This window comes from Coregonus lavaretus (assembly GCF_964263955.1).
Source record: "Coregonus lavaretus genome assembly, contig: HAP1_SCAFFOLD_285, whole genome shotgun sequence".
NCBI classification, from domain to species: domain Eukaryota; kingdom Metazoa; phylum Chordata; class Actinopteri; order Salmoniformes; family Salmonidae; genus Coregonus; species Coregonus lavaretus.
Genome location: NW_028158101.1, coordinates 1 through 144,179, shown reverse-complemented (window position 1 = coordinate 144,179; position 144,179 = coordinate 1). Strand labels below are relative to the sequence as shown.

Below are 144,179 nucleotides of genomic sequence, written 5' to 3'. Positions count from 1 at the left end.
ACAAAGCATTGGTTCAATCGCCAGACTGTATAACTGCCCTGAAATTGGGCATCCCTGCCTGATGCCCCTTTGGACAGGGATGGGACAACTCAAACCACCCCCCACCTTCACCATACACGAGGCCCCAGCATACAGTAACTTCATCCAAGACAAAAAAACATCCCCAAACCCAAAGGCTTTCATTGTTTTAAACAAGTACTGGTGGTCCACACGATCAAAAGCCTTCTCCTGATCCAAAGAAAGTAAACCCACATTTACATCAGACAGTTTACAAATGTCCAAAACATCTCTTATTAGAAACAAGTTGTCAACAATAGAGCGATCAGGTACACAGTAGGACTGGTCCTTGTGGACCAACAATCCCAGATACTCTTTCAACCTGTTTGAGAGACATTTAGAAACAATTTTATATTCTGCACACAGCAAAGCAACAGGTCTCCAATTTTTTATGAGAGCCAAATCCCCCTTTTTTGGCAACAGTGAAAGTACCGCACGTTGACAAGATACAGGAAGAGAGCCCTCATGAAAAGATTCACACACCACTTCATAAAAATCCTCCCCAATAGACCCCCAAAAGTGCTTGTAAAACTCAGATGGTAAACCATCAATGCCAGGGGCTCGGCCTGTTGAGAGCTGCATAACTGCTGTGGACAGCTCTTGCAGTGTAATGTCAGAGTCCAATGCGACTCTTTGCTCAGGTCCCAATTGAGGAAGACCGTGTAACAACTGTTCAGTACACAGAGAGTCACAATCCTCCGCCTTATAGAGGGCAGAATAGAAATCCACGGCATGTTGACGCATTTCACTGTCATCCGTGGTCACCTTCCCATCAGGGAGACGAAGGCAGACCATCTGTTTACGTTGCAATGTCGACTGTCCTAGGTTAAAAAAAAAAAGCACTAGGAGCATCCATATCCTTGAGGGAAGCGAAACGAGACCTAATCAAGGCACCCTTCACTCTTTCATGCAGAAACGACCTCAATTCATGTTTCTTGTCCTGTAAGTTCATGACTAGTCCGGGGTCATTCTGAGTGAGCAACTTCAATTCAATAGATTTAATGTTCTGCTCAAGGGCCCTGATAGTCTCTTTAACTTCAATTCGAGACAGAGCAGTATACTGTTGACAAAATAATCGTATTTGGGCCTTCCCAACCTCCCACCATTGTCTCAAGGACTCAAAATTCCCTTTTGTAACCCTCCATTTTTCCCAAAACAACAAAAACCTTTCACAAAACATGACATCATGTAACAATTTAACATTAAAATACCAATAAGATGATGACCTTCGTGGACAGGACAAGTGAATATCAACAGTGACAAAATGGTGATCAGAGAAACCCACAGGAGTAATGTCACACCTTCCAACCCTACTACAGTATTGCTCAGATACATACAACCTGTCTAACCTTGCTGCACTGACATGACCTTCATTAACTTTTAGCCATGTGTACTGCCTAACTTTTGCATTCCTTACTCTCCACACATCAGAAAGCTCAAACTCAGTTAATAGACCAGACAGACAAATTGCTGACCGCAGGTGAGGTTCTTCAGCGGTGCAATCAACAGTAAAATCCACTGTACAGTTCCAGTCCCCCCCTAAAACCATACACCCCTCTTGGTCACACTGTCTTAAGGTTTCCTTTATTTTATCAAAACCAACAATACGCTCTGTACCCTCATTAGGAGCATAAACATTCAAAAAAAATAAAAAAATAAACATAACATCCACCTTGACCAATAAAACCTGACCCTTGACAATCTCTGTTGTAGATACCACAGTCACCCCTAAGCCTGAAGAAAACAAGATTGCCACCCCAGCACTGAAATTAGTACCATGATTGAGTATATGCTGCCCCTCCCACCACATACCCCAGTCAGCCGCATTTTCCTCATCACTATGTGTCTCCTGTAGGAAAACTACATTAAGCCTTTTCTGTTTTATTACTTCTAATACCCAAGCCCTCTTATTCCTGTCCCTTCCTCCATTAATGTTGAGAGAACCTACCCTTAGTACCTCCATATAGAAAAGAAAAAGGAAAAGCAGAAGATACCACAGAGAAACCAGACAAAGAGAATAGAACACCCTATGAGGCATAATCATCATCATTATTTAAATTTTCTCTTAACCTGACCACGTTTCCCACCACCCTTTGCTGCTGCAACAGCAGTAACAAATTTCCTCAAGCGAAACCGCTTCTTCTCACTCAACTGGTCTAACCCCACCGTCTTCTGTAACATCACAGCTGACCTCACAAACTTATCAACATCAAAATAATCTGCCAATTTGACAGATTTCCCAAAAGTCTGATCCAGAAACCCTTTTACCTCCTCTAGATCGTAAATTGAGTCCTCACCAGCTGATACCGTATCAAGAGAGATATCCATATCCATATCCTTCTCCTGATCCTCCTCAACTGAGGCCACAGACCACTGACTCCCCTCTACCACATCCCTTTCAACACTCCCCACTTGCACCCCATCACTCGTACCAGGCATCTCCTCCACTACCTGGGAGACTAGCCCCACCTGAACCCCATTACTCGTAGTGGACATCTCCTCCACTACCTGGGAGACTAGCCCCACCTGAACCCCATTACTCGTAGTGGGCATCTCCTCCACTACCTGGGAGACTAGCCCCACCTGAACCCCATTACTCGTAGTGGGCATCTCCCCCACTACCTGGGAGACTAGCCCCACCTGAACCCCATTACTCGTAGTGGGCATCTCCTCCACTACCTGGGAGACTAGCCCCCCCTGTAACCCAGCACTCATAGTGGGCATCTCCTCCACTACCTGGGAGACTAGCCCCCCCTGTACCCCAGCACTCATAGTGGGCATCTCCTCCACTACCTGGGAGATGAGCTCCACATGAACCCTCTCCTGTAACCCATTAGTGGGCATCTCCTCCACTACCTGGGAGATTAGCTCCACATGTACCCCCTCCTGTACCACAGCACTCGTACTGGGCACCTCCTCACCAGTCTGAGGAAATGGCCCTTCAGATCCATCCTTACCTTCTACAACAAAAAAATCCCCCTGCATAACATTTCCCTCTGGTACAAGTTGCACCTCTGTGCCCTCAACACGGACAACTTGTTCCTCAGCAACAGATGCGTGCGGCTGCTCTACCACTGTCAGCCCACCTCTTCCTACATCAGTGGGCCCAGGCGTTACGAGGACCACCTGCGCCCCTCCCTCTGCCTTCTCCCTTTTCGGGCAAGCATGTCGCTTATGACCAACATCCCCACACTCAAAACACCGTTGACTACCTGTACTAGCATAAGCCATATACAATCTATTGTCATACTTGACTTTAAACGATAACTCCAAAGTCTGTTCCGGTGAGTCCAAAAACATAAACACCTGTCGCCGAAACGACATTACCTGTTTCAACGCCGGGTGTTTGCAACCCAATGGGACAACCTTAATTGAACTTGCAAACTTCCCAAAGCGCAATAACTCGCGCTCCAATAGCTCATTTGGAATGAACGGCGGTACATTTGAAATCGTTACCCTTGTTGACGGAGAAAAAAGCGGCGTAACTTGAATAAACATTCCTTTAAGAAGTATGCCATGCTCAATCATACGATCAACAAGGCGCTCTTCTTTAAGAAATACCACCACCGCTTTATTCATCCGTGACGCATAAGCAACATTCTCATATCCTACCTTCTCTCCTACAGCGACCAAAACCTCTTCCACCGTGACAGTAGCTTCAGTAACACACCTAAAGCCGTGCCGAAGTGACAGGGACGGCGTCCCGATTCGGGCCGCCATCCCCACCAAAATCAGGGTAATTTCGACACGAAAAACAATATACTTAATTCTACCGCAACAAAAAAATAGAAATAATAAACTTAATCATGCATAGAAGAAAAAAAGGATATCACCAAGAAAAGGAAAACCCAGGATATCTAACTCTACACAACACTCGCACTTAGCACTCACTCAAACAATTCCCAGCACGCACCAAACACTCCCAGCATGCAGAGAGAGAGAGAGAGGGAGGAGAGAGAATATAACACTATGAAGCAGATGTTATTATTAGAGGTCCTATTAGGAGAGAGAATAGATTATTTCTACGGATTTCTGTTGAGGGAAATGTGTATTGATGAGCTGCTAACCACCTAGCACCCCAGACCCTCTCTATGAGCTGCTAACCACCTAGTACCTCATACCCTCTCTATGAGCTGCTAACCACCTAGCACCCCAGACCCTCTCTATGAGCTGCTAACCACCTAGCACCCCAGACCCTCTCTATGAGCTGCTAACCACCTAGCACCCCAGACCCTCTCTATGAGCTGCTAACCACCTAGCACCCCAGACCCTCTCTATGATCTGCTAACCACCTAGCACCCCAGACCCTCTCTATGAGCTGCTAACCACCTAGCACCCCAGACCCTCTCTATGATCTGCTAACCACCTAGTACCTCATACCCTCTCTATGAGCTGCTAACCACCTAGCACCCCAGACCCTCTCTATGAGCTGCTAACCACCTACTACCCCAGACTCTTTCTATGATCTGCTAACCACCTAGCACCCCAGACCCTCTCTATGAGCTGCTAACCACCTAGCACCCCAGATTCTCTCTATGAGCTGCTAACCACCTAGCACCCCAGACCCTCTCTATGAGCTGCTAACCACCTAGTACCTCATACCCTCTCTATGAGCTGCTAACCACCTAGCACCCCAGACTCTCTCTATGATCTGCTAACCACCTAGCACCCCAGACCCTCTCTATGAGCTGCTAACCACCTAGCACCCCAGACTCTCTCTATGAGCTGCTAACCACCTAGCACCCCAGACCCTCTCTATGAGCTGCTAACCACCTAGCACCCCAGACCCACTCTATGAGCAACTAACCACCTAGCACCCCAGACCCTCTCTATGAGCTGCTAACCACCTAGCACCCCAGACCCACTCTATGAGCAACTAACCACCTAGCACCCCAGACCCTCTCTATGAGCTGCTAACCACCTAGTACCCCAGACTCTCTCTATGAGCTGCTAACCACCTAGCACCCCAGACCCTCTCTATGAGCTGCTAACCACCTAGCACCCCAGACCCTCTCTATGAGCTGCTAACCACCTAGCACCCCAGACCCTCTCTATGAGCTGCTAACCACCTAGCACCCCAGACCCTCTCTATGAGCTGCTAACCACCTAGCACCCCAGACCCTCTCTATGAGCTGCTAACCACCTAGCACCCCAGCCCCTCTCTATGAGCTGCTAACCACCTAGTACCCCAGCCTCTCTATGAGCTGCTAACCACCTAGCACCCCAGACACTCTCTATGAGCTGCTAACCACCTAGTACCTCATACCCTCTCTATGAGCTGCTAACCACCTAGCACCCCAGACTCTCTCTATGAGCTGCTAACCACCTAGCACCCCAGCCTCTCTCTATGAGCTGCTAACCACCTAGCACCCCAGACCCTCTCTATGAGCTGCTAACCACCTAGCACCCCAGACCCTCTCTATGAGCTGCTAACCACCTAGTACCTCATACCCTCTCTATGAGCTGCTAACCACCTAGCACCCCAGCCCTCTCTATGAGCTGCTAACCACCTAGTACCCCAGACCCTCTCTATGAGCTGCTAACCACCTAGCACCCCAGCCTCTCTCTATGAGCTGCTAACCACCTAGCACCCCAGCCTCTCTCTATGAGCTGCTAACCACCTAGCACCCCAGACCCTCTCTATGAGCTGCTAACCACCTAGCACCCCAGACCCACTCTATGAGCTGCTAACCACCTAGCACCCCAGCCTCTCTCTATGAGCTGCTAACCACCTAGCACCCCAGACCCTCTCTATGAGCTGCTAACCACCTAGCACCCCAGCCTCTCTCTATGAGCTGCTAACCACCTAGCACCCCAGCCTCTCTCTATGAGCTGCTAACCACCTAGCACCCCAGACCCTCTCTATGAGCTGCTAACCACCTAGCACCCCAGACCCTCTCTATGAGCTGCTAACCACCTAGTACCTCATACCCTCTCTATGAGCTGCTAACCACCTAGCACCCCAGACTCTCTCTATGAGCTGCTAACCACCTAGCACCCCAGCCTCTCTCTATGAGCTGCTAACCACCTAGCACCCCAGACCCTCTCTATGAGCTGCTAACCACCTAGCACCCCAGACCCTCTCTATGATCTGCTAACCACCTAGCACCCCAGACCCTCTCTATGAGCTGCTAACCACCTAGCACCCCAGCCTCTCTCTATGAGCTGCTAACCACCTAGTACCCCAGACCCTCTCTATGAGCTGCTAACCACCTAGCACCCCAGCCTCTCTCTATGAGCTGCTAACCACCTAGCACCCCAGACTCTCTCTATGAGCTGCTAACCACCTAGCACCCCAGACCCTCTCTATGAGCTGCTAACCACCTAGGACCCCAGACCCTCTCTATGAGCTGCTAACCACCTAGCACCCCAGACCCTCTCTATGAGCTGCTAACCACCTAGCACCCCAGACACTCTCTATGAGCTGCTAACCACCTAGCACCCCAGACACTCTCTATGAGCTGCTAACCACCTAGTACCTCATACCCTCTCTATGAGCTGCTAACCACCTAGCACCCCAGACTCTCTCTATGAGCTGCTAACCACCTAGCACCCCAGACCCTCTCTATGAGCTGCTAACCACCTAGCACCCCAGACCCTCTCTATGAGCTGCTAACCACCTAGTACCCCAGACTCTCTCTATGAGCTGCTAACCACCTAGTACCCCAGACCCTCTCTATGAGCTGCTAACCACCTAGCACCCCAGACCCTCTCTATGAGCTGCTAACCACCTAGCACCCCAGCCTCTCTCTATGAGCTGCTAACCACCTAGCACCCCAGCCTCTCTCTATGAGCTGCTAACCACCTAGCACCCCAGACCCTCTCTATGAGCTGCTAACCACCTAGCACCCCAGACCCACTCTATGAGCTGCTAACCACCTAGCACCCCAGCCTCTCTCTATGAGCTGCTAACCACCTAGCACCCCAGACCCTCTCTATGAGCTGCTAACCACCTAGCACCCCAGCCTCTCTCTATGAGCTGCTAACCACCTAGCACCCCAGCCTCTCTCTATGAGCTGCTAACCACCTAGCACCCCAGACCCTCTCTATGAGCTGCTAACCACCTAGCACCCCAGACCCTCTCTATGAGCTGCTAACCACCTAGTACCTCATACCCTCTCTATGAGCTGCTAACCACCTAGCACCCCAGACTCTCTCTATGAGCTGCTAACCACCTAGCACCCCAGCCTCTCTCTATGAGCTGCTAACCACCTAGCACCCCAGACCCTCTCTATGAGCTGCTAACCACCTAGCACCCCAGACCCTCTCTATGATCTGCTAACCACCTAGCACCCCAGACCCTCTCTATGAGCTGCTAACCACCTAGCACCCCAGACACTCTCTATGAGCTGCTAACCACCTAGCACCCCAGACACTCTCTATGAGCTGCTAACCACCTAGTACCTCATACCCTCTCTATGAGCTGCTAACCACCTAGCACCCCAGACTCTCTCTATGAGCTGCTAACCACCTAGCACCCCAGACCCTCTCTATGAGCTGCTAACCACCTAGCACCCCAGACCCTCTCTATGAGCTGCTAACCACCTAGTACCCCAGACTCTCTCTATGAGCTGCTAACCACCTAGTACTCCAGACCCTCTCTATGAGCTGCTAACCACCTAGCACCCCAGACCCTCTCTATGAGCTGCTAACCACCTAGCACCCCAGATACTCTCTATGAGCTGCTAACCACCTAGTACCCCAGACCCTCTCTATGAGCTGCTAACCACCTAGCACCCCAGCCTCTCTCTATGAGCTGCTAACCACCTAGCACCCCAGACTCTCTCTATGAGCTGCTAACCACCTAGCACCCCAGACCCTCTCTATGAGCTGCTAACCACCTAGCACCCCAGACCCTCTCTATGAGCTGCTAACCACCTAGCACCCCAGACACTCTATGAGCTGCTAACCACCTAGTACCTCATACCCTCTCTATGAGCTGCTAACCACCTAGCACCCCAGACCCTCTCTATGAGCTGCTAACCACCTAGTACCCCAGACTCTCTCTATGAGCTGCTAACCACCTAGTACCTCATACCCTCTCTATGAGCTGCTAACCACCTAGCACCCCAGACCCTCTCTATGATAGCAGGCTAATGACATGGCGTATGGAGCTGCAGCCACCAGAGGCGGTGCACGGCTCAGCTGTGTCTCAGGGTCATGACCTGCGTTAGCATGTGAAAAATTACCCTGACGTCATGCTTGTGTTGTTGACAGTGGCTCTCGTTGCACACCGACCTGACGTGAATAACGTCTCCCACACCTCTCACTCTCACACATACAGTCAACTAACAGTTGGATGTTAAAGGTGGATGTATTCCTTTCCCCCCCCAAGGGTCCAGCATCCCCGTAAGTTCTCCAAGTGCAGCATCTCAGACTACAAGGAGTTCCTGCTGAAGGGCGGTGGATCCTGTCTTTATAACAGGCCAACCAAGGTGAGTAGGTCACGTTGTGGTCGTCGTACAAGCTGAACATCATATAACCAGTAGTTCAGAGGACCGTTATAACCCTCTGATTCCGTTTGTTTCAGCAGCTGTTTGAATCTACAGAGTGTGGGAATGGATACATTGAGGTGGGAGAGGAGTGTGACTGCGGTGATAAAGCAGTAAGTTACTATTAAATACTTGTTTATTTACATCTCATTTATATGGTTCCAATACAAGTGTCAGACCCGGTGGTGCCGTCTGGGTTGCAGGAGTGTTACCAGAAGGAGTGCTGCAAGAAGTGTTCCCTAGCTAATGGTGCACATTGTGCTGACGGACCTTGCTGCAACAACACTTGTCTGGTAAGGGCTGTTTAGTCAGGTTGCTCACTAAGAATCAGTATGGCTTTTTAATCACTGTGTCAGGTTGCTCACTAAGAACCAGTATGGCTTTTTAATCACTGTGTCAGGTTGCTCACTAAGAATCAGTATGGCTTTTTAATCACTGTGTCAGGTTGCTCACTAAGAATCAGTATGGCGTTTTAATCACCAGTATGTTTTTTTGTTAGTGTTGCTTGAGAGACCTGATAGATTGGTACAGGAAATCCCAGTCTCTTGTTCTCTCTCTCTATGTCAGTTCTACCCACGTGGTTACAGTTGTCGCTATGCGGTGAATGACTGTGACATCACAGAGACATGCTCAGGAGACTCAGGCCAGGTGAGTTAGGCTCTAACCATTCATTTCTGAAAAAGGATGAAATGTTCAGCTGTGTTAAAAGGAAATATTTTCATGTCGTTCATTGTAGTGCCCTCCCAACCTCCACAAACAAGATGGCTACCACTGTCAAGTCGACCAGGTGGGCAGCATGATCACTAAGCCACCACGACATATATCTATTCAGATGATGTGAATTTAGAAAAGGATTGTCACTATAAACTTGCTTGAACAGATAGGGAATGAATGAGTATGCCCTGTGCTTCTACATCTCCATTGCTTGCTGTTTGGGGTTTTAGACTGGGCTTCTGTATAAGCACTTTGTGACATCTGCTGATGTATAAAAGGGCTTTAGAAATAAAATGTGATTTGATTTGATTTTTGTCTCTTTAGGGGCGCTGCTACAGTGGAGAGTGCAAGACCCGAGGAAACCAGTGTAAATACCTCTGGGGCCCAAGTGAGTTCACAATCCCTCTTGCTTAAGTTGCTTTACTCAATGCCAGTGCAGTGGCAAGATATGTAATAAAAATAAAAGGCTGAGAATCTGAGACTTGTACTTTAGTGATATTAGCTTGTTGTGAGGTGTGGGTCACCTTCCCTCTCTCCTCTCCTGTTTTAACTCCTTATGCAGAGGCGGGAGGCGGTGAGAAGTTCTGCTATGAGAAGCTTAACACAGAGGGAACTGAGAAGGGTAACTGTGGAAAGGATGGGGAGAAGTGGCTCCAGTGCAGCAAGCAGTGAGTTCACCATAATACAAAATATACACCGGTGTACACTAGTCATGCACTATACCAGAACACATACTAATGTACTGCGGTACCTGTTCTACATCCGTGTAGTATTCAGAAAGTGTCAGTGTTCCCTTAGTTCTGACTCTCCGTGACTGTCTCTGATTCTCCCTCTGCAGCGATGTGTTCTGTGGGTTCCTACTGTGCAGTAACATTGGACGCAACCCCCGCATCGGCATGATGAAGGGAGACGTCACTCCTACCTCCTTCAACCATCAGGGCAGGCTGGTGGACTGCAGGTGGACACAACCTCCTCACCACACCTGTCAACGCACAGAGACAACGTAAGGATACTAACTCACCTCTCACCCCTCTCTCTCTCTCTCTGTGTCTCTCTGTCTCTCTCTGTCTCTCTCTGTCTCTCTCTCTCTCTGTCTCTCTCTCTCTCTGTCTCTCTCTCTGTCTCTCTCTCTCTCTCTCTCTCTCTCTCTCTCTCTCTCTCTCTCTCTCTCTCTCTCTCTCTCTGTCTCTCTCTCTCTCTCTCTCTCTCTCTCTCTCTCTCTCTCTCTCTCTCTCTCTCTCTCTCTCTCTCTCTCTCTCTCTCTCTCTCTCTCTCTCTCTCTCTCTCTCTCTCTCTCTCTCTCTCTCTGTCTCTCTCTCTCTCTCTCTCTCTCTCTCTCTCTCTCTCTCTCTCTCTCTCTCTCTCTCTCTCTCTCTCTCTCTCTCTCTCTGTCTCTCTGTCTCTCTCTCCCTCCCTCCCTCCCTCCCTCCCCTCCCTCCCTTTGTCTCTCTCTCTGTCTCGCTCTCTGTCTCTCTGTCTCTCTCTCCCTCCCTCCCTCCCTCCCTCCCTCCCTCCGTCCCTCTACAGTGGTGGCCATGTTCTTTTGGACGATGAGACTGACTTAGGCTACGTGGAGGACGGAACGCCCTGTGGGCCGTCCATGATGTGCCTTGACCACAAGTGTCTGCCCATCCAGTCCCTCAACATGAGTGCCTGCCCCAGTGGGCCCAACGGCCAGGTGTGCTCATCCCACGGGGTGAGTCCAGGGGAGCTGCTTCACCCTCTAGGTTAGGGTTCTCCAACTGGTGGCCCGCGGGCCGAATTTGGCCTATGGTTGAAAAGAAAAAAATATATATTTCTAAATCTTTTTTTTGTGGAATTTTCATTGTTGGACATAAAAGATTGTAAAACAAAAGCTCCAATTGATTTTAATTTAAGAACTCTGTTCCCAAGTATTCCCACGCATAATAGAGAGACACGACGTGATCGTATACAAATGTAAGGTTTGAAATGATTATGCTTTAGTCTGTTTGGGCTTCTTGCGGTCAATGTGCAGTCTACAAATGATTTGTAATTATGTTCCTGCCCCCCGACCATCTGCTACAGAAAAAAATCGGCCCACGGCTGAATCTAGTTGATGATCCCTGCTCTGGGTATACCCATATAAATAATAAAATAATATGCCATTTAGCAGACGCTTTTATCCAAAGCGACTTACAGTCATGTGTGCATACATTTTTACGTATGGGTGGTCCCGGGGATCGAACCCACTACCCTGGCGTTACAAGCGCCATGCTCTACCAATTGAGCTACAGAGGACCACCCATATGAACCCAGCCCATGACTGCAACCTTCAAGGCTCTGTTATTAGCCATAAGTGTCCACGATGGCGTCTCCAATGACACAGTGTCAGCAAGTGACGTATTCACTGCAATTTCAACAATCGTGTAAAATCCCCCAGCATGCAGTAGCACTTGAGCCTGGGGACGAGTTTAACAAGTGTGAGGTGTTCATTTGTCATGGAGCACAGGTGAATGAATTCCTCCCTGCCGCCTCACTTCCGCCCTTTTGTCCCAACTGGCCAGGTGTGTAACAACGAGGCGACGTGCACCTGTGACACCACCTGGGCGGGGACAGACTGCAGCATGCCTGACCCCCCCAAGGAGCCCGCACCCACAGAAGATGAAGGACCCAAGGGTTTGTTTCCATCTCGTTTTCAGAACCTCTCCTCTCCATGGTAGACTGACATGCTTCCCTGAGTAGAATCGTTCCATTGACTTTTAGATCACCTTTACGTCGTTATTTTTCAAATACCCTCTTCTGTCTGAAGATCACAGCTACATGTCACAGAACATTTGTACATGTCAAAGTGAATGGTAGGTCATTCAAGATGGCGCTGGCTTTTAACTAGTGTGCCTTTTGACTGTTTTTCATTTATACATGTTTTTTTAAATCATTTTTTAACTTTTATTGCTGTTTTTATTGTTTTTTGTTTGTTATTTTATGTCTGGTTTTATTGCTCTTATTGTTTTATTTTATAGTTTTTTTTTAAAGTGCTAATTGTAACAGCACTTTAAGCTGCTATTGCTCGTATGAAAGGTGCTAAACAAATCAATTTGATTATAATCATTAATATTATTATTATTATGGAACAGGCACACAGATACGTCTAATGATTCCCAGGAGAATAGAGAAAGATGTTCTAGTTGTGGCCTCTTAGAGAGCATATTGACATCACCATCATCACAGATATAGACATCAGGTTAGAGAGCATATTGACATCACCATCATCACAGATATAGACATCAGGTTAGAGATCATATTGACATCACCATCATCACAGATATAGACATCAGGTTAGAGATCATATTGACATCACCATCATCACAGATATAGACATCAGGTTAGAGAGCATATTGACATCACCATCATCACAGATATAGACATCAGGTTAGAGAGCATATTGACATCACCATCATCACAGATATAGACATCAGGTTAGAGAAGTCCGTGGATTTCCCAGGGCAGGGTCACCCAACTGGCGGCCCGCGGGTGGTTTTATTTTGCCCACCAAGTTTTCTGAGGCCAAATGTTCTTTTAATAAATGTTTTTTTTTTAGTTAAAATTGTTGGACATGTAAAAACACCAGGAAATCAGTTCCAATGTGGAGTGTGGCGACTAACAGGCTGATAGAGGCAGTAGCAGGGAACATTCTGTAGCGTGGAGACTAACGGGCTGATAGAGGCAGTAGCAGGGAACATTCTGTAGCGTGGCGACTAACAGGCTGATAGGGGCAGTAACAGGGAACATTCTGTAGCCTGTGTGTGGCTGAGGGTCTCGTTACCAGGCCTGAGCCCGTGTGTGGCTGAGGGTCTCGTGAACTGGCCTGAGCCTGTGTGTGGCTGAGGGTCTAGTGATCTGGCCTGAGCTTGTGTGTTGGCTGAGTGTCTCGTGACAGGGCCTGAGCCCGTGTGTGGCTGAGGGTCTCGTTACCAGGCCTGAGCCCGTGTGTGGCTGAGGGTCTCGTGATCGGGCCTGAGCTCGTGTGTTGGCTGAGTGTCTCGTGACAGGGCCTGAGCCCGTGTGTGGCTGAGGGTGTCGTGACCGGGCCTGAGCCTGTGTGTGGCTGAGGGTCTAGTGACCCGGCCATTAGCTCGTGTGTGGCTGAGGGTCTAGTGACCTGGCCTGAGCCTGTGTGTGAGCCGAGGGTCTCGTGACCGGGCCTTAGCCTGTGTGTGGCTGAGGGTCTCGTGACAGGGCCTGAGCCTGTGTGTGGCTGAGGGTCTCGTGAACCGGCCTTAGTCCATGTGTCGGCTGAGGGTCACGTGACCGGGCCTGAGCCCGTGTGTGGCTGAGGGTCTCGTGAACCGGCCTTAGTCCATGTGTCGGCTGAGGGTCTCGTAACCGGGCATGAGCCCATGTGTGGCTGAGGGTCTGGTGACCCGGCCTGAGCCCGTTTGTGGGCTGAGGGTCTCGTGACCGGGCCTGAACACGTGTGTGGCTGAGGGTCTCATGACAGGGCCAGAGCCCATGTGTGGCTGAGGGTCTTGTGACCGGGCCTGAGCCCGTGTGTGGCTGAGGGTCTAGTGACCCGGCCTGATCCCGTGTGTGGGCTGAGGGTCTCGTGACCGGGCCTGAGCCCATGTGTGGCTGAGGGTCTAGTGACCCGGCCTGATCCCGTGTGTGGCTGAGGGTCTCGTAACAGGGCCTGAGCCCGTGTGATTGGATGTTTCAGTGTCATGTGATTGATCGATTGATTCCCCTCTTCCCACCATTTCCTGTTGTTCCCCCATTATTATTATTAGTCTCCCTCTTCTTATTGTCCTTCTCTTCTTATTATTACTCCTTATGTGGCTCCTCCTCTGATCCTCTCCTTTTTGGGGCATGGAGAGACCCCAGAGATAGAGATAGAGATAGACCATAGAGATAGAGATAGACCACAGAGATAGAGATAGTCCTCAGAGATAGAGATAGACCTCAGAGATAGAGATATACAACAGAGATATAGATAGACCTCAGAGATAGAGATAGACCTCAGAGATAGAGATAGACCTCAGAGATAGAGATAGTCCCCAGAGATAGAGATAGTCCTCAGAGATCGAAATAGACTTCAGAGATAGAGATATACCTCAGAGATAGAGATAGACCCCAGAGATAGAGATAGACCTCAGAGATAGAGATATACCTCAGAGATAGAGATAGACCCCAGAGATAGAGATAGACCTCAGAGATAGAGATAGTCCCCAGAGATAGAGATAGACCTCAGAGATCGAAATAGACTTCAGAGATAGAGATAGACCTCAGAGATAGAGATAGACCCCAGAGATAGAGATAGACCTCAGAGATAGAGATAGACCTCAGAGATAGAGATAGTCCCCAGAGATAGAGATAGACCTCAGAGATCGAAATAGACTTCAGAGATAGAGATAGACCTCAGAGATAGAGATAGACCCCAGAGATAGAGATAGACCTCAGAGATAGAGATAGACCTCAGAGATAGAGATAGTCCCCAGAGATAGAGATAGACCTCAGAGATCGAAATAGACTTCAGAGATAGAGATAGACCTCAGAGATAGAGATAGACCCCAGAGATAGAGATAGACCTCAGAGATAGAGATAGACCTCAGAGATAGAGATAGTCCCCAGAGATAGAGATAGACCTCAGAGATAGAGATAGACCTCAGAGATAGAGGTAGACCTCAGAGATAGAGGTAGAGATAGACCTCATAGATGGAGATAGACTTCAGAGATAGAGATAGATACCAGACATGGCGATAGAGATAGACCTCAGAGATAGAGATAGACCCCAGAGATATAGATAGATCCCAGAGATAGAGATAGATACCAGACATGGAGATAGAGATGGACCTCAGAGATAGAGATAGACCTCAGAGATAGAGATAGACTCCAGAGATAGAGATAGACCTCAGAGATAGACCCCAGAGATAGAGATAGACCCCAGAGATAGAGATAGACCTCAGAGATAGACCCCAGAGATAGAGATAGACCTCAGAGATAGTGATCGACCTCAGAGATAGAGATAGAGATCAGAGATAGAGAAAGACCCCAGAGATAGAGATAGACCACAGAGATAGACCCTAGAGATAGAGATAGATATCAGAGATAGAGATAGACCCCAGAGATAGAGATAGACCCCAGAGATAGAGATATACCTCAGAGAGAGAGATAGACCTCAGAGATAGAGATAGACCTCAGAGATATAGATAGACCTCAGAGATAGAGATAGACCTCAGAGATAGAGATAGACACCAGAGATAGAGATAGATATCAGAGATAGAGATAGACCCCAGAGATAGAGATAGACCTCAGAGATAGAGATAGACCTCAGAGATAAAGATAGATATCAGAGATAGAGATAGACCCCATAGATAAAGATAGAGATAGACGCCAGAGATAGAGGTAGACCTTAGAGATATACCCCAGAGATAGAGATATACCTCAGAGATAGAGATAGACCCCAGAGATAGAGATAGACCCCAGAGATAGAGATAAACCTTAGAGATATACCCCAGAGATAGAGATAGACCTCAGAGAAAGAGATAGACCTCAGAGATAGAGATAGATACCAGACATGGAGATAGAGATAGACCTCAGAGATAGAGATAGACCCCAGAGATAGAGATAGATCCGAGAGATAGAGATAGATACCAGACATGGAGATAGAGATGGACCTCAGAGATAGAGATAGACCTCAGAGATAGAGATAGACCCCAGAGATAGAGATAGACCTCAGAGATAGACCCCAGAGATAGAGATAGACCTCAGAGATAGTGATCGACCTCAGAGATAGAGATAGAGATCAGAGATAGAGAAAGACCCCAGAGATAGAGATATACCACAGAGATAGACCCCAGAGATAGAGATAGACCCCATAGATAGAGATAGACCTCAGAGATAGAGATAGACCTCAGAGATAGAGATAGATATCAGAGATAGAGATAGACCTCAGAGATAGAGATAGACCTCAGAGATAAAGATAGATATCAGAGATAGAGTTGGACACCAGAGATAGAGATAGATATCAGAGATAGAGATAGACCCCAGAGATAGAGATAGACCTCAGAGATAGAGATAGACCTCAGAGATAAAGATAGATATCAGAGATAGAGATAGACCCCATAGATAAAGATAGAGATAGACGCCAGAGATAGAGGTAGACCTTAGAGATATACCCCAGAGATAGAGATAGACCTCAGAGATATAGATAGACCCCAGAGATAGAGATAGACCCCAGAGATAGAGATATACCCCAGAGATAGAGATAAACCTTAGAGATATACCCCAGAGATAGAGATAGACCTCAGAGATAGAGATAGACCCCAGAGATAGAGATAGACCTCAGAGATAGAGATATACCTCAGAGATAGAGATAGTCCCCATAGATAGAGATGAACCTCAGAGATAGAGATAGACCTCAGAGATAGAGATAGACCTCAGAGATAGAGATAGACTTCAGAGATAGAGATAGACCTCAGAGATAGAGATAGACCCCAGAGATAGAGATAAACCTTAGATATATACCCCAGAGATAGAGATATCCCTCAGAGATAGAGATATACCCCAGAGATAGAGATAGACCTCAGAGATAGAGATAGACCTCAGAGATAGAGATAGACCTCAGAGATAGAGATAGACCCCATAGATAGAGATGAACCTCAGAGATAGAGATAGACCTCAGAGATAGAGTAGACCTCAGATATAGAGATACACCTCAGAGATAGAGATATACTTCAGAGATAGAGATAGACCTCAGAGATAGAGATAGACCCCAGAGATAGAGATAGACCCCAGAGATAGAGATAAACCTTAGAGATATACCCCAGAGATAGAGATATACCTCAGAGATAGAGATAGAGATCAGAGATAGAGAAAGACCCCAGAGATAGAGATAGACCACAGAGATAGACCCTAGAGATAGAGATAGATATCAGAGATAGAGATAGACCCCAGAGATAGAGATAGACCTCAGAGATAGAGATAGACACCAGAGATAGAGATAGATATCAGAGATAGAGATAGACCCCAGAGATAGAGATAGACCTCAGAGATAGAGATAGACCCCATAGATAAAGATAGAGATAGACGCCAGAGATAGAGGTAGACTTTAGAGATATACCCCAGAGATAGAGATGGACCTCAGAGATAGAGATAGACCCCAGAGATAGAGATAGACCCCAGAGATAGAGATAGACCTCAGAGATAGAGATAGACCTCAGAGATAGAGATAGATACCAGACATGGAGATAGAGATAGACCTCAGAGATAGAGATAGACCCCAGAGATAGAGATAGATCCGAGAGATAGAGATAGATACCAGACATGGAGATAGAGATGGACCTCAGAGATAGAGATAGACCTCAGAGATAGAGATAGACCCCAGAGATAGAGATAGACCTCAGAGATAGACCCCAGAGATAGAGATAGACCTCAGAGATAGTGATCGACCTCAGAGATAGAGATAGAGATCAGAGATAGAGAAAGACCCCAGAGATAGAGATAGACCACAGAGATAGACCCCAGAGATAGAGATAGACCCCAGAGATAGAGATAGACCTCAGAGATAGAGATAGACCTCAGAGATAAAGATAGATATCAGAGATAGAGATAGACCTCAGAGATAGAGATAGACCTCAGAGATAAAGATAGATATCAGAGATAGAGTTGGACACCAGAGATAGAGATAGATATCAGAGATAGAGATAGACCCCTGAGATAGAGATAGACCTCAGAGATAGAGATAGACCTCAGAGATAAAGATAGATTACAGAGATAGAGATAGACCCCATAGATAAAGATAGAGATAGACGCCAGAGATAGAGGTAGACCTTAGAGATATACCCCAGAGATAGAGATAGACCTCAGAGATAGAGATAGACCCCAGAGATAGAGATAGACCCCAGAGATAGAGATAGACCCCAGAGATAGAGATAAACCTTAGAGATATACCCCAGAGATAGAGATAGACCTCAGAGATAGAGATAGACCCCAGAGATAGAGATAGACCTCAGAGATAGAGATATACCTCAGAGATAGAGATAGACCCCATAGATAGAGATGAACCTCAGAGATAGAGATAGACCTCAGAGATAGAGTAGACCTCAGAGATAGAGATACACCTCAGAGATAGAGATAGACTTCAGAGATAGAGATAGACCTCAGAGATAGAGATAGACCCCAGAGATAGAGATATACCCCAGAGATAGAGATAAACCTTAGAGATATACCCCAGAGATAGAGATAGACCTCAGAGATAGAGATAGACCCCAGAGATAGAGATAGACCTCAGAGATAGAGATAGACCTCAGAGATAGCGATAGACCCCAGAGATAGAGATTAACCTTAGAGATAGAGATAGACCTCAGAGATAGAGATAGACCTCAGAGATAGAGATAGACTTCAGAGATAGAGATAGACCTCAGAGATAGAGATAGACCCCAGAGATAGAGATCTACCTTAGAGATATACCCCAGAGATAGAGATAGACCTCAGAGATAGAGATAGACCTCAGAGATAGAGATAGACCTCAGAGATAGACCCCAGAGATAGAGATAGACCTCAGAGATAGTGATCGACCTCAGAGATAGAGATAGAGATCAGAGATAGAGAAAGACCCCAGAGATAGAGATAGACCACAGATATAGACCCCAGAGATAGACCCCAGAGATAGAGATAGACCTCAGAGATAGAGATAGACCTCAGAGATAGAGATAGATATCAGAGATAGAGATAGACCTCAGAGATAGAGATAGACATCAGAGATAAAGATAGATATCAGAGATAGAGTTGGACACCAGAGATAGAGATAGATATCAGAGATAGAGATAGACCCCAGCGATAGAGATAGACCTCAGAGATAGAGATAGACCTCAGAGATAAAGATAGATATCAGAGATAGAGATAGACCCCATAGATAAAGATAGAGATAGACGCCAGAGATAGAGGTAGACCTTAGAGATATACCCCAGAGATAGAGATAGACCTCAGAGATAGAGATAGACCCCAGAGATAGAGATAGACCCCAGAGATAGAGATAGACCCCAGAGATAGAGATAAACCTTAGAGATATACCCCAGAGATAGAGATAGACCTCAGAGATAGAGATAGACCCCAGAGATAGAGATAGACCTCAGAGATAGAGATATACCTCAGAGATAGAGATAGACCCCATAGATAGAGATGAACCTCAGAGATAGAGATAGACCTCAGAGATAGAGTAGACCTCAGATATAGAGATACACCTCAGAGATAGAGATATACTTCAGAGATAGAGATAGACCTCAGAGATAGAGATAGACCCCAGAGATAGAGATAGACCCCAGAGATAGAGATAAACCTTAGAGATATACCCCAGAGATAGAGATAGACCTCAGAGATAGAGATAGACCCCAGAGATAGAGATAGACCTCAGAGATAGAGATAGACCTCAGAGATAGCGATAGACCCCAGAGATAGAGATTAACCTTAGAGATAGAGATAGACCTCAGAGATAGAGATAGACCTCAGAGATAGAGATAGACCTCAGAGATAGAGATAGACTTCAGAGATAGAGATAGACCTCAGAGATAGAGATAGACCCCAGAGATAGAGATCTACCTTAGAGATATACCCCAGAGATAGAGATAGACCTCAGAGATAGAGATAGACCCCAGAGATAGAGATAACCCTTAGAGATATACCCCAGAGATAGAGATACACCTTAGAGATATACCCCAGAGATAGAGATAGACCTCAGAGATAGAGATAGACCCCAGAGATAGAGATAGACCCCAGAGATAGAGATAGACCCCAGAGATAGAGATAGACCTCAGAGATAGAGATAGACCTCAGAGATAGAGATAGTTCCCAGAGATAGAGATAGACCCCAGAGATAGAGATACACCCCAGAGATAGAGATATACATCAGAGATAGAGATAGACATCAGAGATAGAGATAGACCCCAGAGATAGAGATATACCTCAGAGATAGAGATAGTTCCCAGAGATAGAGATAGACCCCAGAGATAGAGATAGACCCCAGAGATGGATATATACCCCAGAGATAGAGATAGACCTCAGAGATAGAGATAGACCCCAGAGATAGAGATATACCCCAGAGATAGAGATAGACCCCAGAGATAGAGATAGACCTCAGAGATAGAGATAGACCTCAGAGATAGAGATAGACCTCAGAGATCGAGATAGAGATAGACCCCAGAGAGAGATAGACCTCAGAGATAGAGATAGACCCCAGAGATAGAGATAACCCTTAGAGATATACCCCAGAGATAGAGATAGACCCCAGAGATAGAGATAGACCTCAGAGATAGAGATAGTTCCATTTACATTTTACATTTACATACATTTTAGTCATTTAGCAGACGCTCTTATCCAGAGCGACTTACAAGTTCCCAGAGATAGAGATAGACCCCAGAGATAGAGATACACCCCAGAGATAGAGATATACATCAGAGATAGAGATAGACATCAGAGATAGAGATAGACCCCAGAGATAGAGATAGACCTCAGAGATAGAGATAGTTCCCAGAGATAGAGATAGACCCCAGAGATAGAGATAGACCCCAGAGATGGAGATATACCCCAGAGATAGAGATAGACCTCAGAGATAGAGATAGACCCCAGAGATAGAGATATACCCCAGAGATAGAGATAGACCCCAGAGATAGAGATAGACCCCAGAGATAGAGATAGACCTCAGAGATAGAGATAGACCTCAGAGATAAAGATAGATATCAGAGATAGAGTTGGACACCAGAGATAGAGATAGATATCAGAGATAGAGATAGACCCCAGAGATAGAGATAGACCTCAGAGATAGAGATAGACCTCAGAGATAAAGATAGATATCAGAGATAGAGATAGACCCCATAGATAAAGATAGAGATAGACGCCAGAGATAGAGGTAGACCTTAGAGATATACCCCAGAGATAGAGATAGACCTCAGAGATATAGATAGACCCCAGAGATAGAGATAGACCCCAGAGATAGAGATATACCCCAGAGATAGAGATAAACCTTAGAGATATACCCCAGAGATAGAGATAGACCTCAGAGATAGAGATAGACCCCAGAGATAGAGATAGACCTCAGAGATAGAGATATACCTCAGAGATAGAGATAGTCCCCATAGATAGAGATGAACCTCAGAGATAGAGATAGACCTCAGAGATAGAGATAGACCTCAGAGATAGAGATAGACTTCAGAGATAGAGATAGACCTCAGAGATAGAGATAGACCCCAGAGATAGAGATAAACCTTAGATATATACCCCAGAGATAGAGATATCCCTCAGAGATAGAGATATACCCCAGAGATAGAGATAGACCTCAGAGATAGAGATAGACCTCAGAGATAGTGATCGACCTCAGAGATAGAGATAGAGATCAGAGATAGAGAAAGACCCCAGAGATAGAGATAGACCACAGAGATAGACCCTAGAGATAGAGATAGATATCAGAGATAGAGATAGACCCCAGAGATAGAGATAGACCTCAGAGATAGAGATAGACACCAGAGATAGAGATAGATATCAGAGATAGAGATAGACCCCAGAGATAGAGATAGACCTCAGAGATAGAGATAGACCCCATAGATAAAGATAGAGATAGACGCCAGAGATAGAGGTAGACTTTAGAGATATACCCCAGAGATAGAGATAGACCTCAGAGATAGAGATAGACCCCAGAGATAGAGATAGACCCCAGAGATAGAGATAGACCTCAGAGATAGAGATAGACCTCAGAGATAGAGATAGATACCAGACATGGAGATAGAGATAGACCTCAGAGATAGAGATAGACCCCAGAGATAGAGATAGATCCGAGAGATAGAGATAGATACCAGACATGGAGATAGAGATGGACCTCAGAGATAGAGATAGACCTCAGAGATAGAGATAGACCCCAGAGATAGAGATAGACCTCAGAGATAGACCCCAGAGATAGAGATAGACCTCAGAGATAGTGATCGACCTCAGAGATAGAGATAGAGATCAGAGATAGAGAAAGACCCCAGAGATAGAGATAGACCACAGAGATAGACCCCAGAGATAGAGATAGACCCCAGAGATAGAGATAGACCTCAGAGATAGAGATAGACCTCAGAGATAAAGATAGATATCAGAGATAGAGATAGACCTCAGAGATAGAGATAGACCTCAGAGATAAAGATAGATATCAGAGATAGAGTTGGACACCAGAGATAGAGATAGATATCAGAGATAGAGATAGACCCCTGAGATAGAGATAGACCTCAGAGATAGAGATAGACCTCAGAGATAAAGATAGATATCAGAGATAGAGATAGACCCCATAGATAAAGATAGAGATAGACGCCAGAGATAGAGGTAGACCTTAGAGATATACCCCAGAGATAGAGATAGACCTCAGAGATAGAGATAGACCCCAGAGATAGAGATAGACCCCAGAGATAGAGATAGACCCCAGAGATAGAGATAAACCTTAGAGATATACCCCAGAGATAGAGATAGACCTCAGAGATAGAGATAGACCCCAGAGATAGAGATAGACCTCAGAGATAGAGATATACCTCAGAGATAGAGATAGACCCCATAGATAGAGATGAACCTCAGAGATAGAGATAGACCTCAGAGATAGAGTAGACCTCAGAGATAGAGATACACCTCAGATATAGAGATAGACTTCAGAGATAGAGATAGACCTCAGAGATAGAGATAGACCCCAGAGATAGAGATATACCCCAGAGATAGAGATTAACCTTAGAGATATACCCCAGAGATAGAGATAGACCTCAGAGATAGAGATAGACCCCAGAGATAGAGATAGACCTCAGAGATAGCGATAGACCCCAGAGATAGAGATTAACCTTAGAGATAGAGATAGACCTCAGAGATAGAGATAGACCTCAGAGATAGAGATAGACTTCAGAGATAGAGATAGACCTCAGAGATAGAGATAGACCCCAGAGATAGAGATCTACCTTAGAGATATACCCCAGAGATAGAGATAGACCTCAGAGATAGAGATAGACCCCAGAGATAGAGATAGACCTCAGAGATAGACCCCAGAGATAGAGATAGACCTCAGAGATAGTGATCGACCTCAGAGATAGAGATAGAGATCAGAGATAGAGAAAGACCCCAGAGATAGAGATAGACCACAGATATAGACCCCAGAGATAGACCCCAGAGATAGAGATAGACCTCAGAGATAGAGATAGACCTCAGAGATAGAGATAGATATCAGAGATAGAGATAGACCTCAGAGATAGAGATAGACATCAGAGATAAAGATAGATATCAGAGATAGAGTTGGACACCAGAGATAGAGATAGATATCAGAGATAGAGATAGACCCCAGCGATAGAGATAGACCTCAGAGATAGAGATAGACCTCAGAGATAAAGATAGATATCAGAGATAGAGATAGACCCCATAGATAAAGATAGAGATAGACGCCAGAGATAGAGGTAGACCTTAGAGATATACCCCAGAGATAGAGATAGACCTCAGAGATAGAGATAGACCCCAGAGATAGAGATAGACCCCAGAGATAGAGATAGACCCCAGAGATAGAGATAAACCTTAGAGATATACCCCAGAGATAGAGATAGACCTCAGAGATAGAGATAGACCCCAGAGATAGAGATAGACCTCAGAGATAGAGATATACCTCAGAGATAGAGATAGACCCCATAGATAGAGATGAACCTCAGAGATAGAGATAGACCTCAGAGATAGAGTAGACCTCAGATATAGAGATACACCTCAGAGATAGAGATAGACTTCAGAGATAGAGATAGACCTCAGAGATAGAGATAGACCCCAGAGATAGAGATAGACCCCAGAGATAGAGATAAACCTTAGAGATATACCCCAGAGATAGAGATAGACCTCAGAGATAGAGATAGACCCCAGAGATAGAGATAGACCTCAGAGATAGAGATAGACCTCAGAGATAGCGATAGACCCCAGAGATAGAGATTAACCTTAGAGATAGAGATAGACCTCAGAGATAGAGATAGACCTCAGAGATAGAGATAGACCTCAGAGATAGAGATAGACTTCAGAGATAGAGATAGTCCTCAGAGATAGAGATAGACCCCAGAGATAGAGATCTACCTTAGAGATATACCCCAGAGATAGAGATAGACCTCAGAGATAGAGATAGACCCCAGAGATAGAGATAACCCTTAGAGATATACCCCAGAGATAGAGATACACCTTAGAGATATACCCCAGAGATAGAGATAGACCTCAGAGATAGAGATAGACCCCAGAGATAGAGATAGACCCCAGAGATAGAGATAGACCCCAGAGATAGAGATAGACCTCAGAGATAGAGATAGACCTCAGAGATAGAGATAGTTCCCAGAGATAGAGATAGACCCCAGAGATAGAGATACACCCCAGAGATAGAGATATACATCAGAGATAGAGATAGACATCAGAGATAGAGATAGACCCCAGAGATAGAGATATACCTCAGAGATAGAGATAGTTCCCAGAGATAGAGATAGACCCCAGAGATAGAGATAGACCCCAGAGATGGAGATATACCCCAGAGATAGAGATAGACCTCAGAGATAGAGATAGACCCCAGAGATAGAGATATACCCCAGAGATAGAGATAGACCCCAGAGATAGAGATAGACCTCAGAGATAGAGATAGACCTCAGAGATAGAGATAGACCTCAGAGATCGAGATAGAGATAGACCCCAGAGAGAGATAGACCTCAGAGATAGAGATAGACCCCAGAGATAGAGATAACCCTTAGAGATATACCCCAGAGATAGAGATAGACCCCAGAGATAGAGATAGACCTCAGAGATAGAGATAGTTCCCAGAGATAGAGATAGACCCCAGAGATAGAGATACACCCCAGAGATAGAGATATACATCAGAGATAGAGATAGACATCAGAGATAGAGATAGACCCCAGAGATAGAGATAGACCTCAGAGATAGAGATAGTTCCCAGAGATAGAGATAGACCCCAGAGATAGAGATAGACCCCAGAGATGGAGATATACCCCAGAGATAGAGATAGACCTCAGAGATAGAGATAGACCCCAGAGATAGAGATATACCCCAGAGATAGAGATAGACCCCAGAGATAGAGATAGACATCAGAGATAGAGATAGACCTCAGAGATAGAGATAGACCTCAGAGATCGAGATAGAGATAGACCCCAGAGAGAGATAGACCTCAGAGATAGAGATAGACCCCAGAGATAGAGATAACCCTTAGAGATATACCCCAGAGATAGAGATATACCCCAGAGATAGAGATACACCTTAGACATTTGAAACCCCACCTCTTTAAGGAATACTTGGGATAGGATAAAGTAATCATTCTACCCCCCCCCCCTAAAAAATAATAATAATAATAATAATTGTAAAGTGGTTATCCCACTGGCTATCTTGAATGCACCAATTTGTAAGTCGCTCTGGATTAGAGCGTCTGCTAAATGATGTAAATGTAAATGTAATATACCCCAGAGATAGAGATAGACCTCAGAGATAGAGATAGACTTCAGAGATAGAGATAGACCTCAGAGATAGAGATAGACCCCAGAGATAGAGATAGACCTCAGAGATAGAGATAGACCCCAGAGATAGAGATAGACCCCAGATATAGATATAACCCTTAGAGATATACCCCAGAGATAGAGATAGACCCCAGAGATAGAGATAGACCTCAGAGATAGAGATAGACCCCAGAGATAGAGATAGACCCCAGAGATAGAGATAACCCTTAGAGATATACCCCAGAGATAGAGTTATACCCCAGAGATAGAGATACACCTTAGAGATAGACCCCAGAGATAGAGATAGACCTCAGAGATAGAGATAACCCTTAGAGATATACCCCAGAGATAGAGATACACCTTAGAGATAGACCCCAGAGATAGAGATAGACCTCAGAGATAGAGATAACCCTAAGAGATATACCCCAGTGATAGAGATATACCCCAGAGATAGAGATACACCTTAGAGATAGACCCCAGAGATAGAGATAGACCTCAGAGATAGAGATACACCTTAGAGATAGACCCCAGAGATAGAGATATACCCCAGAGATAGAGATACACCTTAGAGATAGACCCCAGAGATAGAGATAGACCTCAGAGATAGAGATATACCCCAGAGATAGAGATACACCTTAGAGATAGACCCCAGAGATAGAGATAGACCTCAGAGATAGAGATAACCCTTAGAGATATACCCCAGAGATAGAGATATACCCCAGAGATAGAGATAGACCCCAGAGATAGAGATAGACCTCAGAGATAGAGATAGACCTCAGAGATAGAGATACACCTTAGAGATAGACCCCAGAGATAGAGATAGACCTCAGAGATAGAGATACACCTTAGAGATAGACCCCAGAGATAGAGATATACCCCAGAGATAGAGATAGATACCAGACGTAGTGGTCTCAGTCTTTCTATAACCTCTTACAGTACCTCCACCTGTACGCAATAGGGCCCCTGAAATTTAGACTTGACCTTTGACTTTACAAGCAAAGTGCTACATCACATAAGATTCACAATCGCTACTACCACGGTAACATATAGTAGAAGGTCCTGATAAGCATGCAAAAATATACCATACGTGAGGCGCTCATGTCTTTCTCCCCCCCGTAACCCTTCGCAGGTCCTAGCGCCACCAATCTTATAATAGGTTCCATCGCCGGAGCCATCCTGGTGGCTGCCATAGTGCTGGGGGGGACCGGATGGGGCTTTAAGTAAGCAACACACCACATGCCTCTTCTCCATGACTCTGGCATCCCTGCTGTTGCATATAAACACCAGGGTTTGAGCTCCTGCTACAGAATACGGACATGGACTAAGGACACACACACACACACACACCTGATACAGAATGGGACACACACACACACACACACACACCTGATACAGAATGGGACACACACACACACACACACACACCTGATACAGAATGGGACACACCTGATACAGAATGGGACACACACACACACACCTGATACAGAATGGGGCACACACACACACACCTGATACAGAATGGGACACACCTGATACAGAATGGGACACACCTGATACAGAATGGGACACACACACACACACCTGATACAGAATGGGGCACACACACACACACCTGATACAAAATGGGACACACACACACACACACACACACCTGATACAGAATTGGACACACACACACACACACACCTGATACAAAATGGGACACACACACACACACACACACCTGATACAGAATTGGACACACACACACACACACACCTGATACAAAATGGGACACACACACACCTGATACAGAATGGGACACACACACACACACACACACACACACACACACACACACACACACACACACACACACACACACACACACCTGATACAGAATGGGACACACACACACACCTGATACAGAATGGGACACACACACACACACACACCTGATACAGAATGGGACACACACACACACACACACCTGATACAGAATTGGACACACACACACACACACACCTGATACAAAATGGGACACACACACACCTGATACAGAATGGGACACACACACACACACACACACACACACACACACACACACACACACACACACCTGATACAGAATGGGACACACACACACACACACACACACACACACACACACACACACCTGATACAGAATGGGACACACACACACACCTGATACAGAATGGGACACACACACACACACACACCTGATACAGAATGGGTCAAACACACACACACACACCTGATACAAAATGGGACACACACACACCTGATACAGAATGGGACACACACACACACACACACACACACACACACACACACACACACACACACCTGATACAGAATGGGACACACACACACACCTGATACAGAATGGGACACACACACACACACACACCTGATACAGAATGGGACACACACACACACACACACCTGATACAGAATTGGACACACACACACACACACACCTGATACAAAATGGGACACACACACACCTGATACAGAATGGGACACACACACACACACACACACACACACACACACACACACACACACCTGATACAGAATGGGACACACACACACACACACACACACACACACACACACACACCTGATACAGAATGGGACACACACACACACCTGATACAGAATGGGACACACACACACACACACACACCTGATACAGAATGGGACACACACACACACACACACACACACACACACACACACACACACACACACCTGATACAGAATGGGACACACACACACACACACACACACACCTGATACAAAATGGGACACACACACACACACACACACACCTGATACAGAATTGGACACACACACACACACACACCTGATACAAAATGGGACACACACACACCTGATACAGAATGGGACACACACACACACACACACACACACACACACACCTGATACAGAATGGGACACACACACACACCTGATACAGAATGGGACACACACACACACACACACCTGATACAGAATGGGACACACACACACACACACAAATGATACAGAAATGAACAAACACACACACACACACCTGATACAAAATGGGACACACACACACCTGATACAGAATGGGACACACACACACACACACACACACACACACACACACACACACACCTGATACAGAATGGGACACACACACACACACACACACACACACACACACACACACACACCTGATACAGAATGGGACACACACACACACCTGATACAGAATGGGACACACACACACACACACACCTGATACAGAATGGGACACACACACACACACACACACACACACACACACACACACACACACCTGATACAGAATGGGACACACACACACACACACACCTGATACAGAATGGGTCACACACACACACACACACACCTGATACAGAATGGGACACACACACACACACCTGATACAGAATGGGTCACACACACACACCTGATACAGAATGGGACACACACACACACACACACCTGATACAGAATGGGACACACACACACACACACACACACACACACACACACACACACACACACACACACCTGATACAGAATGGGACACACACACACACACACACTCCTGATACAAAATGGGACACACACACACACACACACACCTGATACAGAATTGGACACACACACACACACACACCTGATACAAAATGGGACACACACACACCTGATACAGAATGGGACACACACACACACACACACACACACACACACACACACACACACACACACCTGATACAGAATGGGACACACACACACACCTGATACAGAATGGGACACACACACACACACACACCTGATACAGAATGGGACACACACACACACACACAAATGATACAGAAATGAACAAACACACACACACACACCTGATACAAAATGGGACACACACACACCTGATACAGAATGGGACACACACACACACACACACACACACACACACACACACACCTGATACAGAATGGGACACACACACACACACACACACACACACACACACACACACACACACCTGATACAGAATGGGACACACACACACACCTGATACAGAATGGGACACACACACACACACACACCTGATACAGAATGGGACACACACACACACACACACACACACACACACACACCTGATACAGAATGGGACACACACACACACACACACCTGATACAGAATGGGTCACACACACACACACACACACCTGATACAGAATGGGACACACACACACACACCTGATACAGAATGGGTCACACACACACACCTGATACAGAATGGGACACACACACACACACACACACCTGATACAGAATGGGACACACACACACACCTGATCTACATTTGTCAGATGTACCATCACATACACAGTAAGCAGTAAACACACACTGACATGTGCTCATGATACCTTTACCTGTCTTAAAGGTCCACAATCAGTCATATAGGGTGAATTAACACCATAGAGATTATGTTGGGGGAGGGGTTGGGCATCTGTGAGTCTGTGGCAGAACCTCAAACTGATAAAACGGGCACAGTTCAAAGCTTGACATGCATGTTCAGTACAGTTACTAAACCTGCTAGTTAAGCAGAATAATCATTAAATCAGCTCTATAGGAGCACTTGGAGACCAAACTCTTTTTACTACTAATCTAGGATATGCATTAAGATGATACTTTAGCTCCTTGACACATTCAGATTATAGCTCCTTGACACATTCAGATTATAGCTGCTTGACACATTCAGATTATAGCTCCTTGACACATTCAGATTATAGCTCCTTGACACATTCAGATTATAGCTCCTTGACACATTAAGATTATAGCTCCTTGACACATTCAGATTATAGCTCCTTGACACATTCAGATTATAGCTCCTAAAACACATTCAGATTATAGCTGCTTGACACATTCAGATTATAGCTCCTAAAACACATTCAGATTATAGCTCCTAAAACACATTAAGATTATAGCTCCTTGACACATTCAGATTATAGCTCCTTGACACATTCAGATTATAGCTCCTTGACACATTCAGATTATAGCTCCTTGACACATTCAGATTATAGCTCCTTGACACATTCAGATTATAGATCCTTGACACATTCAGATTATAGCTCCTTGACACATTCAGATTATAGCTGCTTGACACATTCAGATTATAGCTCCTAAAACACATTCAGATTATAGCTCCTAAAACACATTAAGATTATAGCTTGTTGGTATACTGTGTGATGCAGTATGCTATGTTCACTAATCTGAGGTATCAGGTGCTAATCGCTCACTGGTAGCCTGCTGTGTGGAGCACCAGGGGTGTTACACGCCATCAATCTAAAGTAGGAAAAGAGGGAGTTGATCAGTATAGTTCCGCCACCAAAGCATGCCAGTTAGCAAAGCATCATGTTTGTCACCAAAACAATTATTTCCGCATGTTGACTTGGAGAAGGTCAGTTCATTGCACAAAGGCTGAGCCCAACCCAGGATGACATGCTCCTGGGTTATCATACTCTTATCACTACCATCATCTTTTTCTCACTCCGGGGTACGAGGGTCCGAGGGTGAGAGTTTAAGCGGAAGTGGTGAGAGAGAAGCCAGGGCCATATTGTTGGCCGCAAGCCTTTGTGCCATGGCAGGCCGCACCCACCTGGATTGCCAGGCTCCGACCCTAGAGCAGAGCGCGGGACTCCCGGACCCGCCCACACCAGCTGCCATTGCTGCCTGCTTCACAGACCTGGTACACACACACACGGCGCATTGTCCTGCATGACCCACCTGGTACACACACACACGGCGCATTGTACTGCATGACCCACAAAGCACGGTAATAGTTCCCCCTCCAAGTGGCATACTGTTGCAACAGGCGCATGACAGACTGCTAGAAGCCCCACATCAAGGCCACATTACAGAGAGGTTATGCATAACTCCTGTTGTTGTTGTTGTTATCTTGTTGTTGTTGTTGTCTCCTCTTTCCCTCCTTTATAGAGTACATTTTTGTTGGTTCTCTCTCTCTTCCCCCAAGATGCTAATGTTTTGAATGGAACTAACGTGTTTTCCTGTCAGAGATTGTAATGAGAGATACATGTCGTCTCCTTGTCCTTGTGTTTTGGAAAGCTAACTGTATGCCACATGGACTAGCACAGCCTTTTCTCATTGCCTCCAGCACCATACTGCGGTTGCTAATGTGAAACACAAAATGGATGTCATTGCAATGCAGAATAATTTACTCACTGTCTTTCTGAAAGATAAACAACAACAAAAGCATTGCACATACCAATAGTTAACTTATCAATAGTTAACTTATCAATAGTTAACTTATCAATAGTTAACGTACCAATAGTTAACTTATCAATAGTTAACTTATCAATAGTTAACGTACCAATAGTTAACTTATCAATAGTTAACGTACCAATAGTTAACTTATCAATAGTTAACTTATCAATAGTTAACGTACCAATAGTTAACTTATCAATAGTTAACGTACCAATAGTTAACTTATCAATAGTTAACTCAATAGTTAACTTATCAATAGTTAACTTATCAATAGTTAACGTACCAATAGTTAACTTATCAATAGTTAACTTATCAATAGTTAACGTACCAATAGTTAACTTATCAATAGTTAACGTACCAATAGTTAACTTATCAATAGTTAACTTATCAATAGTTAACTCAATAGTTAACTTATCAATAGTTAACGTATCAATAGTTAACGTACCAATAGTTAACGTATCAATAGTTAACGTACCAATAGTTAACTTATCAATAGTTAACTTATCAATAGTTAACGTACCAATAGTTAACTTATCAATAGTTAATGTACCAATAGTTAACTTATCAATAGTTAACTCAATAGTTAACTTATCAATAGTTAACTTATCAATAGTTAACGTACCAATAGTTAACTTATCAATAGTTAACTTATCAATAGTTAACGTACCAATAGTTAACTTATCAATAGTTAACGTACCAATAGTTAACTTATCAATAGTTAACTTATCAATAGTTAACTTATCAATAGTTAACGTACCAATAGTTAACTTATCAATAGTTAACGTACCAATAGTTAACTTATCAATAGTTAACTTATCAATAGTTAACGTACCAAATCAATACCAGGAATAAACTCTCCAGTGATGTTACTGAAGCCCTTAGCTGCAGTGAGCAGTCCATTATGAAAGCACCAGATATGGCTGCAGTGAGCAGTCCGTTATGAAAGCACCAGATATGTCTGCTGTTGTCTAAGAGATGAGTGTGGCTGCTTCTCCATGGTGCACTGACTGTATCGCCATCATCAGTAATACACCAGACATTGACCCCTGTCTTCTTTCCCCACTCTCCCTTGAACGTGAAGAAATGTGAAGAAGCGACGGTACGACCCCAACGCCAGCGCCATATAAGGCCGGAGCAGAGGGAACCTTCAGGGCACAGAGGGAACCTTCAGGGCGCAGAGGGAACCTTCAGGGCGCAGAGGGAACCTTCAGGGCGCAGAGGGAACCTTCAGGGCGCAGAGGGAACCTTCAGGGCGCAGAGGGAACCTTCAGGGCTTCCTTAGTACTCTACAGCTGGACTGCACATACTGCAGAGGATTGTTTGGCATTAGATTTACTTAAAAATACATAGAGGACAATTTAACATATTCCATCTTAGTCATGTAGAGATGCAGCCTTTTTCAACCCTAACAACCCACCAAACAACAACACCCACTCCCACCTAACAACCCCACCCACCTACCTAACAACTCACCTAACAACCCCACCCACCTACCTAACAACCCCACTCACCTAACAACCCCACACACCTAACAACCACACCCATCTACTGTACCTAACAACCCACCTAACAACACCACCAACCTACCTAACAACACACCTAACCCCAACCACCTAAGAACCAGACCCGCCCACCCACCTAACAACCCCACCCACCTTCCTACAGTACCCACCCACCTAACAACCCCACACACCTAACAACCCACCTAACAACCCCACCCACCTACCTAACAACACACCTAACAACCCCACCCACCTACCTAACAACCCACCTAAAAAACCCACACTCCTAACAACCACACCCGCCCGCCGACTCATCCACCCACCAAACAACCTCACCCACCTACCTAACAACCCACCTAACAACCCCACCCACCTACCTACAACCCTAACAACCCACCTAACAACCCCACCCACCTAACAACCCCACTCACCTAATTACCCACCTAACAAAGAACACACCTAACAACCCCACCCACCCACCTACCTAGCAACCCACCTAAAAACTCCACCCACTTAACCACCCCACCCACCTAACCATCCACCCGCCCACCCACCCACCCAGCAAACCCGCCCGCCTACCTAACTACCCATCCACCCACCCACCCAACAACCCCACCCACCCACCCACCTAACAACCCCACCCACCTAACAACCCCTCCCTGATATCTATAGCCACAGAACTCCTCTTTCCTGATTTCTGCTTTGGGTTTATTTTAAGCATGTTGTATAGCGGGTGTTTATGCAAATCTTAATGAAAAGCAGTAACTGAATTATGATCTGGTCCAAAATGCTATGGATAACCAGACAATGTAATTATCTACCTATTAGGTGTTCAGCAAAGGTATCACTTGTTACTGTCACGTTGTATAATGAGAAGACAGGCGCAGGGATACGTATTAGGGGTATTATTACTCCACCCAACACAAACACGTGTAAATATATATACAAAAGGGATGTAACCCAAAACAAAGAGCGAGGAGTAACCTCTACACAGTACACGGGACGAAACCCGTAAACAACCAGAGCACAATATACGGTACTCACGAGACCAACGGACATGGGACAATAATGGACAAGGACAATGGGGAACAGAGGGCACATATATACACATACTAATCAGGGGGAATGGGAACCAGGTGTGCGTAATGAGACAAGACAGTCCGGGGTTGGTGGTAATGATCCATGTCAGTGACGCCTAGAAGGCCGGTGACGGAGACCTCCGGAGCTGGTGAACGGAATGAGCAACAGTACCGGGGGGATCCGTGACAGTTACATACTGTATTTATCCAATATAGAGGTCAAGGGTCAGGGTCAGTATACATGGGACAGAGCAGAGGTCAGATTTAGCGGTGTCTTCTCTAGAGGTCAGATTTAGGGGTGTCTTCTCTAGAGGTCAGATTTAGGGGTCTCTTCTCTAGAGGTCAGATTTAAGGGTGTCTTCTCTAGAGGTCAGATTTAGGGGTGTCTTCTCTAGAGGTCAGATTTAGGGGTGTCTTCTCTAGAGCTCAGATTTAGGGGTCTTCTCTAGAGGTCAGATTTAGGGGTGTCTTCTCTAGAGGTCAGATTTAGGGGTGTCTTCTCTAGAGGTCAGATTTAGGGGTGTCTTCTCTAGAGCTCAGATTTAGGGGTGTCTTCTCTAGAGCTCAGATTTAGGGGTGTCTTCTCTAGAGGTCAGATTTAGGGGTGTCTTATCTAGAGGTCAGATTTAGGGGTGTCTTCTCTAGAGGTCAGATTTAGGGGTGTCTTCTCTAAAGGTCAGGGCACAGTGATAATGACAAAAAGATAGATCACACGTGATACAGTCTATGAGTGACGTCATCGGGTTCCGTAAGTACTTCCAGTAGTGACTCAATCACGTGGAACGGTTGGATGTTGTCGCACACAGAGCACTTTCCCCCTCTGTCTGCAGTCTGTGTGCCTCTCTCTCCCAGTGCTGCAGACAGGCACACAGTGTGTCCCTGCAGCCTAGTTCCACCTGTCTGATCAGGTGGTGTCACTATATTTAACAGGCCTCATCAACACCCACTATACTGGCTGGCTTGTGCTCTCAAACTCTTACTGGAAATCAAGTTCAGCTCTACTGGTACGCTGCATGCATTCACAGTGGGTTTATAATTCTATAAGGGAGTCCCAAAATCTGCAAGGAAAAATCTGCTACTAAAGATAGGTGCATGTCAACAAACAAAACATGTCACTTTTATTTCTATGCAAAGAAAGATATTGCACAAACTTATGGGTTATTAAATGTAATAATGATATCAGTATAAACATGGAATAAAAACCTCTTCGAATCAGCCAACTTTTTGTATCCGGCTACTCCCACATCTCATTTCATTTCGCTTCAAAGTAACAGAAATAAAGAATAATTGAATGAACATGTCCAAGTGAAAAGCGGAAGAGCATCTTTTTACATTTGTGGAATCGAATAAAATATATTTTTTAGTGTGTTTTTCAACCAATCTAAAATGACTATTCTAATCTGACATACTGTATGTGCCAAGGCCTCAACGTTACTTTTTCCCGAGACTTTAGTTTCCATCCCCAGCTGACAGACAGTTGGTGTGTTCCAGGTGCTTCCATAGCAACTGGCATTGTGTAAACCTCCATGTTAGTCGTCATCTCGTGTCCCTTCCAACACTGCAACATGTACAGTCGGACGGACGAATAAACCACTGAATTATTTTATCCAAGGACCTCTGTCTTTCTTATGAGCCTGAGTACCAGTAGGACACATCTGTGCTAAATTATGCAGGCAAGGTACACCATAAAGGAGTTTAGAGCAGTTGTTGTATTGCACTTGATACTGTATATAAATCCATCACGTGATACTGCCCATATCCTGTTCTCAGATGTGTGGAATAGGAATATGAACATGAGTGTGTTATAAATGTGTAGGCCCTATTTCATGAAGAGAAGACTGCATCATCATCCAGGAAGTGCAGCTCAAACCCCTGTAAGTGAAGCCCTCCAAAGTGTTGATGCTTCTGTCACAAACACAGTATAACAACCCCTTTCCAAATGTTTATACCATCTAAATTAATGGTGAGCCCAGAACTACCTTCTTTAAATCACTCCTAACATTTTGATTTGAACTTTACTATTCCTAATTTGACTGAAGTGATTGCTTTCCTTTAATTGAAAGACAATTCTAGTGTCTTCTTATCCAACCTGGTCTCAGAGCATTTAGTATTATTCGTATAAATACGAGACACTCCATTTAGTATGATATGCTACGTTTCGTATAGTATGTATTAATTTGTGGATGTCCATGTTACGAATTACAATTCGTATTATATGTTACGAATTTGCAAAATGTATAATATGTTATGAATTTGAAAGAAACGTACAATGTGTTACGAATTTGCGAAAAAGTATGATATGTTATGAATTTTAGCTAGGTGGCTAATGTTAGCTAGGTGGCTAACATTAGCTAGCTGGGTAACGTTAGCTAGGCTAGGGGTTAGGGTTAGGGGTTAAGGTTAGGGTTAAGTTTAGGAGTTAGCTAAAAAGGTTAGGGTTAGAGGGTGGGTTAGCTAAAAGGGTTAGGGTTAGGGGAAGGGTTAGCTAACTTGTTAAGTAGTTGCAAAGTAGCTAAAAAGTAGTAAGTAGTTGAAAAGTTGCTAATTAGCTAAAATGCTACAGTTGTCCGTGATGAGATTCGAACTCGCAAAGGTTTACACCCACCCATCCACCCTACTTTAGTTTTTGCCTTAAGCAACCATACCAAACTTAACATATTGTAATTTGAGTGTCCCGGATTACATTTACTATGTTACGTCTAGTCTATGAGACCAGGCTGTCCAGTCAAAACACCTGAGAGAGAAAAGGTGGAACTTCTATCATAAAACCCCTCTTAATGCGTCATTAAAGGGATGAATGACCTAGTGACAGCCCACCACATCCCACGTATCTATGGCCTATCCATAAGGCTGCAATTAACTCCTAAATCATGTGTGCATGTGGCATTTCACTAAAAGCATCGGTACACTTCCTACGGGGCACACCAGTAGTCCTCTGTGTGAAACAGGAAATTGGGATGATGCCCTGGGGTCAGATCTCCCTCTATTTTCCTCTCTGTGACTCTTCAGCTTGAATGGAACTGGGTTGAACTGGGTTGAACTGGGTTGAACTGGGTTGAACTGGGTTGAATTGCATTGTGCAGCAGTTTGACTCATGTCTCTACCTGAACTGTTTAAAACAGGAGCGTAGACATCCCTGAGATGTGATTTAGGATATTCAAATTCTCTAAGAAATTCTTATATCTTAATAAAAATAACTTTTCTTTGCACAAGGTTACAAACAGAAGATCCAAAATAATTTATTTCAGGAAAAATAACACATTTATGTATTTATTATTTGTCATTTAGCAGACGCTCTTATCCAGAGCGATTTACAGGAGCAATTAGGGTTAAGTGCCTTGCTCAAGGGCACATCGACAGATTTTTCACCTAGTCGGCTCGGGGATTAGAACCAGTGACCTTTCGGTTACTGGCACAACGCTCTTAACCACTAAGCTACCTGCCGCCCCATGAATGGGGTTAGTTTTCCCTAACCAAGACCTCACCAAGACCTCACCATGACCTCACCAGGAAACACTGATCATGATTTAAATATGCAACAGATAGTAATCAACCAAAATAGCTGGTTTCATGAACAGGTGTTTACTTGCTTACACCTTGCTTTCTAATCAAGCAATTTGGCTGTGACAATGTTGTGGACCATAATGTCTCTAAAAGGTTTAGGGCTCTATTCAATCAGCTTTAGCCGACATCCGCATAGCTGAAGTGGAACTGTGTTAGGAGTTGTCAAATCCACAAGCGGCTCCTGGCATCATCCCTAATGTAGGCATTACCATTGGCTGCACGGAGTCGCATTAACCCTTTAACTGTCTAGTCTTGAAAAAACATGTTGAAAATATTTTGTTCACCATAAAATCCTATTACTAACAACTCAAATAAGAACTTCCAACTATTTTTTTTTTTTCATGGGTCTCCCGGTCGCGGCCGGCTGCGACACAGCCCGGGATCGAACCCGGATCTGTAGTGACACCTCTAGCACTGCGATGCAGTGCCATAGACCACTGCGGTGAAATGCTTATTTAAAAGCCCTTAACCAACAATGCAGTTCAAGAAATAGAGTTAAGAAAATATTTACCAAATAAACTAAAGTTTAAAAAAAATAAAAAAAATAAGTAACACAATAACATAACAATAATGAGGCTATATACAGGGGGGACCTGTAATGAGTCAATGTGCAGGGTACAGGTTAGTCCAGGTAATAATGAGGATATATACAGGGGGGACCTGTAATGAGTCAATGTGCAGGGTACAGGTTAGTCCAGGTAATAATGAGGCTATATACAGGGGGGACCGGTAATGAGTCAATGTGCAGGGTACAGGTTAGTCCAGGTAATAATGAGGCTATATACAGGGGGGACCTGTAATGAGTCAATGTGCAGGGTACAGGTTAGTCCAGGTAATAATGAGGCTATATACAGGGGGGACCTGTAATGAGTCAATGTGCAGGGTACAGGCAAAACACAGACAAATAGACACGTAAACAAATGCTGTGTCACAAAATAATGCAACGGTAACTGCCGTTTTAGTATAATGACCATTTCCCTCCAATCTAGTCCGGGTGGCCATTTGATTAATTGTTCAGCAGTCTTATGGCTTGGGTGTAGAAGCTGTTAAGGAGCCTTTTGGACATAGACTTGGTGCTCCGGTACCGCTTACCGTGCGGTAGCAGAGAGAACAGTCTATGACTTGGGTGACTGGAGTCTTTGACAATTTTTTGGGCCTTCCTCTGACACCGCCTAGTATATAGGTCCTGGATGGCAGAATCTTGGCCCCAGTTATGTACTAGGCAATACGCACTATCCTCTGTAGCGCCTTACGGTCGGATGCCGAGCAGTTGCCATACCAGGCTGTCTCATCGTTGTCGGTGATCAGGCCTACCACTGTTGTGTCGTCAGCAAACTTAATGATGGTGTTGGAGTCGTGCTTGGCCATGCAGTCGTGGGTGAACAGGGAGTACAGTAGGGGACTAAGCACGCACCCCTGAGGGGCCCAAGTGTTGAGGATCAGCATGGCAGATGTGTTGTTGCCTATCCTTACCACCTGGGGTCAGCCCGTCAGGAAGTCCAGGATCCAGTTGCAGAGAGATGTGTTTAGTCACAGGGTCCTTAGCTTAGTGATGAGCTTTGAGGGCACTATGGTGTTGAACGCTGAGCTGTAGTCAATGAACAGCATTCTCACATAGGTGTTCCTTTTGTCCAGGTGGGAAAGGGCAGTGTGGAGTGCATTTGAGATTGCGTCATCTGTGGATATATTGGGGCGGTATGCAAATTGGAGTGGGTCTAGGGTTTCCGGGATGATGGTGTTGATGTGAGCCATGACCAGCCTTTCAAAGCACTTCATGGCTACCGACGTGAGTGCTACGGGGCGGTAGTCATTTAGGCAGGTTACCTTCACTTTCTTGGGCACAGGGACTATGGTGGTCTGCTTGAAACATGTAGGTATTATAGACTCGGTCAGGGAGAAGTTGAAAATGTCAGTGAAGACAGTTGCCAGTTGGTCCGTGCATGCTCTGAGTACACGTCCTGGTAATTCGTCTGGCCCCGCGGCCTTGTGAATGTGGACCTGTTTAAAGTTCTTGCTCACATTGGCTACGGAGAGCGTGATCACACAGTCGTCCTGAACAGCTGGTGCTCTCATGCATGCTTCAGTGTTGCTTGCCTCGAAGTGAGCATAAAAGACATTGAGCTCATCTGGTAGGCTCACGTCACTGGGCAGCTCGCGGCTGGGTTTCCCTTTGTAGTCTGTAATAGTTTTCAAGCCATGCCACATCCGACGAGTGTCAGAGCCGGTGTAGTAGGATTCAATCTTAGTCCTGTATTGACGCTTTGCCTGTTTGATGGTTCGTCTGAGGGCATAGCGGGATTTCTTATAAGCGTCCGGATTAGTGTCCCGCTCCTTGAAAGCGGCAGCTCTAGCCTTTAGCTCGGTGCGGATGTTGCCTGTAATCCATGGCTTCAGGTTGGGATATGTACGTTTGGTCACTGTGGGATGACGTCGTCGATGCACTTATTGATGAAGCCGGTGACTGAGGTGGTAAACTCCTCAATGTTATCAGATGAATCCCGGAACATATGTGCTAGCAAAACAGTCCTGTAGCATCCGTGTCATCTGACCACTTCCGTATTGAGCGAGTCACTGGTACTTCCTGCTTTAGTTTTTGCTCGTAAGCAGGAATCAGGAGGATAGAATTATGGTCAGATTTGCCAAATGGAGGGCGAGGGAGAGCTTTGTATGCATCTCTGTGTGTGGAGTTAAGGTGGTCTAGAGTTTTTTTCCCTCTGGTTGCACATGTGACATGCTGGCAGAAATGAGGTAAAACTGATTGTTTGCCTGCATTAAAGTCCTCGGCCACTAGGAGCGCCGCTTCTGGATGAGCATTTTCTTGTTTGCTTATGGCCCTATACAACTCGTTGAGTGCGGTCTTAGTGCCAGCATTGGTTTGTGGAGGCAAATAGACAGCTACGAATAATATCGATGAAAACTCTCTTGGTAGATAGTGTCACGGCCCCTCCTCTGCAGTGCAGGGGCGGTTCCTCCTGCAGGCAGAGGAGGGTCGTTAGTGATTGGAGTTGGTGTGATTGGAGCCAACTGGGCTCAGGGTATTTAAAACTGCTTCACTAACCACTCTCTCTCTCTCTCCCTGCTCCTCCAGGTATGATCCTGGTTTGTTTGTTCCTTTGTAGGTTTACTTAGTTTCCACTCAGTCATGTTCACACACACACAGATTCATGCATCCATGCACCTTACCTACACCCTACATTATGACATTTTCCACACCTCATTCCCTTTTCTTTGTTTTAAAGTTAATCGTTTTTGGTTTACAATAAATAACCTTTTGATTGGCCTATACCTGTTGTTCATGTCCCCTCATCTTTGCCACAGGCTATGAGCCGGCCTGTGACCAATAGTGTGGTCTACAGCTTATCATGAGGTACTCTACCTCAGGCGAGCAATACCTCGAGACTTCTTTAATATTAGACCTTGCGCACCAGCTGTTATTGACAAATAGACACACACCCCCACCCCTCGTCTTCCCAGACGTAGCTGTTCTGTCCTGCCGATGCACGGAAAACCCAGCCAGCTCTATATTATCCGTGTCGTCATTCAGCCACGACTCTGTGAAAGATATTACAGTTTTTTATGTCCCGTTGGTAGGATAAACTCGAACGGAGATCATCCATTTTATTGTCCAGTGATTGCACGTTGGCCAATAGAACGGATGGTAGAGGCGGGTTACCCACTTGCGACGAATTCTCACAAGGCACCCCGATCTCCCCCCCCCCTGTATTTCCATATTTTCTTAATGCGAATGACGGGATTTGGGCCTAGTCTCGGAGAAGCAGTATATCCTTCTTGTTGGACTCATTAAATAAAAAAATATTTGTCCAGTTCGAGGTGAGTAATCGCTGTTCTGATATCCTGAAGCTCTTTTCGGTCATAAGAGACGGTAGCAGCAACATTATGTACAAAATAAGTTACAAACAATGCGAAAAAACTAACAAAATAGCACAGTTGGTTAGGAGCCCATAAAACGGAGGCCACCCCCTCCGGCACCATTATCCACTACCGTGCTCTCCCCTCTTTCTCCTATAGTCCACGATCAACTGCTTGACAAAGCGCAGTTTTGTATTACTATTATTTTACAGACGACCTTTAGACTGAATATTGATTAACTGACCCCGTGGGGGATGAAATGTGGTTTAACCCATTTATGTTACATAATATAGTGGCTTGTCAACAATTCAATCCTATTTTTCACCAAAATAAGTATTTTTTACAAATGTACATACCCTATTCTTAGTCCACCATTGAGCGCATTAAAAAATATATATTGCTTTTGAACCTTTTTACATTGAATCTTTTGTATTTACATATTCCTACTATTCAAGGTCTCTACTGACAGGAATGGTGCTATATTAATCCCTCACTAATTGAATTCCTGACTTTTGTACAACAACTTTGGTGACTGATTTTGAGTTTTCTTACAGCCCTCTGAATGGTCAAAGTTAGAGTGCCACAACACTGAACTGCAGTAAACCAAAATCATACAAATTATGTTAATTGATGCAGGAGGGCTGGGAGAGTCGACCAATCAAGTTCAAGTGAAGAATTTTTTTCATATCCAGTTCTAAATCACTGTCAAAATATGCTCTACCAGCAGGTTGAGAACAGGGTCAAAGGGCAACTCCACCACTTTTCAACCTCATTGTCATTATCATTTTACATTTACATTTTAGTCATTTAGCAGACGCTCTTATCCAGAGCGACTTACAGGAGCAATTAGGGTTAAGTGCCTTGCTCAAGGGCACATCGACAGATTTTTCACCTAGTCAGCTTGGGGATTAGAACCAGCGACCTTTCGGTTACTGGCACAACGCTCTTAACCACTAAGCTACCTGCACAATAATGACTACATGCGTGCGAACAACGCATTTCTTTAAATATAAAGTAAAAAAGTTCTACCTTGATCACATCAAAAGTTAAAACATATTAAAAACAGTGATTTTCAAAAAACGATGAGATTCGTGGGGGATGTGGGGAGCAAGAACATACTGGATAGAAATTCATTGCAGGTTTAGAAAATCACTGCTTTTTTAATCCTACCCTGTGATGTCACAGAGATCTTTCTTATCTTTCTAACCACAGATCATAGAAACTTGCTGTTTTCAGATAATGTAGACACTGGTTTGCTGCTGAAGAAGATGAATATGAGGTTGAAAAGTGGTGGAATTGCCCTTTAACGCTTTAACTGATTGAATCTAGGCATTGGTGCCCGTCTCTGACTTTACAGTTTGGGCATGGATACTTTTTAAGGAGGCATCCTAGGCTCTGTCTGTGTGTACAGGACACACGCTGATCTGGTGCTTCCTTAAAAAGTGTGTTGTGAGATGCTGGACAGCTATGTTGTGTGTTGACGTATACTGAACAAAAATATAAACGCAACATGCAACAATTTAAAAGATTTTACTGAGTTCCAGTTCATATAAGGAAATCGGTCAATTGAAATAAATTCATTAGGCCTTAATCTATGGATTTCACATGACTGGGAATACAGATATGCGTCTTGGTCACCGATACCATAAAAAAAAAGGTAGGGGCGTGGATCATAAAACCAGTCGGTATCTGGTGTGACAATCATTTGCCTCATGCAGCGCGACATCACCTTCACATAGAATTGATCAGACTGTTGATTGTGGAATGTTGTCCCACTCCTCATCAATGGCTGAGTGAAATTGCTGGATATTGGTGGGAACTGGAACACTGTCGTACACGTCAATCCAGAGCATCCCAAATTTACTCAATGGGTGACATGTCTGGTGAGCATGCAGGCCATGGAAGAACTGGGACATTTTCAGCTTCCAGGAACTGTGTACATATCCTTTTTACATTAGGGCCGTGCATTATCATGCTGAAACATGAGGTGATTTTTGGCGGATGAATGGCATGACAATGGGCCTCAGGATCTCTTCACAGTATCTCTGTACATTCAAATTGCCATCGATAAAATGCTATTGTTTTCGTTGTCCATAGTTTATGCCTGCCAATACCATAACCCAACCATGAGGCAATCTGTTCACAACGTTGACATCAGCAAACCGCTCGCCCACACAACGCCATGCACGCTGTCTCCCATCTGCCCTGTACAGTTCAAACCGGGATTTATCCGTGAAGAGCACACTTCTCCAGCGTGCCAGTGTCCCGCTCCTTGAAAGCGGCAGCTCTAGCCTTTAGCTCGGTGCGGATGTTGCCTGTAATCCATGGCTTCAGGTTGGGATATGTACGTTTGGTCACTGTGGGATGACGTCGTCGATGCACTTATTGATGAAGCCGGTGACTGAGGTGGTAAACTCCTCAATGTTATCAGATGAATCCCGGAACATATGTGCTAGCAAAACAGTCCTGTAGCATCCGTGTCATCTGACCACTTCCGTATTGAGCGAGTCACTGGTACTTCCTGCTTTAGTTTTTGCTCGTAAGCAGGAATCAGGAGGATAGAATTATGGTCAGATTTGCCAAATGGAGGGCGAGGGAGAGCTTTGTATGCATCTCTGTGTGTGGAGTTAAGGTGGTCTAGAGTTTTTTTCCCTCTGGTTGCACATGTGACATGCTGGCAGAAATGAGGTAAAACTGATTGTTTGCCTGCATTAAAGTCCTCGGCCACTAGGAGCGCCGCTTCTGGATGAGCATTTTCTTGTTTGCTTATGGCCCTATACAACTCGTTGAGTGCGGTCTTAGTGCCAGCATTGGTTTGTGGAGGCAAATAGACAGCTACGAATAATATCGATGAAAACTCTCTTGGTAGATAGTGTCACGGCCCCTCCTCTGCAGTGCAGGGGCGGTTCCTCCTGCAGGCAGAGGAGGGTCGTTAGTGATTGGAGTTGGTGTGATTGGAGCCAACTGGGCTCAGGGTATTTAAAACTGCTTCACTAACCACTCTCTCTCTCTCTCCCTGCTCCTCCAGGTATGATCCTGGTTTGTTTGTTCCTTTGTAGGTTTACTTAGTTTCCACTCAGTCATGTTCACACACACACAGATTCATGCATCCATGCACCTTACCTACACCCTACATTATGACATTTTCCACACCTCATTCCCTTTTCTTTGTTTTAAAGTTAATCGTTTTTGGTTTACAATAAATAACCTTTTGATTGGCCTATACCTGTTGTTCATGTCCCCTCATCTTTGCCACAGGCTATGAGCCGGCCTGTGACCAATAGTGTGGTCTACAGCTTATCATGAGGTACTCTACCTCAGGCGAGCAATACCTCGAGACTTCTTTAATATTAGACCTTGCGCACCAGCTGTTATTGACAAATAGACACACACCCCCACCCCTCGTCTTCCCAGACGTAGCTGTTCTGTCCTGCCGATGCACGGAAAACCCAGCCAGCTCTATATTATCCGTGTCGTCATTCAGCCACGACTCTGTGAAAGATATTACAGTTTTTTATGTCCCGTTGGTAGGATAAACTCGAACGGAGATCATCCATTTTATTGTCCAGTGATTGCACGTTGGCCAATAGAACGGATGGTAGAGGCGGGTTACCCACTTGCGACGAATTCTCACAAGGCACCCCGATCTCCCCCCCCCCCTGTATTTCCATATTTTCTTAATGCGAATGACGGGATTTGGGCCTAGTCTCGGAGAAGCAGTATATCCTTCTTGTTGGACTCATTAAATAAAAAAATATTTGTCCAGTTCGAGGTGAGTAATCGCTGTTCTGATATCCTGAAGCTCTTTTCGGTCATAAGAGACGGTAGCAGCAACATTATGTACAAAATAAGTTACAAACAATGCGAAAAAACTAACAAAATAGCACAGTTGGTTAGGAGCCCATAAAACGGAGGCCACCCCCTCCGGCACCATTATCCACTACCGTGCTCTCCCCTCTTTCTCCTATAGTCCACGATCAACTGCTTGACAAAGCGCAGTTTTGTATTACTATTATTTTACAGACGACCTTTAGACTGAATATTGATTAACTGACCCCGTGGGGGATGAAATGTGGTTTAACCCATTTATGTTACATAATATAGTGGCTTGTCAACAATTCAATCCTATTTTTCACCAAAATAAGTATTTTTTACAAATGTACATACCCTATTCTTAGTCCACCATTGAGCGCATTAAAAAATATATATTGCTTTTGAACCTTTTTACATTGAATCTTTTGTATTTACATATTCCTACTATTCAAGGTCTCTACTGACAGGAATGGTGCTATATTAATCCCTCACTAATTGAATTCCTGACTTTTGTACAACAACTTTGGTGACTGATTTTGAGTTTTCTTACAGCCCTCTGAATGGTCAAAGTTAGAGTGCCACAACACTGAACTGCAGTAAACCAAAATCATACAAATTATGTTAATTGATGCAGGAGGGCTGGGAGAGTCGACCAATCAAGTTCAAGTGAAGAATTTTTTTCATATCCAGTTCTAAATCACTGTCAAAATATGCTCTACCAGCAGGTTGAGAACAGGGTCAAAGGGCAACTCCACCACTTTTCAACCTCATTGTCATTATCATTTTACATTTACATTTTAGTCATTTAGCAGACGCTCTTATCCAGAGCGACTTACAGGAGCAATTAGGGTTAAGTGCCTTGCTCAAGGGCACATCGACAGATTTTTCACCTAGTCAGCTTGGGGATTAGAACCAGCGACCTTTCAGTTACTGGCACAACGCTCTTAACCACTAAGCTACCTGCACAATAATGACTACATGCGTGCGAACAACGCATTTCTTTAAATATAAAGTAAAAAAGTTCTACCTTGATCACATCAAAAGTTAAAACATATTAAAAACAGTGATTTTCAAAAAACGATGAGATTCGTGGGGGATGTGGGGAGCAAGAACATACTGGATAGAAATTCATTGCAGGTTTAGAAAATCACTGCTTTTTTAATCCTACCCTGTGATGTCACAGAGATCTTTCTTATCTTTCTAACCACAGATCATAGAAACTTGCTGTTTTCAGATAATGTAGACACTGGTTTGCTGCTGAAGAAGATGAATATGAGGTTGAAAAGTGGTGGAATTGCCCTTTAACGCTTTAACTGATTGAATCTAGGCATTGGTGCCCGTCTCTGACTTTACAGTTTGGGCATGGATACTTTTTAAGGAGGCATCCTAGGCTCTGTCTGTGTGTACAGGACACACGCTGATCTGGTGCTTCCTTAAAAAGTGTGTTGTGAGATGCTGGACAGCTATGTTGTGTGTTGACGTATACTGAACAAAAATATAAACGCAACATGCAACAATTTAAAAGATTTTACTGAGTTCCAGTTCATATAAGGAAATCGGTCAATTGAAATAAATTCATTAGGCCTTAATCTATGGATTTCACATGACTGGGAATACAGATATGCGTCTTGGTCACCGATACCATAAAAAAAAAGGTAGGGGCGTGGATCATAAAACCAGTCGGTATCTGGTGTGACAATCATTTGCCTCATGCAGCGCGACATCACCTTCACATAGAATTGATCAGACTGTTGATTGTGGAATGTTGTCCCACTCCTCATCAATGGCTGAGTGAAATTGCTGGATATTGGTGGGAACTGGAACACTGTCGTACACGTCAATCCAGAGCATCCCAAATTTACTCAATGGGTGACATGTCTGGTGAGCATGCAGGCCATGGAAGAACTGGGACATTTTCAGCTTCCAGGAACTGTGTACATATCCTTTTTACATTAGGGCCGTGCATTATCATGCTGAAACATGAGGTGATTTTTGGCGGATGAATGGCATGACAATGGGCCTCAGGATCTCTTCACAGTATCTCTGTACATTCAAATTGCCATCGATAAAATGCTATTGTTTTCGTTGTCCATAGTTTATGCCTGCCAATACCATAACCCAACCATGAGGCAATCTGTTCACAACGTTGACATCAGCAAACCGCTCGCCCACACAACGCCATGCACGCTGTCTCCCATCTGCCCTGTACAGTTCAAACCGGGATTTATCCGTGAAGAGCACACTTCTCCAGCGTGCCAATGGCCATCGCATTTGCCAACTGAAGTTGGTTACGACGCCAAACTACAGTAAGATCAAGACCCTGGTGAGGACGACGAGCAGTATGTGCAGAAATTCTTGATTACTAAATTGCTAATAATTGCGAAAAGATCATCAAATCCAATTGTATTTGCCACATGGGCCGAATACAACAGGTGTAGACATTACAGTGAAATGCTTACTTACAAGCCCTTAACCAACAATGCAGTTTTTTAAAGAAACATTTTAAATAAAAAAAGTGTTAATTAAATAAAAATAAAAAATAAAAGCAAATAACTAAAGAGCAACAGTAAAATAAAATAACAGTAGGGAGGCTATATACAGGGGGGTACGGGTACAGAGTCAATGTGTGGGGCACCAGCTAGTTGAGGTAATTGAGGTCATATGTACATGTGGGTAGAGTTAAAGTGACTATGCATAAATAATAAACAGAGTAGCAGCAGCGTAAAAGAGGTGGGTGGGGGTGGGGGGTCAGGGCAAATAGTCCGGGTAGCCATGATTAGCTGTTAAGGAGTCTTATGGCTTGGGGGTAGAAGCTGTTGAGAAGCCTTTTGGACCTAGACTCATTATGAGATGGTGGGATCTGCTGTGTACTCATTTAGGCTTCTGCAGGAAACATATTCACCACCTAATGAGTCAATCTTTGATTCAATCTTTCTGTATTTATCTTACAGAAGGCTGATTGGCTGACAGCTGTGGTATATCACGGGTATGACAAAACATACATTTTTACAGCTCTAATTATGTTGGTAACCAGTTTATAATAGCAATAAGGCACCTCTGGGGTTTGTGGTATATGGCCAATATACCACGGCTAAGGGCTGTGTCCGTTGCGTCGTGCGTAAGAACAGCCCTTAGCCGTGGTATATTGGCCATATACCACACCCCCCCAGGCCTTATTGCTTAATTATAAAAATGCAGAGAATTTCTCTGAGTCTGTGTTGTGTATGGCAATGCCTGGATGATGTGCATTTGTCTGAGGATGAGGATGACTAATGTCCTCGTGCGCACCACTGTGTCATTCATGTACTGAGTATATCAGTTCTGGCAACATTGCAACACTGTGTTCTTTGCAATGTGTTCATTGGAGAGGTTGAAACCATTGGTTAAAATGTGTGTGCTGGCTGAAGGCAAGACAAGTCTCGATTTCTTACATACTCTTATTATTATTTCCGCAGGCTCTAGCGCTTAAATTATTTAAATGTGCAGACTGCAATTTTTGATAGCATTTATACTTTTTGTACTACAACAATATTTAAATTAGCTCACAAAGTATTTTAATAGCAATACAAGTGCCATAGACTTAGATGGGGAAAATGTGGGCATTCTATACAGGTTTTTGATACTATTTATACTTTTTAAACTGTAACCATTTTACATTTGTATTAAAAGCTCCATAGCCTTTAATGGGAAATATTTGGATTCGCCGCTCCTCTTTAACAATTTATGCTACAAAAACCAAACCAACATTGAAATGTACAGACCGACCCAACTTAGATTGCTTGTCAAAAGCTGTGTGATAATAGTTATACTTTTTGAACTATAACTATTTAACATTTGCATAAATGAACATGGGTTTGAATGAGAACCATAGGAAAACAGTGGTAGCTAATCAAAATGGTCCTGCTCCTTGGTCAATTAACCTACAAGACCAACTTTAAAATCTTCAGGCTATCCTAACTTCAAATTCTCTAAAACCGTTATAAACAGTTGTAATTTGCATGGATTCAATGGCAACCATAAGAACACAGTGGTAGACATTTGAAATGCTACTGCTCTTTAACCATTTCAGCTACAAACATTAAAACAACTTTAACATTTTCAAAACGTTTATAAATAATAATTATTTAAATGTGCTAAATTAGCATAACATTGCCCACCAACAGTAATAGTAGCTCTTGAACCGTTCAAGCTAGAGACACCAAACCAACATTTATATGTTAAAAGGTCCAATGCAGACGTTTTTATATCAATATTAAATCATTTCTGGGTAACAATTAAGTACCTTACTGTAATAGATTTCCATGAAAATGGGCTAAAATTGCTTTTTAGCAAAATACTATTTCTCAAGCAAGAATTTTGCTAGGACTGTCTGGGAATGGTCTGAGTAGGGAGGGGAAAACTGAAACTAGCTGTTATTGGCAGCGAGGTTTGGAACTCTCTTTGTTATTGGTCTATTAACCAATTTACCGCATGGTGATGTCACCATGGAAAGACGAAACTCCCGCCCATGCAAACCTGCTAATTAGAAGGTCCTGTGTAGATTGTATTTTCAACCAGCAACTATCAGGAAAAAACACTGATCAAATGTTTTCACACTTTTACAGTGTTAGTTTCATCAGCTGTTTTACAATATGATGTAGAAACACAGGAAAAACTGAATTTTGACTGCACTGGGCCTTTGTAAGGCTTTCCTAGCCTTCAAGACAAGCTAGCAAGCGCACACATTTTCTTCAGGAAATGTACTTTTCTAGTTGAAAATGGACATACGAAATGGACGTAAGGAAAGCACGCAGTACAAGAGCACTGTGCTAGTGAAGAGTCTATCTGTTCTTTAGAATTTTTATTATTATTATTATTTTTTTTTTTCACCTTTATTTAACCAGGTAAGCCAGTTGAGAACAGGTTCTCATTTACAACTGCGACCTGGCCAAGATAAAGCAAAGTAGTGCAATAAAAACAACACAGAGTTACATATGGGGTAAAAAACATAAAGTCAGAAATACAACAGAAAAATATATATACAGTGTGTGCAAATGTAGCAAGTTATGGAGGTAAGGCAATAAATAGGCTATAGTGCAGAATAATTACAATAGTATTAACACTGGAATGCTAGATGTGCAAGAGATTATGTGCAAATAGAGATACTGGGGTGCAAAAGAGCAAAATAAATAACAATATAGGGATGAGGTAGTTGGGTGGGCTAATTTCAGATGGGCTGTGTACAGGTGCAGTGATCGGTAAGGTGCTCTGACAACTGATGCTTAAAGTTATTGAGGGAGATAAGAGTCTCCAGCTTCAGAGATTTTTGCAATTCGTTCCAGTCGTTATATGGAGTCTCTCCCTACTCAAGTGCAGTTAGGGTATATTAACTACAGAGTCAGGGCATTTACCCCAAGACCAATGAATTGTGATCATTGTAAAGCTTTTGGTCATGTTTCAAGTGTTTGCAGAAGGGAGAAGCCGAGATGTCCAAGTTGTGGAAAATATCATGTTATGTGTTATAAAAGTGATGAAAATGTGACATGTTGCAATTGTGGTGGGAACCGTGAAGTCACGTCTGTTGATGTTGAATGCCCCACAAGGGTGAAAGAGAATGAGGTGGCCAAAGTCAGGGCTATCCAGAGCATTTCATATGCAGCAGCTGTTAAAAGGGTTGAGGGTTTGAATGGTGCTCCTGAAGAGTCCATGGTGGTGGATAGGCCTTCACTGCAGGCTGCAGGGGTTGTCTTTCACCAGCAGGATCCTGATATTTTAAAGGTTAAGAAGGTGGACTTTGTGGCCTTTATAGCTATGGTGATAAATGGCACTGCCAAGGTGGAGAGAAGGTCCAGGAAGATAGAAATCATTGTGGACGCGGCGGAGCGGTTCCTGGGGCTGAAAGATTTCTCGACAAAGGAGTTACATGTGTTAATAACGGGATATGAGAAGGGAGAGCCGGTCAAGGATCGATTCAGACTAGGTGGTAAATTGTATGACAAACGGCAGTTTATTCAGAGTAAAAATGTCTGGTACAAAACGTGCACGGTCTCGTTCTTTCAGCTCATAGGGAACCTCCAGAAAAAGCGCCAAAAAACAGTACACTGGTGTTTTATACTATTTGTAAAGTGGGTTGAGTCTAGCAGATCTGGTCTTCTGGTTGGTCCATGCTGCTCGGGCGTCGTCCTCTGTGATTGGGTCTAGGAGATTTACACACTGTAGCTCAGGGCCTTTGTTCCGAATGTTTCAGCAAAGTAGGAGATTTGGTGTGTGCGTTTAGTTATCTCTTATCTTGAGTGAGTCTGTGTGTGTGAGTGCATTTGTGGCAAGAGTGTGTGTGTTGGTCAAAGCTTGTCTTGGAAAAAGGAATTAGTTATAGCAATGTAATAGCAATAAGCTATTTATAAAAATAGCATTTCTTACAAATCCCCCTCTACACGTCTCTAAAGACGTGTCATATAGGGAAAGGCGTGACATAAACTAAATAAAAAACAAACAAAAGGGAAACTTTCTCAGAGAGAAAGTTTTGAGTCCCCCTCTTCACGTCTCCCAGACGTGATCCATTATTTATGGTACATGAAGCATAGTTGAATCAATCTTAAAAGAAAAACAATAATGTAGAAAAGAAAAACAACACATGATAACGCATAATGCAATTTGTAAATTTTTTAACCATTCCCCCTCTTGCATACTATTTATATGGCCAGTTAATTAAACAATGTTAGTCCCCCTCTAGTGAGTGAACACAACAATCAGACTTGGTCTTCGAAATTGCTAACCTCCAATTGTCGTTGTTCAGGTTTGTAATCATGACAGGCCCATCCACCTTTAATATTATATAAGGGAGGATAGTCACTTTCAAAATCGTCCAGTTCCAAATCATTAGTTCCCAAAAGCGGATACAAGGCAACATCCACAAAGAACAAGTATACCCATAGAAGCCATAACTTCACCCAGAATTGTCACAACAATAGTTATCCATTTACCAAATATGTTATCAAACCAACCGTTTATGGAGCTATCAATACCAGAGTTCTTAACCAGTTCATTCGCCAGCGTGGTGATGGTCACTCAAGCGCTTTTGTCACGGGCCCGTCCGGTGCTATATTGTTGGAGATTAAAATACAGCACATATATCCAAACAGAACACAAACTCCGCCCCTCTCAGCCAAAAGCATATCCAACGCTATTCTATTCTGCTTTGTCATTAAGATAGTTGCCGCTGTCTGCTCATCTAATCCCTTTATTGCATCACAAGTGTGGTTTATAAATCTTTGCTGGTTATAGTAAATATAATTTATCCAATCTACGTTTTTATTAATTGTTGACCACCAAAAAATACTTGATTCAAACTCAACTGCGGTCTGATTCCTAGCTTTGAATTGTTCTGGAACCTCTCGAGGTACTCCTATCCCATCACAGGATCCTTTCATCAAAGGATCCCAGGAGGAGGTCCTACTTTCTATTTGACAACTCACCAGTCTCTGACACATTTGATTGTTTACATATGTAGTTGAGTTCACAATCAGTTATCACCACACAACCATCAGATGTCAGCACAGGCCTGGTTTTGGGTCCTACAATCCTCTGTCTGCAACAAAGAGGAGAGATTAGTCATGTTCTCTTTCAGTTGTGATATTCTCTGTGTAGGAGCAGAGCTAAGATGCCCTACTCTGTATCCTATCTTACTAGTCCTAGAATAACAATTAGAATCCCCTGAGACTTCAAACGTAGGCAACCTAGGTCGGAATGAGTTTGTTATCGGGGGATACTGATAGTTCAAGTTACTACAAGACTCTTTCACCAGTCTTTCAACAGTCTTCTTTAGACATAGTTCTTGCCGTATACTAAATCCATTCCAACCACCGGTCAAGATTCCTACACCCTGTCTCCACCTGTCCCCAAACTGTGTATGGAGATTTACATATCCCCCACGCTCTCGATATGAGCAACTACATAGTCCCAGGATGTACACGGCGACACACATATAGTGATGTCCTCCCCTAAAGTCCCTAATCTTCCCCTTTCCCTACGTCTAGCTGTCTCCTATGCCTTCATAGACTGTGCTCAGGTATTATTTTATCAACTTGTTTTAGGTTAACTACTACTTTTGGCTGAAACAGGAGGGTCCGTGTGTGTTAGGACTATGGCCCCCACAATCAGACAGCTACCTACCGTCAGGAGACTTGTGAATCCCCACCCTTGCCCTGAGAACATGTCAGATGCCAGAGGCCAACCCATTGCTTCACCTTCTATCGAACTCACACAGGGATGATCAGACAGGGTAAGGGAATCTTCGTTAAGGAGGCAACCCCCGAACCCTAGTGGATGATCGGATCTTTCTCCTAACTCTGTGTTTGTTCGTCAGGTGTAGCTGGTTTTGCCTTTTTACAGTGTGTGACATGCACCCAGATTGATCTAATAGGACTTGATAGGGCCCTTCCCAACAGGCCTGCTTCCAGTTTTTCTTCTTTTTAGGGACTGGATCCACACCCAGTCTCCTGGTGTGATAAGAGTGGGTCACCTTCTCCTTTAGTTCACCTGTGGGGCACAAAACCTCTGACATACGGGTGTGGTTAATAAACTATCTTCACACATACATGTTTTTCTGTTTTGTTTTTTAAAAGTATTTTGTCCTCTCCTTCGTATATTTAATATTTAATCCATCCATCCCCCTTTTTGACACATGATTTGGCCATGTGTCAATATTACCACCTACCTAAACAATCACTTTGGTAATTTTGGTAATTCATTATCCAATTGCCATTCCTCCACTCTCTCTTCTGTTATTTTATGGTTCAAATCAAATATACTATTACCAAACTATAATCTTCTTCACAATTTGCACAGTATTACAAATTACCCTCAACTTAGTAAAATAAACTATCTTAAAGTCCCGTCTCATGCCTTTAGAATTTACTAGTGTGGATGATTAATTAACACCAGAATGTTAAAACAGAGTTCAGAGGCAATTGAAATCATTTAACGAACGGTTTAATCCCATAGTATACTAAACATTACCATTATTCTAAATATTTCATAAATGTTAGTTATCCCAAGTGTTCATTAAGTCCTCATGACATTCATTCTCATAAGAAATCATATATACCCCAAACTCAGCCAAAAGCTAAAAAAAAAAAAAAAAAAAAAACTCCATAAAATTCACTGTGTGCTCCTCTAAGACCTATCACCCTTGACCTGCTGAAAACCCTCCAAAATTGAAACAACAACCCTTTATAAACATCATACTAGGTGTGTTGTTCTTTATTTGAAAACCCCAATTAAAACCAACAACCGAACAGCCAGGTGATGATGACTCCTGATTTCTCTCTTCCCCTTCTGCCTACAGTTTCTTAACTGGTGCTCTTTCCTTGCACAGTAACTACACGGTTCCTCACATTCTCTAGCAAAATGTCCTGTTTTGTCACAATTGTAACACTTCCACTCACTCCTGTCTCCACTATTACTATTTCCTTCTTGTCTGTCTTTGTTACCGTAACCTCTCTTCTCTCCTAGGTATTGACTAATAGTCTCACTGTCTCTAATTCAACATAAAACCCCATCATCCAATCAATTTTCATACCCATTACTGTCAATGCCAAATTAGGTTTCTCTGTTCCTGTTGAAGTGCTAAATCAATAGTAGCCAATTCAAACACCTCACAATTTGGATCAAAGGGTTCCTTAGTCTTCCCCCCACTAGAGTCTACTATTTCTCCCTCAAGGACTAGTCACGCCTTATCTTCCTCTTTCTCACACTCAAAGCTGGGGGATGGACTTCTCTCTCTCTCTCCTCTCTCCTTTACACACCTTATGTATCTGTTTTAAGCATGGATTCGAGTTTATCTGCGTCCAGACGTCCCTCAAAACCATACCTCTCCCTCCACCTGGTTATATAATGGAGATTTCTTCTATCCCTGGATTCCATTTTAATTACATCAAGCATTTCTTGTCCCCAGTAAATTCTGGGACCTCTTGTGAGGATTTTCCCCCCCCATGGTTGGTACTGTTAAAAATCCCTTAGCCACCTCTTCTATATTACAAGTCAATTTAACAAGTAATTCAAAATAGCTTCACACAACAACACCTCATAAGAAGTGCCCAGCAGGAGTCCAATTCCTATCAGAAAACATACATACAAACATTCAGACACTCCCAATCTCTCCCAGGGGGAAAAAGTTATCCTTCTCCCTGAGTGAGATTGTTGTTCCCATAAGGGTTTCTTCATTTTGTTGTCAGGATTGGTTCTCGCTGCTCAAATCAGCTCTTACTTCAGACATTGGTCTGGAAGGAGTGGGGGCTGGTGTGCAGTGTGTTAGATGGTGCCAGGGTGCTCCTGATTTACCTCTGACCTGGACTGAGTGTGAAGTAACCTCCTTCACTTCGTACGGTCCAGTCCACCTGGGTTCCAGCCACTTTCTTTTGTGGACTTTCACCCTCACCCAGTCTCCCATTTTTTACCTTCAGTGGTGGCGTGTTACCCGTCAGCTCCCCCTCCTGGGCCTTCTACACCTGAGAAGAGAGTGCTGCAGAAAATTCCGTCAATTTCATCACATATTCAGTCATTTCTATCTGTTGTACATCAAGGGCGGGCATAAGACCTCCCTCCCTTGGTGGACCTTGCATTTCTCTCCCTTACATTATCTCATGAGGAGAGAGATGGGTCCCTGCCCCTGGTGATGCTCTCATAGCCATCAAAACCAGTGGCAGGGCTTCAACCCATGTCAATTTTGTCCCTGCACAAACCTTATTCAGTTTCATAAGTCTCACTCATTTACCACTGTTCACTTTAACTACATCCTTCACCGAACAAATATTCGAGCTTTTGGATGAGGCTTATACACTTTAAGACTATCGAAATCCTATATATTTTATTTTTATTTTATTTTTACTAGGAATGTTCATCATTAAACAATATCCATTAAACAATTGACATTTACACATCCGACCCTATTGGTACATGGAGCGTTTGTCATTAAGTAATACACATTTATCAGTTGACATTTACACATCCGACCCTATTGGTACATGGAGCGTTTGTCATTAAGTAATACACATTTCTATCTCTCCTAGCCACACAGTTCCCCCCCCGGTCTGACTCTCTGGATCCTTCTCTCGTGAACCCACTCTCCCAGCCGGCTTAATACATGTTATCACAAAGTCCCTCCCGGTCTAACTCTCTTGGTCCGTCTCTGTGAACCAACTCTCTTAGCCGACTCTCGACTTATTAATTATTCCCAGACATGTTTACTACACTGCTTTTCAGTTTGTCATCTATGCATAAATGTTATCAACAATTCATACCCACACTCGGTAATACTGATCAAAATTTGGATAGACTATTCGACAATATGCAAAGTTTGATTTAACAGGTTTTGCTTACCTTTTTTTTATAGTCGACTTTAGGATCAGTTTCCCGAGCTGAGTTGAATTGTTGTCCTCCCTCCGAATAATTACACCAGTCTTTTCCGTGAATCGTCCTTTTACCAACTCGCCCCCTCACATCCACATTAACCACTCTGGACCGTGTATCTAGACAACCATCCTCTGCTACCAAGTTTCTGTTAATAACGGGATATGAGAAGGGAGAGCCGGTCAAGGATCGATTCAGACTAGGTGGTAAATTGTATGACAAACGGCAGTTTATTCAGAGTAAAAATGTCTGGTACAAAACGTGCACGGTCTCGTTCTTTCAGCTCATAGGGAACCTCCAGAAAAAGCGCCAAAAAACAGTACACTGGTGTTTTATACTATTTGTAAAGTGGGTTGAGTCTAGCAGATCTGGTCTTCTGGTTGGTCCATGCTGCTCGGGCGTCGTCCTCTGTGATTGGGTCTAGGAGATTTACACACTGTAGCTCAGGGCCTTTGTTCCGAATGTTTCAGCAAAGTAGGAGATTTGGTGTGTGCGTTTAGTTATCTCTTATCTTGAGTGAGTCTGTGTGTGTGAGTGCATTTGTGGCAAGAGTGTGTGTGTTGGTCAAAGCTTGTCTTGGAAAAAGGAATTAGTTATAGCAATGTAATAGCAATAAGCTATTTATAAAAATAGCATTTCTTACACATGGAATATTGTCACAAGCCGTACCACCTTCTCAGGCCCTGGAGCCTGAGAAGGGAGAAATGGAGAACTGAAAGAAGGAAGAAGTGGGAGTTTTGTTTTGCCAATGTACTATTTTTATTTGGGTGTTAGTTTCCATATCATTATTTTAAGTTAGTTTCCATATCACGCATGGATTTTCTTTTTACCTTGTTTTGGTTTCAACCCGTCCAGTTGGTGGCGGCAATACACCTTTTGGGGTTGTAGTCCGCCATAAAACCTACAGAAGAAGAAGAAGAAGAAGAAGAAGAAGAAGCGTACTGTACTTGTGTTCTCGCCACTGTGTAGCCTACGTGAAATCCCGGTGGATTTGAAGTTGTTGATAAACTAAAATGACTTGTGGTTGTCATCGTGAACAGTTAACGATCTTTGGAAAACATTGATATTCCTGTAGCCTACTTGGTTACCTCTCCAAACGTACAGGCAGGCCTATGTGGATATGAGATATCTGAGGCACATTTAAAACTTCAAACGCACAGATTACGTAATGGTAGGCTACTTTTCCATACTTTTTCTTGGGTGGAGCATTTTTTCGAATTAACAGTAAAAATGGTATTCTACATTTTATAGTCCATCTGTACAGTCATGCTATGGCTTGTTATGTGTCCTGGGTGAATTAATGTAGACTTGTCATGGATTCTCATACATAGTTTAGCCTAATAATTAGACATATGGATATTTAAAAAGAGATACATATATATAACTGTTGTATTTAATTTTGTGAGCCTCATCTTCGACAAAATGTCTTAAGCACCTGCTCTTCTATAGAATATGAGGTGATTATTACTGCTTTTTCCCACTTAAATTCACTGAGGCTGGTTAGGGATCCCCACCCCCCTGGTTGAAAGTGAGGCACCTAGGGGTCCCCAGCTCCCTGTTTAGGGATCCCTACCCCCCTGGTTGAAAGTGAGGCACCTAGGGGTCCCCAGCCCCCTGGTTGAAAGTGAGGCACCTAGGGGTCCCTAGCTCCCTGGTTAGGGTCCCCAGCCCCCTGGTTGAAAGTGAGGCACCTAGGGGTCCCCAGCTCCCTGGTTAGGGTCGCCAGCCCCCTGGTTGAAAGTGAGGCACCTAGGGGTCCCCAGCCCCCTGGTTGAAAGTGAGGCACCTAGGGGTCCCCAGCCCCCTGGTTGAAAGTGAGGCACCTAGGGGTCCCCAGCCCCCTGGTTGAAAGTGAGGCACCTAGGGGTCCCCAGCTCCCTGGTTAGGGTCTCCAGCCCCCTGGTTGAAAGTGAGGCACCTAGGGGTCCCCAGCCCCCTGGTTGAAAGTGAGGCACCTAGGGGTCCCCAGCTCCCTGGTTGAAAGTGAGGCACCTATGGGTCCCCAGCTCCCTGGTTTAAAGTGAGGCTCCTAGGGGTCCCCAGCTCCCTGGTTAGGGTCTCCAGCCCCCTGATTGAAAGTTGCTGGACTATTCAAGAGGTCTATCCATAGGCCTATATTTATTACACACCTGATTTGATATTTTCAACTGACAACATATTATTACCATGTGGTGAGATGGTAAATTAACAATATGTATTTATAGTGTAAATATCAAACATAGTGATCATATTGGTTTTGCGACAGGAGATGGATTTCCAAAGGCTGCTATTGCAAGTGGAACAAGCCCTGAGCAGTGAAGAAGTGCAAGCGCTTGCGTTTCTTTGCAAAGACCTGCTTGAGAAAGACTTTAGCTCAGTGCCCACAGCAGGTAAACTCTTCTCTCTTCTGACGGACCAAGAACTGTTAACCCCCAATCAACCTTACCTGCTTGCTGATCTACTACGCACCATCCAGCGCCACAGCTTGATGCGAGAGCTCGGCCTCGACAACCAGCTTCCAACAACCAGTAGCTTAATCTCTCCTTATAGGTGAATATATAGGCCACATTTACCACATCTGAATCCATACAACAGCTTTCCCCACAAATGAATACAGATAAGTAGACCTTGCCATTTATAACATGAATGTAAACACTCATGTTGTTGTGTTACTGTTTCCCACATATACTGTACTGTAATATGATGTTCTCTGAAAAGTGAATGAGTCATTGTTTTTCCGCCATCTGCAGAAAGCTGTTGTATGACTTGTCAGAGAACATCACTGAAGACGAGTTGAGAGAGATTAAGTTCTTATTGATTAATGTACTCCCTCGTAGGAAACTGGAGGACAACGTGGTGAGTACATCAACACGGTCTCAAATTCAACGTGTTGTCCAGAATAGGGTAGTAACTTATATTATTTAGTGAAATATGAGTAGAAAGAATGCTTATCTTGATGGACCAACTGACATTACACATTCTGCTCTATTCTTTCAGAGTACCTTGCAAGTATTCCTGGAAATGGAGAAAGTGGATATTTTGAGCGTCATAAAACTAAACACTGTTGAAAGTATGTTTGGAAGTGTCTGCCCCATGTTGAAAACAAGAATCAACCATTTTAAGACACTGATGGGTAAGTGTTTCACTTTCAGTTTCTGTGGGTGACTAACAAATTATTTTCCCTGGTAAAGTACTGATCGGCTGAACAATCCCATCCCTTGCCTGTGTATTGCCTGTCAATTATTTAGCACAGTAATATGACTGAGATGTGTTACGCAATACTTTATTAAATCAGGGCCAGTAACCCAAGAAACAGGGATGGGATGTTTAAGATCAAGGTCTGCGTCTGCAACTCTTCCAGAAAACCAAGTAACAGATAAATGCTTTATTTCTTACATTATCTTGATATCCACCAGTCCTTATGGACACTTCTCAGTTTCCATCTTGATTAGCTTGCTACTGTATTATCACAGAATGTCATGACTATTATTTTCCATCAGGCTGCCTCCATGCTTCCAAAGAGACCTGTGTCATGTGGACTATCAGGTCGGAACTATGACTAAAGTAGATGTCAAATCTTCTTCAGTATGTTATAAAACATGCTTACATTTCTTTTCCTGTTTGTCTTAGTCGAACAACGTGGACATTCTGACAAGATGTTCTTTCCTCCTTCGTACTTCTCTTCAGGTTCACAGCCTTCATCTGAGGTCAGTGTCTAATGTTCAGGTTCACAGCCTTCATCTGAGGTCAGTGTCTAATGTTCAGGTTCACAGCCTTCAACTGAGGTCAGTGTCTAATGTTCAGGTTCACAGCCTTCATCTGAGGTCAGTGTCTTAATGTTCAGTCCAGGTTTTGGAGCATAAAAACCTTTTCAAATAATAATAAAGACCTACTGGAACACACCACGTGTCTTTACGTCAGAGGCCATCCCTCATGTCTGTCACTAATTGTTCCCTCTACTTCCTTCCACAGGTGTCCTCTCTGAATCCAGCTGACACCTGTCTAGGTAAGTCCCACACCGAACAGGGTGTGGCCAGCACATGTTCTCTGTATTGGAGTACAGTACAGAACTCACATAACCTTTGTTGTCATCTTGGTCTGCCCACACACCAGAAGTTCGGAGGGTCTCAGATACAGCGGATGCAGGACGTTCACATAGGCTGGGTCTCCTAAGTACCAGTGGGGACAAATGTGCTGCTCTCAGCCAAGGTCAGTTCATATCATTTATAATGCCAATATATACAGAAAAAATATATAAACGCAACATGTAAAGTGTTGGTTTCATGAGCTGAAATAAAAGATCCCAGAAATTTTCCATACGCACAAAAAACTTATTTCACTCAGTTTGTGCAAAAATTTGTTTACATCCCTGTTAGTGAGCATTTCTGCTTTGCCAAGATAATCCATCCACCTGGCAGGTGTGGCATATCAAGAAGCTGATTAAACGGCATGATCATTACACAGGTGCACCTTGTGCTGGGGACAATAAAAGGCCACTCTAAAATGTGCAGTTTTGTCACACAACACAATGCCACAGATGTCTCAAGTTTTGAGGTAGCGTGCATTTGGCATGCTGAATGCAGGAATGTCCACCAGAGCTGTTGCCAGAGAATTGAATGTTAATTTCTCTACCATAAGCCGCCTCCAACGCCATCTTAGAGAATTTGGCAGTACGTCCAACCAGCCTCAAAACCACAGACCACGTGTAACCACGCCAGCCCAGGACCTCCATATCCGGCTTCTTCACCTGCGGGATCATCTGAGACCAGCCACCCAGACACTGACGAAACTGAGGAGTATTTCTGTCTGTAATAAAGCCCTTTTGTGGGGAAAAATGTATTCTGATTGGGTGGGCCTGGCTCCCGTGGGTGGGCCTATGCCTTCCCAGGCCCACCTATGGCTGCGCCCCTGTCTAATCATGTGAAATCCATAGCTTAGGGCCTAATTAATATATTTCAATTGACTTATGAACTGTAACTCAGTAAAATCGTTTAAATTGTTGCATGTTGCGTTTTATATTTTTGTTCCGTATACAAAAGGGGCCTGTAGACGCTCCCCTCTCCTGCTCTCTCTGTTGGCTCATTGGCATCACTGTTAAATGTTAACCATATCATGGATTCATTCTTACCTGATCCATGTCTTCTCTCCCGTAGAGAATCACCACGTTTCATCCATATCCTCACGTGGACATAATAAGAACTTTAGCCCGGTGGATCCTCAGACAGGAAACACCAAAAAATAGGTTTCTCTGATCTTTTTAAATGAGCGTTGACAAAGTCATGTCAGTCCATGCTTTTTACTGAAAACGGACTGGGTAATGTGTAGATTATTTTAGGGGCAGTAGCATTTTTTGGGATTATGGATGATGCTGTCCTTAACTGGATTTATGAATTATTTATGCATGTTTTTTTTCTGTAGGAAGTGGGAGAATATGCTATGACAGGAAAAAATTGAGGTTTCTGTCTGATAATTAACAACTACAACTTCAGAAATTCTCCAAAACTCCTAAACAATAGAGAGGGAACACAGGTTGATGAAAGTAAGATCATTGTTACATGTTATTCTTGAAATGGTCAAATACTTTTAAGTCGTTTGCTTTTGGAGAACCAGGCCTAAATCACAATTATACAAGTATCTTTATGTGTTTGTGTCTCAGGGAGTTTGGTGAGTGTGTTTGAGTGGCTGGGCTTTGAGACGCAGGTTGAGCCAGACTGCAGCCGGGAGCAGTTACTCTCTCTAGTTGCGGAGCTACTCAGCCGCGACCACAGCCAGATGGACTGCCTGGTGTGCTGCGTTCTGAGCCACGGGCTGGAGGGAGGTGTTTACGGGGTGGACGGGCTGGAGGTCAGAGTCAGGGAGCTCACAGAGCCCTTCGCTGGACTGGAGTGCAGCTCACTGAGGGGAAAGCCCAAGCTGTTCTTTATCCAGGCCTGTCAGGGCACCAAGGAACAACAGGCAGTGTTCATCCAGTCCGATTGCCCAGGCACTGATGGCTCTACCACCACCAGCTCTATCTGCACTGATGCAGTGGTACCCAGAGATTCCATTCCCTCTGATGCCGACTTCCTTCTGGGCATGGCCACCGTCCCTCACTTTTCCTCTTTCAGAGAAAAGAGTAAGGGCACTTGGTTCATCCAGTCGTTGTGCAGGAACCTCATCAACTTGGTTCCCAGGTTAGTGCCGGAACCTCATCAACTTGGTTCCCAGGTTAGAAGCCAGAACCTCATCAACTTGGTTCCCAGGTTAGAAGCCAGAACCTCATCAACTTGGTTCCCAGGTTAGTGCCAGAACCTCATCAACTTGGTTCCCAGGTTAGTGCCAGAACCTCATCAACTTGGTTCCCAGGTTAGTGCCAGAACCTCATCAACTTGGTTCCCAGGTTAGTGCCAGAACCTCATCAACTTGGTTCCCAGGTTAGTGCCAGAACCTCATCAACTTGGTTCCCAGGTTAGTGCCAGAACCTCATCAACTTGGTTCCCAGGTTAGTGTTCAGATGTGCTTGGTTTCTTTACATTGTGTCAGATTCTGACATCCTCTTTGAAAGCGCCAGTAAACAGTGGACTATGACATAGATGTCAGCGTAATGGTTGGTAAATCATTATCAGATTGAATTTCCTTTCTCTCTGTCCAGTGGGTATGACTTCCTGTCCATCCTGACCAAGGTGAACGATGATGTCAGCAGAATGAGTAACAACCTTGGAACTAGGAAGCAGATGCCCCAGCCTGCATACTCACTCAGGAAGAGGCTAGTCTTTCCCATCCCCGAAGACCCACCTCCCAGGCTATGTGAGCCACAAATATTGTCCTGAGACCCCTAGAGCAGAGGGGTTTAAATCTGGTCCTTATACTTTCCCACTAACTCAGGGACTGATTCAGACACTAGATGAGTGGACTGTCACCAACAATATATACACTGCACCCTCTGGGATCCCTCAGGTAGAAGCTGCAGGTCTACAGTTTATTTTTTTACACCTCGCTCTGTTTTATATATATAAAAATGAAATTCAGTAGAAATATATCAAAAGAACTGTAAGTAGAAAATTGTAGGAAATGTTTTTAAAGCTGCAATATGAAACTCCTGACCAAATTCACATAGAAATATGAGTAATAGAGCTGTCATTTTCATTGAAAGCAGGTCTAAGAAGCGGTAGATCTGTTCTATGTGCTCCATTTCTATACTTGTTTTTGCATCTTTAACTTTCGATTTTGTACACCAGCTTCAAACAGCTCAGTTGAAAATACAATATTTTTGGTTATGGAAAATATATTTCACAGCGCTTTAGATGGTACAATGATTCTCTACACTATACTTGCTTGTTTTGTCACAAACTGAAATTAGAATTTTAGCAACCAGGAAGTGGTGGAGCGATTTCTGCGGAGTTCATCTTTTAAAGGGTATTTTTAAATGTAAAGGAGAAGCAAAAACAAGAGAAGAACTGAAGTAAGTTATAAGCACTTATTATGCTACTTTTATAACCTGTTATTTTTTTTGTTATATATTGTCAATTTCTTATCCCCTTGTATATTGACTTCCTAAATCAATAAATGCAATTTTCAATCAATGTTGATAAGTTTGTTGTGGTTGCTGTTTCAAAACAATCCAAAGTAGTCCTTGGCACAACATGGCATGTCATACAACACATTTAAGACATTCTATTACAGATCAAGAATAAAACAAAGTGACGTTCAAACATGTATTGGTGTGGTCATGAGTTGCACTATGGCTCTCTTGCTTCTTGCGTGACGTGCGTCTTGGCCCAAGCCGCTGTGCGTTTTTTTTCTCAAAGTCTGACATATGACATGTCTGTCACAAGAAGAAGATGGCCGTCACTAGCAGGTTTGAACAGAGACTCCAGTGACACTTTTCTCTGCATGAAGGGGATATATAGAGTATCCTTACAACTATGTCCAGTTCCTGTCGTGTCTGGTGAAGAGCTGTTCTCAACAAACTGATGGTTACATCCTTCTTTATCACATCACCAGCTAGTACCTAGAAAGCCACACCCTCTGTGACTTCAGAGGTAAACTATCCTATTGTCCAAACCACCTATAAGTCAAATTCAGGTTAACAATTGGTAGCAAGAACACTCCTCTGACCTGTATCTCATCTAACCTGGCGTGGAGGTGTATCTTATCTAACCTGGCGTGGAGGTGTATCTCAACTAACCTGGCGTGGAGGTGTATCTCATCTAACCTGGCGTGGAGGTGTATCTCATCTAACCTGGCGTGGAGGTGTATCTCATCTAACCTGGCGTGGAGGTGTATCTCATCTAACCTGGCGTGGAGGTGTATCTCATCTAACCTGGCGTGGAGGTGTATCTCATCTAACCTGGCGTGGAGGTGTATCTCATCTAACCATCTAACCAGGTCAGTGTCTAATGTTCAGGTTCACAGCCTTCATCTGAGGTCAGTGTCTAATGTTCAGGTTCACAGCCTTCAACTGAGGTCAGTGTCTAATGTTCAGGTTCACAGCCTTCATCTGAGGTCAGTGTCTAAATGTTCAGTCCAGGTTTTGGAGCATAAAAACCTTTTCAAATAATAATAAAGACCTACTGGAACACACCACGTGTCTTTACGTCAGAGGGCATCCCTCATGTCTGTCACTAATTGTTCCCTCTACTTCCTTCCACAGGTGTCCTCTCTGAATCCAGCTGACACCTGTCTAGGTAAGTCCCACAGCGAACAGGGTGTGGCCAGCACATGTTCTCTGTATTGGAGTACAGTACAGAACTCACATAACCTTTGTTGTCATCTTGGTCTGCCCACACACCAGAAGTTCGGAGGGTCTCAGAAACAGCGGATGCAGGACGTTCACATAGGCTGGGTCTCCTAAGTACCAGTGGGGACGACTGTGCTGCTCTCAGCCAAGGTCAGTTCATATCATTTATAAAGGCCAATATATACAGAAAAAATATATAAACGCAACATGTAAAGTGTTGGTTTCATGAGCTGAAATAAAAGATCCCAGAAATGTTCCATACGCACAAAAAACTTATTTCACTCAGTTTGTGCATACATTTGTTTACATCCCTGTTAGTGAGCATTTCTCCTTCGCAAAGATAATCCATCCACCTGACAAGTGTGGCATATCAAGAAGCTGATTAAACCGCATTATCATTACACAGGTGCACCTTGTGCTGGGGACAATAAAAGGCCACTCTAAAATGTGCAGTTTTGTCCCACAACACAATGCCACAGATGTCTCAAGTTTTTAGGTAGCGTGCAATTGGCATTCTGACTGCAGGAATGTCCACCAGAGCTGTTGCCAGATAATTGAATGTTAATTTCTCTACCATAAGCCGCCTCCAACGCAATCTTAGAGAATTTGGCAGTACGTCCAACCAGCCTCAAAACCGCAGACCACGTGTAACCACGCCAGCCCAGAGAAAAGAGTAAGGGCACTTGGTTCATCCAGTCGTTGTGCAGGAACCTCATCAACTTGGTTCCCAGGTTAGTGCCAGAACCTCATCAACTTGGTTCCCAGGTTAGAAGCCAGAACCTCATCAACTTGGTTCCCAGGTTAGAAGCCAAAACCTCATCAACTTGGTTCCCAGGTTAGAAGCCAGAACCTCATCAACTTGGTTCCCAGGTTAGAAGCCAGAACCTCATCAACTTGGTTCCCAGGTTAGTGCCAGAACCTCATCAACTTGGTTCCCAGGTTAGTGCAAGAACCTCATCAACTTGGTTCCCAGGTTAGTGCCAGAACCTCATCAACTTGGTTCCCAGGTTAGTGCCAGAACCTCATCAACTTGGTTCCCAGGTTAGAAGCCAGAACCTCATCAACTTGGTTCCCAGGTTAGTGCCAGAACCTCATCAACTTGGTTCCCAGGTTAGTGCAAGAACCTCATCAACTTGGTTCCCAGGTTAGTGCCAGAACCTCATCAACTTGGTTCCCAGGTTAGTGCCAGAACCTCATCAACTTGGTTCCCAGGTTAGTGCAAGAACCTCATCAACTTGGTTCCCAGGTTAGTGCCAGAACCTCATCAACTTGGTTCCCAGGTTAGTGCCAGAACCTCATCAACTTGGTTCCCAGGTTAGAAGCCAGAACCTCATCAACTTGGTTCCCAGGTTAGTGCCAGAACCTCATCAACTTGGTTCCCAGGTTAGTGTTCAGATGTGCTTGGTTTCTTTACATTGTGTCAGATTCTGACATCCTCTTTGAAAGCGTCAGTAAACAGTGGACTATGACATAGATGTCAGCGTAATGGTTTGTAAATCATTATCAGATTGAATTTCCTTTCATTGTTCTTTCTCTCTGTCCAGTGGATATGACTTCCTGTCCATCCTGACCAAGGTGAACGATGATGTCAGCAGAATGAGTAACAACCTTGGAACTAGGAAGCAGATGCCCCAGCCTGCATACTCACTCAGGAAGAGGCTAGTCTTTCCCATCCCCGAAGACCCACCTCCCAGGCTATGTGAGCCACAAATATTGTCCTGAGACCCCTAGAGCAGAGGGGTTTAAATCTGGTCCTTATACTTTCCCACTAACTCAGGGACTGATTCAGACACTAGATGAGTGGACTGTCACCAACAATATATACACTGCACCCTCTGGGATCCCTCGGGTAGAAGCTGCAGGTCTACAGTTTTTTTTTTTACACCTCGCTCTGTTTTTTATATATATATAAAAATGAAATTCAGTAGAAATATATCAAAAGAACTGTAAGTAGAAAATTGTAGGAAATGTTTTTAAAGCTGCAATATGAAACTCCTGACCAAATCCACATAGAAATATGAGTTACAGAGCTGTCATTTTCATTGAAAGCAGGTCTAAGAAGCGGTAGATCTGTTCTATGTGCTCCATTTCTATACTTGTTTTTGCATCTTTAACTTTCGATTTTGTACACCAGCTTCAAACAGCTCAGTTGAAAATACAATATTTTTGGTTATGGAAAATATATTTCACAGCGCTTTAGATGGTACAATGATTCTCTACACTATACTTGCTTGTTTTGTCACAAACTGAAATTAGAATTTTAGCAACCAGGAAGTGGTGGAGCGATTTCTGCGGAGTTCATCTTTTAAAGGGTATTTTTAAATGTAAAGGAGAAGCAAAAACAAGAGAAGAACTGAAGTAAGTTATAAGCACTTATTATGCTACTTTTATAACCTGTTATTTTTTTTGTTATATATTGTCAATTTCTTATCCCCTTGTATATTGACTTCCTAAATCAATAAATGCAATTTTCAATCAATGTTGATAAGTTTGTTGTGGTTGCTGTTTCAAAACAATCCAAAGTAGTCCTTGGCACAACATGGCATGTCATACAACACATTTAAGACATTCTATTACAGATCAAGAATAAAACAAAGTGACGTTCAAACATGTATTGGTGTGGTCATGAGTTGCACTATGGCTCTCTTGCTTCTTGCGTGACGTGCGTCTTGGCCCAAGCCGCTGTGCGTTTTTTTTCTCAAAGTCTGACATATGACATGTCTGTCACAAGAAGAAGATGGCCGTCACTAGCAGGTTTGAACAGAGACTCCAGTGACACTTTTCTCTGCATGAAGGGGATATATATAGAGTATCCTTACAACTATGTCCAGTTCCTGTCGTGTCTGGTGAAGAGCTGTTCTCAACAAACTGATGGTTACATCCTTCTTTATCACATCACCAGCTAGTACCTAGAAAGCCACACCCTCTGTGACTTCAGAGGTAAACTATCCTATTGTCCAAACCACCTATAAGTCAAATTCAGGTTAACAATTGGTAGCAAGAACACTCCTCTGACCTGTATCTCATCTAACCTGGCGTGGAGGTGTATCTCATCTAACCTGGCGTGGAGGTGTATCTCATCTAACCTGGCGTGGATGTGTATCTCATCAAACCTGGCGTGGAGGTGTATCTCATCTAACCTGGCGTGGAGGTGTATCTCATCTAACCTGGCGTGGAGGTGTATCTCATCTAACCTGGCGTGGAGGTGTATCTTATCTAACCTGGCGTGGAGGTGTATCTCATCTAACCTGGCGTGGAGGTGTATCTCATCAAACCTGGCGTGGAGGTGTATCTCATCTAACCTGGCGTGGAGGTGTATCTCATCAAACCTGGCGTGGAGGTGTATCTCATCTAACCTGGCGTGGAGGTGTATCTCATCTAACCTGGCGTGGAGGTGTATCTCTTCTAACCTGGCGTGGAGGTGTATCTCAACTAACCTGGTGTGGAGGTGTATCTCATCTAACCTGGCGTGGAGGTGTATCTCATCTAACCTGGCGTGGAGGTGTATCTCATCTAACCTGGCGTGGAGGTGTATCTCATCTAACCTGGCGTGGAGGTGTATCTCATCTAACCTGGCGTGGAGGTGTATCTCATCTAACCTGGCGTGGAGGTGTATCTCATCTAACCTGGCGTGGAGGTGTATCTCATCTAACCTGGCGTGGAGGTGTATCTCATCTAACCTGGCGTGGAGGTGTATTACATTTAATACTGTGAATAACCTCACAATGATTTAATGGTTGATTAGCATCAGTTGGTCCATGAGATTCCTCTCCTGCTCCTATTTATAGCTGTTCTCCTTCCTTAGCCAGCTGCTACGCATCGCCTCAAAGTTACTGTCCTAGAGCAGTAGGGAAAAAATGTTTTTTTATTTCCACAATAATTCAAACTTTCTTTGCAGCACATTTCACTGACAAAATGTGAAACACCAAGTTCTGACGGATGCCATGTGCCAACAGGTGGCAATGTTAATTCACTTTGTATATGCGGAACGAGCTCTTGAGGAAGTCATAATCCCCCTCCAGCACGGCTGTGAGGGTTTGCAAACAAATGAAGGGTGAGAGTTATAGGGACAGTTTGAAGTATTAGTTAGGATGTGAGGATACCACATCTGTCCTCTGCACAGCCCCTATCCCCCTCCAGAGTCTTGGTGTGGAGGGTCACCAAAGCACTGATCTCAGATCTGTGGGCCTGCATCAGCTGCCTGTTATCAGAGGGAAAGGGGCACTGGGAATCACCTTGATTCTTTTGGGTTTTTTAATTTCACCTTTATTTAACCAGGTAAGCCAGTTGAGAACAAGTTCTCATTTACAACTGCGACCTGGCCAAGATAAAGCAAAGCAGTGCGATAAAAAGAACAACAACACAGAGTTACATATGGAATAAACAAAACGAAGTGTCAATAACACAATAGAAAATCTATATACAGTGTGTGCAAATGTAGCAAGTTATGGAGGTAAGGCAATAAATTGGCCATAGTGCAAAATAATTACAATTAGTATTAACACTGGAATGATAGATGTGCAAGAGATGATGTGCAAATAGAGATACTGGGGTGCAAATGAGCAAAATAAATAACAATATGGGGATGAGGTAGTTGGGTGGGCTAATTTCAGAATGGCTGTGTACAGGTGCAGTGATCGGTAAGCTGCTCTGACAACTGATGCTTAAAGTTAGTGAGGGAGATAAGAGTCTCCAGCTTCAGAGATTTTTGCAGTTCGTTCCAGTCATTGGCAGCAGAGAACTGGAAGGAATGGCGGCCAAAGGAGGTGTTGGCTTTGGGGATGACCAGTGAGATATACCTGCTGGAGCGCAGACTACGGGTGGGTGTTGCTATGGTGACCAATGAGCTAAGATAAGACGGGGATTTGCCTAGCAGTGATTTATAGATGGCCTAGAGCCAGTGGGTTTGGCGACGAATATGTAGTGAGGACCAGCCAACAAGAGCGTACAGGTCACAGTGGTGGGTAGTATATGGGGCTTTGGTGACAAAATGGATGGCACTGTGATAGACTACATCCAATTAGCTGAGTAGAGTGTTGGAGGCTATTTTGCAAATGACATCGCCGAAGTCAAGGATCGGTAGGATAGTCAGTTTTACGAGGGCATGTTTGGCAGCATGAGTGAAGGAGGCTTTGTTGCGAAATAGGAAGCCAATTCTAGATTTAACTTTGGATTGGAGATGCTTAATGTGAGTCTGGAAGGAGAGTTTACAGTCTAACCAGACACCTAGGTATTTGTAGTTGTCCACATACTCTAGGTCAGACCCATCGAGAGTAGTGATTCTAGTCGGGTGGGCGGGTCCCAGCAGCGTTCGATTGAAGAGCATGCATTTAGTTTTACTAGTGTTTAAGAGCAGTTGGAGGCTACGGAAGGAGTGTTGTATGGCATGGAAGCTTGTTTGGAGGTTTGTTAACACAGTGTCCAATGAAGGGCCAGATGTATACAAAATGGTGTCGTCTGTGTAGAGGTGGATTTGAGAACCACCAGCAGCAAGAGCGACATCATTGATATACACAGAGAAAAGAGTCGGCCCAAGAATTGAACCATGTGGCACCCCCATAGAGACTGCCATAGGTCCAGACAACAGGCCCTCCAATTTGACACATTGAACTCTATCTGAGAAGTAGTTGGTGAACCAGGCGAGGCAGTCATTTGAGAAACCAAGGATATTTAGTCTGCCAATAAGAATGCAGTGGTTGACAGAGTCGAAAGCCTTGGCCAGGTCGATGAAGACGGTTGCACAGTACTGTCTATTATCGATCGCGGTTATAATATCGTTTAGGACCTTGAGTGTGGCTGAGGTGCACCCATGACCAGCTCGGAAACCGGATTGCATAGCGGAGAAGGTACGGTGGGATTCTAAATGGTTGGTGATCTGTTAGTTAACTTGGCTTTCAAAAACTTTCGAAAGGCAGGGCAGGATGGATATAGGTCTGTAACAGTTTGGATCTAGAATGTCACCCCCTTTGAAGAGGGGGATGACGGCGGCAGCTTTCCAATCTCTGGGGATTTCAGACGATACGAAAGAGAGGTTGAACAGGCTAGTAATAGGGGTTGCGACAATTTCGGCGGCTAATTTTTCAAAGGACCTTATTCCAATTTGACAGTCCCGCATAAAAGTGATCTATAACAATGGAATAATGAAGTTGTATAGGTAGAACTATATATTTGTTTACCATTCGTAGTATAACCTAGATGTGCTGTAAAAAAATAGACACTACTTCCCTTCCATCCAAAGTACACCTCTGTTAGCAGTGGGGCATAACGTATCTACTCAATCTCCAGTTGTTACTGCTGACTGACTCTCTCAGCTCTCTGCTCTGCCTCGTCCAACAGCTGTGAAACAGAGACATGATGACCTCAGGAGACAGAGATTCCCTTCACCTGACCATGATTGAGAAACTATCCATCAGGAGGGCAGTCAGCTTCCCCATCTGCTCCTGCATGTCCTGCAAAAAACCCTGCCTAGAGAACACAAAGGCACGTATAGGCCAAGAACAGACTTTATGCACGGAACTTTACTATCAATGTAAACTACCCATTTTAACTATATCAATGGTATTTGAATGAGTTTTGTGCTTTGAGTGAAATACTGACTAGGGCAAGGGAAATGAAAAACGTTCACATGTCCATAGTTTGGGAAACCCAGTAGCCTACAAGGCTGGAGCAGCACACTGATGGCCTGAGGACCACAAGTGACAAGTCTGGTCAGGGTTTCTCTGGGATTCTAATATTAGGTCATAGTTAACTTCTACTTCTAGGTTCTCACAGACTTTATGGTTCCAGAATCAAAGAGAAAGGAATTTCTGGTAATTAATCACACATCAATACAGTCCACTGTACAGCATGTTACAGACTAACCAAGTGGGAAAGACGTCATATGAACAACACTCACTCAAAACAATGATACTGCAGAAAAAAAAAGCTCCATTCTCTTTCTAGAAAATGTCATCTCGTGCTCCTCATTACAACCAGTAGATGGAAGTATTCACTTATTATCTGACCTACAACTGCGGAAGAAGAATATCTATTTGACCTGGTGAACCGGTTGTTGTTGAACAAGTTGTCGACTGTTGAAATCGGAAATTCCCTCAGCTAAATTCTCCGGTTTCTGCAGCAGACAAATTACATTTGTACAATATACCATTAGCATGACGTAACATGAACGATCCGGCAGCAATATTAAGACTTCCGGTTCTCCGTTTTGCCTTCAAAATAAAAGTGTGTATGATACGAAATAAATATATATTTTTTACCTTTGCATGGTCAAAATGCATAATCTTAAAATTATGTTACAAAATTATAACTACATCACGGAAAAATCTAAACTAAAGAGAAGTACTACTTTATATAAGATAAATAATGTTATAAGGTGGAGCACATTGAGAAATGGCTATGTTTTTAATTTGTCATTGTATGCTATGTACATGACTGGTGCTAAGCTCAAAAGTGTTTCTTGGTTTTACAGATCCTATCACGGTTTTATTTTATTTCCAGTTTGCTGGAGATGTATTCCTGGATGATTATATGGCCCACCCAACTACCATCATCCCCATATTGATATTTATTTTTCTCATTTGCACCCCAGTATCTCTATTTTCACATCATCTTCTGCACGTCTATCACTCCAGTGTTAATACTAAATTGTAATTATTTTGCACTATGGCCTATTTATTGCCTTACCGCCATAACTTACTACATTTGCACACACTGTATATATATTTTCTATTTTTCTATTGTGTTATTGACTGTACGTTTTTGTTATTTTCCATATGTAACTCTGTGTTGTTGTTGTTTGTATCGCACTGCTTTGCTTTATCTTGGCCAGGTCGCAGTTGTAAATGAGAACTTGTTCTCAACTGGCTTACCTGGTTAAATAAAGGTGAAATAAAGGTGAAATAAAGGTGAAATAAAATAAATAGTGCATGGGGTAGGTAACCCTGGTTTTTGACTGAACTGACCTGGAAGACCAGGGGTATTGAATTTAAGCACTGAATTGATCAATTAGCTCAGTTGGGCAGGTGTGGCGTGTAGTTGGAACAAAATCCTGCAGTAACTCTGCAGTACCTGCGGCCCTCCAGGAACAGGGTTGCCTACCCCTGGCCTAGTGGTTTACAGCCTCGAATCTTCTCCTAGTAGCACCCTCTAGTGGTTTACAGCCTCATATCTTCTCCTAGTAGCACCCTCTAGTGGCTTACAGCCTCGTATCTTCTCCTAGTAGCACCCTCTAGTGGCTTACAGCCTCGTATCTTCTCCTAGTAGCACTCTCTAGTGGCTTACAGCCTCGTATCTTCTCCTAGTAGCACTCTCTAGTGGCTTACAGCCTCGTATCTTCTCCTATTAGCACCCTCTAGTGGCTTACAGCCTCGTATCTTCTCCTAGTAGCACCCTCTAGTGGCTTACAGCCTCGTATCTTCTCCTAGTAGCACTCTCTAGTGGCTTACAGCCTCGTATCTTCTCCTAGTAGCACCCTCTAGTGGCTTACAGCCTCGTATCTTCTCCTAGTAGCACCCTCTAGTGGCTTACAGCCTCGTATCTTCTCCTAGTAGCACCCTCTAGTGGCTTACAGCCTCGTATCTTCTCCTAGTAACACCCTCTAGTGGCTTACAGCCTCGTATCTTCTCCTAGTAACACCCTCTGGTGGCTTACAGCCTCGTATCTTCTCCTAGTAGCACCCTCTAGTGGCTTACAGCCTCGTATCTTCTCCTAGTAGCACTCTCTAGTGGCTTACAGCCTCGTATCTTCTCCTAGTAGCACTCTCTAGTGGCTTACAGCCTCGTATCTTCTCCTAGTAGCACCCTCTAGTGGCTTACAGCCTCGTATCTTCTCCTAGTAGCACCCTCTAGTGGCTTACAGCCTCGTATCTTCTCCTAGTAGCACCCTCTAGTGGCTTACAGCCTCGTATCTTCTCCTAGTAGCACCCTCTAGTGGCTTACAGCCTCGTATCTTCTCCTAGTAGCACCCTCTAGTGGCTTACAGCCTCGTATCTTCTCCTAGTAGCACCCTCTAGTGGCTTACAGCCTCGTATCTTATCCCAGCGTTTCCTAAAATTGGTCCTGGGGTCCCCCCCGAGTGCATATTTTGCCATAGCACTATACAGCTGATTCAACTGATAATCAACTAATCAATCAACTAATCATCAAGCTTGCTAGCCCAAAAACCAAAACGTGCACCCAGGGAGGCCCCAGAACCGGGTCCGAGTTTGGGAAACCGTATCTTTTCCTAGTAACACCCTCTAGTGCAGGGGAACTCAACTCTTACCCTTCGAGGTCCGGAGCCTGCTGGTTTTCTGTTCTACCTGATAATGAATTACACACACCTGGAGTCCCAGGTCTAAATCAGTCCCTCATTAGAGTGGAACAATGAAAAAATGCACTGGAACTAGCTTCGAGGTCCAGAGTTGAGTTTGAGGGCTCTAGTGGCTTATAGCTTCATGTATCTTATCCTAGTAGCACCCTCTAGTGGCTTATAGCCTCATGTACACTACATGTATGTGGACACCTGTTCATCTAAAATCTCATTCCAAAATCATGGGCATTAATATGGAGTTGGTCCCCGCTTTGCTGCTATAACAGCCTCCACTCTTCTGGGAAGGCTTTCCACTAGATGTTGGAACATTGCTGCAGGGACTTGCTTCCATTCAGCCACAAGAGCATCCAATTCATCCCAAAGGTCCGCGACCGGGAGACCCATGGGGCGGCGCGCACAATTGGCCCAGCGTCGTCCAGGGTAGGGGAGGGATTTGGCCGGCAGGGGATGTAGCTCAGTTGGTAGAGCATGGCGTTTGCAACGCCAGGGTTGTGGGTTCGATAAAATAATGTATGCACTAACTGTAAGTCGCTCTGGATAAGAGCGTCTGCTAAATGACTAAAATGTAATGTAAATGTAAAGGTGTTTGATGGGGTTGAGGTCAGGGCTCTGTGCAGGCCAGTCAAGTTCTTCCACACCGATCTCGACAAACCCTTTCTGTATGGACCTCGCTTTGTGCACCGGGGCATTGTCATGCTGAAACAGGGAAAGGCCATCCCCAAACTGTTGCCACAAAGTTGGAAGGACAGAATCGTCTAGAATGTCATTGTTTGCTGTAGCGTTAAGATATCCCCTTCACTGGAACTAAGGGGCCATGAAACCATGAAAAACAGCCCCAGACCATTATTCCTCCTCCACCAAACATTACATTTGGCACTATACATTGGGGCAGGTAGCATTCTCCTGGCATCCACCAAACCTAGATTAATCCGTCGGACTGAGTGATTCATCACTCCAGGGAACACATTTCCACTGCTGCAGAGTCGACGCTTGGCATTGCGCATGGTGATCTTAGGCTTGTGTGCGGCTGCTCGGCCATGGAAACCCATTTCATGAAGCTCCCGACGAACAGTTCTTGTGCTGACGTTTCTTCCAGGGGCAGTTTGGAACTCGGTAGTGAGAGTTAAAACCGAGGACAGACGATTTTAACGCGCTTCAGCACTCGGCGGTCCCGCTCTGGGAGCCTGTGTTGCCTACTACTTTACGGCTGAGCCCTTGTTGCTCCTAGATGTTTCCCCTTCACAATAAAAGCACTTACAGTTGACCGGGGCAGCTCTAGCAGGGCAGAGATTTGACGAACTGAGTTGTTGGAAAGGTGGCATCCTATGACGGTGCCACGTTGAAAGTCACTGAGCTCTTCATGAAGGCCATTCTACTGCCAATGTTTGTGTTAGAGATTGCATGGCTGTATGCTCGATTTTATACACCTGTCAGTAACGGGTGTGGCTGAAATAGCTGAATCCACTAATTTGAAGGGGTGTCCGCATACACTACACAAAAGTATCTTATCCTAGTTCTGTGAAACCATAACATGCTGACCAAACCGGCTCTACGCATGTCTAAGTGCACATGCTGATTGTGTCTATCCCCATCAGATGCGTTCATGGCAGGTTAAAATACCAAAACCAACTGTGAACCAACTGTATTGATTTGGGTACAGGTCGAAAGTCGAAACATTCCTGGATCTTTAGCTAGCTTGCTGTTGCTGGCTAATTTGTCCTTGGAGATAAACCTTGGGTTGTTATTTTACCTGAAATGCATACGGTCCTTTTTTTCAAATAATGAACTCATTGATTTCTTTAGGCCATAGATTTTGTTGTAATGTTTGAGTCACTCAAATATCACATGAATAAACATAATAAATGCCAAAACGTATAGAATTGCAAGAAAATGAGCTTTAAAACGGCAAAGTTTTCTCTGCACCCCATGACGAAATGTGTAGAATTGCAGGAAATAAGCTAAATATAAGCTACATTTTCTCTCCGCCAACAAGAAGGGTGTGAACGGTTAATAAATAATAATTATAATAATCAATATAGCAGCAGCATAAGTGGTGGGTGGGTGTGTTTGAGTGGTGATGAATGTGTGTGTATGTGTGTTGGTGTCAGTGTGTGTGTATGTGTGTGTGTCTGTGTGTGTCTGTGCAGGAGTGTCAGTGTAGGCATATGTGAGTGTGTGGGTAGAGACCCGTGAGTGGCATATAGTCATATAGTCAGTGCAGATAGACTGTGGGTGAGGGTGGGCAGCCATTGTCTGGCTGTTCAAAAGTCTCAGTGCCTGGAGTCTTTGGCTGTTCAAAAGTCTCAGTGCCTGGAGTCTTTGGCTGTTCAAAAGTCTCAGTGCCTGGAGTCTTTGGCTGTTCAAAAGTCTCAGTGCCTGGAGTCTTTGGCTGTTCAAAAGTCTCAGTGCCTGGAGTCTTTGGCTGTTCAAAAGTCTCAGTGCCTGGAGTCTTTGGCTGTTCAAAAGTCTCAGTGCCTGGAGTCTTTGGCTGTTCAAAAGTCTCAGTGCCTGGAGTCTTTGGCTGTTCAAAAGTCTCAGTGCCTGGAGTCTTTGGCTGTTCAAAAGTCTCAGTGCCTGGAGTCTTTGGCTGTTCAAAAGTCTCAGTGCCTGGAGTCTTTGGCTGTTCAAAAGTCTCAGTGCCTGGAGTCTTTGGCTGTTCAAAAGTCTCAGTGCCTGGAGTCTTTGGCTGTTCAAAAGTCTTAGTGCTTGGGGATAGTAATTAATTTAATTCAATGCTTCATACTGGGAAATAGCCTTTGTGAAGTGAGAAGACGGTCAGCTCTAAGTATTATCTTATGGCTTTCAGAAAATATGCCAACATGTAATCCATATACAGTGATTTGCATTGTGGCCAATGGAATGGGTGGAGTAAAAGGCCAGCAACAATCCGTATAATTCAGAGCCCCATGAAATGACACCATATATACATTCTACAGACCCTATTGAGTATTCCCAACAACACGTTTACTGCAGCCACTACAATAGTTTTTACTCTATAAACCAATATGTATTTCATATACAGTGATTTGCATTGGGGGCATTTATTTGACCTTGGAGCATGTTTTAAAACCCACATTGAATTAAAATGTCACTTAAATATTAACTAATATTAGTCATTGTTAATGTTTAGACAATTATTTTTCATATATCATTAATAAATACAGGTTATTTACACTTTTCTGCTATTACGTGGGGGACTTTTACTTTGAAAATGTCTGATATTCCGTGACCCGGAAGTACTTTGTCAGGGTTGCTGGCGAGTCTTCGATCAATATACCCAACAACTTTATTAACTAGATATTGTTAGCCATGTCTCAAGACGAATTTCAACCTACACTAATAAGAACCACGCACAATAACAACACGAGGTCTGTCATGCTACCAGCTAGCTACATCCATTTGATGTTCGACGTTAGCTAGCACGCTAACCCTAGATAGCTACCTGGGTATAATTGTTATTAGCAATGCCCAATTAGCTATCCGTACTGTACCTCTCACAACTTGGACTGTCATTGGTTGCTAAATAATACAACAAACACAGCTATACCATTGAATCCAATGCAGTGACACTAATGACTGTTCATCATGCTTTTTACGCAGCTTGAGTATTCAACAACCACAGGCACCGTGCCCTGGTAAAACACCCATACAAGTTCTACATGAATACGGAACCAAAATTGGAAACCCTCCCGTGTACGTGATGGAAAAGGCTGAAGGGGAGGCGCACCAACCCAGCTTCATCTTCAACGTTACAATAGGAGATATGTCCTGCACAGGTGAGTGAGTCATCTTGCAACGTAGATAGCTTGCTATGTACATTACACTCTACTTAGCTAGAGAATTAGGGGGGCTTGTATAAACAACATGGACTTCAAAGTTATATTTATGTTTGCCTCATCCTCAATATGATGTCATTCTGTTGTTGTATCCCAGGTCAAGGGTCCAGTAAAAAAGCTGCCAAACACCAGGCCGCTGAGTCTGTCCTGAACCTTCTGGAAATAGACACTGGAACACCGTGAGTTAACATGGACAATATCTGCCAACAAGTAGCATTTGCAACCATTACAGCCAGTAACATTGTTAACTTTTTACGTCTGATTTCCCCCCACTGCAGCCTTCACATAAAGAAGGAAAGTAACGGCATCCCGGAAGAGCCCAACGACCAACCCAACTCAGTGGGGAAACTGCAGGTGTCTTTGTTATTGGCCTGTTGTAAGAGAATAGGGCTGTGTATTGTTGCAGGACTGTAGTCATAGTAACACATTTCTGTTGTCATTGAGCACCGTCAGGGGAACAGAAGAAAAATAGTCCTTATGGTTATGAATAGATTGCTTGTTTTCACATCTTTGCTAATATGGATTCCTCCACAAAGGAGCTGGCCCTGCAGCGGGGATGGCGCCTCCCTGAATACACTGTTTTCACAGAGGCAGGCCCACCTCACAAGAGAGAGTTCACTGTGACCTGCAGAATGGAGGCGCTCACAGAGACTGGTATGGTGATTCCACTGTTATTCTTTCTAAATGTTTTATCATTGCATTGAAATAACATATTAGTTGTGTTTTATTTGGATTGGTGGATTATTTAAACACATTCTACTTTCGGAAGTGTTCATTTGAGTCATTCATAGTGCTGTATGTCATCCACATGTAACCGATAGCAACAGGAACTTCCAAGAAAGTGGCTAAAAAGGCAGCTGCAGAGAAAATTTTGGCAAAACTTGTGTCTGGCTGTCCTGAAATCACATGGGTATGTAGAATATTTCCTCTCTATTTGGCCTCTTCACAAAGAATGATAAAACATATTTAGGGCATTTTGTAATCTAGAATGAATGTAATGTGTATTCTTTGACCAACTCATTCCAGATCCCAAAGCCCGGTGTCCGATTGGAGAACTTGCGTAACTCCTCAGCAGAGAAGATGTCTCTCCTGAGAAGGAACCCACTCAGTATTCCCAACACAGACTACATCCAGATGATGCTGGAGCTATCCCAAGAGCAGGGCTTTGAAGTCACATACTTTGACATCGGTGAGTAGAGTTCATCTCTTCCGTTTACTGACCGTGAAATCACCATAACTCTCATAGATGTGAACTTTGTCTGTTTTTCAAGAATGGCTCAACGGGCCTATTCCCAGGTGTATTGTACAGTGTAGTGTGTCTGTGGTTCGCTTGGCAGATGAGCTGACAGTGAACGGGCAGTACCAGTGCCTGGCAGAGCTATCCACGTCACCCGTCACCGTATGCCACGGCACGGGCATCTCCTGCGGCAACGCACACAACGACGCCGCACACAGCGCTCTCCAGTACATCAAGATCATGGCTTCCATCAAATGAACGATCGTAGTTAAACGTCACAGATGTTTCACCTGCAATACATATTTAAAGGGTAGGAAGCAAGACTTAGTAACTTGGTTGTAGTCACGATCTGGTTACCTAGAAGTACAAACATAGTCATGTGTTTGGGTTATTACATATTTATTAACTTATTTTCGGATAACTTCTAAACTACCCACAATGCACTATTGTTCAACTTCATATGGAGGATCTAATCTGTGCTACCCAAGTTTGTTAGCTGCTCAGTAGCTAGCTGAAGCTGGCAAACGTTAGCCACACCTCATGCTATTCACAGACTTTGTGCTTGTGTTATCTAGAGGAAACCTGTTAGCATGGCAGGCTCTGGTGCTTTCTTGCCGTGGGCTCAAAACAAAAGAGAAAATCATACCTGCTTTTTGTAGTACCTCGTCTGTTAACCTTTTTGCTTTCTTAACTTTTCGGCATGTTCTCTGTGAAGTAGGCTACGGGAGTTTTGTAACTTTTTCCACCTTGGCTTAGTGCTAGTGCGCTAGCTGACTGACATCTGGAATCTATCTATTTAGGATTTCGGCCCGTTGAAGCGCCCACCTCCCCCTTGCTTTGGTAGCTAACTTAGCCTGCACTCTTTTAAAAGTTTTACCATCGGATGGGTCCCAACCATCAATCTGTATGTCTCTGCTCTCTCTTTGCTTTTAATCTGCGGTTATGTTTTAGTTGTGTTGTGTTCTAGCTGGTCTCCAGTAGTTGGGCTCTAGCTTGCCAACCATAACCGTGGTGGTTGGCTATGCTGGCTAGGCTAATAGCTAGTTGGCTAAATAGCTAATGTTAACTGGCTGGCTAGCTTGCTGGCTAAGATAACTGGTTAGATGGCGTTATATATTTCCAAACGTTGGTTTACTTTAATGTAGCTGTAAACCAGGTGTTGATAGCAACTGGCTGACTCATTCAGTGCTAACATAATGTTAGCAGGCTAGTAGGGCTAACGTTAGCAGGCTAGTTGGCTAGCAACCGTGCAAGTTAATTTGTAACAATGAATTCATAAAGTATTTTCTTGTAAGTTGGCTGAAAATTACATTGAAACCAGTAGTCTGAGTGCAAACGATTTGGCTTGATTTGAATTCATAAATGTGAAGTTATTTCAGTTGGAGTTTACATTATAGGGAATAGGCTGGCTTGCTGGGTCCTCCATATTACATCACATTTGGAAAAAACATTTTCCGACGTGATTATAGTATTGTTCGGAATTTTAATCAGTTTTATGTAATAACTCCAAAGATAGAAAAGTGAGGTAACTTTGCATTGGGACTTTTGATGCGTATAATAATGCAAATCCATATGTTACATGTGGTTACGTTTATGCTACCTATCCTTTAAGGAATTGAGGGGGAAAAAATGTTTTTATTCACAACTGAAAGGTGTAGCTAGCCTCCATCTACCATTATGTTTTCACTCCTTACCCCAGGGTTCACTTTGTGTGGAATTGGTTAATATTGAAGGCAGTATTAATAGAAATCATGACATTCAGACAAATCAATCCAGTTGTTGTTTTTTAAAACAGTGACAGTCAACACCGTTCATCACCTGTGGTGTCTGTCAGCCATTTTTAAGTTTCTTTAAGAAAAGGAAAGAGCAGCGCTAGACAGTGAAAGCTAATCCTGTGGAGTTTATGTACTATAGAAAAACAAGGACAAGGGAATGGACACTAGTCTTGAGAAAGGCCTTGCTGCCAAAATGTAGACATGTCGAAAACAGTCTCCATCCTATCCCATTGTCCTTGTTTTTCAAAAGCCACTGTGAGGACACGCAATCGTGTATTGAATGATAAATGTAAAACTATTTGCACTGAACAAAATTAGTGAGAGGAAACTCGTTTGGCCTCGTTTAGTCATAAGCCTATGATAAAAAATGAATTTATCAATGAATTTAATCACATATTAACGTAAGTCTGCCCCTCATTTTTGACACAGGGATATTTTCAAAATAATGAAGCAGATTGTCAAAGGTCAGTTGGATAAATTAAGTAACAAACAAAATATTCAGTACACATTGGTATTCTGTTTGATATACTAAATGATATCTGCTTTATTTAATTGGTTATAATTTCTCTTTGCCAAGTCAAGATTCAATTACATTACTGTGAAATACTTTTCCATTGCAATATTTCCTTTTCCATAGCGTATATTAATAACATAGTCCATTATAACTTTTAGTTTGATTTTAAAGTGAAGTTTTTGAGCTTTGGTTAACACCATTATATTACTGTTTCTTTGATATTGCGTTTTATTCCGTCATACAGAGGACTCTTGTTTTGTGTAACTACCACATGTATTAACAGAGAGCAAGACCAACAGCAAGTTTAGTGTCAAAACAAAAACTGCTCCAATTAGAAAATGTTATTTAGCTTGAATTGTGCTCACATTATATGACAGGATAGAAAACTACATGTCTAGATTATGAAAACATGTATATTTTGTAAGTTAATAGTAGCAAGATGGCATACTCAGAAACATCGGGACACTCCTGATTTAGACTTCAAGACCAAGACTGCCATGATTGTCTCTTCATGCTACAAAGAGCCAATAATTGCAATCTTGGTAGCTTTGATGTTGATGACTAAGAAGGTAATCGCCCTGTTGTGATTGGTGATGTCATCTTGCTCAGTCTACCTGTAATGTAGCCTAGTTATGTCAGCTGTGTATGATGTCATGCTGCTGTGTATATGTGTGTTTGAAGGCTTTGAGTTTGTGTCTGTGCTGGCCTTCACACTGAGTGCAGTGAAATGTTATGGGTCTACTACTGCTAATGATTGGATGATTTTTACAACCGGATTCCACCTTATCCTGAGTTTCTGTCACAAAGCCTAGATTGGGCGGTTTAATCACATTTTGGTTTCCTTTAACAAGGTGTGTATTGTAATGTTTTGGTGGACTCATCCCAAGCGTGTGCTGTGTACCTGAACATATTAATACACAATTATTAGATGTGAAGTGGGACAGACATGTTCAATAAATCTACTCGACATTGGCCTCATCCTAAGTTTATTGTCCCTTTTTTAACATTCATGAAAAATGTAGTTTTTTTCCCCTGACCAACAGGTAACTGCCAAAATAAAGGAAACACCAACATAAAGTGTTGGCCGCCACGAGCCAGAACGGCTTCAATGCACCTTGGCATAGATTCTACAATTATCCGTTAGAGGGATGCGACACCATTCTTCCACGAGAAATTCCATCATTCTGAGTTTTGTTGATGGTGGTGGAAAACACTGTCTCTGGTGCCGCTCCAGAATTTCCCATAAGTGTTCAGGCGGCCATGGCATATGGCTTACATTGTTTTCATGCTCATCAAACCATTCAGTGACCACTCGTGCCCTGTGGATGGGAGCATTGTCAATCCTATAGCGGCATAGCCATGGTAGCCAAAATAATGGCCAAAATGATGCTGTATCGCATTAGTGGAAACCGTGACTCTAACCCTTTTCCTAACCTTAACCTAATTCTCCTAACCTGCTGCGAAAAGCCTCTCCTACTAGTCAAAACCGGCAGACCCACCCTGAGAACAGTCTTGGTTTCCACTAATGTGATGCAATGGCCTGCCCAATATTTTTTATACATGACCCTAAGCATGATGGGATGTTAATTGCTTAATTAACTCAGGAAGAACAACCCAATATACTTTGTATCCCTCATTTACGGGCGGCAGGTAGCTTAGTGGTTAAGAGCATTGTGCCAGTAACCGAAAGGTCGCTGGTTCTAATCCCCGAGCCAACTAGGTGAAAAATCTGTCAATGTGCCCTTGAGCAAGGCACTTAACCCTAATTGCTCCTGTAAGTCGCTCTGGATAAGAGCGTCTGCTAAATGACAAAATAAAAAAAATAAAAATGTACTCAAGTGTTTCCATAATTGTATCAGTTACCTGTATATAGACAGTAGGCTGATTGTAGAGGAGTGAACATGAAATCTTCATTTTGTTTTATGTGACTGTAGTAATTCAGTCCTATCTACAGTCTCTGGGTCAACATGGCAGCAGCAGCACTGACTAAAATAAATAAATATATATATATATATATATATATACTGAGCAAAAATATAAACGCAACATGTAAAGTGTTGGTCCCATGTTTCATGAACTGAAATAAATGATCCCAGAAATGTTCCATACGCACAAAAAGATGTGTTGTGCTGGGGACAATAAAAGGCCACTTTAAAATGTGCAGTTTTGTCACACACAATGCCACAGATGTCTCAAATTTTGAGGGCGCGTGAAATTGGCATGCTGACTGCAGGAATGTCCACCAGAACTGTTGCCAGATAATTAACTGTTCATTTATCTACCATAAGCTGCCTCCAATGTCGTTTTAGAGAATTTGGCAGTACGTCCAACCGGCCTCATAACCGCAGACCACATGTAACCACGCCAGCCCAGGACCTCCACATCTGGCTTCTTCACCTGCGGGATCGTCTGAGACCAGCCAGCCGGACAGCTGATTAAACTGTGGGTTTGCACAACCGAATAATTTCAGCACAAACTGTCAGAAACCGTCTCGGGGAAGCTCATCTGCGTGTTCATCGTCCTTACCAGGGTCTTGAACTGACTGCAGCTCGGCGTCGTAGCCGACATCAGTGGGCAAATGCTCACCTTCCATGGCCACTGGCAAGCTGGAGAAGTGTACTCTTCACAGATTAATCCCGGTTTCAACTGTACCGGGCAGATAGCAGACTGCATAGCATGTATGGCGTTGTGTGGACGAGCGGTTTGTGCCGATGTCAATGTTGTGAACAGAGTGCACCATGGTAGCGGTGAGGTTATGGTATGGGCAGGTATAAGCTACAGACAACGAACACAATTTCATTTTATCGATGGCAATTTGAATGCACAGAGATACCGTGATGAGATCCTGAGGCCCATTGTCTTGCCATTCATCCGCCGCCATCACCTCATGTTTCAGCATGATCTGTACACAATTCCTGGAAGCTGAAAATGTCCCAGTTCTTCCATGGCCTGCATACTCACCAGATATGTCACCCATTGAGCATGTTTGGGATGCTCTGGATTGAAGTTTACGACAGCGTGTTCCAGTTCCCGCCAATATCCAGCAACTTCGCACAGCCATTGAAGAGGTGTAGGACAACATTCCACAGGCCACAATCAACAGCCTGATCAACTCTATGTGAAGGAGATGTGTCACGGTGCATGAGGCAAATGGTGGTCACACCAGATACTGACTGGTTTTATGATCCAGGCCCCTGACCAACAGATGCATATCTGTATTCCCAGTCATGTGAAATCCATAGATTAGAGCCTAATGAATTTATTTAAATTGACTGATTTCCATATATGAACTAACTCAGTAAAATCTTTGAAATTGTTGCATATTGCGTTTATATTTTTGTTCTGTGTAAATAGCCCACAACAAATTCTAGCAATCCTGTACAAGAATTCCTTCACTTGTTTTTGATTGTGTTATTCTTTATTTGACCTTGGAACATGTTTTAAAACCCCAGTGTAATGCAAATGTCATTTAAATATGAATAATTGTTCATATTTAGACAATTATTTGTCATATATGAATTAATAATACAAGTTGACGCTTTTTTACTATTATGTGAGACTTTTATTTAGAAAGATTCCTAAATTCCGTGACAGGTAAGTGATTGGTTAGTGTTGCTGACAAGACGCCAGTTGAAATCGGCAACTCCCCCCTAGCTAGCCAAATTCGCCTGTTTTGCAGCACACCAATTATATTTGCGCAACAGTATACCCAAGAAAATTCTTAACTAGTTATTGTTAGCCATGTCTCAAGACGGATTTCAACCTACACTAATAAGGACAACGCACAATAACAACACGAGGTCTGTCATGCTACCAGCTAGCTAGCTACGTCGGTTTGGTTTCCATCCATTTGATGCTCTTTACTTGGCTAGCTAGTCAGCTAGCTTTAGTTTGCATTATTGTCAAGTTAAACGTTATTAGTCGTATCCTAAACATGTTATACACCGTCCAAGGAAATGCTTACTTGCAGGTTCCTTCTCGACAATGCAACAACAATAAGAAATAACTATAGAATACGAAAGTAAATGGCGCAGTAGAATAGAATACACATTTTACCCCATATACGGGGGGTTATAGGACAGTATTTAGACATGTATCAGAGAAAGGGGGGATTGGGGGCAAGTGTTTAAATTGTGCAGTATTAGCAGTTGTAAGTAAAGAGTCTGATAGCAGCAGTTGCGATGTGTGTGTAGCATGAATGCCTATATGTGAGTGAGTGCATGTGTGCTAATGTGCGGAGAGTAAGTGCAGGTGTCAGTCCAGTTCAAGTGTAGAGCAGTCTGATGGCTTGTAGATATAAAGGGTCTCTGAGCCTGTTCTTATCAGACCTCATGCTCCGATACCGTCTACCTGACGTTAAGGGAGAGAACAGCTCGTGTGTGTGGGGTCCTTGATGGTGAAGCGGGACTTACTCAGGCACCGTTTCTGGTAGATGTCCTGGATGGGGTGGGAACACGGCTCCAGTGATGTACTGGGCCGTGTTCACCCGCCGCTGGAGGGCCTTGCCGTCGTAATGCAACCGGTCAGGACGCTCTCGATGATGCTGCAGTAGTATTTGGAGAGGACCCGGGGTGACATGCCGAATTTCTTCAGACACCGAGGAACTTAAAACTGCTGAGTTTCCACTGCAGTCCCGTTGATGTGTATCTGGGCGTGTTCCATCTGCCTCCTGAAGTCCACAATCAACTACATTGCTTTGCTGATGTTGAGGGAGAGGTTGTTGTCCTGGCACCACAATGCCAATTCACTTACCGCCTCCCTATAGGCTGACTCGTCATAGGCCTGACAACAACCGTGGTGGTGTCGTCAGCAAACTTTGTGTTAAGCACTAGTGTGGAGGAGGTGGTGTTGTCAATTCTCCCATCCTGTGGTCTGCCCGTCAGGAAGTCCAGGATCCAGTTGCAGAGGGTAGTGCCAAGACCCAGGGCTCTGATCCTGGTGAGGAGCTTGGAGGGAACAATAGTGTTCAATACTGAACTGTAGTCAATGAACAGCATTCTCACATAGGTGTACCTCTTGTCCAGGGCCCTGTTTCCCAAAAGCATCTTAAGGTTAAGTTCTTCGTTAGAACCTTCATATGAGCATCGTTAAATCTGAGTTTTTTCCCAAAACCATCGTTATTAACGTTGTACTTGAAAAGGCTCGTAATCTAACGCCTGTCTCAGACCACTTGTAGAACAGCTAAGTGCGTCGTTTGATGTTTTTTTTTGCCCTCCTACGTCACTTATACACAGAAGATCTCCGCTAAACATAGAACCACTGGTTTATCTGTCTCTCAGTGATGCCGATATTTTCAGAACAAAGTTGACTACAAAGAAAGTTGCCAATGTCTTTGCAACTGATACAAACAAGCAACGTTTAAAAATATGCTTCAAATGAAAACCGAGATGACTGCATAAAAATGTAAACAGTAGGCTATAGGCCTATTTCAATCATATTGAAATACATTTAATGTTCAATCAATTGAGTTCTATTTTGCTACTTGTAGGCTACTGTCAGTACTTTGTCTCAATATATTTCATGACGTGTAGCCTAACATGTGCGCAATGATGTGCCAAATCTGTGATTTTGTATTGGGTAAGCATTAGAATAAGCCACTTCAATATTTGCAGCTGTAGGTGGTAATATCTCTCTAGGTGCTGAAACGTAGTCAGTATTGTGCAGTGGTGTAAAGTACTTAAGTAAAAATACTTAAGTACAACTTAAGTAGTTTTTTTGGTATCTCTACTTTACTTTAATATTTCTATTTTTGACAACTTTTACTTCACTACATTCCTAAAGAAAATAATGTACTTTTTACTCCATACATTTTCCCTGACACCCAAAAGTACTCGTTACATTTTCAATGCTTAGCAGGACAAGAAAATGGTCAAATTCACGCACTTATCAAGAGAACATCCCTGGTCATCCCTACTGCCTCTGATCTGGTGGACTCACTAAACACACATGCTTTGTTTGTCAATTATGTCTCTGTTGGATTGTGCCTCTGGCTAACCGTGGTTCGCTTAATATAAGACATTTGAAATGATTTATACTTTTTACTTTTGATACTTAAGTATATTTAAAACCAAATACTTTTAGACTTTTACTCAAGTAGTATTTTACTGGGCGACTTTTACTTGAGTCATTTTCTATTAAGGTATCTTTACTTTTACTCATGTATGTTACATTTTCGGCCGTTGTAGGAAAGATGCATTGTTAAAACACACCAAAGCCTAAGTTCCCTCGCCAACAGGAAACCGGGCCCAGATGTGTTAGGGCCGTGTGAATAGCGATGTAAATTGCTTCTTCCATGGATCTGTTGGAGCGGTAGTTTGAAGGCTATAATTATTAGCAATGCCCAATTAGCTAGCTGTACTGTACTTCTCACAACTTGGGACTGTCATTGGTTGTCAATAATATATAACAAGAGGTCTGTCATGCTACCAGCTAGCTACATCCATTTGATGTTCGACGTTAGCTAGCACGCTAACCCTAGATAGCTACCTGGGTATAATTGTTATTAGCAATGCCCAATTAGCTATACGTACTGTACTTCTCACAACTTGGACTGTCATTGGTTGCTAAATAATACAACAAACACAGCTATACCATTGAATCCAATGCAGTGACACTAATGACTGTTCATCATGCTTTTTACGCAGCTTGAGTATTCAACAACCACAGGCACCGTGCCCTGGTAAAACACCCATACAAGTTCTACATGAATACGGAACCAAAATTGGAAACCCTCCCGTGTACGTGATGGAAAAGGCTGAAGGGGAGGCGCACCAACCCAGCTTCATCTTCAACGTTACAATAGGAGATATGTCCTGCACAGGTGAGTGAGTCATCTTGCAACGTAGATAGCTAGCTATGTACATTACACTCTACTTAGCTAGAGAATTAGGGGGGGCTTGTATAAACAACATGGACTTCAAAGTTATATTCATGTTTGCCTCATCCTCAATATGATGTAATTCTGTTGTTGTATCCCAGGTCAAGGGTCCAGTAAAAAAGCTGCCAAACACCAGGCCGCTGAGTCTGTCCTGAACCTTCTGGAAATAGACACTGGAACACTGTGAGTTAACATGGACAATATCTGCCAACAAGTAGCATTTGCAACCATTACAGCCAGTAACATTGTTAACTTTTTACATCTGATTTCCCCCCACTGCAGCCTTCACTTAAAGAAGGAAAGTAACGGCATCCCAGAAGAGCCCAACGACCAACCCAACTCAGTGGGGAAACTGCAGGTGTCTTTGTTATTGGCCTGTTGTAAGAGAATAGGGCTGTGTATTGTTGCAGGACTGTAGTCGTAGTAACACATTTCTGTTGTCATTGAGCACCGTCAGGGGAACAGAAGAAAAATAGTCCTTATGGTTATGAATACAGTGCCTTGCAAAAGTATTCATCCCCCTTGGCGTTTTTCCTATTTTGTTGCATTACAACCTGTAATTTAAATGGATTTTTATTTGGATTTCATGTAATGGACATACACAAAATAGTCCAAATTGGTGAAGTGAAATATTGTTAAAAAAATATATATATATAAAAAATAACGGAAAAGTGGTGCGTGCATATGTATTCACCCCCTTTGCTATGAAGCCCCTAAATAAGATCTGGTGCAACCAATAACCTTCAGAAGTCACATAATTAGTTAAATAAAGTCCACCTGTGTGCAATCTAAGTGTCACATCAAATCAAATCAAATCAAATTTTATTGGTCACATGCGCCGAATACAACAGGTGCAGACATTACAGTGAAATGCTTACTTACAGCCCTTAACCAACAGTGCATTTATTTTAAACAAAAAAAGTAAGAATAAAACAACAACAAAAAAAGTGTTGAGAAAAAAAGAGCAGAAGTAAAATAAAGTGACAGTAGGGAGGCTATATATACAGTAAAATAAAGTGACAGTAGGGAGGCTATATATACAGGGGGGTACCGTTGCAGAGTCAATGTGCGGGGGCACCGGCTAGTTGAGGTAGTTGAGGTAATATGTACATGTGGGTAAAGTTAAAGTGACTATGCATAAATACTTACTTAACAGAGTAGCAGCAGCGTAAAAAGGATGGGGTGGGGGGGCAGTGCAAATAGTCCGGGTAGCCATGATTAGCTGTTCAGGAGTCTTATGGCTTGGGGGTAGAAGCTGTTGAGAAGTCTTTTGGACCTAGACTTGGCACTCCGGTACCGCTTGCCGTGCGGTAGCAGAGAGAACAGTCTATGACTAGGGTGGCTGGAGTCTTTGACAATTTTGAGGGCCTTCCTCTGACACCGCCTGGTATAGAGGTCCTGGATGGCAGGGAGTTTTGCCCCAGTGATGTACTGGGCCGTACGCACTACCCTCTGTAGTGCCTTGCGGTCAGAGGCCAAGCAGTTGCCATACCAGGCGGTGATGCAACCAGTCAGGATGCTCTCGATGGTGCAGCTGTAGAATTTTTTGAGGATCTGAGGACCCATGCCAAATCTTTTTAGTCTCCTGAGGGGGAATAGGCTTTGTCGTGCCCTCTTCACGACTGTCTTGGTGTGTTTGGACCATGATAGTTCGTTGGTGATGTGGACACCAAGGAACTTGAAGCTCTCAACCTGTTCCACTACAGCCCCGTCGATGAGAATGGGGGCGTGCTCAGTCCTCTTTTTTTTCCTGTAGTCCACAATCATCTCCTTTGTCTTGGTCACGTTGAGGGAGAGGTTGTTGTCCTGGCACCACACGGCCAGATCTCTGACCTCCTCCCTATAGGCTGTCTCATCGTTGTCGGTGATCAGGCCTACCACTGTTGTGTCGTCGGCAAACTTAATGATGGTGTTGGAGTCGTGCCTGGCCATGCAGTCATGGGTGAACAGAGAGTACAGGAGGGGACTGAGAACGCACCCCTGAGGGGCCCCCGTGTTGAGGATCAGTGTGGCAGATGTGTTGTTACCTACCCTTACCACCTGGGGGCGGCCCGTCAGGAAGTCCAGGATCCAGTTGCAGAGGGAGGTGTTTAGTCCCAGGATCCTTAGCTTAGTGATGAGCTTAGAGGGCACTATGGTGTTGAATGCTGAGCTGTAGTCAATGAATAGCATTCTCACATGATCTGTCACATAATCTCAGTATATATACACACCTGTTCTGAAAGGCCCCAGAGTCTGCAACACCACTAAGCAAGGGGCACCATCAAGCAAGCGGCACCATGAAGACCAAGGAGCTCTCCAAACAGGTCAGGGACAAGGTTGTGAAGTACAGATCAGGGTTGGGTTATAAAAAAATATCAGAAACTTTGAACATCCCACGGAGCACCATTAAATCCATTATTAAAAAATGGAATGAATATGGCACCACAACAAACCTGCCAAGAGAAGTCCGCCCACCAAAACTCACGGACCAGATAAGGAGGGCATTAATTAGAGAGGCAACAAAGAGACCAAAGATAACCCTGAAGGAGCTGCAAAGCTCCACAGCGGAGATTAGAGTATCTGTCCATATGACAACTTTAAGCCGTACACTCCACAGAGCTGGGCTTTACGGAAGAGTGGCCAGAAAAAAGCCATTGCTTAAAGAAAAAAATAAGCAAACACGTTTGGTGTTCGCCAAAAGGCATGTGGGAAACTCCCCAAACATATGGAAGAAGGTACTTTTTGGCCATCAAGGAAAACGGTATGTCTGGCGCAAACCCAACATCTTTCATCACTCCAAGAACACCATCCCCACAGTGAAGCATGGTGGTGGCAGCATCATGCTGTGGAGATGTTTTTCATCGGCAGGGACTGGGAAACTGGTCAGAATTGAAGGAATGATGGATGGCGCTAAATACAGGAAAATTCTTGAGGGAAACCTGTTTCAGCCTTCCAGAGATTTGAGACTGGGACCAGCAGGACAATGACCCTAAGCATACTGCTAAAGCGACACTCAAGTGGTTTAAGGGGAAACATTTAAATGTCTTGGAATGGCCTAGTCAAAGCCCAGACCTCAATCCAATTGAGAATGTGGTATGACTTAAAGATTGCTGTACACCAGCGGAACCTATCCAACTTGAATGAGCTGGAGCAGTTTTGCCTTGAAGAATGGGCAAAAATCCCAGTGGCTAGATGTGCCAAGCTTATAGAGACATACCCCAAGAGACTTGCAGCTGTAATTGCTGCAAAAGGTGGCTCTACAAAGTATTGACTTTGGGGGGGGGGTGAATAGTTATGCACGATCAAGTTCTGTTTTTTTGTCTTATTTCTTGTTTGTTTCACAAAAACATTCTTCTTGCATCTTCAAAGTGGTAGGCATGTTGTGTAAATCAAATGATTCAAAACCCCCCAAAATCAATTTTAATTCCAGGTTGTAAGGCAACAAAATAGGAAAAATGCCAAGGGGGGTGAATACTTTTGCAAGTTTGTTTTCACCTCTTTGCTAATATGGATTCCTCCACAAAGGAGCTGGCCCTGCAGCGGGGATGGCGCCTCCCTGAATACACTGTTTTCACAGAGGCAGGCCCACCTCACAAGAGAGAGTTCACTGTGACCTGCAGAATGGAGTCGCTCACAGAGACTGGTATGGTGATTCCACTGTTATTCTTTCTAAATGTTTTATCATTGCATTGAAATAACATATTAGTTGTGTTTTTTTTTTGGATTGGTGGATTATTTAAACACATTCTACTTTCGGAAGTGTTCATTTTAGTCATTCATAGTGCTGTATGTCATCCACATGTAACCGATAGCAACGGGAAATTCCAAGAAGGTGGCTAAAAGGACAGCTGCGGAGAAGATGTTGGCAAAACTTCAAAATGTGTCTGGCTGTCCTGAAATCACATGGGTATGTAGAATATTTCCTCTCTATTTGGCCTCTTCACAAAGAATGATAAAAACATATTTAGGTACATTTTGTCATCTAGAATGAATGTAATGTGTATTCTTTGACCAACTCATTCCAGATCCCAAAGCCCGGTGTCCGATTGGAGAACTTGCGTAACTCCTCAGCAGAGAAGATGTCTCTCCTGAGAAGGAACCCACTCAGTATTCCCAACACAGACTACATCCAGATGATGCTGGAGCTATCCCAAGAGCAGGGCTTTGAAGTCACATACTTTGACATCGGTGAGTAGAGTTCATCTCTTCCTTTTACTGACCGTGAAATCACCATAACTCTCATAGATGTGAACTTTGTCTGTTTTTCAAGAATGGCTCAACGGGCCTATTCCCAGGTGTATTGTACAGTGTAGTGTGTCTGTGGTTCGCTTGGCAGATGAGCTGACAGTGAACGGGCAGTACCAGTGCCTGGCAGAGCTGTCCACGTCACCCGTCACCGTATGCCACGGCACGGGCATCTCCTGCGGCAACGCACACAACGACGCCGCACACAGCGCTCTCCAGTACATCAAGATCATGGCTTCCATCAAATGAACGATCGTAGTTAAACGTCACAGATGTTTTAAGGAATTGAGGAAAAACCTATTTAATCACAACTGAAGCTATCCTACATCTACCATTTTATGTTTTCACTCCTTACCCCAGTGTTCACTTTGTGTGGAATTGGTTAATATTGAAGGCAGTATTAATAGAAATCATGACATTCAGACAAATCAATCCATTTTTTTTGTTTTTTTTGTGACAGTCAACACCGTTCATCACCTGTGGTGTCTGTCAGCCATTTTTAAGTTTCTTTAAGAAAAGGAAAGAGCAGCGCTAGACAGTGAAAGCTAATCCTGTGGAGTTTATGTACTATAGAAAAACAAGGACAAGGGAATGGACACTAGTCTTGAGAAAGGCCTTGCTGCCAAAATGTTGACATGTCGAAAACAGTCTCCATCCTATCCCATTGTCCTTGTTTTTCAAAAGCCACTGTGAGGACACGCAATCGTGTATTGAATGATAAATGTAAAACTATTTGCACTGAACAAAATTAGTGAGAGGAAACTCGTTTGGACTAGTTTAGTCATAAGCCTATGATAAAAAATGAATCAATTAATTTAATCACATATTAACGTAAGTCTGCCCCTCATTTTTCACACAGGGATATTTTCAAAATAATGAAGCAGATTGACAAAGGTCAGTTGGATAAATTGAGTAACAAACAAAATATTCATTACACATTGGTATTCTGTTTGATGTACTAAATGATATCTGCTTTATTTAATTGGTTATCATTTATCTTTGCCAAGTCAAGATTTAATTACATTACTGTGAAATACTTTTCCATTGCAGTATTTCCTTTTCCATAGCGTATATTAATAACAGTCCATTATAACTTTTAGTTTGATTTGAGTAAAGTTTTTGAGCATTGGTTAACACCATTATATTACTGTTTCTTTGATATTGCATTTTATTCCGTCATACAGAGGACTCTTGTTTTGTGTAACTACCACATGTATTAAAAGAAAACAAGACCAACAGCAGGTTTTAGTTTAGTGTCGAAACAAAAACTGCTCCAATTAGAAAATGTTATTTAGCTTGAATTGTGCTCACATTATATGACAGGATAGAAAACTACATGTCTAGATTATGAAAACATGTATATTTTGTAAGTTAATGGTAGCAAGATGGCATACTCAGAAACATCGGGACACTCCTGATTTAGACTTCAAGACCAAGACTGCCATGATTGTCTCTTCATGCTACAAAGAGCCAATAATTGCAATCTTGGTAGCTTTGATGTTGATGACTAAGAAGGTAATCGCCCTGTTGTGATTGGTGATGTCATCTTGCTCAGTCTACCTGTAATGTAGCCTAGTTATGTCAGCTGTGTATGAAGTCATGCTGCTGTGTATATGTGTGTTTGAAGGCTTTGAGTTTGTGTCTGTGCTGGCCTTCACACTGAGTGCAGTGAAATGTTGTTATGGGTCTACTACTGCTAATGATCGGATGATTTTTACAACCAGATTCCACCTTGTCCTGAGTTTCTGTCACAAAGCCTAGATTGGGCGGTTTAATCACATTTTGGTTTCCTTTAACAAGGTGTGTATTGTAATGTTTTGGTGGACTCATCCCAAGCGTGTGCTGTGTACCTGAACATATTAATACACAATTATTAGATGTGAAGTGGGACAGACATGTTCAATAAATCTACTCGACATTAGCCTCATCCTAAGTTTATTGTCCCTTTTTTAACATTCATGAAAAATGTCCCCAAAAATGTTTTACCTCCGATTTGAATGTTTTACCTCCGATTTGAACCACTGCTGTAGACTGTCCTACATAGACAGTAACCTGATTGTAGGGGAGTGAACATGAACTCTTTATTTTGGTTCCTGTGACTGTAGTAATTCAGTCCTCTCTATAGTCTCTTGGTCTGGGTCAACATGGCAGCAGCAGCACTGACGAAAACCCCCAAATAGCCCACAAAATATTAATGCGATCCGGTGCAAGAATTCCTTCACTTGTTTTTGAGTAAAGGCCAACACAGTCCATTACTGCCATCTACTGTGCAGGAGACTCAAGAGTACGATGGGGTTATTACAATGACTATTCTGTTAGGTACTTAACATGAAACTACTACACCGACCTCAGTAATGCTTGGCTGAAACTACTACACCGACCTCAGTAATGCTTGGCTGAAACTACTACACCGACCTCAGTAATGCTTGGCTGAAACTACTACACCGACCTCAGTAATGCTTGGCTGAAACTACTACACCGACCTCAGTAATGCTTGGCTGAAACTACTACACCGACCTCAGTAATGCTTGGCTGAAACTACTACACCGACCTCAGTAATGCTTGGCTGAAACTACTACACCGACCTCAGTAATGCTTGGCTGAAACTACTACACCGACCTCAGTAATGCTTGGCTGAAACTACTACACCCGACCTCAGTAATGCTTGGCTGAAACTACTACACCGACCTCAGTAATGCTTGGCTGAAACTACTACACCGACCTCAGTAATGCTTGGCTGAAACTACTACACCGACCTCAGTAATGCTTGGCTGAAACTACTACACCGACCTCAGTAATGCTTGGCTGAAACTACTACACCGACCTCAGTAATGCTTGGCTGAAACTACTACACCGACCTCAGTAATACTTGGCTGAAACTACTACACCGACCTCAGTAATGCTTGGCTGAAACTACTACACCGACCTCAGTAATGCTTGGCTGAAACTACTACACCGACCTCAGTAATGCTTGGCTGAAACTACTACACCGACCTCAGTAATGCTTGGCTGAAACTACTACACCGACCTCAGTAATGCTTGGCTGAAACTACTACACCGACCTCAGTAATGCTTGGCTGAAACTACTACACCGACCTCAGTAATGCTTGGCTGAAACTACTACACCGACCTCAGTAATGCTTGGCTGAAACTACTACACCGACCTCAGTAATGCTTGGCTGAAACTACTACACCGACCTCAGTAATGCTTGGCTGAAACTACTACACCGACCTCAGTAATGCTTGGCTGAAACTACTACACCGACCTCAGTAATGCTTGGCTGAAACTACTACACCGACCTCAGTAATGCTTGGCTGAAACTACTACACCGACCTCAGTAATGCTTGGCTGAAACTACTACACCCGACCTCAGTAATGCTTGGCTGAAACTACTACACTAACCTCAGTAATGCTTGGCTGAAACTACTACATCGACCTCAGTAATGCTTGGCTGAAACTACTACACCAACCTCAGTAATGCTTGGCTGAAACTACTACACTAACCTCAGTAATGCTTGGCTGAAACTACTACACCGACCTCAGTAATGCTTGGCTGAAACTACTACACCGACCTCAGTAATGCTTGGCTGAAACTACTACACCAACCTCAGTAATGCTTGGCTGAAACTACTACACTAACCTCTAATGCTTGGCTGGGTTTGGAGGATCAACACAAGGCAGCACAGTGTGTGACAGACTCCTCGGTTGTATTTATTTGTATTAGAACGAGCACTATGTAGCAGCAGTGAACAGTGTTTATGGAAAGATATGTACTTAGACAATTGCACTTTAGAAGGTACCCATTAGAAAATGGATTTAAAGAACTCCGCTGACAGTGTGTAGTGTTACATGTCAGTTCGAAACTAAAATAAAAAGCCCAATTGAGGAAAATAAAATCTTTCATAAAGGCATTTGCAACATTCATTGGCAGGCTATGTCATTTAAACACGCAGATACATAAAACGTTGTAACCGATTAACTCCTCAGGAGGATTCATTGTTCTGCTCTGATTAAACAAGTCTTGGTTATTTTCTACAAGGTCTCTGTCTGAAAACAACGTATTCATGTAGAACATCACAGAGTACATCATCCTCCTCAAATACCCTGATGAATTTAAGTCTTATGTTGAAGTTGATAGTAAAGTCTTTGCATCAGTCCAATCCAAAAGAGGAGATAGTCATATGTACATGTAGTGGACTGCAGTAGTGTACTGGGCTGACAATATGATACTGACAATAACAGTGATCACAAATGGTTGACTGCACAGAAAATAAGAATTTCGAGATTATTTATGGGAAATGTCAATTGAGTGTGAACACATTCTCTCGTTGTTCCTGCCTAAACATCTTAACAAGATTTCAGATAACACATTCCCTCCCGTGGTGAATTGCGACACATTCAGAACACTTCCTATTCCTTGACTGTCATTATTTAGTAACATAATACAAATGTTGGGAACCGTACTCTGTGGGGAAAGTTGGTTGATTGGATTTTAAATGGTTTCCTTATCTGACTTGTATGGGATTTCTTATCAATGTTGTGTGCGAGGTGTTAATAAAATGTATTAAGGCACAGCAAGTGAAATTGACGCTGACAAACCATTGATTTCTGAATACATGGCTACAATATGATACTGTGGTCATGTCTATTGTTTTTCTGTCTAATCTGCAGTATTGGACATTACACACTAAATAATAGTTAAGACTTTATAATTCAATGTTTCCATTCTACATATTTCTAACGTAGAACCACTTTCCCTGTTTCAATTTCCGGCTTTACTAGACAAAACAAAGAACAAATCAATATAATCCAAATGTATAATGTATATATATATATATATTTTTTTTTTTTTACAGATTCTGTGGTAATCTAACATTGAACCATTGTGTATTGACTGCTACACACAGTGACAAAGGCAGGGGGACATCAAATATACATTAAAGCTGATATGTTTGGCAGTAATAAGCTAAACCTTTTAAATTGTATTGGTGCATGGTTAAGGACAACATCATAGCAGTAAACTCTAGTAACTGGACAATTGTTTAAAGGATATTCAAATATCATAACTTTATCTGTAACTACATAATTAAAACCACAACTAGAATGACTTTCTGTTTCTATAATTAAAACGCTTGTCTTTGGCTTTAACATCAACATTTTTGCCATGTTAAAGGATTTGCAAAAGCAAAAAAGTTCTGAACTTTGTAAAAGAACTTAAGAGAAGTTGATGTTTGACTAACTCAAGTCCTTGGCCTCTTTACATAACAGATTCCCACATACATATGAATTCATGTTAAGTATTTTTAAAGAACTGACAGTAGGTATCCCTAGTGTTTCATAATACACTAGTTGTATAAGTGGGGGTATAGTTGGTATAGTTGTATAAATGGGGGTAGCTAGTCAGTCAGTCTGGTGTAGTTGTATAAATGGGGGTAGCTAGTCAGTCTGGTATAGTTGTATAAATGGGGGTAGCTAGTCAGTCTGGTATAGTTGTATAAATGGGGGTAGCTAGCCAGTCTGATGTAGTTGTATAAATGGGGGTAGCTAGTCAGTCTGGTGTAGTTGTATAAATGGGGGTAGCTAGTCTGTCAGTCTGGTATAGTTGTATAAATGGGGTAGCTAGTGAGTCTGGTGTAGTTGTATAAATGGGGGTAGCTAGTCAGTCAGTCTGGTATAGTTGTATAAATGGGGTAGCTAGTGAGTCTGGTGTAGTTGTATAAATGGGGGTAGCTAGTCAGTCAGTCTGGTGTAGTTGTATAAATGGGGGTAGCTAGTCAGTCAGTCTGGTGTAGTTGTATAAATGGGGGTAGCTAGTCAGTCTGGTGTAGTTGTATAAATGGGGGTAGCTAGTCAGTCTGGTGTAGTTGTATAAATGGGGGTAGCTAGTCAGTCAGTCTGGTGTAGTTGTATAAATGGGGGTAGCTGGTCAGTCAGTCTGGTGTAGTTGTATAAATGGGGGTAGCTAGTCAGTCAATCTGGTGTAGTTGTATAAATGGGGGTAGCTAGTCAGTCAGTCTGGTGTAGTTGTATAAATGGGGGTAGCTAGTCAGTCAATCTGGTGTAGTTGTATAAATGGGGGTAGCTAGTCAGTCAGTCTGGTGTAGTTGTATAAATGGGGGTAGCTAGTCAGTCAGTCTGGTGTAGTTGTATAAATGGGGGTAGCTAGTCAGTCAGTCTGGTGTAGTTGTATAAATGGGGGTAGCTAGTCAGTCAGTCTGGTGTAGTTGTATAAATGGGGGTAGCTAGTCAGTCTGGTGTAGTTGTATAAATGGGGGTAGCTAGTCAGTCAGTCTGGTGTAGTTGTATAAATGGGGGTAGCTAGTCAGTCAATCTGGTGTAGTTGTATAAATGGGGGTAGCTAGTCAGTCAGTCTGGTGTAGTTGTATAAATGGGGGTAGCTAGTCAGTCAGTCTGGTGTAGTTGTATAAATGGGGGTAGCTAGTCTGTCAGTCTGGTGTAGTTGTCTAAATGGGGGTAGCTAGTCAGTCTGGTGTAGTTGTATAAATGGGGGTAGCTGGTGACACTGTCTGTGATTTATTTAGAATTCAAGGCACACTTAACTAGCATGGCTACCACAGCATTCTGCAGCGATATGCCATCCCATCTGGTTTGGGCTTAGTGGGACTATAATTTGTTTTTCAACAGGACAATGACCCAACACACCTCCAGGCTGTGTAAGGGCTATTTTACCAAGAAGGAGAATGATGGAGTGCTGCATCAGATGACCTGGCCTCCACAACCCCCCGACCTCAACCAAAATTGAGATGGTTTGGGATGAGTCGGACAGCAGAGTGAAGGAAAAGCAACCAACAAGTGCTCAGCATATGTGGGAACTCCTTCAAGACTGTTGGAAAAGCATTCCAGGCAAAGCTGTCATCAAGGCAAAGGGTGGCTATTTGAAGAATCTCAAATGTAAAATATATTTTGATTTGTTTAACACTTTTTTTGGTTACTACATGATTCCATATGTGTTATTTCATAATTTTGATGTCTTCACTATTAGTCTACAATGTAGAAAATAGTAAAAATAAAGAAAAACCCTTGAATGAGTAGGTGTTCTAAAACTTTTGACCGGTAGTGTATGTCGGCATGTGGTTCTAGTTCTACTGCAGGCTAGGATTCAGCACTCTCACTATAAAACTCAGACAACAACGCAGATAAATTGTATTATAGGAAATTAAAGAACGTTAAAATTATATGAATACTTTTTTTTTTTTTTTTACTTAAACTATCAAAACTAGTTTGCGTGTGAGCTGAATAAGGGAAAGCAGTATTGTCTATACATGTAAAAGTTAATTACAAGGAAGTATTGTCTGTAGCTTAAACAGTTGTGGTGAGTGACGAGGGTGGTGTGCTGCATGAAGGGTCAAAAAGGAACTTTGGCGACTAATACATGTTTTTTTTTTTTTTTAAACCTCCCGCTTTGGGCTGGATGTGTCATTAGCCACATTTATACCTGGTAATAACATGCACCCTTTGTCCTGATCCTATCCTCATTCTGATTGTGCCACATCTTTACACAGGTGTAGACTAATATAAGACGCATTGTGAACTGAGTTTGATCAGATCTTACAATTGTATACTGGCAAGATCAGGACCAGATCATTTTTACATTTTAGTCATTTAGCAGACGCTCTTATCCAGAGCGACTTATAGTTAGTGAGTGCATACATAATTTTTTATACTGGCCCCCCGTGGGAATCGAACCCACAACCCTGGCGTTGCAAACGCCATGCTCTACCAACTGAGCTACATCCCTGCCGGCCATTCCCTCCCCTACCCTGGATGACGCTGGGCCAATTGTGGGCCGCCCCATGGGTCTCCTGGTCGCGGCCGGCTACGACAGAGCCTGGATACGAACCAGGATCTCTAGTGGCACAGCTAGCACTGCGATGCAGTGCCTTAGACCACTGCGCCACTCGGGAGACCCGAGATCAGGACGAAGGACGCATGTAAGTGGCAGGTATAAACGGGGCTAATGTATAGTTCACACATGCATAATCTATGAGCAGAATTACGGTCTTACCTCAATTAGACACAAAATACCAAGTTTGAAAGTGACAGTTTTTCAGGAAGCTGAGATGCAACATTTCCCCTACATTTTCCCCTACATTTTCCCCCACGTGGCCAGCCCCCTAGAAATTTCAGTTCAACCAATGAGCTTCAGCCATTTGAGTGACAGCTAGCAAGAGGCACATGATGCACACACAGCAGAGCGAGAGCAATGATGTGGTGCACAAATCTGCACGTATGTAATGTACTACGCAATTTTCAGGGCCCACTTTTGGCTCGTGAGCGCTACTTTCAGAACTACTGGCTAAAAGTATACAAAAGTACCAGAGAATCTCTTAACTTAAAAAAAAAAAATGTGTGTCCCAATAGAGAATACAGCTATGATACAGATTTAACTAATGCAAATAGCTAATTCAAAAAGAAACAATAGCAATCTTCCAATATTGTATATTAGTTACATTTTCACTAAATTCTATGATGTTGAAGATATTTTACAAAAATATCCAACTTTAATTTTTTAATTTTTTTTAAATAAATCTTAGTCTATTTAGGATATGCCAATGAAAGCTGCAGTCTAAACATGCAGGACACATACTGTAGTACGTAGTCCAAAGGTCTAATCCAAACCGCTTTCAGAACTCAAGTGGGTTTCACTAAAAGGCTTTAAAATGTGTGGTGTAGATAGGTGACTTTAAGGCAAGGACAAACTCAGAAGTCAAAACGACTTGGGATAGATCTACGTGGTAAGATTGTTGCCCTGACAACCCAGCCTCTGCAGCAAGCTCAATGAGGGGGATCCAAGAGGACGCTTGGATGGGTGACTGGCCGGCTGCAGCGCTGAATAGGGCGACGGTAAGTCATCAACTCATCTCAGCTCTTGTATCCCTTCCACGCTGTCATCTTGTCAATGAGACACTCATTTGAAAACCTTATTGTGCATAGTTAGAAGCCTCTGTCAGCGATGATGATATGGTGTGCATAGCGATCCATATGCTACCATAGGTTAGGGTTTTCCATGTTGATGAAGCCGGGGGATTTGCGAAGCTCCCAGTAGGTGTTGTTAGTTACCCAGCGCTCCCTTTGATTGGCATCAACCACTTTCCTGGGACAAAAGAGACGGGCAATCAATGGTAGGGAGTTAAATGTCATGAATGGAATGGATAATCATTAGTGACACAACTCAGCCACACAAGTAACAGATGAAAAGTCAGAGGTATTTCTATCCATCTTGGGGAGACCTTCCCAACCTACCCCATTTGCCCCACTAAGCTGGCCTAAGGGAGACCTTCCCAACCTACCCCCTGTTTCCCCCACTAAGCTGGCCTGGGGAATACAGTATGTCCTGGTAAATGACCCTCATTCCTCACTTGAAGAAGCGTGGCTCGTGCTTGATGCCGTTCTCCTCTTGCCACTTCCTCCTGGTGCGCTGCAGGTCCTCGATACGCTGCTTCTCTGAGGCCGCCATTTCCACGTTCCCCTCCTCCAGGTGTCTAATGTAGAGAAACAACATCACTATGACTCAAATACCGCTTCCTTCCTCCAGGTGTCTAATGTGGAGAAACAACACTATGACTCAAATACCGCTCCCTTCCTCCAGGTGTCTAATGTGGAGAAACATCACTATGACTCAAATACCGCTTCCTTCCTCCAGGTGTCTAATGTAGAGAAACAACATCACTAGGAGTCAAATACCGCTCCCTTCCTCCAGGTGTCTAATGTAGAGAAACAACATCACTATGACTCAAATACCGCTCCCTTCCTCCAGGTGTCTAATGTAGAGAAACATCACTATGACTCAAATACCGCTCCCTTCCTCCAGGTGTCTAATGTAGAGAAACAACATCACTATGACTCAAATACCGCTCCCTTCCTCCAGGTGTCTAATGTAGAGAAACAACATCACTATGACTCAAATACCGCTTCCTTCCTCCAGGTGTCTAATGTGGAGAAACATCACTATGACTCAAATACCGCTCCCTTCCTCCAGGTGTCTAATGTAGAGAAACAACATCACTATGACTCAAATACCGCTCCCTTCCTCCAGGTGTCTAATGTAGAGAAACAACATCACTATGACTCAAATACCGCTTCCTTCCTCCAGGTGTCTAATGTGGAGAAACATCACTAGGAGTCAAATACCGCTCCCTTCCTCCAGGTGTCTAATGTGGAGAAACAACATCACTAGGAGTCAAATACCGCTCCCTTCCTCCAGGTGTCTAATGTGGAGAAACATCACTATGACTCAAATACCGCTCCCTTCCTCCAGGTGTCTAATGTAGAGAAACAACATCACTATGACTCAAATACCGCTCCCTTCCTCCAGGTGTCTAATGTAGAGAAACAACATCACTATGACTCAAATACCGCTCCCTTCCTCCAGGTGTCTAATGTAGAGAAACAACATCACTATGACTCAAATACCGCTCCCTTCCTCCAGGTGTCTAATGTAGAGAAACAACATCACTATGACTCAAATACCGCTTCCTTCCTCCAGGTGTCTAATGTGGAGAAACATCACTATGACTCAAATACCGCTCCCTTCCTCCAGGTGTCTAATGAAGAGAAACATCACTATGACTCAAATACCGCTCCCTTCCTCCAGGTGTCTAATGTGGAGAAACATCACTATGACTCAAATACCGCTCCCTTCCTCCAGGTGTCTAATGTAGAGAAACAACATCACTATGACTCAAATACCGCTCCCTTCCTCCAGGTGTCTAATGTGGAGAAACATCACTATGACACAAATACCGCTCCCTTCCTCCAGGTGTCTAATGTGGAGAAACATCACTATGACTCAAATACCGCTCCCTTCCTCCAGGTGTCTAATGTGGAGAAACATCACTATGACTCAAATACCGCTCCCTTCCTCCAGGTGTCTAATGTGGAGAAACATCACTATGACTCAAATACCGCTCCCTTCCTCCAGGTGTCTAATGTGGAGAAACAACATCACTAGGAGTCAAATACCGCTCCCTTCCTCCAGGTGTCTAATGTAGAGAAACAACATCACTATGACTCAAATACCGCTTCCTTCCTCCAGGTGTCTAATGTAGAGAAACATCACTATGACACAAATACCGCTCCCTTCCTCCAGGTGTCTAATGTGGAGAAACATCACTATGACTCAAATACCGCTCCCTTCCTCCAGGTGTCTAATGTGGAGAAACATCACTATGACTCAAATACCGCTCCCTTCCTCCAGGTGTCTAATGTGGAGAAACATCACTATGACTCAAATACCGCTCCCTTCCTCCAGGTGTCTAATGTGGAGAAACAACATCACTATGACTCAAATACCGCTCCCTTCCTCCAGGTGTCTAATGTAGAGAAACAACATCACTATGACTCAAATACCGCTTCCTTCCTCCAGGTGTCTAATGTAGAGAAACATCACTATGACTCAAATACCGCTCCCTTCCTCCAGGTGTCTAATGTGGAGAAACATCACTAGGAGTCAAATACCGCTCCCTTCCTCCAGGTGTCTAATGTGGAGAAACAACATCACTAGGAGTCAAATACCGCTCCCTTCCTCCAGGTGTCTAATGTGGAGAAACATCACTATGACTCAAATACCGCTCCCTTCCTCCAGGTGTCTAATGTAGAGAAACAACATCACTATGACTCAAATACCGCTCCCTTCCTCCAGGTGTCTAATGTGGAGAAACAACATCACTATGACTCAAATACCGCTCCCTTCCTCCAGGTGTCTAATGTAGAGAAACAACATCACTATGACTCAAATACCGCTTCCTTCCTCCAGGTGTCTAATGTGGAGAAACAACATCACTAGGAGTCAAATACCGCTCCCTTCCTCCAGGTGTCTAATGTGGAGAAACAACATCACTAGGAGTCAAATACCGCTCCCTTCCTCCAGGTGTCTAATGTGGAGAAACATCACTATGACTCAAATACCGCTCCCTTCCTCCAGGTGTCTAATGTGGAGAAACATCACTATGACTCAAATACCGCTCCCTTCCTCCAGGTGTCTAATGTGGAGAAACATCACTATGACACAAATACCGCTCCCTTCCTCCAGGTGTCTAATGTGGAGAAACATCACTATGACTCAAATACCGCTCCCTTCCTCCAGGTGTCTAATGTGGAGAAACATCACTATGACTCAAATACCGCTCCCTTCCTCCAGGTGTCTAATGTGGAGAAACATCACTATGACTCAAATACCGCTCCCTTCCTCCAGGTGTCTAATGTGGAGAAACAACATCACTAGGAGTCAAATACCGCTCCCTTCCTCCAGGTGTCTAATGTGGAGAAACATCACTATGACTCAAATACCGCTCCCTTCCTCCAGGTGTCTAATGTAGAGAAACAACACTAGGAGTCAAATACCGCTCCCTTCCTCCAGGTGTCTAATGTGGAGAAACATCACTATGACTCAAATACCGCTCCCTTCCTCCAGGTGTCTAATGTAGAGAAACATCACTATGAGTCAAATACCGCTCCCTTCCTCCAGGTGTCTAATGTGGAGAAACAACATCACTAGGAGTCAAATACCGCTCCCTTCCTCCAGGTGTCTAATGTGGAGAAACATCACTATGACTCAAATACCGCTCCCCTCCTCCAGGTGTCTAATGTAGAGAAACAACATCACTATGAGTCAAATACCGCTCCCTTCCTCCAGGTGTCTAATGTAGAGAAACAACATCACTATGACTCAAATACCGCTCCCTTCCTCCAGGTGTCTAATGTAGAGAAACATCACTAGGAGTCAAATACCGCTCCCTTCCTCCAGGTGTCTAATGTAGAGAAACAACATCACTATGAGTCAAATACCGCTCCCTTCCTCCAGGTGTCTAATGTAGAGAAACATCACTATGAGTCAAATACCGCTCCCTTCCTCCAGGTGTCTAATGTAGAGAAACATCACTAGGAGTCAAATACCGCTCCCTTCCTCCAGGTGTCTAATGTAGAGAAACAACATCACTATGAGTCAAATACCGCTCCCTTCCTCCAGGTGTCTAATGTAGAGAAACAACATCACTATGAGTCAAATACCGCTTCCTTCCTCCAGGTGTCTAATGTGGAGAAACAACATCACTATGAGTCAAATACCGCTTCCTTCCTCCAGGTGTCTAATGTAGAGAAACAACATCACTATGAGTCAAATACCGCTCCCTTCCTCCAGGTGTCTAATGAAGAGAAACATCACTATGACTCAAATACCGCTCCCTTCCTCCAGGTGACTAATGAAGAGAAACATCACTATGAGTCAAATACCGCTCCCTTCCTCCAGGTGTCTAATGAAGAGAAACAACATCACTATGAGTCAAATACCGTTCCCTTCCTCCAGGTGTCTAATGTAGAGAAACAACATCACTATGACTCAAATACCGCTTCCTTCCTCCAGGTGTCTAATGTGGAGAAACATCACTATGAGTCAAATACCGCTCCCTTCCTCCAGGTGTCTAATGAAGAGAAACATCACTATGAGTCAAATACCGTTCCCTTCCTCCAGGTGTCTAATGTAGAGAAACAACATCACTATGACTCAAATACCGCTCCCTTCCTCCAGGTGTCTAATGAAGAGAAACAACATCACTATGAGTCAAATACCGCTTCCTTCCTCCAGGTGTCTAATGTAGAGAAACAACATCACTATGACTCAAATACCGTTCCCTTCCTCCAGGTGTCTAATGTGGAGAAACAACATCACTATGACTCAAATACCGCTTCCTTCCTCCAGGTGTCTAATGTGGAGAAACATCACTAGGAGTCAAATACCGCTTCCTTCCTCCAGGTGTCTAATGTGGAGAAACAACATCACTATGACTCAAATACCGCTCCCTTCCTCCAGGTGTCTAATGTAGAGAAACATCACTAGGAGTCAAATACCGCTCCCTTCCTCCAGGTGTCTAATGTGGAGAAACAACATCACTATGACTCAAATACCGCTCCCTTCCTCCAGGTGTCTAATGTAGAGAAACAACATCACTAGGAGTCAAATACCGCTCCCTTCCTCCAGGTGTCTAATGTAGAGAAACATCACTATGACTCAAATACCGCTCCCTTCCTCCAGGTGTCTAATGTAGAGAAACAACATCACTAGGAGTCAAATACCGCTCCCTTCCTCCAGGTGTCTAATGTAGAGAAACAACATCACTATGACTCAAATACCGCTTCCTTCCTCCAGGTGTCTAATGTAGAGAAACATCACTAGGAGTCAAATACCGCTCCCTTCCTCCAGGTGTCTAATGTGGAGAAACATCACTAGGAGTCAAATACCGCTCCCTTCCTCCAGGTGTCTAATGTGGAGAAACATCACTAGGAGTCAAATACCGCTTCCTTCCTCCAGGTGTCTAATGTGGAGAAACATCACTAGGAGTCAAATACCGCTCCCTTCCTCCAGGTGTCTAATGTGGAGAAACATCACTAGGAGTCAAATACCGCTCCCTTCCTCCAGGTGTCTAATGTAGAGAAACATCACTAGGAGTCAAATACCGCTCCCTTCCTCCAGGTGTCTAATGTGGAGAAACATCACTAGGAGTCAAATATACTGTCAAATGTCACTCAGCAGGGAAATGCACATAAAGCTTGTAAACATATTTACCCATACAAATAATATCTCGTCATCTTATTTCAGATGTGCCAAAACGAGCTTTTAGCCCTTTTTAGAGCTTCACTAATCAACCAATCTATAAGTCTATATTAGACTACAACAACAGCTGCATTGTGCTGGTTGGCATTTATTGTCATGAATCTTGCCCTGGAGGCAACTCTGCAGAGTGGTCACTAGTTGGCATGGCCACAGTCATAAAATCTGATTTTAAACCTAACATTAACCACACTGCTAACCCTAATGTCTAACCCTAACTTTAAATTAAGAACAAAAAAAAAACACATTTATGTTTTCATGAATTTTTACGATATAGTCAATTTTGACTTGGCAGCTGGTTCGTCTAGCAGAAATCGCTCAGTTCTGCCTCCAGGGCAAGATTCGTGACAATAAAGGTCAACCTAGGTGCTAGTTCAGTGGTTCATCCAGTCAGATCTGTCTGATAATGCTACTTGTGGCAGTAGAAGCAGACAGTGCATTACCGTCTGGGCACAGTAGCTGAAAGTGTGATGGCGCAACGGCTGTCTGTCTCTACCTTTGATCGGGTCTGAAGCGGGCATCTGTGGGCGGTAGCAGGTCTTGCATCTCAGGGCAAAGCTCATTGAGCTCAATGGCAAACCTGGTAAAGCCATAATACAGCTCGTAGTCTGTGGGCATGGAGCCTGAGGAAGGGACACATGACATCACACGGATCAAGAATCAGTTCAAAGTCATTTTTTTCCCCCATTGTGTGGATTATTGACACCGGTGTCAACACTTTCTTTGTTCCCGTATTATAATCTTTATAAACTAGTATTTTATCGTCTAATCTAATGCTGTTATCTGCTTAACGAAAGCGGATATCCAATTAAAAATATTCAAAGCGTTCTGCATAGCAACAGTATGACTGACGTAGTTACTTTCGTCAACAGTAACTATGACGAAAAATACTTGTCAACTACCTATTTTCCCTGACTAAAACTATGACGATAACGAGACGCCCCTGGAAACAAACCATAACTATTACAAATGACTTTTCATTTTAGTCAACGAAAATGTGACGAGAATTCCACGTGAGACTAATGGACATTTCATTTAACGTTAAGCTCCTTTTCACCTGTTCTGTCCAATCATAATGCAAAAATATTTCACGCAATCCTTTCATCTTTTGAACTGATGTGAAGCCAGGACACTTCACTTGTAACGAACCTCAACTAGAAACAATAATGTTTACTCTCTTACTTTCATGTAGGCTATTTTTGCTTTGATTAGGGACAGATCGAAATGTACTGGGGGGGGGGGGCTGGTCCAACACAGGGTGTCATAAACCAAAAATGCACCCCCCTCCCCAACGTAATTTTTTTTTTCACATGACCCTTCCCTCAGCCAGTCAAATAAATGGAACACCCTTCCCCCTCTTAGAATTAACTCCAAATAATGTTTAAGACCCCAAATAACAATAACTGTAGCGACCCTGTGTTTATTAATGCGGGTATCGACTTTGTCACTTCGGCATGCTTTTGTGACACAGTCGATGCCACGCAGGGCTACGGGCCAGAAGGTTGGGGGTTCGCTGACCACCACAGACGAGCTCACTCTCCCTGCCTGGTTCATTACACAAATGATCAGAGTCGGCTGCAGACAATGATCAGCTAGGAGGAAATCAGATTTTCAACATTTTGAATTATAATTATATAAAATATATGCAACAAATTTTCCACCAACAGGTTTCTGTGCCAATGGACCACACAACCAATAATCAATACCGACTTTGGGCGCTTTAATATCATGGTTTGTGTTTACAACACCACAATAAACAGACTATGACAATCAGAACATGCATCCCTCTCTACCATGTAGGCCTACCCAGTATCGAAGGCTCGGCTTGACAATCTCTGAATGTCATTACACTTTTTGTTGTTTTGCAATAGATGTCTCTTTCCATTCACCAAATGTCCGCTGCACAATTTGGATTGATTGATTTTATTTGTCAGTGAAAAAAAAATACATATATACACACAAAGATTTTTAAAGGTGACCAGGATTGCACAATAAGGTCGGGGACTTATTTGCATTGTGGTCCTTATTTTTATTTTTTTATAAATACATAAACAATGACAGAGATAAAGACACAGTACAGAGATGCTCAACCTCCAGATGAGTCTGAGGGGGGAGTTTAAGTACAATTCATACAAGCTTCTTTGGCTGGTATCTTTATTCTTCAGATGTTTGGGGGCTGCTGGTGAACCATGATGTGTAGGGATAATCAACGTGACACTGGACTAGAGCACTTGCAAAACAAAATGCCATTTCAGAGACAACATGACAGGGAAGATTGACAGGGAAGATTTTAAATTTACCGGACATTTGAGAAATTTACCGGACATCCATATGCATTCAGATCCGAATTGGCGCAGCCAGTACCATCAATAAACGAGGAATGTTGGCCAAATGAGCCACATTGACATCCTATCACAGATTACAAAAACACTATTCCTTGGGTTTCAATGTGTAGCATAGGCAAAACCTTGTAGCCTATTTTTTTAAATTAGTTTTTAGGCTACTTTCCTAAAACAATAATTGTCCACCTCACGGTTCAGCTGTCAGAGATTTGAGCATTACATGTATAGGCCTATATGCTTAGGTGTCCACTGTAGGATATTACCATTTTAATAAATATGTATAGCCTATATAAAGGAAGAGAAGCTTAACCCAATTCCCTCTCCTACCCCGGACGACGCTGGGCCAATTGTGCGCCGCCCCATGGGTCTCCCGGTCATGGCCGGCTACGACAGAGCCTGGATTCGAACCAGGATCTCTAGTGGCACAGCTAGAGATATGCCGGTGGCATGCTACGACACCGACACGCATTTATTTATGTCAGATGGCTACTGCGTCTGCTATACATATATAGACGTACATCAGAACCTCTATTTTCCCATGTGTGCTGTTAGTCAGTTATCAGTGTTGCTGCTCTCGCGCTGTGGTCCGCAAATGCAAGTTGCAGATGCTTTTTTCCTATTTGTTGAATATAAGGAGTACAGTAATACTTTTTTTTTTGGAAAGCACATTCTCCCCTTATTAAGGAAACCACTGTTATTTGCCCCCCTGATTGTTATGATGGGGAGAAAAATCTGCTGTAAATTGTTTAACCTGTAGACCAAGGCTTTACAGCCAATATGGCTGGCATTGGTTACAATCTGCCACAATATCAAATCAAAATCACATTTTATTTGTCACATGCGCCGAATACAACAGGTGTAGACCTTACCGTGAAATGTTTACTTACGAGCCCTTAACCAACAAAGCAGTTCAAAAAAATAGAGTTGAGAAAATATTTACTAAATAAACTAAAGTAAAACATTGAATAAAAAAGTAACACAATAAAATAACAATAATGAGGCTATATCCAGGGGGTACCGGTACCGAGTCAATGTGCGGAGGTACAGGTTAGTCGAGGTAATTTGTACATGTAGGTAAAGTGACTAATGTTGTCCGTTAAGGTATATGAGGGGACAGTAGTTCTAGCTGGCCAAGGCTTTCTGAACGTTCACATCATGGAAGTTAGGGATATCCTAAATATTCATTCATTCATTTAATAAAATGCACTGACTATTATGTGACTAAAATGTCTGTGACTAAAACTACACTAAAATAGTCCAGAGTTTTAGTCGACTGATAATAACTAAAACTAACGAAGGATGAAATGATTCAAATGTGACCAAAGACCTAAAAGGTATTTTAAGACTAAAACTAAGATTAAATCTAAAATAGCTGCCAAAATGAACACTGGTAGTTACCTGGCCTCCAGATGCATCTGGCAGAGGGCGGGACTCCACAGTAAAGGCCCTCGTGCCATTTGCCGAACAGCCGACGCACTACCTTCCCCTCTTGGTCCATCACAAACCCTTGAACCTCATTCACATTAGAACTCCAGTAATTTCCCTACAAGCAAAATGAGACAACAGTAATATTTTGATCATAAAGATAAAAAGCATTCATCATCCACTTGCGAAGGAATCAAAATAGACAATCATTTCCAAATTGCAGAGGCAGCCAAGTTAAGTGATACATGCTTTCTCAGGGGATGGTTCTTTCTCAGCACTGTAATAGTCTTTGGACTTCATAGTCATTTTACTGGACATACCCACAGCTGAGTTGACCGACGTCTTACCTTGACGAAGGTGAGTTTGCAGATACATGCACTGCTTTTGGTGTTCCTAATGGTGATCTCTCCGTAGTGTTCGATCCACCTTCTCCCGCTTAGGATGTTGTGCACGCAGGTGGTGACTTTGTTCCATTCATAGTGGTCACCGAAGCTGAATGACACAATATGGCAGCAGTCAGGATATCTACAGTAAATCACAGAAGTCTGTCTGTTTCTTTAAGATGCTTACTGGGCCACATAATCACACAGAGCGTTAGACGTCTCAAACTAAATAGCAGGGCCTGTGCAATCTCATTTTCTGAGGCAGAGACACTTGCGATGTCCTTTAATCCATGTGCTTTTATTCAGAAGCCTTCACACACACACACACACACACACACACACACACACACACACACACACACACACACACACACACACACACACACACACACACACACACACACACACACACACACACACACACACACACACACACACACACACACCTTCCTGCTCTTCTGTCTGAGTGATTCATCTCTCACAGCTCCCCCCTCCCTAACCCTGTCTAGGGCACTTTAATAGGGCGTATGGTAGCTCCTTAAAGCTTCCAGGGACGCAGAGTGGAGTGATGGCTGTGGCAGGGGGAGGCTAGCAGGGACCTGAATGCTTCAAGAAGGTAAGGCCACTGTTATGGAGGTACCTCCTTTAGTGAGTGACAGTGGGGATATGTCTAGAGGATGTCAGACTGTGTGGGTGTGGGTGTGGGTGTGGGTGTGTGTGTGTGTGTGTGTGTGTGCGTGTGTGTGTGTTGGTGTGTGTGTTGGTGTGTGTGTGTGTGTGTGTGTGTGTGTGTGTGTGTGTGTGTGTGTGTGTGTGTGTGTGTGTGTGTGTGTGTGTAGCTGAATGAAAAGGACACAGCTTGATTACCCTGGAAGCATAACATTGACGGTGCCAATCGGGAGGATTTCCATGGACTTCCCCCAGAATTTGTTTTTCCATCTGACATCTGAGAAGAAAATGGGCAGAATTAGCCGTCAGTGTACCATCTTGATGCAACATGAAAATCATGACCTCATTGAGGAAGTGCACAACGTGTGACACTGTAATTCAACTGGTAACGTACCTTGCAAGAAGGTGAACTTGTTGGAATCAGCGTGACAAGCTGATATGGGTGGATGGTGGCTCACCTTCAAGAGATAATCAAACGTCATACGTCTTATCAGTGACAATACTGCTAGATTATTGCCTCTTTGAGGAATTCATTTTAGGTCCAGATACAAAAACAACCACTTCATTATATAACCATTCTAAATGTGATGTGAGAAGAAGAGGGCGAGTCATTATATCGTGACTATCATGCGGACTGGGCAACCGGTAACAGCTGACACCAGCACTTAGGCTAAGTGCAGACTAGGTTCAGTCATGCCAGTCATTCAGGTTCAGTCAGTCCGGTTCAGTCATTCAGGTTCAGTAAGTCCGGTTCATTCAGTCAGGTTCAGTAAGTCCGGTTCATTCAGTCAGGTTCAGTCATTCAGGTTCAGTCACACCCAGTCAGTCAGTCAGCCCCAGTCAGTCAGGTTCAGTCAGTCAGTCAGGTTCAGTCAGTCAGTCAGCCCCAGTCAGTCAGCCCCAGTCAGTCAGGTTCAGTCAGTCAGTCAGGTTCAGTCAGTCAGTCAGCCCCAGTCAGTCAGGTTCAGTCAGTCAGTCAGGTTCAGTCAGTCAGTCAGGTTCAGTCAGTCAGTCAGATTCAGGCAGGTTCAGTCAGGCCAGGGAAGATAGCTGAGAGATGACAACAACAGGGTCCCCATCATAAAGAGAGAAAAGAGGGTAGAAAGAAAGCCTTCAAAGGCCCTGGCCCTTCACTACCAACAGACTGGGACCCTGGCCCTCCTCTACCAACAGACTGGGACCCTGGCCCTCCTCTACCAGCAGACTGGGACCCTGGCCCTCCTCTACCAACAGACTGGGACCCTGGCCCTCCTCTACCAGCAGACTGGGACCCTGGCCCTCCTCTACCAGCAGACTGGGACCCTGGCCCTCCTCTACCAGCAGACTGGGACCCTGGCCCTCCTCTACCAACAGACTGGGACCCTGGCCCTCCTCTACCAGCAGACTGGGACCCTGGCCCTCCTCTACCAACAGACTGGGACCCTGGCCCTCCTCTACCAGCAGACTGGGACCCTGGCCCTCCTCTACCAACAGACTGGGACCCTGGCCCTCCTCTACCAGCAGACTGGGACCCTGGCCCTCCACTACTAGCAGACTGGGACCCTGGCCCTCCTCTACCAGCAGACTGGGACCCTGGCCCTCCTCTACCAACAGACTGGGACCCTGGCCCTCCTCTACCAGCAGACTGGGACCCTGGCCCTCCTCTACCAACAGACTGGGACCCTGGCCCTACACTACCAGCAGACTGGGACCCTGGCCCTCCTCTACCAACAGACTGGGACCCTGGCCCTCCTCTACCAACAGACTGGGACCCTGGCCCTCTTCTACCAGCAGACTGGGACCCTGGCCCTCCTCTACCAGCAGACTGGGACCCTGGCCCTCCTCTACCAACAGACTGGGACCCTGGCCCTCCTCTACCAGCAGACTGGGACCCTGGCCCTCCACTACTAGCAGACTGGGACCCTGGCCCTCCTCTACCAGCAGACTGGGACCCTGGCCCTACACTACCAGCAGACTGGGACCCTGGCCCTCCACTACCAACAGACTGGGACCCTGGCCCTCCACTACCAGCAGACTGGGACCCTGGCCCTCCTCTACCAGCAGACTGGGACCCTGGCCCTCCTCTACCAACAGACTGGGACCCTGGCCCTACACTACCAGCAGACTGGGACCCTGGCCCTCCACTACCAACAGACTGGGACCCTGGCCCTCCTCTACCAACAGACTGGGACCCTGGCCCTCCTCTACCAACAGACTGGGACCCTGGCCCTCCTCTACCAGCAGACTGGGACCCTGGCCCTCCTCTACCAGCAGACTGGGACCCTGGCCCTCCTCTACCAACAGACTGGGACCCTGGCCCTCCTCTACCAGCAGACTGGGACCCTGGCCCTCATCTACTAGCAGACTGGGACCCTGGCCCTCCTCTACCAGCAGACTGGGACCCTGGCCCTCCTCTACCAACAGACTGGGACCCTGGCCCTCCTCTACCAGCAGACTGGGACCCTGGCCCTCCTCTACCAACAGACTGGGACCCTGGCCCTACACTACCAGCAGACTGGGACCCTGGCCCTCCTCTACCAACAGACTGGGACCCTGGCCCTCCTCTACCAACAGACTGGGACCCTGGCCCTCTTCTACCAGCAGACTGGGACCCTGGCCCTCCTCTACCAGCAGACTGGGACCCTGGCCCTCCTCTACCAACAGACTGGGACCCTGGCCCTCCTCTACCAGCAGACTGGGACCCTGGCCCTCCACTACTAGCAGACTGGGACCCTGGCCCTCCTCTACCAGCAGACTGGGACCCTGGCCCTACACTACCAGCAGACTGGGACCCTGGCCCTCCACTACCAACAGACTGGGACCCTGGCCCTCCACTACCAGCAGACTGGGACCCTGGCCCTCCTCTACCAGCAGACTGGGACCCTGGCCCTCCTCTACCAACAGACTGGGACCCTGGCCCTACACTACCAGCAGACTGGGACCCTGGCCCTCCACTACCAACAGACTGGGACCCTGGCCCTCCTCTACCAACAGACTGGGACCCTGGCCCTCCTCTACCAACAGACTGGGACCCTGGCCCTCCTCTACCAGCAGACTGGGACCCTGGCCCTCCTCTACCAGCAGACTGGGACCCTGGCCCTCCACTACCAACAGACTGGGACCCTGGCCCTCCTCTACCAACAGACTGGGACCCTGGCCCTCCACTACCAACAGACTGGGACCCTGGCCCTCCTCTACCAGCAGACTGGGACCCTGGCCCTCCTCTACCAACAGACTGGGACCCTGGCCCTCCTCTACCAGCAGACTGGGACCCTGGCCCTCCTCTACCAGCAGACTGGGACCCTGGCCCTCCTCTACCAACAGACTGGGACCCTGGCCCTCCTCTACCAGCAGACTGGGACCCTGGCCCTCCACTACTAGCAGACTGGGACCCTGGCCCTCCTCTACCAGCAGACTGGGAACCCTGGCCCTCCTCTACCAACAGACTGGGACCCTGGCCCTCCACTACCAGCAGACTGGGACCCTGGCCCTCCTCTACCAGCAGACTGGGACCCTGGCCCTCCTCTACCAGCAGACTGGGACCCTGGCCCTCCTCTACCAACAGACTGGGACCCTGGCCCTCCTCTACCAACAGACTGGGACCCTGGCCCTCCTCTACCAGCAGACTGGGACCCTGGCCCTTCACTACCAACAGACTGGGACCCTGGCCCTCCTCTACCAACAGACTGGGACCCTGGCCCTCCTCTACCAGCAGACTGGGACCCTGGCCCTCCACTACCAGCAGACTGGGACCCTGGCCCTCCACTACCAACAGACTGGGACCCTGGCCCTCCACTACCAGCAGACTGGGACCCTGGCCCTCCACTACCAACAGACTGGGACCCTGGCCCTCCTCTACCAGCAGACTGGGACCCTGGCCCTCCTCTACCAACAGACTGGGACCCTGGCCCTCCACTACCAACAGACTGGGACCCTGGCCCTCCACTACCAGCAGACTGGGACCCTGGCCCTCCACTACCAACAGACTGGGACCCTGGCCCTCCTCTACCAGCAGACTGGGACCCTGGCCCTCCTCTACCAACAGACTGGGACCCTGGCCCTCCTCTACCAGCAGACTGGGACCCTGGCCCTCCTCTACCAGCAGACTGGGACCCTGGCCCTCCTCTACCAACAGACTGGGACCCTGGCCCTCCTCTACCAGCAGACTGGGACCCTGGCCCTCCTCTACCAGCAGACTGGGACCCTGGCCCTCCACTACCAGCAGACTGGGACCCTGGCCCTCCACTACCAACAGACTGGGACCCTGGCCCTCCTCTACCAGCAGACTGGGACCCTGGCCCTCCTCTACCAGCAGACTGGGACCCTGGCCCTCCACTACCAACAGACTGGGACCCTGGCCCTCCTCTACCAACAGACTGGGACCCTGGCCCTCCACTACCAGCAGACTGGGACCCTGGCCCTCCTCTACCAACAGACTGGGACCCTGGCCCTCCTCTACCAGCAGACTGGGACCCTGGCCCTCCTCTACCAGCAGACTGGGACCCTGGCCCTCCACTACCAACAGACTGGGACCCTGGCCCTCCTCTACCAGCAGACTGGGACCCTGGCCCTCCTCTACCAACAGACTGGGACCCTGGCCCTCCTCTATCAACAGACTGGGACCCTGGCCGTCCTCTACCAACAGACTGGGACCCTGGCCCTCCTCTACCAGCAGACTGGGACCCTGGCCCTCCTCTACCAGCAGACTGGGACCCTGGCCCTCCTCTACCAGCAGACTGGGACCCTGGCCCTCCTCTACCAACAGACTGGGACCCTGGCCCTCCACTACCAGCAGACTGGGACCCTGGCCCTCCTCTACCAGACTGGGACCCTGGCCCTCCTCTACCAACAGACTGGGACCCTGGCCCTCCTCTACCAGCAGACTGGGACCCTGGCCCTCCTCTACCAGCAGACTGGGACCCTGGCCCTCCTCTACCAACAGACTGGGACCCTGGCCCTCCTCTACCAACAGACTGGGACCCTGGCCCTCCTCTACCAGCAGACTGGGACCCTGGCCCTCCTCTACCAACAGACTGGGACCCTGGCCCTCCACTACCAGCAGACTGGGACCCTGGCCCTCCTCTACCAACAGACTGGGACCCTGGCCCTCCTCTACCAACAGACTGGGACCCTGGCCCTCCACTACCAACAGACTGGGACCCTGGCCCTCCACTACCAGCAGACTGGGACCCTGGCCCTCCTCTACCAGCAGACTGGGACCCTGGCCCTCCTCTACCAACAGACTGGGACCCTGGCCCTCCACTACCAGCAGACTGGGACCCTGGCCCTCCACTACCAGCAGACTGGGACCCTGGCCCTACACTACCAACAGACTGGGACCCTGGCCCTCCTCTACCAGCAGACTGGGACCCTGGCCCTCCTCTACCAGCAGACTGGGACCCTGGCCCTCCTCTACCAGACTGGGACCCTGGCCCTCCTCTACCAGCAGACTGGGACCCTGGCCCTCCTCTACCAGCAGACTGGGACCCTGGCCCTCCTCTACCAGCAGACTGGGACCCTGGCCCTCCTCTACCAGACTGGGACCCTGGCCCTCCTCTACCAGCAGACTGGGACCCTGGCCCTCCTCTACCAGCAGACTGGGACCCTGGCCCTCCTCTACCAACAGACTGGGACCCTGGCCCTCCTCTACCAACAGACTGGGACCCTGGCCCTCCTCTACCAACAGACTGGGACCCTGGCCCTCCACTACCAGCAGACTGGGACCCTGGCCCTCCTCTACCAGCAGACTGGGACCCTGGCCCTCCTCTACCAACAGACTGGGACCCTGGCCCTCCTCTACCAGCAGACTGGGACCCTGGCCCTCCTCTACCAGCAGACTGGGACCCTGGCCCTCCTCTACCAACAGACTGGGACCCTGGCCCTACACTACCAACAGACTGGGACCCTGGCCCTCCTCTACCAGCAGACTGGGACCCTGGCCCTCCTCTACCAGCAGACTGGGACCCTGGCCCTCCTCTACCAGCAGACTGGGACCCTGGCCCTCCTCTACCAGCAGACTGGGACCCTGGCCCTCCTCTACCAACAGACTGGGACCCTGGCCCTCCTCTACCAACAGACTGGGACCCTGGCCCTCCTCTACCAACAGACTGGGACCCTGGCCCTCCTCTACCAGCAGACTGGGACCCTGGCCCTCCTCTACCAGCAGACTGGGACCCTGGCCCTCCACTACAAGCAGACTGGGACCCTGGCCCTCCACTACCAGCAGACTGGGACCCTGGCCCTCCTCTACCAACAGAATGGGACCCTGGCCCTCCTCTACCAACAGAATGGGACCCTGGCCCTCCTCTACTAGCAGACTGGGACCCTGGCCCTCCTCTACCAGCAGACTGGGACCCTGGCCCTCCTCTACCAGCAGACTGGGACCCTGGCCCTCCTCTACCAACAGACTGGGACCCTGGCCCTCCTCTACCAACAGACTGGGACCCTGGCCCTCCACTACTAGCAGACTGGGACCCTGGCCCTCCTCTACCAACAGACTGGGACCCTGGCCCTCCACTACCAGCAGACTGGGACCCTGGCCCTCCACTACCAGCAGACTGGGACCCTGGCCCTACACTACCAACAGACTGGGACCCTGGCCCTCCTCTACCAGCAGACTGGGACCCTGGCCCTCCTCTACCAGCAGACTGGGACCCTGGCCCTCCACTACCAGCAGACTGGGACCCTGGCCCTACACTACCAGCAGACTGGGACCCTGGCCCTACACTACCAACAGACTGGGACCCTGGCCCTCCTCTACCAGCAGACTGGGACCCTGGCCCTCCACTACCAACAGACTGGGACCCTGGCCCTCCTGTACCAGCAGACTGGGACCCTGGCCCTACACTACCAACAGACTGGGACCCTGGCCCTCCTCTACCAGCAGACTGGGACCCTGGCCCTCCTCTACCAGACTGGGACCCTGGCCCTCCTCTACCAGCAGACTGGGACCCTGGCCCTCCTCTACCAACAGACTGGGACCCTGGCCCTCCTCTACCAGCAGACTGGGACCCTGGCCCTCCTCTACCAACAGACTGGGACCCTGGCCCTCCTCTACCAACAGACTGGGACCCTGGCCCTCCTCTACCAACAGACTGGGACCCTGGCCCTCCTCTACCAACAGACTGGGACCCTGGCCCTCCTCTACCAACAGACTGGGACCCTGGCCCTCCACTAACAGACTGGGACCCTGGCCCTCCTCTACCAACAGACTGGGACCCTGGCCCTCCTCTACCAACAGACTGGGACCCTGGCCCTCCACTACCAGCAGACTGGGACCCTGGCCCTCCTCTACCAGCAGACTGGGACCCTGGCCCTCCTCTACCAGCAGACTGGGACCCTGGCCCTACACTACCAACAGACTGGGACCCTGGCCCTCCTCTACCAGCAGACTGGGACCCTGGCCCTCCTCTACCAACAGACTGGGACCCTGGCCCTCCACTACCAGCAGACTGGGACCCTGGCCCTCCTCTACCAACAGACTGGGACCCTGGCCCTCCACTACCAGCAGACTGGGACCCTGGCCCTCCACTACCAACAGACTGGGACCCTGGCCCTCCACTACCAGCAGACTGGGACCCTGGCCCTCCTCTACCAGCAGACTGGGACCCTGGCCCTCCTCTACCAACAGACTGGGACCCTGGCCCTCCACTAACAGACTGGGACCCTGGCCCTCCTCTACCAACAGACTGGGACCCTGGCCCTCCTCTACCAGCAGACTGGGACCCTGGCCCTCCACTACCAACAGACTGGGACCCTGGCCCTCCACTACCAGCAGACTGGGAAACAGTCTTTCTTTAAACACTCTGAAAGCCTCCAGACCTGACAGGATCAGTCTGCAGCACAGTGCAATACAACAGTGCAGCCTGCAGCTCATGTTAGTAATAAATGGACCTTACAGACTCCAGTGCATGGAAGAGAAAGGGCACATTTAACAAGGTCTCGGAAACCCCAGACCTGAGGCAACCAGTCTGTCTAGAGAAACTACATTTGACCTGTTCTTTGAGGGACATTTATAGTATTTATTCATTTCTTGACAACATACACTGTATGAGGGTTAAGGTATTGGTAAATATGGAGTGCTGATCTAGGATCAGGGTTCCCCCCCCGTGTCCATTCATCATAATCAAAAATGCAGTAATGAATGTACTGTGGGAACCTACCTGCTCAGCGATGAAACACATGCCCTTGTCCTCACGGACACTTTCATATGTCTCTCCCAGTAAAGGGTTGAATGGCTTGCTTCCCGCTCTGTAGTACGTGGAGGAGTATCCTGAGATGACGAACGCTGCCATAATGGCCTGCAGCAGAGAAACAGCAACACAATCCAAAAAACTAAAGTTAACTACATAAAACACACACAATGCCTTACGTCAATATGGCTGCTGGCGTTACACTGAAACACAATTCTCCTCTGCTAAAAGTTATGCATAAACCCTTTGTGTATCAAATACTGCATGATACCATAAACTAAACACCAGTAAAACCCCTGGAACATACTGGTTTACAACATCCCAGTAATGAAACGTCATAGTCTTTTATCTAACAAGTAAAACATGAGTATTCACACACTGTCCTGTTATGATAACAAAGCCAGTAGAACAACAGATGGGAGATTGAACAAGGTCGGCAGCTGCATCGGAGCATATTTCTGGCCTTTGTCTCTGGAAGGCTGTAATGGGTTAGTGATGGGAGACACTGGGTCACGCTGTAATGGGTTAGTGATGGGAGACACTGGGTCACGCTGTAATGGGTTAGTGATGGGAGACACTGGGTCACGCTGTAATGGGTTAGTGATGGGAGACGCTGGGTCACGCTGTAATGGGTTAGTGATGGGAGACGCTGGGTCACGCTGTAATGGGTTAGTGATGGGAGACACTTGGGAGACACTGGGTCACGCTGTAATGGGTTAGTGATGGGAGACGCTGGGTCACGCTGTAATGGGTTAGTGATGGGAGACACTGGGTCACGCTGTAATGGGTTAGTGATGGGAGACACTGGGTCACGCTATAATGGGTTAGTGATGGGAGACACTGGGTCACGCTGTAATGGGTTAGTGATGGGAGACACTGGGTCACGCTGTAATGGGTTAGTGATGGGAGACGCTGGGTCACGCTGTAATGGGTTAGTGATGGGAGACACTTGGGAGACACTGGGTCACGCTGTAATGGGTTAGTGATGGGAGACACTGGGTCACGCTGTAATGGGTTAGTGATGGGAGACACTGGGTCACACTGTAATGGGTTAGTGATGGGAGACGCTCGGTCACGCTGTAATGGGTTAGTGATGGGAGACACTGGGTCACGCTGTAATGGGTTAGTGATGGGAGACACTGGGTCACGCTGTAATGGGTTAGTGATGGGAGATACTGGGTCACGCTGTAATGGGTTAGTGATGGGAGACGCTGGGTCACGCTGTAATGGGTTAGTGATGGGAGACACTGGGTCACGCTGTAATGGGTTAGTGATGGGAGACACTGGGTCACGCTGTAATGGGTTAGTGATGGGAGACACTGGGTCACACTGTAATGGGTTAGTGATGGGAGACGCTGGGTCACGCTGTAATGGGTTAGTGATGGGAGACACTGGGTCACGCTGTAATGGGTTAGTGATGGGAGACACTGGGTCACGCTGTAATGGGTTAGTGATGGGAGACACTGGGTCACGCTGTAATGGGTTAGTGATGGGAGACGCTGGGTCACGCTGTAATGGGTTAGTGATGGGAGACACTGGGTCACGCTGTAATGGGTTAGTGATGGGAGACACTGGGTCACGCTGTAATGGGTTAGTGATGGGAGACACTGGGTCACGCTGTAATGGGTTAGTGATGGGAGACACTGGGTCACGCTGTAATGGGTTAGTGATGGGAGACGCTGGGTCACGCTGTAATGGGTTAGTGATGGGAGACACTTGGGAGACACTGGGTCACGCTGTAATGGGTTAGTGATGGGAGACACTGGGTCACGCTGTAATGGGTTAGTGATGGGAGACACTGGGTCACGCTGTAATGGGTTAGTGATGGGAGACACTGGGTCACGCTGTAATGGGTTAGTGATGGGAGACACTGGGTCACGCTGTAATGGGTTAGTGATGGGAGACGCTGGGTCACGCTGTAATGGGTTAGTGATGGGAGACACTGGGTCACGCTGTAATGGGTTAGTGATGGGAGACACTGGGTCACGCTGTAATGGGTTAGTGATGGGAGACACTGGGTCACGCTGTAATGGGTTAGTGATGGGAGACACTGGGTCACGCTGTAATGGGTTAGTGATGGGAGACGCTGGGTCACGCTGTAATGGGTTAGTGATGGGAGACACTGGGTCACGCTGTAATGGGTTAGTGATGGGAGACACTGGGTCACGCTGTAATGGGTTAGTGATGGGAGACACTGGGTCACGCTGTAATGGGTTAGTGATGGGAGACACTGGGTCACGCTGTAATGGGTTAGTGATGGGAGACGCTGGGTCACGCTGTAATGGGTTAGTGATGGGAGACACTTGGGAGACACTGGGTCACGCTGTAATGGGTTAGTGATGGGAGACACTGGGTCACGCTGTAATGGGTTAGTGATGGGAGACACTGGGTCACGCTGTAATGGGTTAGTGATGGGAGACACTGGGTCACGCTGTAATGGGTTAGTGATGGGAGACACTGGGTCACGCTGTAATGGGTTAGTGATGGGAGACGCTGGGTCACGCTGTAATGGGTTAGTGATGGGAGACACTGGGTCACGCTGTAATGGGTTAGTGATGGGAGACACTGGGTCACGCTGTAATGGGTTAGTGATGGGAGACACTGGGTCACGCTGTAATGGGTTAGTGATGGGAGACACTGGGTCACGCTGTAATGGGTTAGTGATGGGAGACACTGGGTCACGCTGTAATGGGTTAGTGATGGGAGACACTGGGTCACGCTGTAATGGGTTAGTGATGGGAGACACTGGTCACGCTGTAATGGGTTAGTGATGGGAGACACTGGGTCACGCTGTACTGGGTTAGTGATGGGAGACACTGGGTCACGCTGTAATGGGTTAGTGATGGGAGACACTGGGTCACGCTGTAATGGGTTAGTGATGGGAGACACTGGTCACGCTGTAATGGGTTAGTGATGGGAGACACTGGGTCACGCTGTACTGGGTTAGTGATGGGAGACACTGGGTCCCGCTGTAATGGGTTAGTGATGGGAGACACTGGGTCACGCTGTAATGGGTTAGTGATGGGAGACACTGGGTCCCGCTGTAATGGGTTAGTGATGGGAGACACTGGGTCACGCTGTAATGGGTTAGTGATGGGAGACACTGGGTCACGCTGTAATGGGTAAGTGATGGGAGACACTTGGGAGATACTGGGTCACGCTGTAATGGGTTAGTGATGGGAGACACTGGGTCACGCTGTAATGGGTTAGTGATGGGAGACTCTGGGTCACGCTGTAATGGGTTAGTGATGGGAGACACTGGGTCACGCTGTAATGGGTTAGTGATGGGAGACACTTGGGAGATACTGGGTCACGCTGTAATGGGTTAGTGATGGGAGACACTCGGTCACGCTGTACTGGGTTAGTGATGGGAGACACTGGGTCCCGCTGTAATGGGTTAGTGATGGGAGACACTGGGTCACGCTGTAATGGGTTAGTGATGGGAGACTCTGGGTCACGCTGTAATGGGTTAGTGATGGGAGACACTGGGTCACGCTGTAATGGGTTAGTGATGGGAGACACTGGGTCACGCTGTAATGGGTTAGTGATGGGAGACTCTGGGTCACGCTGTAATGGGTTAGTGATGGGAATGTCTATGGTTGCTAATGCTGGAGACTTCCATCCTAATATCAAGAGGTTTAACGTCATCTAATGAGTCTCTCAATTTTTTAGAACTGTAACCATAAAGCTATATATGACTTAGAGAGGTGAGTGTTTGGGCCGTACCATGCGTTCATAATTAGAGGTGAGTGTTTGGGCCGTACCATGCGTTCATAATTAGAGGTGAGTGTTTGGACCGTACCATGCGTTCATAATTAGAGATGAGTGTTTGGGCCGTACCATGCGTTCATAATTAGAGGTGAGTGTTTGGGCCGTACCATGCGTTCGTAGGGGTCCTCCGTATCGGCAGCCCTGTCTAGTAGCTCAGCGTACTCCAGCTCCTCACACATGTGCTGCAGGGTGTTGAGGGGCTCGTTGAGCTCCACAGGCATGGACACCTTGGACAGGTCCTTCCCTATGTTGTTCCTCAGAATGTTCCACAAGTTGATGTTGCTGCAGTCCGGCGAGGGGGCGGGGAGACACGGGCGCCGCCCGTTACGGAAGGCACGTCCAGCCAGGTCTCCGTTCGGCACTGAAACCAGAAGTACAGTGCTGTCATGGAGCATCCTCAGGACTCATGACTGTCTGAACTACAAGGCTTTGTCAAATCCTAATCCTTGCATCTCATAATAGCCACAGGTAGTTCATGACTGAAACACAGTCGAAGGATGAAGGGTTAGAATAGGAGACAGTCTGCCTGTGCAGAAGAGAGGAAGACCCTCCTGCACTTTACACTGACAGCTTTCATAAGCCCAGAGTGCAGCTCTTGGCAAACGGTGAGGCCTGCAAGGTCAATCCCTGCCTCACTGATAAATGACCAGGCCATCACACAGAAAGGGGGGGGGGGGGGGTTGTCAGCTGGATCCCCTCAGCAGGTTCACCACCACCTCCATCACATTAGCCCCCCCCCCCCCCCCACTGTAATGGAAGGAGAGCTAGGGAGGACCTACTTTGTCTGGAGACGTTATCAGTCACGCTGGCATTGTCTTCTGAAATGTTATCGCTCACATCGCTGACGTATGACTCATCGTCTGAGGCCTAGAGGGTTAGAGGAAGACAACAGAGCCACTGAGTCAGTGGCTAGTAAACTGCCTTCAGTGCTGGCGCTCTCTTCTCCCTCGTTCTGCAGTCACCACAAATTCAGACCCTGCAGCATTTCCACTTTATATATAGTAACATACAATGAACTCACTGACGGTGCCAGAGAACAGCAGACTGTGGCTGATGGCAGTAATGGCCTCTATTGCAGTACAGTCGGCTGCAGGAAGAGCCTTTTTTGGCCAACAGCACTCTGCTGGTTTGAATGGGACCTGGCACCTGAGGCAGAGGATTTGGCCCTAGACTGGTGATGGACATCCTTGGTGAGTAATCCTTCAGCAGGACTCCAGCTAGCAGCACTTGGTTTTCATACCTGGGGAGCAGCCAGACAAGCCTGAAGGGTGATGGCTCTTATGGGGCCATTTTGACTGGTGCTCGGCACTCATGGCATTGAGCCTGTCATGGCAGTGTGTGAGAAAAGCCATCTGTGGCTTAGGAACGGACAAACCATCAGTCTGGAGGATGAACCATGTCAAATCCATAAAGAAGGGCGTACCATTGAAAACCTGGAGTTGGTGGGAAATCATAGGGGACAATGGCATGAGACATTGGACAGCAGCATAATAGACTGGAGAGCCCCTCCCCTCCCCTCTAGTTGGTCAGACTTCGTCTGAGTTTCTGTTGCGTGCTATCTCTCTCCCTCACACTCCTTTTTATTAATGGCTGACTAACTCCAGCGCCACTCGGCCGTGCTTTATCTGAGCTCCGAGCACTTCGACAACCGAGCAACCGAGCACCCCCCTCCCCCAGCCCTCTCTCACCTCGTTCTCTGACGAGCTGGCAGACAGCAGCACTTCCTGGGCGTCGAAGAACTCAGACACAGACTCTGACATAGACAGCCTGCTCTCATTGGACGTCTGTTGAGTCAGAGGGATTCCCCTCTGCTCCCCACCCTGTAAGGAAACAGAGAAACACCAATCAGTACAACGTCTTTTACTAGTGACTTTAGGTGGTGAGACGACATAGAACTGCACTGTGTCAAAGTGGAGACTTTATCCTTCATATATCCTGGTAGGATCACATTGTTGTTCCATTGACCTTGACGTCAGGGTCAGCATACCATAACGACCAGTGAGCTCACCTGCCAAGATATACTGGAAGCGCCATCCTTATTTAAGGACAGGAATCAATACTCTAATTGGTAAATGCAGTAAAAGCAGAGAATACAATGTTTTCCAGTTAACTAAAGCTACGTGGCCAGCTCTACAACAGCATGCGTAGCACCACAGAGGGGACACTGTTTTCCCTGACCTCACCTGGCAGCTACCAGCCGGCTGCAATAAGCACACTCAGCACTGCAATGGCAAGTTCCCTGCCAGTCAGGGACAATCACAACAAAAACAACGCCTTGATCCAGTAGAAGACGTAGCTAACCTCATCAGGACTGGGGATGATGTTCACACTGACTGTTTGTTCAGACGGGACCGACTCAGAGTGGATGCGGCCCAGTCTGGTTTTAAGCTCAGCGTTTTGGGACAGGGCCTGAAATGAGGAGAAATACTGATCAATCACTAATCAATCAGCTGGAGGAGAGGGTGCAGAATGGAAGAGAGAACTAAACAGATGAGCGGTACAACTGGATCTATGTTGTGCAGCTCTCCATTCATTTACACAGAACATCTGAGGCTTCCTTTTACTGTATATATGCTACTGGCACAATGAATGGACTTATTCTGTGATAATGAGATGAAGTAGCCTAAAATGTCCTCTATAGAAAGACAAATTACACTGGTCTGTACTGGTCTGTACTGGTACAGTACTGGTCTGTACTGGTCTGAACTGGTCTGAACTGGTCTGTACTGGTCTGAACTGGTCTGTACTGGTCTGTACTGGCCTGTACTGGTCTGTACTGGTCTGTACTGGTCTGTACTGGTCTGTACTGGTCTGTACTGGTACAGTACTGGTCTGTACTGGTCTGAACTGGTCTGTACTGGTCTGAACTGGCCTGTACTGGTCTGTACTGGTCTGTACTGTAACAGTCCCCTAACAGGACCCTGAGAAGAGCTTAGCAGCTACCTGACCAACTTTAGCTGCAGTAAAGGGCATGTTGACATCACGACAATCCTCTCTGTAGACATACCATTACTGTAGCCCCCCCCACTACATACCATTACTGTAGCCCCCCCCACTACATACCATTACTGTAGCCCCCCCACTACATACCATTACTGTAGCCCCCCCACTACATACCATTACTGTAGCCCCCCCACTACATACCATTACTGTAGCCCCCCCACTACATACCATGACTGTAGCCCCCCCCCCACTACATACCATGACTGTAGCCCCCCCACTACATACCATGACTGTAGTTCACATGCCCCCCCCACTACATACCATGACTGTAGTTCACATGCCCCCCCCACTACATACCATGACTGTAGCCCCCCCACTACATACCATGACTGTAGTTCACATGCCCCCCCCACTACATACCATGACTGTAGTTCACATGCCCCCCCCACTACATACCATGACTGTAGCCCCCCCACTACATACCATGACTGTAGTTCACATGCCCCCCCCACTACATACCATGACTGTAGTTCACATGCCCCCCCCACTACATACCATGACTGTAGCCCCCCCACTACATACCATGACTGTAGTTCACATGCCCCCCCCACTACATACCATGACTGTAGTTCACATGCCCCCCCCACTACATACCATGACTGTAGTTCACATGCCCCCCCCACTACATACCATGACTGTAGCCCCCCCCACTACATACCATGACCCCCCCACTACATATCATGACTGTAGTTCACATGCCCCCCCCCACTACATATCATGACTGTAGTTCACATGCCCCCCCCCCACTACATACCATGACCCCCCCACTACATATCATGACTGTAGTTCACATGCCCCCCCCCCACTACATATCATGACTGTAGTTCACATGCCCCCCCCCCACTACATACCATGACCCCCCCACTACATATCATGACTGTAGTTCACATGCCCCCCCCCACTACATACCATGACTGTAGTTCACATGCCCCCCCCCCACTACATACCATGACTGTAGTTCACATGCCCCCCCCACTACATATCATGACTGTAGTTCACATGCCCCCCCCCCACTACATACCATGACTGTAGTTCACATGCCCCCCCCCACTACATATCATGGTCCTCTGTAGCTCAGCTGGTAGAGCATGGCACTTGTAACGCCAAGGTAGTGGGTTCGATCCCCGGGACCACCCATACGTAAAAATGTATGCACACATGATTGTAAGTCGCTTTGGATAAAAGCGTCTGCTAAATGGCATATTATATTATATGACTGTAGCCCCCCCCCCCCACTACATATCATGACTGTACCCCCCCCCCCCCCCAATTCCAATTACGTTGAAAAAACATAAGCGCGGCTTGTTAACTAAGCGGTCTTCTTTCCCATCTCTCATCAGATAGTGATGAAAGTGACTGCTATGAGTCAGCAATGTTTTCACTGATGGGTCATTACCTTAGTCTCACTGTGTGACTATATGAAATGAAATCAAACTCAAGCAGTGATGAAATTCATACCATTCCATTGAAACCCCTCATCTCCCCAGCCAGTACATTTCATGTTTCAAGTACTGCATGGAATATTTAAGGTGGTGTAGTGTGTTCTGACAAAAACAACACTATTAACCATTTAGAATGTCTGTTCCCAGTGCAGGGGGATTATGGGTACTGTAGTAGGAGAATCCTTAATGAACACCTGCCGGTCTCACCTGTGACAGAGACTTCCTGAGGGTGATGATCTGGGCAGACTGCTCCTGGTCTGACAGAACTGTTTTGATCTTCTCCTTCTCCATGGCAACCGTGTTGAACGCAGACTTCAACAGAGAGTGGACTGCAAAAGACAGCAACCAGAAATCACTTTAAACACACCCTCTGGTTACTTACAACTCTTACTAATGGTTTCCCTATACTTGTAGGGTTTGGACAGGGTAAAGGGACGTGAACGGGGCCGGATTGATGCAGGATCTCACCGGGGCTGAAGCCTCTGAAAAACAATACAAACATCAAAAGCGAGCCTTTTCGAAAAAAGCTTTTTCAATCGCGTCTGTGCCCTGTGGCTCCTTTACTCTCCTTCAAAAGGGGCTGTATTTGGTTTTGTGTGTCGGTTGTTCGGGGAGAATGATAATAACATGTCAAAATGTGCGACTTGTACTAGATTCAATGATTGAAAAACATGCAAATGTGAGCATAACCGAACGTGAAGGATCAAGAGGCCCATCGCAAATGCATGCTGACATGGATCTCAAGGACTGCAGAAAAACGGACAAATTGACTCTGGGTTAAAATAACAATTTGAGACCGAGTGCCAGTATTGGACTGATATCCTTCAAAAGGGTGGTGACTGTTATAACATTTTTGGCAGAGCGTGGATCAGCTTTTAGGGGAGTCAACTGAATATTTGGTTCCATCTCAAATGGCAATTATTTGGGTATACTTGAAGTTGTCAGTCAATTTGATCAATTTCTATGTGAACACATTGCAAGATAATGGAATGCAGGAAGGAGAAACCCATCTTATCTTTCATCTACCATTTGTAACGACTTTGTGCAGTTGATGGGAGAGAGGATACTCTCAGAAAATAATATCGGAACTTAAAATAAGTAAATATTGACCACCCCAGATGTTTCCCACGTAGATCAGCTGACTTTTATAATGAGATATGTCTCACCTGATGGTTGAGTCCAGGAGCGTTTCATAAATGTCCTTCCTATAACCAGTCACACATGATAATCACTTTGCTACTCAGTTCTGGACGTATTACGGGAGATGGACATTAGTATTGAAAACTGTAGAGGTCAATGTTATGATAACGGCCAGCAACATGTCTGGGATTTACAAAGAGCTGCAATCGCGCATATGAGAGATTAACCCATTGGTAGAGTGGACGCCTTGTGCTGCAATTACTTTGAATTTGGTTGGGGAAAGTACTGTGAACGGCTTCCTTAAGACAGTTGAGTTTTTCACGTTTGTGCAGTCAGTATTTAACTTTTGCTCCAAACCCACTTGGCGATGGCAGATTGTTACATCCAGTTCACAACCAAATGAAAACAGCAAAATTGAAACCCTCAAATCTCTTTCCGTACGAGGTGGTCTGGCCATGCACAAGACAGAAAAGCATTATTCCTCAATTATGCCGATGTTAGTCAGTCTCTTCTAGAAGATCAAACTCTGACAACGAGTATCAAGACTAACTCTATATACCCAAATGGATAAACTTGAGATTGCTTTTCTCTGTAACTTGTGGAACACAATACTCCAACGTTTTCAGAATACAAGCACTGCACTTCAGGCAGTCCAACTGGAGCTGTCTAACGCTGTTCGTTGGGTGGCCTCAGAGACTTTGTGGCTCCGGGATCAGTATGAGCTGTGAGGCAAAAGGAAAGGACATCACCACGCGTTTCAACGCTTTACAAACCTGACACACAACGACAGAGAATACGAAAAATCACGGCGATGAGTCGTCAGAGGCAGAGCCTGACTGTTGTTTATTGATGACAGGTCAGCAGAAATTTGCCGTCGGTGTGTTCACTGTTGTGACACACTTATTGCCGAGTTGCACTCAACCTTCAGAGGAAATATCAATCTGACCTGATCTTTTCAGATGATGTCGTCCAGTTTAAAGAATGTATCAAAAGTGAGAAAAACACATCTGCCAGGGCATTGCTTCACATGCTGAGTCAGAGGAATGTACAAGCAGTGTTTCCCAATGTTGACATTGCCTTGTGAATATTCTTGACTTTACCTGTTACCAAAGCTTCAGGGGAGTGTTCCTTTTCAAAGATGGCTCATCAAAAAGAGATCAACGATGGGACAGGAAAAACTGAACCATTTGACTTATGGCTCTTGCACTTGATTTCAAGGACATAGTTGCAGATTTTGCTGCTCGGAAAAATTAGGAAGAAATCATTTTAAGGTAAGCCATGATGACACTTTTTGTAATAAATGAATGCACTGCATAAGACCTAATGCTTGTCCGCTGGAGACGGCTGGGGAGGCTCTGTCCAGCCAGCTGGTGGTGCTGAAATGGCTGAGGCCGTGTAGGCCTGCGCTCTTGTTTTCTTTGTGATGGCTGTGCGTATGGTAACTGTCCGTGGGCCTGAATCACTGTGCGTATGGTAACTGTCCATGGTCCTGAATCACTGTGCGTATGGTAACTGTCCGTGGTCCTGAATCACTGTGCGTATGGTAACTGTCCGTGGGCCTGAATCACTGTGCGTATGGTAACTGTCCGTGGTCCTGAATCACTGTGCGTATGGTAACTGTCCGTGGTCCTGAATCACTGTGCGTATGGTAGCTGTCCGTGGTCCTGAATCACTGTGCGTATGGTAACTGTCCGTGGTCCTGAATCACTGTGCGTATGGTGGCTGTCCGTGGTCCTGAATCACTGTGCGTATGGTAACTGTCCGTGGTCCTGAATCACTGTGCGTATGGTAACTGTCCGTGGTCCTGAATCACTGTGCGTATGGTAACTGTCCGTGGTCCTGAATCACTGTGCGTATGGTAACTGCCCGTGTTCCTGAATCACTGTGCGTATGGTAACTGTCCGTGGTCCTGAATCACTGTGCGTATGGTAACTGTCCGTGGTCCTGAATCACTGTGCGTATGGTAACTGCCCGTGGTCCTGAATCACTGTGCGTATGGTAACTGTCCGTGGCCCTGAATCACTGTGCATATGGTAACTGCCCGTGGTCCTGAATCACTGTGCGTATGGTAACTGCCCGTGGTCCTGAATCACTGTGCGTATGGTAACTGCCCGTGGTCCTGAATCACTGTGCGTATGGTAACTGCCCGTGGTCCTGAATCACTGTGCGTATGGTAACTGTCCGTGGTCCTGAATCACTGTGCGTATGGTAACTGTCCGTGGTCCTGAATCACTGTGCGTATGGTAACTGTCCGTGGTCCTGAATCACTGTGTGTATGGTAACTGCCCGTGGTCCTGAATCACTGTGCGTATGGTAACTGCCCGTGGTCCTGAATCAGTAGTGTGACCATGTGGTCTAGCCTAGGTCACGCAACTGTTTGTTATACACTACATGACCAACAGGATGTGGACACCTGCTCGTCGAACATCTCATTCCAAAATCATGGGCATTAATATGGAGTTGGTCCCCCCTTTGCTGCTATAACAGCCTCCACTCTTTCTGGGATGGCTTTCCACTAGATGTTGGAACATTGATGCGGGGTCTTGCTTCAGTCACAAGAGCATTAGTGAGGTCGAGCACTGATGTTGGGCGATTAGGCCTGGCTCGCAGTCAGCATTCCAATTCATCCCAAAGGTGTTCGATGGGGTTGAGGTCAGGGCTCTGTGCAGGCCAGTCATGTTCTTCCACACCGATCTCGACAAACCATTTCTGTATGGACCTCGCTTTGTGCACAGGGCCATTGTCATGCTGAAACAGGAAAGAGCCTGCCCCAAACTGTTACCACAAAGTTGGAAGGACAGAATCGTCTAGAATGTCATTTTATGCTGTAGTGTTAAGATTTCCCTTCACTGGAACTAAGGGGCCTAGCCCAAACCATGAAAAACAGCCCCAGACCATTATTCATCCTCCACCAAACTTTACAGTTGGCACTATGCATTCGGGCAGGTAGCGTTCTCCTGGCATCCGCCAAACCCAATTTCGTCCGCCGGACTGCCAGATGGTGAAGCGTGATTCATCACGCCAGAGTCCAATGACGGCGAGCTTTACACCACTCCAGCCGACGCTTGGCATTGCGCATGGTGATCTTAGGCTTGTGTGCGGCTCCTCGGCCATGGAAACCCATTTCATGAAGCTCCCAATGAACAGTTATTGTGCTGACGTTGCTTCCAGAGGCAGTTTGGAACTCGGTAGTGAGTGTTGGAACCGAGGACAGACAAGTTTTACCCACTACGCGCTTCAGCACTCGGCGGTCCTGCTCTGTGAGCTTGTGTGGCCTACCACTTTGCGGCTGAGCCATTGTTGCTCCTAGACGTTTCCCCTTCACAATAACAGCACTTACAGTTGATCGGGGAAGCTCTAGCAGGGCAGACATTTTATGAACTGACTTGTTGGAAAGGTGGCATCCTATGACGGTGCCACGTTGAAAGTCACTGAGCTCTTCATTAAGGCCATTCTACTGCCAATGTTTGTCTATGGAGATTGCATGGCTGTGTACTCAATTTTATACAACTGTCAGCAATGGTTGTGGCTGAAATAGCAAAATCCACTAATTTGAAGGGGTGTCCACATACTTCTACGTTTATGCTTTGTGGACTTTACCGGATAGATCTCCGGTTTTAACTGTGATGATTATGAAACACAAACATAACTGTTCTGATTTACTGTGTTGTAACCTAGGCCCCATTTCATTTGTTTATTTAGAGAAGACACACGCCAATAATCCTGGGCCAACACCACATATACACTGCTCAAAAAAATTAAGGGAACACTAAAATAACACATCCTAGATCTGAATGAATGAAATAATCTTATTAAATACTTTTTTCTTTACATAGTTGAATGTGCTGACAACAAAATCACACAAAAATGATCAATGGAAATCAAATTTATCAACCCATGGAGGTCTGGATTTGGAGTCACCCTCAAAATTAAAGTGGAAAACCACACTACAGGCTGATCCAACTTTGATGTAATGTCCTTAAAACAAGTCAAAATTAGGCTCAGTAGTGTGTGTGGCCTCCACGTGCCTGTATAACCTCCCTACAACGCCTGGGCATGCTCCTGATGAGGTGGCGGATGGTCTCCTGAGGGATCTCCTCCCAGACCTGGACTAAAGCATCCGCCAACTCCTGGACAGTCTGTGGTGCAATGTGGCGTTGGTGGATGGAGCGAGACATGATGTCCCAGATGTGCTCAATTGGATTCAGGTCTGGGGAACGGGCGGGCCAGTCCATAGCATCAATGCCTTCCTCTTGCAGGAACTGCTGACACACTCCAGCCACATGAGGTCTAGCATTGTCTTGCATTAGGAGGAACCCAGGGCCAACCGCACCAGCATATGGTCTCACAAGGGGTCTGAGGATCTCATCTCGGTACCTAATGGCAGTCAGGCTACCTCTGGCGAGCACATGGAGGGCTGTGCGGCCCCCTAAAGAAATGCCACCCCACACCATGACTGACCCACCGCCAAACCGGTCATGCTGGAGGATGTTGCAGGCAGCAGAACGTTCTCCATGGCGTCTCCAGACTCTGTCACGTCTGTCACGTGCTCAGTGTGAACCTGCTTTCATCTGTGAAGAGCACAGGGCGCCAGTGGCGAATTTGCCAATCTTGGTGTTCTCTGGCAAATGCCAAACGTCCTGCACGGTGTTGGGCTGTAAGCACAACCCCCACCTGTGGACGTCGGGCCCTCATACCACCCTCATGGAGTCTGTTTCTGACCGTTTGAGCAGACACATGCACATTTGTGGCCTACTGGAGGTCATTTTGCAGGGCTCTGGCAGTGCTCCTCCTGCTCCTCCTTGCACAAAGGCGGAGGTAGCAGTCCTGCTGCTGGGTTGTTGCCCTCCTACGGCCTCCTCCATGTCTCCTGATGTACTGGCCTGTCTCCTTGTAGCGCCTCCATGCTCTGGACACTACGCTGACAGACACAGCAAACCTTCTTGCCACAGCTCGCATTGATGTGCCATCCTGGATGAGCTGCACTACCTGAGCCACTTGTGTGGGTTGTAGACTCCGTCTCATGCTACCACTAGAGTGAAAGCACCGCCAGCATTCAAAAGTGACCAAAACATCAGCCAGGAAGCATAGGAACTGAGAAGTGCTCTGTGGTCACCACCTGCAAACCAGTCCTTTATTGGGGGTGTCTTGCTAATTGCCTATAATTTCCACCTGTTGTCTATTCCATTTGCACAACAGCATGTGACATTTATTGTCAATCAGTGTTGCTTCCTAAGTGGACAGTTTGATTTCACAGAAGTGTGATTGACTTGGAGTTACATTGTGTTGTTTAAGTGTTCCCTTTATTTTTTTGAGCAGTGTATTTAATATGTTATAGTAAGAACAGGCATATACTGTAATGAGACAGAATGAAAGAGAACATATCTTTTCCCCAAACAACCTTGCTGACTGTTGCGGGGTGCGCAAAGTGACATTCTGGGCTTTATAAAACAAGTGGTACGAGCAAGAGCAGTGTTTCTCTTTTCTTGGAACTTTGTCTGTGGAATGAAGCATGGCTTATTGGCCGTATTTCACAGAGGCGTAGCCTATGAATGCATTTCTAACGGGAGTTAGACCAAACCATTATCTCAACTGGTCTGGTTGGCTTTCCCCCCCAGTAAATTTACCCATGCACCGCTACTGAAGTTAACAAATTGCATCTTTGTGCGCCGATTTGTTTACAGAAAATTAGGGTGTGCCAGGAGGGTGTGCCGGGGTGGGGGGAGGAGGGCTCCCAAAAAATAATAAAGCCCCAGGGCCTTTGATTCCTTAATCTGGCCCTGGACGCGAAGTGTAAATAAATGTGTTGGTTGGTGTGAAATGTATTCCAGTGTAGTTAACATGACCTTTCCATCAGTGCAACAGACTGTGTATGTGTGTGTGTGTACCTTTCTGAGCGAGGAGGCAGAAGTCCTCCTGTAGTTTGATGTAGTCACCGCCACACTCCATGTTGTCAGGAACCAGGCGAGAGACAGGGGTCTGGAAGTCCACCAGCTCAGCGCACAGGTTGGGGTTGGAGGAGCGGAGGTGCGTGGGAGACATGCTGGCACTCACAGGGAGAGAGGGGACCTGAGAGGAGAAGAGGGAGGGGAGGAGGGGAGGAGGGGAGAGAGGAGAAGAGTGGAGGAGGAGAGCGAGGAGAGGAGAAGAAGGAGAGGAGGAGAGGAGGAGAGGGAGGGGAGGAGGAGAGGGAGGAGAGGGAGGAGAGGAGAAGAAGGAGAGGAGGAGAGGAGGAGAGGGAGGGGAGGAGGAGAGGGAGGAGAGGAGGAGAGGAGGAGAGGACTGTCAGTACCACTTGGAGACTTGGGAATGTAGTAATGTGGTCTACAGATGGAGCTCAAGTTGTGGCTCCATTAGACCCTTCTGCGGTCTCTTCTGCATACACACATAGTCAATAATAGACAGATACTCACTCTGTGTTTGAATCACACCAAGTCTGACAAGTCATATGGGACAGCAAAGCACAGATGAATCTGAGGCTTCGTTCCAACCAAAGTTATTTTTAAGTTCACTTCATTTGCTTTAAAAAAAAACTAAGAAAAAATCTTTCCCCTTGTTTCTCCTGGGCTGATGACTCACTCATTCATTAACAACACTGCATATGTATACCAGAGGGCCGCTAGTGAGGAAACAGTTGGTTCTGGGCTTCCTGGTGAGGAAACAGTTGGTTCTGGGCTTCCTGGTGAGGAAACAGTTGGTTCTGGGCTTCCTGGTGAGGAAACAGTTGGTTCTGGGCTTCCTGGTGAGGAAACAGTTGGTTCTGGGCTTCCTGGTGAGGAAACGGTTGGTTCTGGGCTTCCTGGTGAGGAAACGGTTGGTTCTGGGCTTCCTGGTGAGGAAACGGTTGGTTCTGGGCTTCCTGGTGAGGAAACGGTTGGTTCTGGGCTTCCTGGTGAGGAAACGGTTGGTTCTGGGCTACCTAATCTACTAGAACACCCGTAGTGATAAGAACTCAGTATCATGAAGGAAAAGGCTTTTAAACTGTTGCCATAGGTAATTGGGAGAGTTTAAAAAAAATACCGTAATATGAATTCAAAGCATGATTAGCCTTCTCCTGAAGCTTTACAGAGTGTTAAAAGTAAATTGGGTAATTTAGTAAACCTGAGAAGAAGGTATTGTACAGCCCCAAAAAGGTGTGTGGTTCAGGCTTTGTATTATACTAAAGGACATTGAGAGCAGATAACCGAAGACGTTCTCTGCCCTGACATATAATTGCATAACGTACAGTTGTGACTATAACTACTGTTCCCCGAAGGAGGGAAACGAGGTACAACACAGCTATTAGGAGTTTGCTTGCTAGCGCCCTCTGCTGAAGAACATTAGAATCACACCTGACAAGGTCAATGAATGCCGTGCCTCACCGGAAACTCCCCCCGCCTTCCACAGGGGATAAACTCAAGGCACGGATTCATTCCTTCAGTTCAGTGCCGCTCTTCACCGAGCCCAGAACTGGGCGGCGCTGGGCCGAACAGGTCTTGTACCTCGCTTCTCCTTCAGGGAACAGCAGGTATAGCCATAACTGTACGTTCCCTTTTGGGGATATGAAATCACGCCCCAAGCCGACCCCAGTGGACACCAAATGAAATGGTGGCCCACAACAGACCACCCAGAGTCCAACCCGAGAGGAAAACCTCTGGTACCCGGGTATTACGCAATCTGCACGCTGCCTAACGACCCTCTCCTGCCCCAGCGGTAAGCATGCTGTGGGCTACACTGGGAGCAGTGTCATCCAAGCGATAAAGCCTGTGTGGCGATGCCCAACTCGCCGTAGCACACATACCTCCTACAGGCAACCCTTTAAACAACGCCCATGAGGCCGCCAGACCCCTGGTAGAGTGGGCGCATACACCGTCAGGTAATTCCTGCCTTTTGCTGTCCTATGCCAGAGAAAACAGCCTCCACAATCCAATGGGAGAGACGCCGCTTATAAAGCGCTCTACCACGAGACGGATGATCAAAACAGACAAAAAGTTAGTCACACAAACGGACACCCCTGGTGGTAACGGTCGTACTGGACACAAGGCGTGCAACCTCCGCTGCTCCTTAGAAGCAAACGTCATGACTTTAGGGTCAAAGGTCACATTAGGACGCAACGTCACCTTAGAGTTGCCAAGGGCGAACTTCATTCAGGAGGGTGCCCTTGCAGACTGTATAGTAGCAATAATGTTCAGAGGTAAATGCCTTGCCATCAGATTGGACCCTTCAGGGGCCAAGCCCACAAATTCCAAATCTCCGGCCCGCCAGACCTGCCCGTGCACCTGGGACAACAGGTCCCTGCGCAATGGGAGTTGCCACGGGTCCCCGCCTAAAAGGATGATCCCCATGAACCAAGGTCGTTTGGGCCAACAGGGAGCCACAAGGATCAAGGGCAAGCCCTCCCGACGCATCGTCTACAGTGTGGGCTGAATCAAATCCACAGGGGGAAACGCGTAAAGGAGGGTCAAAGGCCACTGGTGCGTGAGAGCATCCATTTCCAAAAGAGCACCCATGTCCCTTATCTAGAAAAACAGCAATTTTCTCGCGATGCGTAAAGATCTACATCAGCCCTGCTTAACATTTCCCATCTCTAGGAGACTACCCAGGGGTCCAGCCTCCACTCCAGAGAGCGGGGGCCCCCCTCGGATAGCGGATAGCGTCACCTGGAGCGAGGGAAAGTGCCCACTGCTCCACAGCAGTAGGGAGCGACACAAGGATAAGAGGGTTCGAGACCGCACCCCTCCCTGCCTGTTGATGTACGCCACCACTGTCCTGTTGATGTACGCCACCACTGTCCTGTTGATGTACGCCACCACTGTCCTGTTGATGTACGCCACCACTGTCCTGTTGATGTACGCCACCACTGTCCTGTTGATGTACGCCACCACTGTCCTGTTGATGTACGCCACCACTGTCCTGTTGTCGGGCCTCACCAGCTGAACTGTCAACAAGAAAACACCTGAGCGCTACGTACACCCTCTGCAACACTGTCCACAACCCCCCGAATTGAGATGACCTCGCACAGCGCACCCCCAACCACCATACATCTGTCATCATCAGCTTGAGGGATATAACTCAACTCTTTTCATTAAGCTCACATGTGGAGTACAACACTCTTGACTCCCGTAAGGGGTGGAACTTGGGGTAGAAACAATATGGTTAAGTGCAGACGTTTGCCTGAAGCCTGGTCCACTCTGGGTTTGTTTTTTTGTTGTTGCTACCAGTGGCGATTGTCCGTGCCACTAAGGGGTACTGTTGTCACAGCGAACATCTGGGGAGGGGGTCAAGGGGGGACCCCAGCCAGTGCCGCCACCCTTCTCATCGTGCTAGGTGCGCGGGTGCTGCTGCCTCCCCAGCTACGCAGAGGGACCAGCATTCACTTCACCCTTGGGAGTAAAACGGCGCCTGTGCCAAGCGGACTGGTGCTGCTCTTGTGGAACAAGACAAAGCAGGAACAGACTTGGGGTTGGACCCGGAAGCCGGGGCCTCTGTCTGCAGACCCTCTAGAAGACAATGCCGCCGCAGCAGCGAAGGTCCCCCGAGGAAGGAAGACGCACAGCGCCACCTACTGCTTCTTCTTCTTCTCCTCAAAAAGAGACTGCATAGACTCCAGGGCCGAGCCGAACAACCCCGTAGGAGAAATCAGCTCATCCAAGAACAACTGCCTGTCCCGATACGCCTTGTAAAGCCTTCTGAGCTCAATTTCGAGTCTCATAGCAAAGGGGCTGAATACTTATGTAAATAAGGTATTTCTGTTTTTTATTTGTAATACTGTAAATTTGCTAAAATTTCTAAAAACCTGTTTTCGCTTTTGTCATTATGGGGTATTGTGTGTAGATTGATGAGGATTTTTATTTATTTAAATACATTTTAGAATAAGGCTGTAACGTAACAAAATGTTGAAAAAGGTCATGGGGTGTGAGTACTTTCCGAATGCCCTGTAACTATGTGTGAGAGAGAGAGACTGGAAATCTAAGAAATAAGAGGTACCTGAAGCTGAAGCTGCCATTTTGAATCTTTGCAGACACTTTTTGTTCTCCATCTCCTGTTCATGCGCTTGTCTTTCTTTGACATGGCTACACAATTGGTCTTCATAACAAACACGGATGAGAATATGAGAGGTGGTTAATAGGACATGCAAAGCAGCAATGACAGTTCTCACACACACACACGCACACACGCGCGCACGCGCACACGCGCACACGCGCACACACGCACACACGCACACACGCACACACGCACACACGCACACACGCACACACGCACACACGCACACACGCACACACACACACACACACACACACACACACACACACACACACACACACACACACACACACACACACACACACACACACACACACACATCGTTAGCTATGAAATGGAGGATGGTATCATCTCCACACAATTGAATAAAAAAAATATATGACTTTATATTAAAGAAATGTTACGATTCAAAGCAAATGTCAAAACATTCAAAGTCTGTTGAATGATCTTAATCAAATGCAATTTGTTATACATCGATTGGAAAGCGACAAAAGCAACAATGAATAATGTGAGTATTTGAGTGTGTTGATGTACAGTGACAGAGATGGTGGCTGTGTTGAAAATGGATTGGGCCTCACACAGCCTGACCATGAGGTCCAGACACACCTCCCATCATCGCCTGGGCAACAAGGAATCAGCCCCTCCCCTCCCTCAGGAAAGAGCAAGACTAACCACTCAGACTGCTGTGATTAAACTCCCTACTCCTTCTGTGGGTTTGTTTCAAGTTTCAAGTTTTATTAGTCGTATGTATAGGATACACGTGGTGTACACCCTCCAACAGGATACACGTGGTGTACACCCTCCAACAGGATACACGTGGTGTACACCCTCCAACAGGATACACGTGGTGTACACCCTCCAACAGGATACACGTGGTGTACACCATCCAACAGGATACACGTGGTGTACACCGTCCAACAGGATACACGTGGTGTACACCATCCAACAGGATACACGTGGTGTACACCCTCCAACAGGATACACGTGGTGTACACCGTCCAACAGGATACACGTGGTGTACACCGTCCAACAGGATACACGTGGTGTACACCGTCCAACAGGATACACGTGGTGTACACCCTCCAACAGGATACACGTGGTGTACACCGTCCAACAGGATACACGTGGTGTACACCGTCCAACAGGATACACGTGGTGTTCACCGTCCAACAGGATACACGTGGTGTACAGCCTCCAACAGGATACACGTGGTGTTCACCGTCCAACAGGATACACGTGGTGTTCACCGTCCAACAGGATACACGTGGTGTTCACCGTCCAACAGGATACACGTGGTGTACACCGTCCAACAGGATACACGTGGTGTACACCGTCCAACAGGATACACGTGGTGTCCACCGTCCAACAGGATACACGTGGTGTTCACCGTCCAACAGTATACACGTGGTGTACACCGTCCAACAGGATACACGTGGTGTACACCGTCCAACAGGATACACGTGGTGTACACCGTCCAACAGGATACACGTGGTGTACACCGTCCAACAGGATACACGTGGTGTACACCGTCCAACAGGATACACGTGGTGTTCACCGTCCAACAGGATACACGTGGTGTTCACCGTCCAACAGGATACACGTGGTGTACACCCTCCAACAGGATACACGTGGTGTACACCGTCCAACAGGATACACGTGGTGTACACCCTCCAACAGGATACACATGGTGTACACCGTCCAACAGGATACACGTGGTGTACACCATCCAACAGGATACACGTGGTGTACACCGTCCAACAGGATACACGTGGTGTACACCCTCCAACAGGATACACGTGGTGTTCACCGTCCAACAGGATACACGTGGTGTACACCGTCCAACAGGATACACGTGGTGTACACCGTCCAACAGGATACACAATGGGATACATCGTCCAACGAAATGCTTACTTGCAGGTTCCTTCTCGACAATGCAACAACAATAAGAAATAGTAAAAGATAAGAATACGAACAAAGTAAATGTCTCAGTAGAACAGAATAGACATTTTAGCATCAGTATAATACAGGAAGGGACAATTTATAGTCCAGTATTTAGACATGTATCAGAGAAAGGGGGGATTGGGGGGCAAGTGTTTAAAATTTTGCAGTATTTAGCAATCATAATAAGAGTCTTGTAGCAGCAGTTGTGATGTGTGTGTAGCATGAATTAATGTGTGTGTGTGTGTGTGAGTGAGTGAGTGAGTGAGTGAGTGCGTGCGTGGGTGTGTGCGTGAGTGAGTGAGTGCGTGGGTGAGTGAGTGAGTGCGTGCGTGGGTGTGTGCGTGAGTGAGTGAGTGCGTGGGTGAGTGAGTGAGTGCGTGCGTGGGTGTGTGCGTGAGTGAGTGAGTGAGTGAGTGCTAAGGTGCAGAGAACCAGAGCAGGAGGTCAGTCCAGTTCAAGTGTTCAGCAGTCTGATGGCTTGTAGATAGAAACTGTCTCTGAGCCTGTTGGTATCAGACCTTATGCTCTGATACCGTCTGCCTTGACGGTAAAGGGACTGAACAGCTCGTGGCTGGGCTGTGTGTGTTACCTGCATGTCAGTGAAATTGGGCGCTGACTGGGTCCTCTGTAGGATCTCCAGGCTCTGCAGTAACCTGCTCATCTCAATCAGGCTGGACTGGCAGCGGGCGAGCTCTGGGAAGAAACAGCACAAGGACATGTGTCACATTGGAAGGCCACGTCAGACCCGATGAAGTGAATGTGACTCAATGCTGTGCTTAACAGATGAGAGAACAATTACGGAAAAACAAACATGGGGAACATATACCATCATACCAGGGCATGGGGATCATATACCATCATACCAGGGCATGGGGATCATATACCATCATACCAGGGCATGGGGATCATATACCATCATACCAGGGCATGGGGATCATATACCATCATACCAGGGCATGGGGATCATATACCATCATACCAGGGCATGGGGATCATATACCATCATACCAGGGCATGGGGATCATATACCATCATACCAGGGCATGGGGATCATATACCATAATACCAGGGCATGGGGATCATATACCATCATACCAGGGCATGGGGAACATATACCATCATACCAGGGCATGGGGATCATATACCATCATACCAGGGCATGGGGATCATATACCATCATACCAGGGCATGGGGAACATATACCATCATACCAGGGCATGGGGAACATATACGATAATACCAGGGCATGGGGATCATATACCATCATACCAGGGCATGGGGATCATATACCATAATACCAGGGCATGGGGATCATATACCATAATACCAGGGCATGGGGAACATATACCATAATACCAGGGCATGGGGATCATATACCATAATACCAGGGCATGGGGATCATATACCATAATACCAGGGCATGGGGAACATATACCATAATACCAGGGCATGGGGAACATATACCATAATACCAGGGCATGGGGAACATATACCATAATACCAGAGCATGGG

At 45.5% G+C, this 144,179-nt stretch overlaps 4 protein-coding genes and 1 pseudogene across 5 annotated transcripts in view; 4 read left to right on the top strand and 1 right to left on the bottom strand.

The window, feature by feature from the left end:
• The window catches only part of LOC311124430 (disintegrin and metalloproteinase domain-containing protein 23-like), a gene marked incomplete at both ends in the record, with an annotated part of 66,659 nt that extends 33,491 nt beyond the window's left edge, over positions 1 to 33,168 (top strand). Inside the window, 12 exons of the mRNA XM_084198579.1 lie at positions 8,393 to 8,492; positions 8,591 to 8,662; positions 8,753 to 8,842; positions 9,117 to 9,197; positions 9,286 to 9,336; positions 9,588 to 9,651; positions 9,826 to 9,931; positions 10,102 to 10,221; positions 10,791 to 10,959; positions 11,789 to 11,900; positions 26,862 to 26,952; positions 33,123 to 33,168. Of these exons, the coding sequence (XP_084054705.1) occupies positions 8,393 to 8,492; positions 8,591 to 8,662; positions 8,753 to 8,842; positions 9,117 to 9,197; positions 9,286 to 9,336; positions 9,588 to 9,651; positions 9,826 to 9,931; positions 10,102 to 10,221; positions 10,791 to 10,959; positions 11,789 to 11,900; positions 26,862 to 26,952; positions 33,123 to 33,168 (1,102 nt within the window). The remainder of the gene's footprint in view (positions 1 to 8,392; positions 8,493 to 8,590; positions 8,663 to 8,752; positions 8,843 to 9,116; positions 9,198 to 9,285; positions 9,337 to 9,587; positions 9,652 to 9,825; positions 9,932 to 10,101; positions 10,222 to 10,790; positions 10,960 to 11,788; positions 11,901 to 26,861; positions 26,953 to 33,122) is intronic.
• A 25,041-nt stretch (positions 33,169 to 58,209) lies between these two features.
• Positions 58,210 to 64,798, top strand: LOC311124427 (caspase-8-like; annotated as a pseudogene). Its single transcript has 13 exons — positions 58,210 to 58,428; positions 59,503 to 59,786; positions 59,987 to 60,092; positions 60,234 to 60,369; positions 60,532 to 60,605; positions 60,737 to 60,782; positions 60,867 to 60,943; positions 61,209 to 61,242; positions 61,350 to 61,445; positions 62,390 to 62,445; positions 62,655 to 62,775; positions 62,893 to 63,513; positions 63,831 to 64,798. The product of its transcript is annotated as a caspase-8-like (transcript).
• Positions 64,799 to 78,525: 13,727 nt separating this feature from the next.
• LOC311124438 (interferon-inducible double-stranded RNA-dependent protein kinase activator A homolog) lies at positions 78,526 to 83,604 on the top strand. The gene is made up of 8 exons (XM_084198586.1): positions 78,526 to 78,632; positions 78,865 to 79,040; positions 79,198 to 79,279; positions 79,379 to 79,454; positions 79,637 to 79,754; positions 79,922 to 80,010; positions 80,127 to 80,289; positions 80,438 to 83,604. Exons 1-8 carry the CDS (start codon positions 78,574 to 78,576, stop codon positions 80,593 to 80,595), a joined length of 921 nt encoding a protein of 306 aa, XP_084054712.1. The 5' UTR covers positions 78,526 to 78,573; the 3' UTR covers positions 80,596 to 83,604.
• A 2,652-nt stretch (positions 83,605 to 86,256) lies between these two features.
• LOC311124437 (interferon-inducible double-stranded RNA-dependent protein kinase activator A homolog) lies at positions 86,257 to 95,655 on the top strand. The gene is made up of 8 exons (XM_084198585.1): positions 86,257 to 86,426; positions 89,271 to 89,446; positions 89,605 to 89,686; positions 89,786 to 89,861; positions 93,011 to 93,128; positions 93,298 to 93,392; positions 93,511 to 93,673; positions 93,822 to 95,655. Exons 1-8 carry the CDS (start codon positions 86,368 to 86,370, stop codon positions 93,977 to 93,979), a joined length of 927 nt encoding a protein of 308 aa, XP_084054711.1. The 5' UTR covers positions 86,257 to 86,367; the 3' UTR covers positions 93,980 to 95,655.
• A 6,618-nt stretch (positions 95,656 to 102,273) lies between these two features.
• On the bottom strand, positions 102,274 to 143,360 carry LOC311124435 (oxysterol-binding protein-related protein 6-like; the record flags this gene model as incomplete). Its single annotated transcript, XM_084198584.1, has 16 exons — positions 102,274 to 102,846; positions 103,112 to 103,234; positions 108,854 to 108,980; positions 112,098 to 112,242; positions 112,472 to 112,616; positions 113,375 to 113,453; positions 113,571 to 113,634; positions 121,318 to 121,455; positions 125,226 to 125,479; positions 125,898 to 125,985; positions 126,807 to 126,938; positions 127,420 to 127,527; positions 129,771 to 129,892; positions 136,592 to 136,772; positions 140,670 to 140,768; positions 143,257 to 143,360. Coding segments are annotated over 16 exons (2,018 nt in total), but the record flags the coding sequence as incomplete, so codon positions are not given.
• Between the last annotated feature and the right edge of the window lie 819 nt (positions 143,361 to 144,179).

Bases quoted from the DNA above. Each gene is read 5' to 3' on its own strand.
- LOC311124438 (XM_084198586.1), top strand. From the start codon at position 78,574: ATGTCTCAAGACGAATTTCAACCTACACTAATAAGAACCACGCACAAT. The intron at 79,041-79,197 runs GTGAGTGAGTCA...GTTGTATCCCAG, and splicing joins AGGAGATATGTCCTGCACAG to GTCAAGGGTCCAGTAAAAAA. The intron at 79,455-79,636 runs GTGTCTTTGTTA...TCCTCCACAAAG, and splicing joins ACTCAGTGGGGAAACTGCAG to GAGCTGGCCCTGCAGCGGGG.
- LOC311124437 (XM_084198585.1), top strand. From the start codon at position 86,368: ATGTCTCAAGACGGATTTCAACCTACACTAATAAGGACAACGCACAAT. The intron at 89,447-89,604 runs GTGAGTGAGTCA...GTTGTATCCCAG, and splicing joins AGGAGATATGTCCTGCACAG to GTCAAGGGTCCAGTAAAAAA. The intron at 89,687-89,785 runs GTGAGTTAACAT...CCCCCACTGCAG, and splicing joins GAAATAGACACTGGAACACT to CCTTCACTTAAAGAAGGAAA.